The 139,592-nt window shown below is 52.9% G+C and overlaps 5 protein-coding genes and 1 non-coding gene across 15 annotated transcripts in view; 3 read left to right on the top strand and 3 right to left on the bottom strand.

The window, feature by feature from the left end:
- Positions 1 to 10,654: 10,654 nt before the first annotated feature.
- Positions 10,655 to 10,755, bottom strand: TRNAR-UCU (transfer RNA arginine (anticodon UCU)). The gene is made up of 2 exons: positions 10,719 to 10,755; positions 10,655 to 10,690 (listed from the first exon to the last, which is right to left on the bottom strand). It is a non-coding gene; the product is annotated as a tRNA-Arg (tRNA).
- A 38,767-nt stretch (positions 10,756 to 49,522) lies between these two features.
- Positions 49,523 to 78,033, top strand: ZNF692 (zinc finger protein 692). Of its 2 annotated transcripts, none has more exons than XM_075017020.1 (12): positions 49,523 to 49,663; positions 51,371 to 51,582; positions 52,216 to 52,247; positions 54,761 to 55,246; positions 57,927 to 57,975; positions 58,326 to 58,460; positions 61,585 to 61,713; positions 68,949 to 69,011; positions 73,251 to 73,329; positions 73,877 to 73,991; positions 75,884 to 75,983; positions 77,255 to 78,033. In XM_075017020.1, exons 2-12 carry the CDS (start codon positions 51,395 to 51,397, stop codon positions 77,622 to 77,624), a joined length of 1,746 nt encoding a protein of 581 aa, XP_074873121.1. In that variant the 5' UTR covers positions 49,523 to 49,663; positions 51,371 to 51,394; the 3' UTR covers positions 77,625 to 78,033. The 2 variants fall into 2 exon arrangements, with proteins under 2 accessions (XP_074873121.1, XP_074873120.1); XM_075017019.1 differs by lacking the exon at positions 49,523 to 49,663 and adding an exon at positions 50,722 to 50,922.
- Positions 78,034 to 80,932: 2,899 nt separating this feature from the next.
- LOC142024773 (uncharacterized) lies at positions 80,933 to 92,488 on the top strand. 5 transcript variants are annotated; one of them, XM_075016978.1, is made up of 7 exons: positions 80,933 to 81,456; positions 83,176 to 83,243; positions 84,017 to 84,571; positions 84,968 to 85,094; positions 87,057 to 87,221; positions 88,834 to 88,896; positions 89,908 to 92,488. In XM_075016978.1, exons 1-7 carry the CDS (start codon positions 81,429 to 81,431, stop codon positions 90,957 to 90,959), a joined length of 2,058 nt encoding a protein of 685 aa, XP_074873079.1. In that variant the 5' UTR covers positions 80,933 to 81,428; the 3' UTR covers positions 90,960 to 92,488. The 5 variants fall into 5 exon arrangements, with proteins under 5 accessions (XP_074873079.1, XP_074873080.1, XP_074873082.1 ...); XM_075016979.1 differs by having other exon boundaries at positions 87,057 to 87,170; positions 89,908 to 92,456; XM_075016981.1 differs by having other exon boundaries at positions 80,934 to 81,456; positions 83,097 to 83,243; positions 84,014 to 84,571; positions 89,908 to 92,456.
- A 1,321-nt stretch (positions 92,489 to 93,809) lies between these two features.
- On the bottom strand, positions 93,810 to 114,787 carry LOC142024853 (E3 ubiquitin-protein ligase TRIM7-like). 2 transcript variants are annotated; one of them, XM_075017139.1, is made up of 7 exons: positions 114,224 to 114,787; positions 103,536 to 103,622; positions 102,374 to 102,607; positions 101,930 to 101,952; positions 99,607 to 99,719; positions 96,201 to 96,233; positions 93,810 to 95,551 (listed from the first exon to the last, which is right to left on the bottom strand). In XM_075017139.1, the coding sequence occupies exons 1-7, from the start codon at positions 114,674 to 114,676 to the stop codon at positions 95,025 to 95,027; spliced, it is 1,470 nt and encodes a 489-aa protein (XP_074873240.1). In that variant the 5' UTR covers positions 114,677 to 114,787; the 3' UTR covers positions 93,810 to 95,024. The 2 variants fall into 2 exon arrangements, with proteins under 2 accessions (XP_074873240.1, XP_074873239.1); XM_075017138.1 differs by having other exon boundaries at positions 99,607 to 99,722; positions 114,224 to 114,783.
- A 5,994-nt stretch (positions 114,788 to 120,781) lies between these two features.
- Positions 120,782 to 130,451, top strand: LOC142024762 (uncharacterized). Its single transcript, XM_075016963.1, has 4 exons — positions 120,782 to 120,891; positions 123,927 to 124,049; positions 125,281 to 125,376; positions 128,085 to 130,451. The coding sequence occupies exons 2-4, from the start codon at positions 123,962 to 123,964 to the stop codon at positions 130,112 to 130,114; spliced, it is 2,214 nt and encodes a 737-aa protein (XP_074873064.1). The 5' UTR covers positions 120,782 to 120,891; positions 123,927 to 123,961; the 3' UTR covers positions 130,115 to 130,451.
- Positions 130,452 to 136,393: 5,942 nt separating this feature from the next.
- Positions 136,394 to 139,592, bottom strand: part of LOC142024814 (uncharacterized) — an 18,371-nt gene continuing 15,172 nt past the window's right edge. For 3 of the 4 annotated variants that reach the window (XM_075017068.1, XM_075017067.1, XM_075017069.1), the window contains 2 exons: positions 139,547 to 139,592; positions 136,394 to 139,080 (listed from right to left, as the gene is read on the bottom strand). The exon at positions 139,547 to 139,592 is cut by the window's right edge. In XM_075017068.1, coding sequence (XP_074873169.1) covers positions 137,609 to 139,080; positions 139,547 to 139,592 — 1,518 coding nt within the window. In that variant the 3' untranslated portion in view covers positions 136,394 to 137,608. The remainder of the gene's footprint in view (positions 139,081 to 139,546) is intronic. The other variant, XM_075017070.1, reaches the window with a different exon arrangement.

Genomic DNA, 139,592 nt, shown 5'->3' with positions numbered 1-139,592 from the left:
TCCCTGGCTGGGGCTGGGACTTTTTCCGCTTGGCCTGTGGCTTCTGGAGTGTTGTCTGCTGGGTCTTCCTCTTCTGCCCCTGGGTCTTCTTCTTTCTCCTCTGGGCAGCAGCCATTGCTGTCCACCTGGTCTTTCCTGCTCACTTCTCAGCCTGCAATGGTGTCACATCCACTGTCCTCCTATATAGGGCTAGGCATTCAAATGAGGCATCCACTCTGCCCAGGGATTGGCTGGCTGGGACAATGGCCTTGTTAGCCACACTGCAGTGGCAGCCCTTGCAATGAGGGGCTCTAATTCTCCCCTTCCCACGTGGAAATGAAGGAAATTGTCACGTTCCATGTGGTCACTGGCTGTTGTGCAGGGCAAATGAGATGCTGTGGCTATTTTTGTGGCCTATAATAGATCCCAGCTGCTGATTAGCTCATTGTTAACGAGAATGTATTATTTTTTATTTATGGGAGAACATCAGAACTCAGTATTGTGTACACCACAGTTACAAACTGACCAAACAACCAGCTATCTCGTTTGGAACTGGAAGTACTTAAGCCACAGAGCTCCCCCCGGCCCACCCCCAAAAAAAAAAGCCCAAATACTATCCATTGCAGTACCAGTGATCAATATAAACTACTAAAAAATAAGGGGAAATCAGCCCTTTTCTTCTGCATTGGAAAGTTTTAAAGCTCTATTATGTCGATGTTCAGTTATAAACTTTAAAAAAAACTTTCTGTTCAGAGTTCTGAACATTTCTGAATTACAAGTAATCTCATTCTGGAGGTGACTGTAACTTGCTGGTTCTACTGTAGTAACTGTTATGTTTTATTACCCTCAGCATTACATTTGTTATTTGCTCATTTTTCTCATGGTTTTAGTTTTATTATCTACTACTGTATATATACTGAGCCAGCATCTTTGCTGACATAAATTGACATAGGCTACCTGTACACTACAGTTGAGATTGACACTCTGCTCTGAGATCGATTCACTGGCAGTTGATTTAGTGGGTCTAGTGAAGACCTACCCAATCGACTGCAGAGTGATCGCCAGTCAGTCCCTATACCCCATACTATATGAGAAGAGTGAGGTAAGTTGACTGGAGAGTTCCTTCCACTGACCTGCAGCGTAGGCCCCCATGATAACTCAACCTAAGATGTGTTGATTCCAGCTATCTTATTCACATAGCTGGATTTGCATTCCTTACATTGACTGACTGCAGTAATGTTCACCAACCCATGCACAATGCTGCTGTAGCTGGGTTGGTCCCAGGATGTTAGAGAGACAAGAGAGGTGAGGTAATAGCTTTTATTGAACCAACTGCTGTTGGTAAAAGAGGCAAGCTTTCTTCCACAGGACTCTTCTTCAGACATGGGAAACTAAGAGTAGGTCGTCACTACCTGGAAGATCAACCTGGTGAAGATCTTCCAGGATTGGATTTTGCGTGCCTAGTGGGGCTTGCCCGAAAGTGGGCTCTAAAGAGGATGGAGAGAGGCTGGTCTCAGTGGTGACAGATGACAGAACAAGGAGCAATGGTCTGAAGTTACAGCGGGAGAAGTAGAGTTGGATATTTGGAAAAACTACTTCACCGAGAGGGTGGTGAAGCACTGGAATGTGTTGCCTAGAGAGGTGGTGGATTTTCCATCCCTGGAGGTTTTTAAGTTCCAGCTTGACAAGGTCCTGGCTGGGATGACTTACTTGGGGTTGATCCTGCTTGAAGCAGGGGGCTGGACTAGATGACCTCCTGAGGTCCCTTCCAGCCCTAGGATTCTCTGACTCTATGACGTGCAAAATCAAACTTTCAGGTGTCAGCTGTTGACCCTGGTACCCCTCAATCTCATGAGGAATAAGGGAGGGATGTCGAGGGGAGAGGTTCTAATGCTGTTCTTCCAGGGCACACATGGCTCTGTACCTCCCCATTGCTCCAAGGCACCCCACACCGCTATGAGAGAATGGGAGAAAAGCCTCCCAACCAGCACTGTGCTGCCATTCTCCCAGCTGGGGGAGAACGGGTTTCACAACCCATGAGCCACTTCCTCCTTTCCCTGCCAGGGTCTCAAGCACAAGTGTTCCCCGATGGAGGTTCAAGTGTATTACAAAAGCAGCAACCCAAGCCTATATTCCTGGCATTCCTTCCAAGCAAATAGCTGGAGACCGGGGTTTCCGCTAAGGTGAGATTCAGGTGCCACCCAACTGATGAGCAGAGTTTCCATGGGTGGTGCACATCTGCACACGCTTTGGGGCACAGAACAAAATTTATTCTGCCCATGGATAGAAAAAAACAGAGGGAATCCTGCAGACGTCCACAGGAAGAGAAGATCTCTGCCTCCAAAAATATTCCCTCTAACTGAGCGAGGTGACTGACAAGCCTCATTTTACGGATGAGGAAGAGGAGGAGAAGGCAGACAGAGGGTCAGATCTTCAGAGCTGTTCAGGCCCAGCATGAGGAAGATCCAGGGCTCCTCGGGCTTTTTGAAAGCACATAAGGCATTTAGGCCCCTTACTCGCTTCCAAACCAAGGAGAATTAGGCGCCTGTTCTGCTTAGGGGCTTTTAGAATGTCCCATGTGATGCCTCCCTGCATTTTAGGGGCCTAAATACCTTGGAAAGTCAGACCTGCTAATAAGAGTGTCTTTAGCCTTCGGAATGGCCGGCAGCCTGATGTTCTCCTCCTGGAGATGCGCACAAGTCAAGTGTCCCTAGCCAATTCCCGGCCCACCAACAGAAGGCCATTGTTTTGGGTCCCAGTGGACTTAAGGGGGCCCTTTTAAATAGTGCTGCAGGGAGCCCTGGAGGTGCAGGGCAGGAGAAGAGGCCCAGAATTTGTAACCGTGTGAGTCAGCAAGGAGGTGAGAGCTGGGCTGGGCATGGAGGAGGGCAAGCTGGGGAAAGATGGGAGTCTAACTCTGGGGCAGAGTCAGGCACAAGACTGCAGGGAGCGAGGATCATGGGGGGTGGAGGGACTGGGCATAAATGCCGTTTTTTCCCCATTGTTTGCCTCTTCTAATCTAACTTAAGGCTTTGTTTATACTATGCAGGTCAGTTCATTGCAGACGCACAATTCTCGCTACAGCAAATGAGTAACTAGAATCGACTTATCTGCAATCGACTTATCTGGCTGTCCTCACTGTGGGAGGCAGACTCCCCTTACTCCCTGCAACAGGTCGACTGCCAACCCCTGAGAGGTCGATTTCATGCATCTCTCCCAGGCATGCAAAATCGAACCCCGGAAGATCAACCCTGAGTGGGTCAATCTTCTGGGTAATGTAGCCACAGCCTAATACGTAGTCTTACTTCAAAAGGCAGCTTTTATATATGACACAGAAATAAACGTATTAGCAAAATGCATATATTTCATGCAATGTATTGTATTTTCTTAATAAAACAAGCTATTTTTCTATGCATGAATGATGCAACGGTAGGGTGAAAATCAAGGGGAAAAAGAATGATAGTTTTTGTAAAACCTGGGATACTGATTGATTGATCAATCAATTGATCAATTGATTGATGGATCGATTGATTGATTGTTTGATTAAAAATCAATTTAAACTGAAAACGAAGGGGCTTATCAACAGTTCAACATTGAAGGTAACTGACCTATTTTAATTAACTCAAGCTGACGACCTTAACCTTCTTTTCAGAGATTGGATCTTTGGTGAGTTTCATCTGGTTCCAGATGAAGAGAAGCAAGAGGAGAGAAATACAGGATTCTCTAGAGAGGGTGTTCCATGTATATATTACCTGTGCAGAAACTTTGTCTGGGTTAATTTAAAATCTGGGCATTTTATTTGTCCCTCAATTAACCCTCAACTCCCAGGTGAAAGCGGTAACCCATAGTCACATTTCAGGCAGGGTATTTGTCATCATACTGTGATAGAGGCCTGAAAGCAGCTAATAAAAGTGTTCCTTTACTCAGTGAAAAAAACAATCCCCCAACTCTTATCACTAGTTGTAGATAAAACTGGGACACACACTCCATCCTGTCCTTATTCGTTATGGCAGAGGAGATGCACAACCCAGAAAATGCTGCGAAAATCTTGCTTTGTTGAAATGCAAGGTTGATCCTTTTCTTTCCCTTAGGACAGCGCCTAGGATACAATCATCCACTCAATTCAGTGGACATCAGCTCTTTCTAGACAGACTCTTTTGTTTTTCGTTTACAATGATGGACAGTATCTGGCTCGTGACAGCCACAACCAGCAGGCGGGTCTTGTTTTTTTCCCACGATGCGACTTCTTTCTCAGTCCAGAGATGAGATGGTCTCTTCTACCCAACAGGGATGGGCTCCACTGAAGCAGCCCCTGTTCTAGCAGGAAGGGCTAGCTCAGTGGTTTGAGCATAGCCTGCTAAACTCAGTGGTGAGCTCAATCACTGAGGAGGTAATTTAGGGGCCTGGGGCAAATAGGTTTGAAAAAACTCTTAGGGATGGTGTTTCTCCCTATGGGCTGGACTTGATGATCTTCTGAGGGCTCTATCAGGTGTGTATTTCCATATATTATTGCATAGGATGCAGTGGAAGGGTCAGCTAAGCTCCATCATGGAAGGTCTGACACTAATTAAGTCTCCAGTCCAGTGGTGTGTCTCTCCGGACTGATCTCTGGCGGGGGAGATGGGTACCTTAGGTGGACCGCGAGGTGGGCGTTCTTTGGCAGGTCTAAAGCAAGATCAGCTCTTTAATCAGGAGGGTGAGGAGGTGTCTCAGGCTGGCCTTGACTCTTCTCCTTCCTCTTGTCCCAGCCAGGACGCACCCCAGGGAGAAGGGGAGGGGACGTGGCTCTAGTGAGACTTCTTGGAGATGGGGGTGACCAAGTGCCAGACCCATTTCCTGGGCATCACCAGCTGCAGGGCGGCTTGCATGTGCGACAGGCCAATGGTGGGGCGGCAGCTCTGTTTCTGCAGCTCCTCAGCCTGCGTGGACGCCTGTTTGTAGATGTTGTTGATGAAGGAAATCGTCAGCCCCCTGGGCCTTGAGTGACACGTTGGCCTTGGCCTGCAGTTACCGCTGCCTTACCCCTCATCACACTTATATATAGCAGCCGGCATTCAAATGAGGGGCCCAGTGATTGGCTGACTGGAACCGTGCCTCAGCTGGTCACAGTGGGATGATGTCAGTGCAGACCAATACATTTCAAAATGGAGAGCTGTGGGCCTGTTCCCTCTCTTATGGAAGTGAAGTGGAAAGTTACATGCCTCCTGCTGATTGGTCAGTGGTAGGCGGTTTAGGACAATCAGGGTATGCCTACACTACAGAGTTATTCCGGAATAGTTTATTCCAGAATTATTATTCCAAAACAAGCTATTCCGGAATAATGCGTCTACACTAGAGGGAAGCACCAACATAAGCAAACCTTATTCCCAAATAGCATGTCCACTCACAACAGAGCACTAATCTGAAATACCTTGTTTACACAGCAGTTTTGTTTCAAAGTAAGCTCCTCCAGAATAGTTTATTTTGCAATAGCTCCTGTTCCACGACTACACTGTCCCTATTTCGAAATATCTGTTTTCAAATAAGCGCTTTTCCTCATACAATGAGGTTTACCTCCACTATTCCAAAATTATTTCAAAATAGTGGTTACGTTGTGCAGACACTCGCAATTTTATTTCGAAATAGAGGCTGTTATTTCAAAATAACTTTCCTGTATAGACATAGCCTTAGATTGGTTTGTCTCTAGAGGTCACACTTGTGTCCAGCTGTTTGTATTTACAGCTGGTTCATTGTTATTTGGCTGTTCTTATTTGAGTCCATTTATAATCATTATTTTTATTTGTCTGGTTTATCATGCTTTTCCCCTTTGGTTCTAGCTCCAGTACCAATCACCCTAGGGTTCTTAGACTGCCTATTATTACTCCCTAGAAAAGTGGACCAAGCAATTCACAGAGGATTGTGGGCCATGCTGGTCACCCCTGTTCAAATCAGAGGCAATCAAAGGGGAACAGGTGTAGGGAAGAGCTACTAGGATGATCAAAGGGAAATCTTAGGTGAGGAAAGTAAAAGAAGAAGGCTTGTGTAGCCTACTAAACTGAAGGCTGAGAGAGGGTCTGAATGCTCTCTTTAAATGCTCTCTGGGACAGGGGAATGGGGTGGATGCAGGGAAGGAAGAAAAGATGTCCAAACAGAGGTACAAATGGAAATGAACATGCTATGAATGGTCGAGAACCTGGAAGGTGGCTCAGCATCAGATGAGCCATCATAGAACACTAGAACCGGAAGGGACTTTGAGAGGTCAAGTCCAGCCCCCTGCCATCACAGCAGGACCAAGCACCATCTAGACCCTCCCCAATGGGCACCTATCAAACCTACTCTAAATATCATAAAGTGATGGAGATTCCACAACCTACCCAGGCAATTTACTCCAGCGTTTAACCACCCGGACAGGAAGTTATTCCCAACATCCAATCTAGACCTCCCAAGGTTCCAGAACGCCCGCTCCATCAGAGGTGACTCGTGGGGAGATTCAAGGGGAGGCGCCAGTCCACCCCTCTCCGCATGCTCCTCCCTTGCCACGCCCCCTCCCCAAGCTTCACCTCTTCCTGTGGAAGCTCACACTGGTCTCAGGCTGCACCACTCCAAGGGAAGCAGCGCCCCTCTCCCCACATGTCGCCTATGTTCTCACTTAGGGTATGGAAGGCAACCAACCTACACATTGGACTTGGGATTATGTGATAGGGATGCAAAGGTCTGGACTAGACGACCCTTCCTGTCCTGTGTGTTGAAGTCGTTGAAATCTGTAGTCGTCGTCCCAGCAATTTTGTTCTCCAAGGCCCCAGTTGTGCAGCATCCGCACAGATTGTGCGCACCAGCTTTGCAGTCGGTAGTTGTTAGCTGATGGCCGGGTGAGATACCACCTATGCCCTTGTTTTCATCCGAGTCTTTAACAGCTAGGACGGAGTCCCTTCGCAGCGGGCAGCCTGGGCAGGCTGACGGATGCCCCAGGGCCTGACACCCGAGTCTTTACCTGCTAGGACGAGGTCCCTTCGCAGCCAGGAAGGCTGACGGGTGCCCCAAGAGTCTGCTCCGTGGAGGCAGCACGACTCAGCGCTTAGCTCTCAATACGCCCCACCAGTGACCAGGCTGTTACGGCTGAAAAGCAGCTGGGCTCTTTGTCTTGTGTTCGGTTTGCACAGTAACAGGAAAAGTCAGGTTACCACTTAACCAGTTACTTGTTTATTTAACTAAAAGAGTTAAGCTCTTGTGGTTACAAGGTTTATACTTTGCTTACAAATCGCTAGCATACACTCTAATTACACTTTAATTCATAGATCTATATTTGTTAAATGCGCGCAAAAGCAAAAGGTAATATACCTAGCAGGTCTTATTCTCACCCCTGCATTACCAACGTGGCGTGGCCACCATCTTCTCTCAAGCCCTTGGGAAGAAGTCTTTTACGAGAAAACAGGCGTCCCCTGGGACCTCGGGAGGCAAAGACCCTCCTGTCCGGCAGGGAGAGGTAATTGGATCTCAAAAATGGGTCTGCCAGACCCTCCTCTTATACCTCTTGGGTCACATATGCTTCTTCCTTATCTAAAAGGTGCCAACTGAATTAAATCATCCCGTTGATGCTGGTTCTCACAGGGAGTTCAAGGGCTTAGTTAGCACCTGTGAGGTGGAGACAATTTAGGGCATTTTTTTCTTAATGGGCTGGAGATTCCTCCGTCTGGGACCAAGTGTGGGCGTATCAATCACCGGTACCAGCCAAGGGCAGCCGGATGCCCTGGCAGTCTCTTAGTCTGTTGTTCTTTGTTGTCTGGTTTCGGCCCATTCAGGGTCAGTCTGGCTCTTGCTCCAGAGCATCAAAAGACTTGTACTAGGAGATAAGCCCATCTGCACTCTTGGGCACTCCAAGATGGGGCTGTTCCTTTTAACCCTTTAGTGCCTGAAGCACCTAAGGAAAGCAAGATGCCGTATAGCAAAGGTGGGTGGGGGGGTCTGTCTGGCTGCAGTAGTCCACAGCAGGGTCCCTACCGCAGGGGTGCGCAAACATTTTACGCCGGGCTGGGGCCCCGCAACCTGTCTAACATCACCCAAACCGACAGACGTTCCAGTTATGTTTGTATGAAAAAAACCTCCACCCTTGTGGCACGGGTAAGGAAAGAAGTCTGTAGAATGTAACAGCTTGATGGACTGGTCTATAAACATGAATACACAGACCTAACAACAGGTGGTGTACTGAAAAGTACTGCATGGGACCTTTTCAGGGGGAAAAGGCAAAACGCCACGTTTATTGATACATGGATCCTCAACAGGGGGCATCTTTTTGCACACAAGATCTGACGGGAAACTGTTTAATCTTGCAAGGCTGAAGGCTCAGTCTAAGGTGTGGGAAGTGCTCATCAGAGACATGCTGTTCGCAGACAACGCTGCTGTAGTGACACACACAGAAGGCAGCTTCAAAAACTGCTGGATCAGTTCTCCAAAGCATGCACGGACTTCGGGATTACCATCAGCCTAGAGAAGACAAACGTACTTGGTCAGGACGTTGCTGAACCTCCATCAATCAGCACTGACAATTACATGCTAGATGTCGTCCACGAGTTTACTTACCTCTGGTCCACCATCACCGACACCCTGTTGCTGGAGTCTGAGCTAAATAGGAGGATTGGAAAAGCGGCCACAACTCTGTTCAGACTTAGCAAGAGAGTGTGGAACAGCAACAAGCTGTACGCTCACACTAAAATGCAAGTCTACAGAGCCTGCATCCTCAGCACCCTCCTCCATGGCAGCGAGTCTTGGACCTTGTGCGCCCACCAGGAAAAGAGGCTGAATGTCTTCCACTTGTGCTGCCTCAGGCGCATTCTTGGGATATCATGGAAGCACAGAGAGCCCAACAATGCCATCCTCGAGCAAGCTGGAATTCCAACCATGCACGCCCTCCTCAGGCAGCGGCGGCTCCGCTGGCTTGGCCATGTCCACAGGATGAATGATGGAAGGATCCCAAAAGACATCCTGCACAGTAAGCTAGCCTCTGGCAAAAGACCTCCCAGACACCCCCAATTACGCTACAAAGACGTCTGTAAGAGGGACCTCAAGGAGGTAGACATTGACCCAGATAGTTGGGAAGAGCGGGCAGACAACTGCAGCAGCTGGAAGCAAGAACTACACAAGGGCCTTCAGAAGTGCAAGATGAAGATCAGACAGCTGGCAGAGGAGAAGCAAGCCCACAGAAAGGACAGGAAGGACCTGCCAGACGCCCACTATATATGCAGCAGGCGTAGCAAGGACTGTCACTCTCGTGTGGGCCTCCACAGTCACAGTCAACGCTGCAAATGATGATCTTAAATGGAGTTACGAAGGGCGCAATCCATAGTCTACACAGACTGAAGGATGCCTAGGACTAGGACTATAGCAATCAATACTAATCATATGCATAGGATGTAGATATAACTGCACTGGCCAGAAACAACAAGACGTCCTGTGGCACCTTAAAGACCAACAGTTATTTTGGAGCATCAGCTTTTGGCAGCAAAGACCCACTTCATCATCCAGCTGACCGAGCAGGTCTTTGCCCACGAAAGCTGATGCTCCAAAATAGCTGTTCCTCTGTAAGGTGCCACAAGATGTCTTGTTGTTTCTGAAGAGTCAGACTAATATGGCTACCTCTCTGATACCTGCACCGGCCCGGTGAGTTGGATGGGGAGGGGTGGAGCTGGGCTTCTTCAGAAATAATGCTGCTGTTATTGACGTACTAGTTTGAATCTGAAATGGGTGTTGTGTGTGGACGCGCTATTTCGGACTAAGGTTTGCTTATTTAGGTGCTTTCCTGCAGTGTAGATGCATTACTCCGGAATAGCTGATTTGGAATGACAACTCCGGAATAAGCTATGCTGGAATAACTCTGTAGTGTAGACAGACCCTCCCAGCATGCCAGTGTGTGAAGGAGCCCAGGTTGGTGCGGGTGATTTCTCAGCAGAAGCCCTGTTCCACATGGTAATCTGAGGGACCTGTCACAGCTAGAATCTGTCATTAGCCAGAGCGACAGGGGCAGAGCTCTCCACGCCTCAGGGCAGGAAGCTGATCCCACACAGACAGTGCAGTTATCAGAGGTGGGCACAGCCACTCTAAGGGGAGGTGGGTTCCGCTGGTGGAAGAGGGGGGCAGGCTGAGCCTGTCAGGAGAAGTGTCTGGCCATCTTCTGGCAACCTGAGATGAGTCAGGGCCCAAGGCTGCGTACCTGCCACTCTCTTCCCCTCATGGGAACACCGGCCTGAGCTGCCAGCTCCCTCCTGAGGTTGAGTTTTCTCCTTCAGTGTAGCCCAGCAAGACCCGTACTGCTGGCAGGAGAAGCCACCCACTAAGGATTAAGGCTCCAGCTGAAGATGGGGTTGGCTTAAAAGTCAGAACTGCAACTTATTGGAGAGGCTTAAACCTCAGCCTCTTCAGAGAGAGGCTGGGTCCCTTCAGTCCACTGCTGAGGGACAGAGTTGCTACCCCTGCAAGGGCAGAAGGGGGCATCTGGCTGGACTGCAAAGGAGCTGCTGTAATAATCTGTGTTTGGCCTCAGCTCCCACAGGGTCACCTTGAGGGTCTTTGTTTTTCTTTGCATCTTTCCCTGTGGCAGAAAACCTGGCTGCTGGAAGACAAGGGAGATGCACCTGTTGGCAGCCAGGTGTGCCTTTTTGTCTTCTTCTCGGCCCTGCTTAAGGGGTCATCTCTTCTGTAAAACTGACTCTGGTGGGACTCGAACCCACAACCTTTGAATGTCTTCTACACACCAGCCATTAGCATATTAGAAGTCCAACGTGCTGTCCATTGCACCACAGAGCCAGGCACATGCAAAAGCCTCTCTTTTGATCTCTTTATTTTGCATCGTGGCAACTGCTAGGGACGTGCTTCTGAAATACTGAAACTCAACTGCAGGGCGGAGCTGGCAGCCCTGCCTCTGAGTGCCCAGCCTGGCAGCTCAGGCCAGTGTTCCCATGAGCAGAAGAGAGGGGCAGGGCCACAGCCTTGGGCACTGCCTCACCCCAGGGTACCAGAGAGGAGAAGAGAGGAGGCAGATAGGCACTGCCTGACTACCTCCTCTGCTGGGGGGCCTCTCCTCCCCTGCTACTCCATCGGGGATCAGCCTCCTCTCCTCCCGATCTGAGAGTCCTGTCACTGTCACTCTGGCTAGAGAGAAGTTCTAGCTGTGACAGGTTCCTCAGGTTGCCGCCCAGAACAGGGCTTCCGCTGAGAAACCTGCCTCACCCACCTGGGCTCCCTCTCACACTGGGATGCTGTGACCAGCTGCAAACTCCTCCAGCTCCTGCACTCACACAGACATCCCCTGTATGAGACACCCCAGCTGAGTCACATGAATGCCAGCTCAGAAGCACGACCAGGGTAAGATATTACTCGGTCCACCGTCCATCCACCCTGGTGAATAGTACAGGCACCGGCACCAGTTCCTGAGCTTATTTCCAGAGCACTTGAAGGCTACAGCTACACTACCTAGTTGTTTCGAAATAACTTAGCTGTCATCTACACCATGCACATGTTATTTTGAAATTATTTCAAATAACGGGTGCGGTATCTCGAAATTGATAACCCAGTGGCTGCATCTACGCTACCATCCCCTTTCGAAAGGGGAATGGAAATGAGGCAAGTGGGAAATGCAAATGAAGCACCGATTTGCATATCTCACACTTCGTTTGCACAATCATATTTTCAAAAGAGAGTCTTTCGAAAGCAAAACAGGGGGGTAGACGGGGTTTTTTTCAAAATAAAACCCTGTTTTCAAAGCCTCCTTCTTCCTGAAAAAAATTGGGAAGAAGGGAGCTTTCAGAAATGGGGTTTCCTTTTGACACTGCAGGTGTCTGGTATTATGCAAAAGAAGCACTGAATATTCATATCAGTGCCTCATTAGCATTGGTGGCCCCCTTCATTTACATGCCCCTTCGGAAAGGGAGGGGCATGTGTAGCCGTAGATAAAGAGAAGAATAATGCCTAATACCCTTGTGGACCCTCAGCGGTCCACCAGCCCCAGGTTGGGAACAACTACGCTAGAGAATTCAGGGGGAAATGGGATCGCGAAAAAGAAGCCAAACCCACCTTCTGCTGGCACAGGGCCCTGCTAGAGGTGAGGCTCCAGGCACCGGAGCCTCTCAGGGAGCTCACCCGCAGCCCCTGGGAGGAAGTGTAAAACCAGCAGTGTAGACAACCGAACTCTACTGGGGTTGCTTTGGCTGCAGACAGGTGCAGGGTAATGGATGGTTGGGGATTTTACCATGCCCTGAAAAGCCCTGTGGTGGTTTGGAGCCACATGGCTCCTTGTCATTTTGATCTGGGTTTAAATCCCATGCACTGCAGCGCTTGCCTCAGATCTGCCTTGTCTTTTACCACAATGAATGCAAAGCTGCAAAGTTGTGAAAGGAGAGACATCACATTAATGCAGTAAGGGCTCTGTAGTGCCAGGGGCTGCCTAGGGCCCCCTAAAAGGGGCTGAAACATGAGACCTTCATCCAAAGGCTGGGGATTCAAATCCTTCAGGTCATACTAGTTCTTGCCTGTCCTCCACGGTGGCTTTTTACACAAAGGGCAGCCAAATGAGAGCAAGACCTGTGCTAAATTGTATGACTGGCTACCAGGAGATCATAGAATACTAGGACTGGAAGGGACCTTGAGAGGTCATTGAGTCCAGCCTCCTGCCCTCGTGGCAGCACCAAGTACTGTCTAAACGGTCCCTGATAGACATCTACCTAACCTGTTCTTAAATATCTCCAGAGATGGAGATTCCACAACCTCCCTTGGCAATTTATTCCACTGTTTGACCACCCTGACAGTTAGGAACTTTTTCCTCATGTCCAACCTAAACCTCCCTTGCTGCAGTTTAAGCCCGTTGCTCCTTGTCCTAACCTCAGAGGCCAAAAAGAGCAAGTTTTCTCCCTCCTTCTTGTGACACCCTTTTCGATACCTGAAAACCGCTATCATGTCGCCCCCCAATCTTCTTTTTTCCAAACTCAGCTAAATGAGGTGGATGCCTGTACCTGCACCTTGGCAAGGGGAGCTATTACTACATGTTCCCCAGTGTGCATCTTGGCATGGGGGTCCTGTTGAGCCCTCTCCCTACAACTCTGGGCTCTCCCTCACACCGTGATGTTATAACAAGCAGCAAACCTCTCCAGGTCCTGCACTTACACAGACCGTCCCAGGCTGGAACACACCGATTACAGCCAGGCTTCTAGCCAGTTATAAACCAATTTCCAGCTAATTTCCCCAGCCTACCACCCCAGAGCTGTTATATGCTTCCATAGTCAGAAGCTTGACTGGTGTGGGTGTATTAGGCACTCCGCTGCAGCTACTAACCAATGAGGCCATGCACCCACCTATGTAACCGAGTCTACCAAAAACCTCTGTTTTAGGTAAAATATACAATAGCTGCATCAACTATAGATAAGTTAAAAAAAAAAAACAAAAAAACAAGGAGTCCAGGGGCACCTGCGGGCGTGTCTACCCAACAAAGTTATTTTGAAATAACGGCCGTTATTTCAAAATACCTTTGCAAGCGTCTACACAACACAACTTATTTCGAACCACAGTTGGCTGATTTCAAATTAGGTATGCCTCGTTCTACAAGGAACAACAGCTGTTTCCAAATCGGGGCTGTGTAGATGGGCAATAGAGCCTATTTCAAAATAAGCCAGAGTGTGTCCGATGGCTGTGATTCAAAATAGGCTCTATCGCACGTAGAGATGCTCTTTCGAAATGCGTGTGGTGGAGTGGTGCTATTTTGGAATGAGCCATCGTGGAATTCCTCTTCTGGAATAATGCTGCTGTGTAGACACAGCTGAAAAGTCCACCCCTTCTGACCTATTTAGAGAATCTGGCCCTGACTCCATTGAGAGTCTGGTACAGTGAGGACCCTTGTAGTTATGTTGACCTGGGTTTAAATCTTGTGTGCCGCAGTGTTTTCTTCACTTCAGCTCTGTCCTTTACTGCAGCCATTGCGCAGCTGCAAAGTAAAGAGGGGAGGGAGGCTTTTCTGAAATAGCACAGCTACACACAAAATGCATTTCAAAACAGCATGCAGCTGCAACCATAGAGAGAGGAGAGATAGCACCCTTTTATAAGAAGGGCCCTGTGGTACAATGGGTAGCACCTTGGCCTTCTAAGCCTAAATCAGTCATTTAGAGGCTGTAGGTTCAAATCCCACTAATGTCACTTTAGTTCTTATCTGCCTTCCACAAGGGTGACCAAGAGCTGCCCTAAATCTGGCTAACCAGAAGTAGATGCCTTTAACCCTAACCTTAGCAGGGGCAGGTATTGTGATATGTTCCCCAGCATGCACCTTGACAGCAGGGTACTGCTGAGCTCTCTGCCTCATGCTATGATGCTGTAATAAGCTGCAAAACTCTCCAGGTTCTGCTTTTACACAGACATCCCAGGCTGGACCACACTGGCTCCATCAGAATTTCATAGAATCATAGAACAGTAGAGCTGGAAGAGATCTAAAAAAGCCATCAAGTCCAGCCCCCTGCCCTAGGCAGGGAGTGAAGCTATTTTGAAATAAGCTACAGTGTGTCCAATGGCTCTGTTTAGAAATAGGCCCTTTTGTGTGTAGACATATATTACAGCTCCGGGGTGACAGGCTGGGGAACTGGGGGGAATTATTTGGAGACTCTTTCTTGTTGCTTCAGGAGGGGGTCAGAGAAAGCCAGATGTAACTGGTGGCGTCCCAGCCCGGGGCTGTCTGTGTAAATGCAGGACCTGGAGAGGGTTGAAGCTTAACACACCATCACAGTGCAAGAAGAAGCCCAGAATGGTAGGCAGGTAAGAGCTTCCACCTCTTGGCAGCCAGTTGCATCATTTAGGCCCAGTCAGCTGCCTATTGGGAAAATGCCACAGAGCAACTGAAGTGACTCTGGTGGGATCTGAACTCACAACCACTGGATGGCTGTCTAGTCATTTAGAAGTCCAACAAGCACTCTATAGCACCCCAGAGCCCTTATGGAAGCTGGAGAGGATCTCTCCTCTCAATACTTTGCAGACTTAAATGCCAAGAAGCACTATTTTGAAATGCATTTTGTGCACAGCTGCGCTATTTGACAGTAAGATATCCCAGAACGGGCTCTTCCAGAATAATCTGTCTGGGAGTAAAGCTGCTGTGTAGACACAGCCTGAATGATTACAGCGGCATCTACACTACAGTCCCCTTTCAAAAAGGGCATGAAAACGTGGCCAATCGAAAATGCAAATGAGGCGTTGGTTTGCATATTCAGTGCCTCATTTGCATAATGGCAGCCAGTCGCCCATTGCGGAAGTGCTGTTTTCAAAAGCCAAAAGCGCCTCGTGGACAGGGTTCCTTCGAAAGGAAGCCCCCTTTTCGAAAGCACCCTTCTTCCTAATTTTTTAGGTGTTTCAGAATAGGAACCATTCCTCGTGCAATGAGGTTTACCAATTTCAAAATAAGCCCGCTGCTATTTTGAAAGTATTGTCCACAGGCTAGGATAGCTATTTCAAAACAACAGCTGTTTTTTCGAAATAAGCTTGCTGTGTACACCTACCCTAAGGGTTTGGCTGTGCCAGGACAATGGGATGTGCCTGGAATTTAATTATTTCAAAGAAAATGGGAAGGGAAGGGGTCTGGTAGGAAGGACAGTTGTACTGTAGAATGACCACCAGGGGGCAGCAAGGGGCCAGAGATTTGGACTGAGACAGCTATAATGCCTGTGGGCCAGCAGCGGGCAGAGGAGGAGAAAGGGGCAGTTGTCTGCTATATATTTCAGAGAATTTATCTGTTTGTGTGTCTGTCTGTTCCCCCAGCTGTGCCTGCTCCTCCTGCAGTAAACAGGGAGAGGTGTTTCTCCCTTGGTCCCATGCTGCTGGGGTTGTCTTTCACCCCTGGGGCAGCTGCTGCATACTGAACCCTTATCCCCAGCTCCAACCCAGAGCCATGATTTCAAGGAAGAAAAACCAAATTTATTTGAGTTAAGGACCTGAGCAATGCAGAGTAAAACTTCTGTTTTATAATGCAAAATCAGAGGTAATCATTCATCGCTGCATATTTATTTCCGCAGTCTCCAAGGCTCTAAATTCACCTGTCAAACTGACTGGACCCAAAACCGGCCCACCTCAGGGAGGGAAACAGCTGAGCTCACAAAAGGATATAGCCACGTAGGCCATGCTGTCTGCTCACAATGCAGAAGCCTGGAGTGGCAGCCCAGATACCCAATCAGGAGGCGCACTGGGAGCTCCTCATTTGCATATCAGCGCCTTTAACTGCTGAGGTCTGGGGGGTGGCTGGTGTTATTTGCAGAACAGAGCGGAGCTGAGCTGAGCACAGGGGAGAGATGGCTGCAGCCCAGGCAGGGAACAGGAAGGCCCAGTCAAAGATGACACAGAAGCCCCGGAAAGAGAAGCCCCAGGCTGCCCCCAGGCAGGGGAAGCAGCCAAGGCAGAAGCCAGCAGGGAAGGCCCTGAACAGCAGCCGGGTGAGGAAGGGCCAGGAGAAGAAGGGCGTCCCCACCCGCTACGCCTCCAAGATGCTGCAGCAGATGAGGAAGGTGCGCATGTCGGCCAAGGCCAAGGGGCTGATGAAGTCCTTCATGACTGATCTCTACAGCCAGGTCTCCAGCCAGGCCGAGCAGCTGCAGAAGCAGAAACAGCTCCCCGCCCTGGGCTCCACGGAGGTGCGAGCCGCCCTGGAGCAGGTCATGCCCCGGGAAGTGGCCAAGCTCATGGCCGCCCCCGTTGGCAATGAGTCCGCGTAGGGAAACCTCCCTCCCTTCTCCCGGGGGGCAGGCCAGAACGAGAACAAAGAGGGAGAAGGGAGAGAAGCAGGCCCCAGCCTGAGAGACCCCAGCACCTGCCTGATGGCAAAGGGAACCTGGCCAGAAACATGATGACACCATTTTCCTTAGGAGACTTTTTATTTTGCGGACGGAGCTTTAGGAGCGATGGCATCCTGGAGAGACGCTTTCCATTGCTGCCAACCCAAAACCAGCCTGAAAGAAGTGAGGGACTCGGCTTCCGACGGCAGAACTTTGTCAAAGCTGCGATCTGAGAGCGTTCCCACGGCGTTACCCTTACCTGTACCCAGAAGCGCTGCGTGAGAGCCTTGACAAAGAGAGCCGAACGCCTCTGTGCTCCAGCAATGAAAGCGGCTGGTCTTTCCTTGGGAGAAAAGAGCTCTCCACCGAGCACAGAATGAGCCATCACTGCGAGACACAAAGCAGAGGGACAAAAACGCAGAGTTCTGCCCTCACTAGAAATGAGAGGCGCGCGTGTGATGTGCCTTTTACCCTAAAGCAAAGAAAAACTTAGTCTGTCCATTCTAATAAACCAGGATTTTTAACAGCCATTTTTGCTCTCGTGTGTATTTCCTTTCTCCTAAAGAATTGTGCTGGGAGTAGATTGTACTCAAAAACAACTAGAAGTCCCGTGGCACCTTCCAGACTAACAGACATTTTGGAGCATCAGCTTTCGTGGGCAAGGACCCACGGAATAGCTGCGAGTTTCTAAGGTGCTGCAGGACATCTTATTTTTGACAATACAGACTCACTCAGCTTCCCCCACTCTGATGACTGCACTCGAGAACATCATCTAAAACGTTGGGGAAGTTGTAGCTTTCTGCTAGGGTGCATAGAAAGAGGAGGAGAGTTCAGGTAACCCCTTCAGTCCTTGTTTGCTTGTTGCAGTTTAAAAACAAAGAGCCACCCAAGGAAGGCAAAAGTGGTTGCTTAAGGCCAAGTCAAGGTTCTGAGATGATCCTTAGATTTAAAGCCACACAGGTGAAGGGGCTGCCGGCCGCATTTGTAGATGGAGAAGCTTAAGCCCTCTTCATTCCTTCCGACAGTGGCACAGGAACAATTTTTGCAGAGGGGCGGGGGCTGAACAGCACCCCCCCTTACTTCTGGCCTTACAGCTGGGGCCGGTAGCCAGGACCCCGCATGTGGGGCTGGCGGTGAGGATCCGGAGCCCGGCAGCTGGGCAGGATGCTGCATGTGCTGCTTGGTTGCAGGAGGAGCAGCTGCGTGGGACCCAGGGCCAGAGGGGACAGCAGCCGAGCATGATCCAGGTGTCATGGGGTGTGGGGGGTCACCAGCCCCCCTGCATCTGCAGTCAAATGTGATTCCAATGCAGCGAGAGAACAGATGTTACAAGGCGACAAGGACACAGCCTAGAACAGGCTTGTCAGCACAGCCAGAGGCACTCACTACAGTCCATCTTGGGGAGAGGGGCCCAGAGGGGGTCCCCAAGCCGGGCCCTGGCCCTCCCTTCCTCCTTGCTAAGTCAACGGGCACCCCCCCAACTCAACTGCCCAGTTCCAGTTCAAACAAGCCTATCCCCTCCCATCACTTTTCTCCTGCTTCCTGGAGAAGAAATATGTCACCTGGTTACCTAGGTTACAAAGAGCCTGGAACCCTGTTGCCTGCATGTGAGAAGTCATCCCACCGAAACTCCCCTGACCAGTAGACACTGATGCTGGGCCTAGGGAAACTGAGGCATGCACCTCGGCTTGCTACAGGGCAGTAGGAAAGACAAATGACGTCGCCCGGGGAATAAAATCCTTACACACACACACACACCCCACTTCATCACACCTGGGCTGGGGGCCGAGCCCCTCACCTAAAGACAGCGGTGTTTCCCTTTGAGGTTCAGTCTCTGCTAGCTCTGGAGGTTCTGTTTTCATTGCCGCAACAGCTGTGTTGGTTCAGCAAGACAGGTAACCTGGGCGAGAGATTGCCCTGCACCTTCCAAGTGCAGAGGCAGCATGATTTATTTTCCCTCAGCATAGCTGGTCCAGATCAACCCTTTTAGCACAATTAGCTACATGAAGGTAAAAACCTGCAATACTCTGTCTCCGCTGGCATGTGAACAGCAAGATCACAAGGTGGAGTGAGCAACGTCAACGGGGAATAAACTTTTTATATCAGCACATTGGATGAGATTCCTGAATTACAGACCTGAGCAATGCCAGGTAAAACGAAGAGGAAAAGATCGGCCGCGGTTACGCTGACCTGAACTGCCGGCGGCGGTATGCAAAGAGGAGGTCTCGAAAATGCAAATGGTGCTTATTTGCATATTCGCTCTCCAGCAGAAGCTGCTGCTGGCAGCGAAAAGAGCAGTGTAAGTGTGGTTCTGCCGGCGAAACCCCGCCTTTGTCGGCAGCCTCTTATGCCTGGAAAAAAATCAGGCATAAAAGACTGCCACCAAAGGGGGGTTTTGCTGATGGGGCCACACTTACACTGCTTTTTTTTCCTGCCCGCAGCAGCCTCTGCCTGTGAGCGAATGTGCAAGTGAGTGGTCATTTGCATTTTCAAGACCACCCATTTGCATACTGCTGCGGGCAGTTTGGGCCAGTGTAACCGTAGCCTAATGGGGAGAAAGAAGAAGAAAAGGAAGAAGAATGGGCTAAAATCTGAAGGCTGCCTAAAGGTTTCTCTGCTCTTTTGTTATTAAAATTAGTGGGAAATGGTATCCATGGACATCCAAACCACCAACCCAAAATCTTAAAAAGAGAGCCCAACACCCCAGGGTTTATATAGCTCCATGGGAGTAAAGGAGAGGGGAAAACACCAGAAATAGTAATAACTACCATAGGCAACACATGGGGGGGGTTGCAGAGGGAGCCACACACACCCCGCCCCGCCCCAGCGTTGGCCCCTTCCATCATCAGCACCACACCGCTTCCAGGGGGGGGTGGGCGCAGTCCACCTCTTCCCCAGAGTGGTGCAACCCGAAAGCAGTGCAAGCTTCCTTGCTTGTGCTACTCCTAGGCTGTGCCACTGCAGGAGTACGGGGGGGGGAGGAGATGCCCCCACACTCCTTGGAAGCAGGGCAGGGCTTCTGTGCAAAAAGGCGGAGCAAGAGAGGGGCATGGGCGGAGCTGGGATGGGAGAGGAGGGGCCTGGAGAGGAAAGGGTGAGGCATGGGTGGAGCTGGGAGAGGAGGGGAGGGGCCTAGAGAGGAAAGGGCGGGGCCTGGGCAGAGCAGGGGCACATGACCAGAGCCCCGCCTAGAATCCCTGTGCCAGTCGCCTCGGATAACTACAGTTAATAATATTGAAACAAAATCACCACAGAGCATGAAGACTCTCAGATTAAATGTGATCATTAGTACCCAGCGAAGGGACAGCCTGACTCCAATATAACCCCATAAAATTGCCATGTCAACTTTATTATGATGTTTGTCCCTCCAGCAGCCAATCAGCTGGCAGGATGCAACCGTAACTTCACGGAAGTGCTTTGTACTACTTTAGGGTTTGGCTACACAGCAGAGTTATTCCAATTTAAGCTGTTCCAGAGTAGCTGATTTCAAAATAACGGTGCTACACACAAACTGCATTTCAAAATAGCCCTCAGCTATTTCAAAACCCAGCATCGACGCACAATAGAGCCCGTTTCGAATACAGCCATTGGACGCACAATGGCTTGTTTCAAAACAGGATCAATTCCCCATCTACACAGCTCCTATTTCGAAATCGGTCCTGTTCCTTGTGGAATGAGGTTTACTTATTTGGAAAGAAGCCGACTGCTATTTCGAAATGATTTCAAAATACTGACTGCATTGCAGAGACACTAGGAAAGTTATTTCGAAATAACGGTTGTTATTTCAAAATACCTTTGCTGTGTAGCAGGTCGGAGGTGAAGATCTCTATAGTTCTTTTCGATCTTGTCATCTATGAATCCCCTTCATATCCGAGGCGATGGCCCAGGGATGCCCATGATGAGACAAGTGGGTCTATACTGATGTAATCACATTGTGACCAGCTGGGACATTGTTCTGGCCAGCCAATCACTGGACTCAGAGTCGGCCCCTCATTTGAATGCCTGCCGCTATATATGAGCGCAGGCAGTGGAAAGCCACTGGTGTTTGCAGGCCAAGGAGGCGGGGTTGAGCTGGATCAATGGCAGCTGCCCAGAGAGGGAGGAAGAAGACTCAGCCTTGGAGGAGACAGAGGAACCACAGCAGGAAGCCGAGGAAGTCCCCGGCCAAGCGAAGGAGGCAGGTCAGTCCAAAACCAGCCAGGATAGGGGGCAAGAACAAGTGCTCTCCTACCCACTACGACACCAAGATGCTGAGGCAGCTGCAGCGGAGCAACAGGCAAATGACAAGCCAGGCCAAAGGGCTGTTGATCTCCTTCATGAACGACATGTACACCAAGGTGTCCTCCGAGGCCAACCGTTTGAGGAAGCAAAGCCGCCAGCCCACCGTCGGCTCCTCTCAGATGAAAGCCGCCTTGCAGGAGGTGATGCCGACCAAACATGCTCGGCCGCTGGTCACCTCTTTCTCAAAAAAGGCTCAGTAGAAAAATAATCCCTCCCTTCCCCCTCTGAAGGACATCTCAGCTGGGACCAGAGAAAATTATAAACTAGGGGAAGGGAGAGGAGAAAACACCACCCTGAAACTCTACCACTTGCCTGCTTAAAAACCCGACATTGCCTTCAAGATGCCGCAAAACACCCGCCCACTGCCCATGGCCGAGGAACCAACCATCGAAGAGACTGAATCAGTGAAAGACATTCTCCAGACTTGGGAATGAATGGCCATTTCACTGCAGCACGACTTGTTGAGAAACACCACAGTGTGGGGGGCAGAAGGGACCGATATCTCTTACCTCAGCCAGTGACAAAGAATTTTGGATGTTGGAAAGAAGAGACCATCCTGTTGGTTATGGATTGAATGAACCACAGAGTTTCCACCACTTATCAATGAGACACTCTAGAAAGAGAATCTACAAGAACGTGGCATTGCATGCAAGGTGTTCTCCTAAGGGAAATGAAAGAGTCATCTTGGCATGATAATAAAACAGGACTTTAGCAGCATTTTTTGGTGCGATGTGCTTCTTCCTTTGTCCTAGGGAATCATGGAGGTGCGGAGGGAGTGCATACTTCAGAACTGAACAGGAAGCTGATGAATAAGAGTTGTGTGAGTGTTTGTTTCATTGAGGAAGGGGGTGGAATTTCATGAACCTTTTCCAGGCCTCTTGAAAAACAACGAGGACTCCTGTGGCACCTTATAGACTAGCAGATTTTTTGGAGCATAAGCTTTCATGGGCAAAGATCGTCTTCATCAGATGCATGGAATCTGGAATCTCCACTCATGCATTTGACCAAGTGGATATTAGCCTGCAAAAGTTTATGCCCCAAAAATCTGTTAGTTTATAAGGTGCCACAGGACTTGTTATTGTTTTTCACAGTTGCAGACTAACACGGCTATCCCTCTGATACAGGCCTCTTTTGTTACCAGAGATGAGCCCTCTAAAACTTTAAAAAGACGCTTCAGATCACCCGTAATTGAGACTTTTTAAGAGTTCAAAAAAGTTCAGGTGTAAAATCCTTCAAAGTGTGGGGATATCCACTCCCCAGGGACAAGTCTCAAAGGTGTGGAAAAACAATGAGGAGTCCTGCAGCATCTAACTTACAAACAAATTTATTGGGACATAAGCTTTCATGGACTGGAACCCACTTCATCAGATGCACAAAAGCTTATGCCCAAATAAATTCGATAGTCTTTAAGGTGCTACAGGACTCCTTGAGAGACCAGTCTACATCTCTCTCTAGATTCTCTATATTTATCTCTATTCCTATTAAGATTACCTAAGGAGCTGAAACTAGCTGGCTTTTTCCCTACAATCCAGTCCCGCCTGTAGAAGAAGGACCAGGTGCCAATTGGCATGGCTCCATGAATTTTAGTCAACTTACAATGATTTACAGCAGTAAGTTGCAGAAGAATAAGGGGCAGGAGCCTCTGAGTTGGGTATCTCTCGCATCCTAACCATCTGTCCAACCTAAAACTTCTCCCAGTTTTTACGATATTCATCTGAAAGGGGTCAGAGAGGACAAATCCATGCAGGAGTCCATGAGGAAGGTGAGTCAATTAAAAAACCAGGAGTGACTTCCCAGAGATTGAAAAACTGAGCTGCTAATTAATATTAACCATTCTCTTCACCCCATCAAGCACCAGAGTTCTAACCGCAGCTGATCAGAGACTTGAGCCTGCTAAAAACTGAAGGACAGTTGACTTTCATGCATCCCCCAAAAGAAATGATTGGCCAAAGAGTGCAAATCCCAGGCCAAACCTAGGTATGAAGCCAGACTCATTGGTGGCCCCGTAACTGGAAGAATTTAGAATGTAGCTGAAATTAATTCTCTGCAGCCGCCTCAATCGCCATGTTCATAAAGGCATTGTAGCAGGGTCCAGGGCACCTGGGCTCCATCAGCAGCATCCCAGCTGGGCTTACAAGAGAGCCACTGAGCCCTGGATGGAGACAGGCCTCATGCACATAGGGTTGTCTCACAGCACGGCCGTACTCAGTCAGGAAAAGAGCAGGCGAGACCTTCCATAGACCAGGAGAGGCAGGCAGGGCCTGGAAGAAGCTGTAATTGGTCTCAGGTTGCAGGCTGAAGCTAGGAAGGTGGCTGAGAGATTTGCTGGTGGTCTTCCCCCAGGCAGAGATCTGGAAAAGGCTGAAAATAGAGAAAACTGCCTTCTCACATCTAAACCGGTGGAGCAAGGCCTTGACGAGCCAAAGGCAGGAGAGCCGTGGAACATCTTGAGGCCGGAGAGATGGGCCCAGAGGCACTGTGGGAGAGCCGGATGGGAGGAAGGACAAAGGATGCTTTCCGGAAGAGGATGTTTAGCAATGAGGTTTCGCTCTAAGACCGTATCTACCCACGTCCCTCCCTTTCGTAATGTTATGCTTTAAACAAAGCACAAGAGATCTTGTATAGGGGAACAGGCAGTATGCCACGTTTATTGAGAATACACCAGTAGCATATGCTTTTCAGTCTCACACACACACAGTCCTACCAAACAATGTTATAGTTACCAATCCAGAGCCTGGATCAATCTAGTGGCCAGCTAGACTGATCACAGAGGGGTAGCAGGGCCTTGGCGGTCGCGATCCGATGCTCCCCTGGAGTTGGTGGCAAGAGGAACCCAAAGTCCCAAGGCAAAGGACCCTGCTTCCATAATTGTTTCCTGTGTTGAGGTTGGCTGTGTCAGTCTGTGACTGGTGTGTTCTCTTTCTGATACCAGTGGTTCTCAAAACATCTGCGAAAGGCTCATCCTGTAATCGCTTGCCCTTAGTGGTGTTTGCTCCATGCTTTAGAGGGGTCAGTCTGCCAATCCAATCACTTCTTGACCGGGGTACACGCTGGGGGGCATCCTTCTCTGATGCCCTGAAGTCTGTCTTCACCCTCATTTTGCCCCTCCTTCTTTGGCCATCTGGCTCTGGGGATAACCTTCCCACCTTGATCTCAACACAGATACACCACTGCCACACGTACGCAACTCTTACAAGGGCTCTCAATAAAGGCGTTGTAAATCAAACAATTCAGGCTTCAGCCTTCAGCATCATCCTGTAATCTTATTAACATAGACATAACACCAAAACTGTCTCTTACTTACTAAATTCACTGAACTCTAAAACAGGAGACATACATTCAATTAAAGAACTTAATCAATAAAATCCATTAGTGTTACATGTGTTAATATAGCAACGAAGGGTCCTGTGGCACCTTATAGACTAACAGAAAAGTTTTGAGCATGAGCTTTCGTGAGCACAGACTCACTTCTTCAGATGCTGGGTATGGGTGACCAGCATCTGAAGAAGTGAGTCTGTGCTCATGAAAGCTCATGCTCAAAACTTTTCTGTTAGTCTGTAAGGTGCCACAGGACCCTTCATTGCTGTTACAGATCCAGACTAACACAGCTGCCCCTCCGATACGTGTTAATATGTTACCTTACACTGCTACCTTGGTTAAGCTTAAAATGCAAAGTTTAAAAGAGACCAAAAGAGAATAAAACTTTAAACTGGCACTTCGGAACAGGTTAATGAGATCCTGACATTCCTATTCAGTGCCTCATTAGCCTAATGGCAGCCAGTCGTGCTTTGAAAGTGCTGGCTGTATAGAAGCAGGCGCTTGGAAATAAGCACCACCCTTCAAAATTCCCTTATTCCCAAAACAAATCGCACCTACAGCGCCTGCGTCTATGCAGCCAAGCAGTGTAACAAAAGCAGCACTTCTGAAGTGCGACCAGCTGCTATTATGCTAATGAGGCGCTGAACATGCACGTCAGCGCCTCGTTAACCTGTTCCGAAGTGCCTCATTAACGTGCCCCTTCCGAAAGGGAGCGGCATGTGTAGACATGGCCTTCGAGTGAGGTAGCTGCCTCGAATTAGTGACCGGGCTGTGCAAACACCAGCAGAGAAAAAGTACCGTAGCTTTTACCTCAGCTTAGCTAATTGATCGAAAAGGGTTGTGATGTTGCTTTTGACCAGCAGTTCTCAACCAGGGGTGAGCAGAGGTCTTCCCAGGGGCATATCAACTCATCTAGATCTGTGTTGCTGCCCCAGGGGGCTGGCGGATGAATTGGTGGGGGAGGAGGAGTCACGAGCCCAGGGGTGGCATTAGGGTGTGGCGTGTAGCGGAGTTACCGCGGGTTCCATGTCACAGGGGAGGCACCAAAGCTCATTGACCAGCTCCAGCCCCAGAATGGGGGACTCAAGCGTCAGACAAAGTTCACCAGTGAAAGGTAAACACAGTATTTATATTCCCGTTGATTAAAGTGAGAATTTTAGAGTAAAACATGAGAGAGTCAGCAAGTTTTCTGTGACAACGTGCTGGGACACGTCTGTATTTTCATGTCTGATTTTGTGAGCAAGTAATCACCCTGGGAGGGAAGGATTGTAGGATGTGGAGAAGTTGACCTACTTCAGTGTTATGGGTACAGACAGAGGCATAGACAAGGATATCAGTGCCAGGATAGGGAAAGCAACAGCTGCATTCAAGACTCTCCATCCCACATGGAGTTCACAAATAAAACCTGCGAAGACGAAACCGCAGCTCTTCAACACAAATGTGAAGAGTGCGCTCTTGTATGGATGCAAGACCTGGTGCACTAAAAAGCCTTCAAACCACAAGCTACACTCATTTAAGATAAAGTGAACTGAAGATACACAGCTCCTAGGGCAGGAAGGGACCTTGCAAGGTCATCTAGTCCAGCCCAGGACCAAGCATGATTGTGGTTATCTATTTGGCCTACTCCCTAAGTGACCTCCTTGAGAATTGAACTCCCAACTCTGGGTTTAAGAGGCCAGCCCTCAAACCACTGAGCTACCCCTCCCCACAGGGGTCACCTCAAAGGCTTATGAGGGATTTGAACCTGGGACCTCTTGCAACCAAAAAAAATCATACCCCTGTAACCAGACAAAGTCTCCCCCTTACAAGCCAGCTTGCTCGCTGCCCCCCCCACCAAGGAGCACACAGGGCACGGAAACGGCTGCTGACAGCACAGTCTTTGATGCCCTCATTGAGGCCCAGATATGCTAGCTTATCGTGACCCTGAGAAGCAGAAAGTACAGATGGAAGGCTAACAGGCCAGACTGTCAACATGAGGGGGGGGGGACCCTCAGAAATCACCCCAGCTGGCATTGATCAATATGATGCACACACACAATCACCCAGAAGGGGACGTGCCCCGCCCGCACAAAAGAATGTCCTGTACTCCTAAATTGCTTATCTCTTGTCTTACAAGTGCAAACTAAGTAAGAAATGCCCTTGTAACAAACTGGCGTCACAAAGACAGACCAGTATGATCTGGCACCATAGATAAGAAAGAGAATACGTAACCCAGAAGGGGTATAAAAGATGGGTCCAGCAGAACTCTAACTTTGAGTGCATCTCCACCTGGTCGGGTCAGGTGATTGCCTCCCGAGGTCCACAGCTGGGGACGCCCAACCTCGTATTCGTCTTTCCACGGAATTGAGTGACCGATCCAGCTTGGCTACGCTGGTATCGAGAGACACAGAGAGGGTAAGATACACCCATGCTAGGTCTCTGACTCTTTTTTGTGCACAGCTAAAGAATTAGAGCTCTGTAACTAGTGTCAAGATATCATTGTGTTAGATGGTAACAGATATCTTTGTATTGGATTGTAACGTAACTTGTTAACACCTGTACTTTGCTAGCATATAAGAAGTAAACAATAGCCTTTTGTAACCGCACGCTTATAACTGTAGCTTAAATAAACTTGTAACTAGTTAAGATCCAAGCCTAACTATTTTGTTAACCCCTTTTGTCACTGCAACACAGCCGGCACAACAAAAGACCTGTAACCGTTTGGTTACAACAGCCTGGCCGTGGGTCAGAGAGCGAGCAGGTCCCTGCTCGAACAGTAAAAAACTGGGTTGCTTAGGACCCAGGGGAATCCGTCAGCCTGTCTTGGCTGCTTGCAGCGACGAGCTCTCTGCTCTTGTAGTTTTAAACTTGGATGATAACAAGGGCATAGTTGGTACCTCACCGCACATTACCCGGCCACCGGCTAACAACCCCTAGACCAACAAGCCACATTCGTAAATGGCTGACCAAGGTCCATCCTTCCCATCCAATGGCAAGACTTGGTCACAAATGAGGAGCTTTGGAACAGAGCAGGACAAGAACCGCTTGAGGTTCAAATCAAGACAGGAAAGTGAGGATGACTCAGCCACAGTCTCAGAAAACCTTCATCCAGCATAGCTGGTCAAGCTCTCACATGGAACCCACGAGGAAAACACGAAAGAGAAAGACCTTGGACAAAGTGGAAAAGATCTAATGGGACTGAAGCACAACAGCTGTGGTACTCTTGGGGCCAGCTATAAATGTTGTCTCAGGAAAGAGTGCAGTTGAGGAGACTTGTAGATGACCTCTGCTCCACCCAGCCTACACAGGTGTAGGTCAATTTTTTCAGCAAGGTGAATCTGGGAGAACGCAAGACAAATCAGATTCCTCAAAGCGGTGCAGGAGTCTGAAAAGATGGAGAACTACTGCTACATACCAAAATAGAAGTACAGTATTTAGATTGCAAATGAGAAAGTCAGCAATTTTTCAGTTATCGTGGGCTGTTGCACTTTTGTATCGTTCAGTCTGATTTTGAAGTAGTTTTTAAGAAGGGTGAAAGTTGGGCGTACTCAAGACATACCAAGCTCCTGAAAGGGGTACAGCGGTTTGGAAAGGTTGAGGAACTCTGAGCTACACTGAGTCAAAAACAACCCAGGCTTCGTTTCCACTTTGATTGGACAGGGAGATACCTAACCCAGCTCACCTATCTCACAGATACAACACAGAGGTAGTGGCGGTGACAATACAGCCTCTGTAGCTAGCATTTTCTCATGAGAGACCTGTGCTTAGCTCAGTCCAGGCACAGTGAGCACAATGCTGATGAGGAGAGGAATAAATGTGAAACAAGTGAAGACTTCTCTTTGTATTGACGTCTACGTCTGACTTTGAGCTGAGTGACTTCAAATCCAGGGATCTTATGAGAACCTTGATTACGCGCCAGTCCCCACAGAGGTGACCGGGAGAGGCCACTCTTACCATCCTTAGGTGGCGATGTGTTTTCAAACTGCAATAAACAGACAGGACAGAAGGGGTTACATAAACTCCCTTCCTCTTTTTGTTCAGCCGAGCAGAGAGCTACAATTCACCTAACGCTTTAGATGAAATTCTTGAACACAATCTGCCAATAGCACGATTCTTTAGGAGAAAGGAAATACACACGAGAGCGAAAATGGCTGTTAAAAATCCTGGTTTATTAGAATGGACAGACTAAGTTTTTCTTTGCTTTAGGGTAAAAGGCACATCACACGCGCGCCTCTCATTTCTAGTGAGGGCAGAACTCTGCGTTTTTGTCCCTCTGCTTTGTGTCTCGCAGTGATGGCTCATTCTGTGCTCGGTGGGGAGCTCTTTCCTCCCAAGGAAAGACCAGCCGCTTTCATTGCTGGAGCACAGAGGCGTTCGGCTCTCTTTGTCAAGGCTCTCACGCAGCGCTTCTGGGTACAGGTAAGGGTCACGCCGTGGGAACGCTCTCAGATCGCAGCTTTGACAAAGTTCTGCCATCGGAAGCCGAGTCCCTCACTTCTTTCAGGCTGGTTTTGGGTTGGCAGCAATGGAAAGCGTCTCTCCAGGATGCCATCGCTCCTAAAGCTCCGTCCGCAAAATAAAAAGTCTCCTAAGGAAAATGGTGTCATCATGTTTCCGGCCAGGTTCCTTTTGCAATCAGGCAGGTGCTGGGGTCTCTCAGGCTGGGGCCTGCTTCTCTCCCTTCTCCCTCTTTGTTCTCGCTCTGGCCTGCCCCCCGGGAGAAGGGAGGGAGGTTTCTCTATGCGGACTCATTGCCAACGGGGGCGGCCGAGAGCTTGGCCACTTCCCGGGGCATGACCTGCTCCAGGGCGGCTCGCACCTCCGTGGAGCCCAGGGCGGGGAGCTGTTTCTGCTTCTGCAGCTGCTCAGCCTGGCTGGAGACCTGGCTGTAGAGATCGGCCATGAAGGACTTCATCAGCCCCTTGGCCTTGGCCGACATGCGCACCTTCCTCATCTGCTGCAGCATCTTGGAGGCGTAGCGGGTGGGGACGCCCTTCTTCTCCTGGCCCTTCCTCACCCGGCTGCTGTTCAGGGCCTTCCCTGCTGGCTTCTGCTTTGGCTGCTTCCCCTGCCTGGGGGCAGCCTGGGGCTTTCCTTTCTGGAGCTTCTGTCTCCTCTTCGACTGGGCCTTCCTTTTCCCTGCCTGGGCCGCAGCCATCTCTCCCCTCTGCTCAGCTCAGCTCTGCTCTGTTCTGCAAATAACACCAGCCGCCTCCCAGACCTGACCAGTTAAAGGCGCTGGTATGCAAATGAGAAGCTCCCACTGTGCCTGCTGATTGGGTAGCTGGGATGTCACTCCAAGCCACTGCCTGGGTCCCATTGTGACACTGTATGTGACTATGACCTATTCTCTCCTTTATGTAAATGAGGGATATCATGTGGCTGAAGCAGACATGGGCTGGTCACAGAGTTTGTACCTCATAAAAACCTTTAGTGCTGTGGTGTTCAACCCACTAGCCACTGGTGCCAAGTTGGCCAACAGAGCATGCTAGTTGAATTGAACTATAAATATATTTTCAGAATAAGGTGGCTAGTTAGCTATGGAAGAGTAAACAGTGAACAGTATGAGCAAACAGTGTGGCCTTGTAGCCAAGAAGGCTAACGGCATATTAGGGTGCATTAGGAGGAGCATTTTGAGCAGATCTAGAGAAGTGGTTGTTCCCCTGTATTCGGCACTGGTGAGGCCACATCTAGAATATTGTGTCCAGTTTTGGGCCCCCCAGTATAGAAAGGATGTGGATGTGCTGGAGCAGATTCAGCAAAGGGCAACAAAAATGATTAAGGGGCTGGAGCACAAGACCCATGAGGAGAGGCTGAGGGATTTGGGAGTGTTTAGTTTACAGAAGAGAAGACTGAGGGGTGATTTAACAGCAGCCTTCAACTTCCTGAAGGGGAGCTCTAAAAAGGAGGGTGAGAAACTGTTCTCAGTAGTGTTCAATGGCAGAACAAGGAGCAATGGTCTGAAGTTGAAGAGGTGGTGGTGGTGGTGAAGCATTGGAATGTATTGCCTAGAGAGGTGGTGGATTCTCCATCCCTTGAGGTTTTTAAGTCCCGGCTTGACAAGGTCCTGGCTGGGATGACTTAGTAGGGGTTGATCCTGCTTGAAGCAGGGGGCTGGCCTAGATGACCTCCTGAGGTCCCTTCCAGCCCTGTGATTCTGTGATTCTGTGAAGAACATGGCTATAGTTTGCTTCGGAACTAGCTGGAGACCACTTCTGCCACATGTATAACGTACATTAGGCTACACACTACAGAGCTCTTTCGAAAGGAGCCCTTCCGGAAGATCTCTTCCGAAAGAACTTCTTTCAAACGAGCACGTCCACACACAGAAAAGCAGATCAAAGATTGATCTGCTCTTTTGAAAGAGAGCAGCTGCACAGCTCCCACTCTTTTGAAAGAACGGGCCAGGGATCAAAAAATCAGGACCCGTTTGGACTGCTCTTTCGAAAGAAATAGCCTGCGGCATGTCGACACACGTTTTCTCTTGAAAGAAGCTTTCGAAAAGGGGGCGCTCTTCCGGAAACAGCCATTTCGAAAGGAGCGCCACATTCTTTCGATATACTTTCGAAAGAACACTTTTTGTGTGTAGAAACTCCACGGGGTCTTTCAAAAGAAAAAATCGTTCAAAAGAACTTGCTAGTGTAGACACAGCCTTGGTGTTTCTTAACGCTACGTTTGGCGGAGCACTGGCGTTCCATGACCAACTCGCAAGTGGGCTGGGAGCCTTTGGAAAAATAATTCCACGTTCTACAACAAATAACCATTTGATGAGGAGAACAGGCATGGAAAATACGGAAACCTAATTTTATCTCTTCAACTCGTGAGAGAGGTAGTAATCTGGCCACACAGCAAGGTTGACTAACATTGTGCCAGTCTCCTCTCTCTTCTAATCTTCTTTTCCTAGCTATACAGCAGTGTAGCAACTAGCTGCAGAGCTTGTACTCTGCCGGCACAGCAGCTACACTGTCTGTCCGCTGCTTGATATCAGCCCATGCGTGTGTGCGGCATGATAGTTTATTGAATTTATTTTATTTAAAGACAGTAAGTTCCATTTCTGAGGAACCAGTACCATATGCATATGGACATCATGTTGTTTGGGTTTTTGTTATCCTTTTTTTTCCAAAGGGGGATGCTAATGAGACACTTTGGGATATGCTAATGAGGCACTGCAATGAATATTCAGCACCTCATTAGCATAATGGCGGTCGTGACACTTCGAAAGCCCCGCTTTCAATCGTGCGTGGCTTGCCTACATGGGGTCCTTTTTGAAAGGGCCCCACCCACTTCAAAATCCCCTTATTTCTATTTGGTTATAGGGCTAAAGGGATTTTGAAGTGTGCAGGGTCCTTTTGGAAAGGTCCTTGTCTAGCCGTGCCCCACATTTTTGGATGACCTATGCATCTGCATGTTCTGCCTATATGTAAGAATAGAGCCCCAGAGTATAGCTCGGCATTATCTCTTGAGTTACTTGTCCTGAATCTCCTTCCAGAAGTCCAAAATCATCAAGTCCTCTATCAAGTCCTTCCACTTTTCCCACTAGGCCATGGGTCAGCAACCAAAACAGGATGAAGACCCATTATTTCCAAAAAACCCTAAGACCCCCTGGCCCGTTCTTTCAAAAGAGTGGGAGCTGTGTGGCTGCTCTCTTTCAAAAGAGCAGATCAATCTTTGATCTGCTTTTCTGTGTGTGGACGCGCTCTTTTGAAAGTTTTTTCGGAAGAGATCTTCCGGAAGGGCTTCTTCCGAAAGAGCTCTGTAGTGTAGATATAGCCTAATGTATGCGATACATGTGGCAGAGGTGGTGTCCAGCTAGTTCCGAAGCGAACGATAGCCACGTTCTTCACAGAATCACAGAATCACAGGGCTGGAAGGGACCTCAGGAGGTCATCTAGCCCAGCCCCCTGCTTCAAGCAGAATCAAACCCCACTACATCATCCCATCCAGGACCAAGACTCTAAAAAAAACCAATAATTCAAGAGCCGCAATGCACATGAATACGAGATGGTCCTTAATTAATAATATCAAAACATACTTTTTGTAACCCCCTATTTTCAGAATAGGACACACACAATGCTTTGTAATGGGCTGCTCGTTCACTGCAAGACAGGCACAAACTTTTTACATAGTCTCTAGTTCATCACACTGTTGGTGTGTGTTTGTACCACTGTCTTCCTGACTTTTACCCCCGAACCTTGTCTCTCTCTCTGAGTTACCCAGCGTTTCGAGCTCACATATCGTTTGCTATTTAGATATGAGCTGTTCATTTGGGGGCATAGATGTTCCCGTTGAACGAAAATAATCAGGAGGGTTTTCTTTTTTTGTGTTGTTTTTTTTTTTAACTTTGCATTTACAGCATTGGGAGCCATGAAGAAGTCCTTAAAGAGACACAGGCAACTCCAGCGCCACAGGTTGCAGATCCTTGCAATAGGCCCATTCTGCACCTATGGGACTGTTCCTGAATGAGTTAAAAACCTGCAGAAAACTTTCCTGATGTCGGTTCCCAGGGACAGCCTTCCACTGAGGAGAAGTGACCAAAAGGGATGCATGAAATGCCCCTCAAATTCACTTTGTTTTTATTCCCCCATACACATGACAGGAAAAAGATGCTGCTGAAAATCCTGTTTTATTATAATAACCAGATAGCCCTTTTCCCTCTTAGGAACATTCCCGCAGACAACCCTTTCCTTCTGACAAATGGCAAATCTCTCGACAGAGTCCCTGTGGCCCAGGACCTGCAAGGATGAGCAGTCTCTGTCTCTTTTCATGGTCAGCCTGAGGGTGTCTTCTACCCCCAGATCTTTGGCACTGACATAGTTGGCAGCCGGACGGCCTGTTTTCCAGTGAAAACGGGTCATGCTTGAGTCCAACAGTGGTAATCTCCATCCAGGTCTGCCCCTCTCACTCCTTCAAGGCTGCACCATGGGGCCTCTTCTTTCTTACAGATGGAAATTCACTGTCACTCCCTGGGGAAGTTCCGTCAGCCAGTCTCCTCTGGGAAGAACTGGAGGTTGGGCTGTCTTGAGGGTCGGAGTCGGGGACGACTAGGTGTCTTTAAGGCATCGTTAGATCTTTGGTCAGATGGGCATTCAGGTCTCTCTCAGGCTGGATTTGTCAGCTGTCCCTTCTCCCCTCTTTTTCTCGCTCTTCTACCAGCCTGGAGGGGAGAAGGGAAGGGGAAATTCCCCTACGGAGAACTGCTGGGAATGGAAGTGGCCAAATGCCTGGCCACTTTCTTTGGCATCACCCGCCTCAGGGCGGATTGTAGCTCTTTCGAGCCAATGGTGCAGCGGCCCCTCTCCTTCCTGCAGCACTCGGCCGCCGAGGACACCTTGTTGTAGACCTTCCTCACGTAGGAAATCATGGCTCCCTTGGCCTTGGCCGACATGGGCACCTTATCCTGGTGGAGCTGCCGTAGCATCTTGGACACGTACAAATCATAGGGGCGTTTCGGCGCCCGGCGTCTCCTCAGCTGCCTCACGGCTGGCTTCTGCCTCGCCTTCCTCCATCCCTTGTGCAGCAGCTTGTGCTTGAGCTGTGGCTTCCTGCGCTTGGGCTTCCTTTGCTGGGCTGGGTACTTCCTTTTTCTCTGGCCCCTTTTCTTCCTTCTCTGAGTGGCCACCATTGCGCTACTCTGCTCACCTTACTCTCTGAGAATGCTGTGAGCCTCCCCTTGGCCGCACCTTTATATAACGGCAGGCATTCAAATGAGGCATCAGCTCAGAGCCCTGTGATTGGCTGGATGGGACAATGCCCTGGCCTGTTGGGTAGCATTGGTGCCCTTACCAACTCCGGAGCCTCACAGTATAGGACTCTGAGCTGTTCCTTCCCTCCTGGAAACTAAAGGGATCATCACATCCCACTTGCTCCTCATCACTTGGACAGAATGAGTTGGAAAATTGGAATGAAGTATTAATTTATGGGGGTTATAATAGACTCCTGCTGCCCCTTCTCAGTTTTTTAATCACTTTATCATTGAGTGTATTATTTATTTCAATGGATTCACTCATCATGAAATTATACTATTTTTTCCCTTTGGTTCCAATCGTCTTAACAAATTCTTAAGACATTGTACCAGCTTTTTAAGCTTCTTATGAACATGCTGTTATTTAAAAGAGTGTCTGGCACATCACATGAAACACTGGCTAACTGGGCAACACAAGGACTGGTGAAATTCAGTGGTGATAAATGCAAAGTAAAGCCTGTGGGAAAACATGATCCCAGCTCTACGTATAAAATGACAGGCTCTGAATGACAACAAAAAGTCTTGTGGCACCTTATAAACTAACAGATCATAGAATCATAGAAGAGTAGGACTGGAAGGGACCTCAAGAGGCCATCGAGTCCAGCCCCCTGCCCTCATGGCAGGACCAAGCACTTTCTAGACCATCCCTGAAAGCCATCTATCTAACCTCTTCTTAAATATCTCCAGTGATGGAGATTCTACCACCTCCCTTGGCAATTGGTTCCATTGTTTGATCACCCTGACAGTTAGGAACTTTTTCCTAATGTCCAACCTGAACCTCCCCTGCTGCAATTTAAGTCCATTGCCTCTTGTTCTATCCTCAGAGGCCAAGGAAGAACAAGTTCCCTCCCTCTGCTTTATGACACCCTTTTAAGTACATGAAAACTGCTATCATGTCCTCCCTCAATCTTCTCTTTTCCAAACTAAACAAGCCCAGTTCTTTCAGCCTTTCTTCATAGGTCATGTTCTCTAGACCTTTGATCATTCTCGTCGCTCTCCTCTGGACCCTCTCCAATTTCTCCACATCCTTCCTGAAGTGCAGTGCCCAGAACTGGACACAATACTCCAGCTGAGGCCTAACCAGTGCAGAGTAGAGCGGAAGAATGACTTCTCGTGTCTTGTTCACAACACACCTGTTTATGCATCCCAGAATCAGGTTTGCTTTTTTTGCAACAGCATCACACTGTTGACTCACATTTAGCTTGTGGTCCACTATAACCCCTAGATCCCTTTCTGCTGTACTCATTCCTAGGCAGTCCTTTCCCATTCTGTATGTGTGACACTGACTGAAGCGGATCTTTGCCCACGAAAGCTGATGCTCCAAAATATCTGTTAGTCTATAAGGTGCCACAAGACTTTTTGTTGTTCTCGAAGCTACAGACTAACACGGCCACCTCTCTGATACTTGTCACCATGCAGGGCTCTGAATGAGTTCTTATCACTCAGGAAAGAGACGGAGGAGTCATTTTGGACAGTTTTCAGAAACGTTCTACTCAAAATGTCAAATAAAAAAGCTAAACAGACTGTTGAAAATCATTAAGAAACGGAGAGAGAATATGATAGAAGATATATACCATATTGTCTCTCTATAAATCCATGGCACGCCCACATCTTGAATACTGCGTGCAGATCTGGTTGCCGCATTTCACAAAAGATATATTGGAAAAAACGTTTAGAAAAGGGCGACAAAATGATCAGGATAATGGACAGCTTCCATAAGAGGAGAGATGAATCAGTGGTGACATTTTGCCTTGGAAAAGAAACAGCTAAGGCGTGATGAGATTGAGCTCTATAAAATCATGACTGGTGATGTCATGGCTCCTTCCCAACTCTAGCAAGACAAATGAAGAAGTGGGGGCCAGCAGAAGTACCCCCAAAACCTTATCTACCAGGTTTTGGTATAAACTTCCCCCCCAAAATCCTAAAAAAACCTTAGATTTTTGGGATAAAATTCGCTGCCACCACCCAAGTAATAATAAGAAAACCAGGGAGAGACTACTTGGGAAATCTCAGCCCCAAATGTAAAAAAAAACCAGGACACAAACATTAACCAAGACCAGGTTAATAAAAAGAAAAAGAGAGAACTTTTATTAGTACAACAATATTCATGTTGCAAGCCTCATGACTAGATGGAAGAGTCACAAAGTAAAACATATGGGGAGTCTCCACCGTGGGCCTAGAACTTAGTTACAAAGAGAGTAAAAGAACATTTCTAAAAAGTGCACAGACATCAGATCCCACTTCCCAAACCATAAAACAATAAAACCTAACAGACTTATCTAAACTTTACCCTACTTGCAGAAGATTGGAGGGCTTGTTCTTGGAGGGAGATATTCTGTGTCTCTCTCCCTCATGGCTGGACAGAAGAAGAAGGAACAGAGGACAGAAAAGGGAGGAGCCGAAAAATTCCTTTGTCCCAGTTTGAAATTCTTACCTACTTTCCTATAGGCCAACCTCACCTGGCTGAGGAGGTTAACCCTTTTACTCTCAGGCTGCTGGCTAACCCTCATGATCATGACAGGTGGGGAAAAGGTAAATAAGGAAAAGTTATTTATTCCGTCTCATAACACAAGAAATAGAGGTCACCCAAGGAAATGATTAGGCAGCAGGTTTAAAACAAATAAAAGGAAGCGTTTCTTCACGCAGTCGGCCTGTGGAACTCTTTCCCAGAGGATTCTGTAAAGGCCGAGACAATAATGGGGTTCAAAAAAGAGCAAGCTAAATCCATTAATGATTATGAGCCAGGCTGGGCAAGGGTGGTGCCCCTAGGTTCTGTTTGTTTGAAGCTGGGAATGAGTCAATGGGGATGGATTACTTGATGGTTCCCAGTTCCGTTCGTTCCCTCTGGGGTGCCTGGCATTGGTCACTGTCAGAAAACAGGATACTGGGCTAGGTGGGCCTTTGGTCCGACCTAGTATGGTCATTCTTATGTTCTTATGACACATGACGATATTTCCCCGTCCCAAGCTGTCAAGTCAAAACTGGAGCTGTGATACAGTGAGGGAAGGTGACAGAACCATAAGGAAGGTGAACTATTTTGGGGGGTTTCTGTAGCCTGGCATACACAGGAGGTTAGCTAAGTCATCCCAACGGTCCTTTCTGGCCTTGGAATTCATAGATACATCACCACAGCAGGGGGGAAAAGCCCACAGTTACATGTCATAGAGCCAGAATATATTAATGGCCATAGTCTGTTCGAGCCAATGACTTGGGTTCATGCTGAGCCAAGTGAGGAAGGAGGGTTTCTGACCCCGGACTCCAAACCAAGTCCATAGGTCTACACCGCAACTTTTAGCTTTGCAATATGACCTCAAGTCAGCTGACCCAAGCTGTGAGACTCATGCCCCTGCGTTGTCTTCTTTTTTCCGTTGCTTTGTAGATGTACCCTGTGAAACCAAACTGGGGTCCAGAAGGAGAACTGTATAAATGTGCATAGAAATGTTCCCACCTGATTGCTCTCTGCTCACATTTACACACATTTCTAAACCAATGCAAACTCCAACATGGAGAGTGTGAGCTATCTGCAGTGGCGGTATCTGCTGGTTCTCCCACGCTGGGCTTTCCATAGGAATCTAAAGAAATTTGGTACCTAGTTCCCATTGATTTTCAATGAGATTTGGGTGCCTAACAGCCTTAATCCAGATACATTGGCTTGTTGGGAAAGACCATAATTACCTCTGTGCTGTCTTTTATTAGCCTCGGTCAGAGAAAGAACATAAGAACATAAGAACGGCCATACTGGGTCAGACCAAAGGTCCATCGAGCCCAGCATCCCATCTGCCGACGGTGGCCAATGCCAGGTGCCCCAGAGAAGGAGAACAGAAGACAATGATCAAGTGATTTATCTCCTGCCATCCATCTCCTGCCCTTGTTATGAAGGCTAGGGGCACCATACTTTATCCCTGGCTAATAGCCATTTATGGACCTAACCTGCAAAAATTTATCAAGCTCTTTTTTAAACCCTAATAGAGTCCTGGCCTTCACAGCCTCCTCGGGCAAGGAGTTCCACAGGTTGACTGTGCGCTGTGTGAAGAAAAATTTCCTTTTATTAGTTTTGAACCTACTACCCATCAATTTCATTTGGTGTCCCCTAGTTCTTGTATTATGGGAAAAGGTAAATAATTTTTCTATATTCACTTTCTCCACACCATTCATGATTTTATATACCTCTATCATATCGCCCCTCAATCGCCTTTTTTCCAAACTGAAAAGTCCCAGTCTCTCTAGCCTCTCCCCATATGGGACCCTTTCCAAGCCCCTAATCATCTTAGTCGCCCTTTTCTGAACCTTTTCTAATGCCAATATATCTTTTTTGAGGTGAGGAGACCACATCTGCACGCAGTACTCGAGATGTGGGCGTACCATAGTTTTATATAGGGGAAGTATGATATCTTTTGTCTTATTATCGATCCCTTTTTTAATAATTCCTAACATCCCAGACTAGATGGCACTCCAGTCAGATCCAGGTTTATGGTTCAGGGTGAAGGTCAGCCAGAAAGTAAAACCATGCCAGGTGCTGTTAATAACAAGGAGGTGACACCTGAAGGCTCTTGAGAGGGCTTGTAACCAATTAACCTCTACTTTTTTCCATGCATGGGGGCAATAAATTCTTGTGATGCACACCAAGGTATGTGTGTTTGTACAACATGAGTAGAAACACACGTTGCTGGCTGTGGGTGCTCTTCTAACCAAGTGGGTGGCCATCCAAGTGTTCAGCTTACAGGGAACCCTGTTTTTCGCTCATACTCCCTACTAAAAGGTTTATGGCCTGCCCATGACCATGGTTCTGAAAACCCAAAGCTCTTGATGACAATAACTCACTTGGTGAGGCAGTGACAGGGAATAATTCGAAGGAGTCATGACCCTCAATCAGACTGATAGATGGCCCGTCGTCAGGGGCCCCATCCATCCTGGCTAAGAGCTGCTGATGGACCTATCTTCTACAAAGGTATTAGGGCTCTTTTTTGAACCCTGTTGAAGTTTACCCCATCACTGGCAGACACCCACCACAAATTAGTGAAAGATCCCATAAATCAATAATTACAGAAGTCTGGACTGGTCTTTGGGTGCATCTACACTAGGAACTAACTTCGAAGTTAGGTGCTACTTCAAAGTAGCCGACAGACAGTAATCTACACACATTTTCCCTTACTTTGAAGTTAACTTCGAAGTAAGGGAGCCCAACTTGGAAGTCCTTACTCCATTCCTGGGAACAGAGTAGTGCCTCCTTCGAAGTTTGACTTCGAGGTAGGGTGTGTGTAGTTGCTCAACTTTGAAGTCAGTTACTTTGAAGCAATTTTTGTAGCGTAGACATGGCCTTTGAGCAGTACAATGACAGCTGATTGTCTTGTATTTCAACTGCCTTTGAGTGGGCTCTTTGGTGTGTCCACAGTGTTCCTGAAGAATTTCTGAAATGCCCACCTGCCCCGTGCTTTATCTATTTTTATCAGAGGGGTGGCCAAGTTAGTCTGTATCTTCAAAAACAACAAGAAGTCCTGTGGTACCTTATAGACTAATATATTTTGGAGCATCACCTTTCGTGGGCAAAAACTCACTTCACATGCATCTGACGAAGTGGGTCTTTGCCCACGAAAGCGCGTGCTCCAAAATATCTGATAATAAGGTGCCACAGGACTTTGTTATGCTTATAAGAAACACACAGGATCTTTTTTGAGGGACAAGGCAAGAACGCCACGTTTATTGGGAATACAGCACCATTACATTATATGCATATAATATACATAGTTTACTCACACACACACACGCAACACACACACACACCCGTCTTGTGGTTGCTTATAGTTACCAAAGGTTGCTCACTGTAATCCATTGGCCAGATGGATTAGAGGTGAGTGGGGAGCCAGGTTCTGTTGATCTGGATCAATGCTCCGATGTTGACCAGACGAGAAGATGAACCCAGCTTTGTAGTGGTGCAAACGTCTTTTATAGCTCTTAGTCCATAGTGCTGGTTCTGTCTCGCTGTCCCAGGCACAAGGAGTCACCAGTCAATGGCAGCTGGGTTTGATCCTTTCCCGCCGCCCAGGTTTCTGTGTGACTCATCACCTACAGATGGGACTTCATCTTCCTCTCTGGGTGGGTCACTGCTGTACAGTCCAGTTCTCATTGTTCTTCAGACTCCAAGTCTTTGTTGTCCAGACAGGCGGGCTCCAGAAGGTAACTCTCTAAGCATCCCCATTCACACTGCCAGCTGGCTGTCACACACCTCCATTCTCACAGACAGCACAAGGTTTACAGGCTCGTACAAGAGTAAAATGGAGTTTTAGGTACAATATGGAATCCAGTTCAAAGTGTCTTATGAATATAAAATAATTAGTATAATGGATAATGTGAAGGTAGAAAGTAGTATATAAAATAACAAAGCTAAAGAGTAATACAAAAGTCTGTGGCCTATTAAAAAGATATAGAGTAATACCAAGATATATAAGAATACAAAGTTTTATTAATATATACCTAGCTATTTAGGGTTGCTGCATGTCTCCACCGTGACCCCTCAAGAACAATTCTTGAGTGGGTCACGTTTAAATTTTATGTACTTGCTTCAGGGCTATGTATTGATTCATGACTTGTGCTTGGGGTTTTAATCTGAGGTATATTCTCATCTGACAGCTCACACGAGACAATCCCACAAGGCAAATTTAGGATAATATTAATACAATATGGGTGAAACACAATAGCCAATATGCCTTTAGAGCTGGGAAACCACATTTTACACACAATGTAAAGTTACCAAACTCTGTGTATGAATTTGTGCAGTGACATTAGTTGGCTAATTTATTTGTACAAATCCAATTATACAGCTAAACCAAAATTAATATTATTTGCCAAAATATAATATAATAATATTTTGCCATACAATATAATAATTTGACAGCACAAATCACTTTTATCATCATATATCTCAGTTACGCTAATTGGCAAAGAACACACATATATTAGACACAATGCTAGCAATAAGACGAACACCACAACACAGACAAAACATTAAAAATATAAAACACAAGTTTTGTTGCAACAGCAGATCCAGGGCATTCTGGGTTGCTGTTCAGCTGGTACTAGCTTCTTCTGATTTTCTGAAAGACAAAAATAACATTTTCCTGCCCCATAAGGGGTGGAAGGTTATGTTTTAAAATACTCCTTTGGCAGTACAAATATCTTTGCCGACTGGGGACAAACAGAGGACTTATTTGTTTTTGTTCTGTGGGCAGGCAAGGTTTTAATGCTTTTTACTTTTTAAGCTGGTTTAGGGTGAATTATCCCACTGGTCAATTATTTAAAATATTTGAGGTGGTGTACATCTGTTTCCTTTTTTACAGCAGATTCTGCTTGTAATATTTTCTCTGTTGTACTAATCTTTGAGTTTGTTTACAGACAACTGAGAAGAATTATTACCTTATTTAGCCCCCCAACCTGCCCTTTTTATCATGGTGGTGTTTTCAATTACCATTTTTAACATGCTTAAAGGCGTTTCTTTCACCAAATCATTTGTTACAGGGTTACTTATGAACATTAAATATATTTCAGTGTTAAACACTATTATTAGCATTAGACTGTTTTACAGGTGGGTGTTTATACATATTTTGCTATACCATAGCTGTTATTTAGACAATTTATTACTGAGGCCCGTATGTTTAATGCCCTCTTGAAATCTTTACATCAGTTTAAATTTAAGCAGGTTATTTTAAATTTGGGGGTGAATTAAATAGAAGTAAGGGTTTTATTCATAGACGCAGACCCCCCCTTTTTATTTGTTTTTAGATTTTAGCGCTGTGCTTTTTCTACTTAAGAATTAACTTTTCCCTTTTCATTCGCAGGTCTGACGCTTTTTTATATTTTTTTTGTTGCTGACCAGGGATATTTCTTATTTGCAACCCTTTTGTTGTGCTGCTTATGGACAGTTCTTCCACTGGTGTTAAAACCTTTGTCGTTCAGGGAAGTATTCCTCCATCACTGAGAGCGTCTGGTTTTATTGAATGCTTTTATCCATTCTGAGCATGTCGGTATTTATTAAATATTTATCTTGTGTAGTGACTCCTGTAAGCTTAGTGCTTGGGTGGCCGCCCAGGAGCGATTCAAATGCTGCCCAGCTGATTAGCAGAGTGCCTGCAGCATGTGTGTCTATAGGTGGTACACCGATGCACATATCTGAGTGCATCTAACACAATTTATTCTGCCCCTGAATGGGCTAAAAAAATAGAGGGAACCCTGCTCATGAGCCTCTCATATCACAGTAGCCACAACCAAAGGCAACTAGTGTGAAGATTCTGGGAGAGAGAGGGCACCGGACACAGGGCCTTGCCCCTGCGCTGCCCCCTCCCTTATTGGAGATAGCTCTCTGAAAACATCCACGCAGTGCACAGCGGCAGTCAAAGAAGCAAAGAGGATGTTTGGAATGATTAAAAAAGGGATAGAAAATAAGACAAAGAATATTTTACTGTCCCTTTATAAAACTCTGGCACACCCACATCTTGAACACGGCGTACAGATGTGGTCTCCTCACCTGCAAAAAGAAATTTTGGTGTTAGAAAAGTTTCAGAAAAGGGCAACTAAAATGAGTAAGGGTTTGAACGGGTCCTATATGAGGAGAGGCTAAAGAAATTGGGACTTTTCAGTTTAGAAAAGAGGAGGCTGAGGGGGGATATAGTAGAGGTCTATAAAGTTCTGAGCTGTGTGGAGAGGGTGAATAAAGAAAAGTTATTGACTTGTTCCCAGAATAGAAGACCTAGAGGACACCAAATGAAATTAATGGGTAGCAGGTTTAAAACTAATAAAAGAAAGTTCTTTTTCACCCAGCACACAGACAACCTGTGGAACTCCTCGCCAGAGGAGGCCGTGAAGGCTAGGACCATAAGAGAGTTCAAAGAAGAGTGAGATCAATTCCTGGAGGTTAGGTCCATAAAAGGCTGTTAGCCAGGGGGTAGGAATGGTGTCCCTGGCCTCTGTCAGAGGCTGGAGATGGATGGCAGGAGACAAGTCGCCTGATCGTTGTCTTTGGTCCACCCCCTCTGGGGCACCTAGCGCTGGCCACTGTCGGCAGACGGGATGCAGGGCTAGATGGACCTTTGGCCTGACCCAGTAATGGCTGTTCTTATGTTCTCCCTGCCCATACCCAACCCCTTCCCCACCCTGGCTCTGCCTGTGCCCTGCTCCCGCCCCAGGCCCCTCCCCACCTTGCTCCACCCCTCCCTCTGCTCCACGCTTGCCCATCTCTTTCTAAGAAAGCACTGTGCCACTTCCAGTGAGTTCAGGGACATCTCTCCCTCTCCCCAGTAAGGCACTGCTCCAGGGGGGAGGCAGCGAATGCTGACGGGGGGGTCTGCTGGAGGTGCATGTGGCCCCCCTGTGGCCCCCTCATGTGTTTCTCTGCTTGCAACCTTAGAACAACCGAGAAAAGGAATTCACAAAGAAACAGACATGGCTGTTTAATCTCTTTTAGTACACTGCAGTTGGGTCAGAAAAGGAAATGGTCAAACAGGTGCCTTGCCATTTGCTCAGTCCTCACAGAGCAGGAGCAAGAGGGGGATCAGTCCTTCCTCAGGGGGAATCTCCTGCCCTGGGTTTTCTTGGGCCGGAAAAGCAGCGACTCTCTGTTGGACGCGTCCCCGCGCTGGCAGAGGGTGACTCCACCCAACAGCGTGTTGAGCTCAAAGTCATTCTGGATAGCGAGTTTCAGGAACCTGGGAGAAATCAGATGTCTGTTGTGGCTCTTGGTTATGGAGCCAGCCCTATCCACAAGCTTGAAGATCAGATAGGCAACAACTGCTGCCAAATAAACCGAGGCTTTGGCTCCAATACCCCTTGCCAAGTTTCCTCTGCAGAGTATTCTCTGCAGGTGGCGATTAAGGAGCAGCAGCCTGGTCCTGGAGGAATAGGACACCTTGTGCTTGGAGCCTGAGTTCATAATCTCATTCAGCGTACAAGTCGCTTGCTTGCCTGCTCTTTCCTTTCTCGCTGTACCTTCCCTGCTTCCTAGCCTGGCCTGATGAAGGTTGGCTTGGCTCAGCTCAGCCAACAGAGCCCTGGCCCATTGAAAACCTCGGCAGAAGGGGAAGAGAACAGAGCACCTCTCTGGCTTGCTGATCGGCTGCGAACCAACGGGACCTTTCCCAGCAAAAGCAGGGATGGTATGTTACCCGTTCTATGACATCACTTTCACGCTGTAACTTTCAGCCAATCGCAGCTGCCCTTAGAGAAGCCCAAGTTTAAAGTTATTTGAATTTCCCAGGGTAATGATTCTTCTTGAAGGCTTTGAACCTCTGAAACAGACAAGATGCTTCTTTCCACTGTCAACCATTCCCTTCCGCAACAGAAACTGCAGAGGCATCAACTTCCATGTCCCCTGAGCTCACAAAAACAGAGCACCCTGAACTGACTTGGCCTCTCGCAGCCTCTCCCCGAACAACCGACCTTCAAAGCTACCCTCGGAAGACAACAACACGTTTGATAACTAGATCGGGGCCGCTAACCAGTTAGGGACCAGGTGCCAAAACAGCTGTGAATAGAGTGCAATGAGCCCCAGGTGAATTATTTAGTTTTATCTAGATAGATAGATTTAAAAAAATAAATATATAATACATGGCTCGATGCCTTCCCCCCTCCCCCAGAGCCAGGCACCCCCAGTCCCTGCTCTAACCCAATCCCCCTCCCCTCCCTCAGAGCCAGGCACCCCCAGCCCCTGCTCTAACCCAATCCCTCTCCCCCCCCTCAGAGCCAGGCACCCCCAGCCCCTGCTCTAACCCAATCCCCCTCCCCTCCCTCAGAGCCAGGCACCCCCAGCCCCTGCTCTAACCCAATCCCCCTCCCCTCCCTCAGAGCCAGGCACCCCCAGCCCCTGCTCTAACCCAATCCCCCTCCTCTCCCCCAGAGCCAGGCACCCCCAGCTCTAACTCAATGTCAGCAACTCACCAGAGCCAGCTGGTAGTGCCTGGCTCTGAGGGAGGGGAGGGGGATCGGGTTAGAGCAGGAAAGACTATACATGGCCAATCTAACTATTGACGGTCTGGCGTGTCTCATACACTGCCACCAGGATTTGACATTTGACCAACCTGATGACTCCTTTCAAATCATGGAAACCCGTCCCAAGAAACCCGAATTAGGATCTGTAGCTCATGCTCTGAAAACCACTGAGCAGATCTTAACTAAATCAGGTTTAACATTAGATAGGAAGCAAATTCCTAGATTAATTGTACCAACCCCAAAAACGATAGATTTAATATACGATTGGGCAGAGGCCCTCACTAAAACGGGTAAGAATGGAGCGTTAGGCAAAATAAGATATCACAAGAACACGACTATGACCACTTTATTTCAGCGCTTATTAAAAGCGGCCAACTCTATTACCAAAATGGAATCAAATCTTAAAGTAGCCGTGGCACAAATTAATGACACCGGGGATAATCGTGAGCAACTTACCAACGTTACTGAGATTAGTGAAAAAGGTTTTGAATTACGTGAACAAATTATTGACGCGCATCCCGTTATTGTGGTTAAGGCCGTAACGGACCATGCTACTGGCCAAACGGTCACAACTACAATGCAGAGGGAGCGCACGGCTGTGGAACTTAAAACCCTTACGGAAGACACCAGAAGGAAGCCCGGTGAGTCGGCTCTAGTATGGCTAGGCCGACTGATATTGGAGCACACCCAAGAGTGGCTCTCACGGCAACAGACCCTTTACCTCGCAACCAATGCTTCCTGGCGAGGCAAAGAGTGCTCCATGCAACAAATGCAAGAGAATCGGATTTGGCCAATTACGGTCCCCGCCCAAGCGATGCTTTTGAACAAACCGTCCTTCCAGGCGACGAGGATACCATCTAATAGTATTCATACCTCCAAGTGTCGTGTATAAACCATCTACACAGGCATTATCGCCCCCATGAGTCAGGGACACCGTGATTGTGGCAGGAAGGGGTTGTATGATAAAAATCCCCACAGACACATGAAGCTTTAAATTGTCATTGCTTGCCCATTGGTAGCACTGTAACGGTACTTTTTGACAGGTAGCTCCCCCAGGAATTTGAATCTGCTCATGAATAATTCATAAGGACTTGCAGTCAGGTCACAGCTACCCGGAATCAAGTGTTGTGATTGGTCACTTTTTGATCCCCCTTCGAATTCGAAATGCAGATGACTTATGCAGATTACCTCATGAATATTTATGAGGGATCTCTATATAAGCAGGGCACGCAGCCCATTCCGGACGGCCCTGGACAGGAAGATGTGGCTCGCAAGAGTGTCCGCCAGGTCCCTAGGCCAGCTCTTCGGGGCGAAGACTGAAGCAGAAGACCCAAGAGGGGCGCAAGACTGTCACCAGCCTGCGTTCCTGTGGCGGCGGCTTCGGCAGCAAGGCGGCGTCCCTGAGAGCGAGCTCGCCAGAGGTCAAACTGGCCTGCGTCCGCGCAGGTACTGCATCTCTGGTGCTGCGAACCCCAGGGCCCACCACGAGTCCAGCAGCACCCGCCTTCATCGCCTGCTCAACCAGCAGCGGCCTACTACCAGGCGTAACAAGTCTCTACCAGACAAGTATCCTAACCCACCGGCAGGCCTGTGCTTTGCGCAGGGCCTGCAGACAACGCGATACCTTTCCCGCCAGTAGCTTAAGGGACCCCTAGCAGGGGAGCAGGGCCAATCCCCTGCTGAGTGCCTGTCAGGCAGGGCAGGCACAGCACCCCGAGGACCAACCTTAGGCCAGGTCTTGCTGGCCACTGGCTGAGTTCCAGTGCAAGAGACACTTACTAAGACTTCTTGTAGTTTGGAACTGTTACCACTTCAATTAATCTGTTTATCACAGATAGTTCTTTTAAATGTCCATTGTCATAGATAAGTTGTTTTATTACTAAGAACCTTAGTGATAGATAGGATTGTTAATTAACTTAGTAATACATAGGATTGTTAAACCATTTTAGTAGTAAATTATAGGTAATAATTGTTAGTCTATTAATAACCTAGTTAGGGGGAAAAATGTTATTAGCTTGTTAAAATATTGGTGCCAACAAAGAATACTTAGCAGGGTGAAGGTGTGGCCTCCCCTCTTCTTGTCTTTTCTATTCGGCTTGATAGAGAGGTGACAACCTCCATCGGCCTTTTAAAAAATCACTATTACTATTGGGATCGGAGTAGCGACCCAGTCCCCGTAAGGGTAAAGAGGAATAGTGCCCTCTCCCTTTCTTTATTTCAAAATATATACATACACTGATATTAGAATAGGACTGGCAGTAATACTTCCTGTTCCTTCCTAGTGTATTAATAATAGGACGCTGCTAAAAGGAAGCCACTTAACATCAATGAAGTGAGAGGCTGCGCCTTCCTGCCCCCGTGGGTATATCTCGAGTCGGTGCAGCGGTATTACGTCTTCAATTGGTGTTGGAAATTGTAGCCAATGACACAGGGGAAGCCTTAAAATTATTAGCAGAAGAATCATGAGGCAAATGGTTATTCAAAATCGAATGGCTTTAGACCTAATATTGGTGGCAAAGCAGGGGCCTTGTGCTTTAATCAAGGGAAAATGTACAACTATAATCAAGTATTCAATCGAGCTGAACATTTAATGAAAATTTCCTATGTTCCCCCTGAGCCACAATCATGGGATATTTGGACTTGGTTGTTAAAGGGGGGGCTCTTCACCTCGTGCAGAGATACAGCTGGCTCTGGGGTGAAGCACGTGGGGACCCATTGCCTGGCAGTGACATGCAGCTGGCTCTGGGGTGGGATACAGGGGGTTGATTACAGGAGGACCCCTTCCTTGCCTGGTGCTGAGATGCAGCTGCCTTTGTGGTGGGATACAGGGGGCTGGTTATAGGGGGACCTGTCGCCTGATACTGAGATACAGCAGCTTCTGGACTGGAGCACAGGAGGCTGGTTACAGAGGGACCTCTCACCTGGCGCCAAGATGCTGCTGGCTCTGGGGTGGGGGACCCCAGGCCCCGCAAACCCCAGGCCCCCTCCATGACCCCAGGCCACCTGTGGCCCCCAAACCCCCTCTGTTACCCCAGCATCCCTACAACCACCTGGCCCTCCCCATGCCCCTCCCTGACCCCAGGCCCCCTGCAACCTCCTCCATGACCCCAGGTGCACAGCAACCCCCAGGTCCCTCTGTGACCCCAACCTCCTCCATGATCCCAGATCCCCATCCTCCCTCTGGCTCCCCTAGGACCTCTAAGCCCCCTCTGTGATCCAGGACACCCTCTTGTCCCCACCCCCATCTCTCCCTTCTCCTACGTCACAGGAGCAGCTCAGCTGAGCAGCGTGGAGCCGCCTTTGCTGCCATCAGCTCCTCCTTGGCTACCAATGGAGCTCCACTCAATTGGTTGTACAGCTGGCCATTAAACCAATTAAACTGAGTGCCACGAGTTGCCTAGCAATGCAAAGCGGGGCAGGGAGGGAGCCTGGCCGGGAAGGGGGGCAGGGGCATGTTAACAAACTGCAAATGGCCACACTGCCAGCTTCAAAGTGCACCCCTGTGGCTGTGGCAAGTGCCTCCATCACCTCACCCTTGTTACGGCCCCGGAGGGGAGGGCTGGAGACTACAGCTCTCAACATGTACTATGACCACAAGTCTACTGCCCCCCATCATGCACTGAGGAGATTGTAATTGCCATGGTGCACTGGACAATGGGGACTACCGTTGTAGCCATTCACAGGGGCAGGAGACTACATTCCTCAAGTGTTCAATATGTTCCGTATTGGGCAGGATGGTCCCGTATTTGGGATGGCAAAAAGAGGTCCCGACTTCCTTTGTAAAAGGGACTCATTGGCCTGTATTTGCCCCCACCCTGCCTCCCAGCCTTGGGGAGCAGGGGGAGCGTAGGCAGCTGCCGCTTCCCCAGGGCTCTGGAGGACTGCCAGTGGCTGCCGCCTCCTTTCCAGCTCCCAGGGGCTTGAAGGAGGTGCCCCTCCCCACCATATCTCCCTGTCTTGTATTTGGGGCGGGGAAATATGGTCGCCCTACGTTCCCATCATGCACCACTGTTCACATCATGGGAGGGGAGGCAGGAGGGCTGCAGATTTCAGCTCTCGTGATGCTTCATGGGCATGCAAATATAGCTCCCATCATGCATGGTAGATGGGGGGTGTGTGGGGGGAGGGTTGGAGACTATTTGCCATCATGTAGAGCGGCTGGAGCCTACCATTCCCATCATGCACGGGGGCTGATTGCCGTTCCCATCATGCACAGGAGCTTGAGACTACAATTCCCATCATGCTCAGGGTCTGGAAACTACAATTCCCATCATGCACACGGCCTGGAAACTACACTTCCCATCATGCACAGGGGATGATTGTTGACCCCCCCTCGTGCGCTGGGCTTGAGACTACAATTCCCATCATGCATTAGGGTGGAGGAAACACGAAAACATCTCACCCTCGCGGGGATACAGGCGATTGCTCCCATGACGCCCTCTTGGGCGGGGTCGGAGCGCCCGCTGGGCCGTGGACCATAGACTACAAATCCCATCGGCCCCTGCGCGCGGGACTCCACTTCCCGTGATGGACCCGCACCCGCTTCCCGCTGGGCCGGAAAGAGACCACAGCGCATGCGTGCTCCGCCTGAGGCGTGCCGCCATCTTGTGACGGTCTCGGCCAGCCCTGGGTAAGCGATGGGGGAGGGGGAATCCTACCTCTTAAAGGGGGCACGGCTCCAGGGTGGGCCCTCCCCGGGGTAAGCTCCGGGAAGGAGGTGGGAGTCTGCCGGTGGGGGATTCGGGGGGTTACGAGCGGGGCCTGCTGCTGTCCCCGCTCCCTCATTCCGCGCGCTGCCCCGCCCGGCCCGGCCCGCTTCAACGGACCGCGGCGGAAAATAACAAGAGCGGCAGTTGGGGAATAACGAGGGAATAGCGCGCGCCCCCCGCGCATCAACGGCCGCCGCCACGCGCCTCCTTCCCATTGGCCACAGGCAGCCGGCCAATGGCGGCAAGCGCGTGGATCCGGGCTGCGGGGGGGGGGCGCTGAGGAAAGGGGGCGGGGCTATGGCGGGAGGGTCGTGGCGGATGGGCAAGGGGGAACGTGGCTAAAAATAGGGGTGGGGCTACCGAATGGGGAGGGGCTCTGGAGAGAGTGGGTCAGGGGCGGGGCTAAGGAAAGGGGAGGAGCCACGTAGAGGGTGGGTTGAGGTTGAGCAAAAGGGGAGGGGCTATGAAGGGAGGGTCAGGGGCTAAGGAAAGGGGAGGAGCCACCTAGAGCCTGAGTTGGGGCTGAGGAAAGGGGCGGGGCAAGGGAGGAAGGGGGCAGGGCTGAGGAAAGGGGAGGAGCCACCTAGGGGTGGGTTGGGGAAGGGGCGGGGCTGAAGAAAGGGGAGGAACCATGTAGAGGATCCTATTGGCGTTACTGGGGGGGGGGGCATGAAGGGGTGGGGCTGAGGAAAGGGGAGGGGCTATAGTGGGCGTGGCACTGGTGGGGGGACAGGAGTGAGGCTGAGAAAAGGGAGGGGTAGGGGGTGAGCTAAGGAAATGGGCGGAGCTATGGGGCAGGGGGATGAAATGGGCAGAGCTGAAAAGGGGTGGGGCTATGGTAGGTAGTGGAGGGGCTGAGGCATGTGGGCGGGGCTGAGGAAAAGGAGGGGCTATGGTGGGAGGAGCCAAGCAAGGGCTATGGTGGGCAGAGTGGGTGGAGTGGCCTGGCAGCGCAGTGGCTGTGCGGTGCCTGGGGGTCAGTGGCGTAGTGACTGGTGAAGGTTAGGAACAGATTCTGGCCTTGGCCCTGCTCCTGCATCGGGGCAGGTGGTATTACTGAGAGAGGCTGCAGTGGGGACCCTCGAGAAACACTCTCCCCCACTTGTGTTGAGACGGGCAGGGCACAATGGGCCCCATTGTGGGGGGCACTACCACAGTGGCTCCTTGCGGGAGGAGCAGGGTGAGCCGTAGGGGGGGGATGGGTGTCCTTGAGGGAGCAAGTCACTTTTAGACAAACTAATACAGAAGGGGAGGGAAGATTTCTCTCCCCCTTGTCTCCTTGGGGCCCCGGTCATGTGATCGTTCCTTTTCCATCCCCCTCAAACCTCGTTTTTCCTGAGCTGCTCCCCCTACTGAGCCCTCCCTCTCCTTGTTCGCGCTCTCGGCTCTCCTGCAATTTCTTTTGAGGGGTTCTTCACTGGTGGGGTTCCCCAATCCTCAGTGATGCCCTAGGTTGGGTTGCTGGTGACCCTCTCCAGCCCATGGGTTGCTGTCCCCCAGTGGTATCCACACTCTAGTTGGGCTGATTACCTCCTGTATCTCTCTCAGTGCACTACAAATAGGATCTCAGCCTGACTCCCTCTGTGCTGCCCCATGTCATTCCCCAGTCTCTCTTCTCCCTCTCCTAGGCAGGCAGCGTCCTCGGCGGGAAGATGGAGCAGGTCCGCCAGGGCCGCCAACGGGCCCCTGAGAACATCCGCAAACAGAAGCGCAAGGAGCTGGACGCCCGACGCAGCAAGTGCCGCATCCGCATCGGGGGTCACCTGGAGCAGTGGTGCAAGCTGAAGGAGCGGCTGGGTTTCTCCCTGCACTCCCAGCTCGCCAAGTACCTGCTCGACCGGTGAGGAGGGTCTGGGGCAGGAGGGAGAACTGGCCACACGGAAGAGGCCAGAGATGAGAGACAGGTCCTGGGGGAGGAACCGGGGCAGTGTTTCCTGCAATCTGAGCACCTGGCCGGACACCAGGAGAGGTTCAGGTACTGCCCAGCTGATTGGCAGAACACCCAGAACTGCCCATAGCCATCAGCATGTGTTTGTCCTGGTGGTGCACATCCACACATGCTCCGGTGCATGTAAATTTACTCCACACATGGATGGAAAAAAATTAGAGGGAACATTGTGGGAGGGGCTCTGTCAAATAGAAAGAGGAGACCCCAACCCTACTCCACACACCTTCTCTTGCCAGGGCCTGCTGTCCTCCCAGCCCCCCTTGCCCCACAGAGCTCCTTGTGTGTCTCTGCCAGGCTCCTGCTGTCCTATGCGTGTTCCTCAGTTTCCCTGGCAGGCCCCAGCATGTCCTTTGCCCCCCTGCACCCTACCTGGCCTCTGTCCCGAATGCCTGTCCCAGGTGGTGCTGGGGGTCGAGGGGTGGCTCCCTTTTCTGGGTGGATGGGCTCTGCCAGGGGGTGCAGGATCTGTGTTTTCAGGGTTCCCTCCCTGCCCCTCACCATTGACTCAGTCTCTCTCCCCTGCAGGTACAGTTCCCAGGGCTGCGTGCTGACGGCAGGTAGGTATATGGGGGCTCTGTGATGCTGCAGACACTGGCAGGAGGGGGATGCAGCTTTGAACCTCTCTCTAAAAAAGAGGGGGGGTGGTTTGAGTGGGGGGAGGAATCCCCCCTCACTTTACTTACAGGGGAAGTATTATATGTTGGAGGTCAACTGTGCTGCAGCCCAAGAGGGTCAGGGTTAAATGAGGGCTCAACTTGTGCTTGGGGAACTAGGGGACCAAGGGGGCTCAAATCTGCTTTGGCAGTAGCTTCTAAAGCTCCTGTGGCTTTGGCAGTGGGGTACTCTAGGCCCAGGGGGTGCCAGGTTCTTCCTGCCTTGCCAGGGACCCAGTGTGGGTCTGGTTATTGATTTGCGCCACATACTCACGTGGAAAGGGGTCTGGAGGTCCGTCCCTGTCTTCTCCGATGGTGGCCTGCAGCCCTGTGTTGAGTCTGCTATAGGCCGGGACAGGTCTGCTCCTTTGCTCTGACCACCAGTGATCCCTCGAAGCTGAGCTCTTGGGCAGCTGCTCAGGAAAGATTCAAGGGTCTGAGGCAGGTTAGGTTTAGAGAAAAATCCATCGGGGACAGTGGTAGATCCTGCTGCGGGGGCAGGGGACTGGACTTGGTGACCTTTTGAGGTCCTCTCCAGCCCTATGAGACGTCCGGTATGTGCTGCACACCAGAGGGTTTACCTGGTGTTGCTCGTGTCCTTGTGGGATCTCAGGGGCAGCAGGAGTCAAGGCAGGGGGTTCGGAAATGTGTGGGGTGAGCTCAGGGCAAGATGGAGGGAACCAGGAGTCAGGGCGGGGTATGGGAGATGCAGGAGGCAGGGAAGGGTGTTGGGAGGTGTGAGGGGGTCCCCGGGGCCATCTGGAGCAGTAGGAGCTGCACTGCCCAGTCAGTGGCTGCTCCCTGGGGGTGGCAGGGGACTCGCTGCTCCTCTGGAGTGGTGGGCGCCATGCTGCCCAGCCAGTGGCTCGTCTTAGGCTCTCCAGGGCTGTCGGGGTGATGGGGGCGGTACTGCAGGCTGGTGACTTTCCCAGCTCTCCAGGGCTGTTGGGTGGGGCATCTGCCTCCCCCCCATGGTCATTCTGGAGCAGAACTCTCCCTGCTACCAGCCCCTCCCCTTTCCATCTGACGAAAAACAGTTGTGTTCCTTGCGCGTCCCATTGCCCAGGTGTGACCAGACGCTGCCCTTGCTTTGAGTTAGGAAAAGAAGCAGGAGCTTACCAAATCTGGCGTTCCGAGGAGGAAGTCTTGAGCAGACTGACAGAAAGTCAGACGCGCAAACTCTCCACTATCTAGTACACAATCAGTTGATTCAATTGCTTATCACTTCAGGTTCGGCCTCCTTCCCAGTCTTTAGAGCCCAGGAAGCTTGGCATTATCGTCTTTCAAAAGTAAAGCCTAGGTCAAGCTTCTGTCTACATCATTGGTTCTCCCTGAGACACCTTCCTCTGTCTAAAATAGACCCGCCTCCTGCCCTGCTTTTAAGAAACAAGCACAGAACAATCCTAAGCTGGCAGCGAAAACAAAAATACTAATCTACCAGGCCTGTGTATTGAGTATCCATCTCTATGGATTTGAGACACAGCCCACCTACTCGAACCAGGAGGAAAAACTGAACAGCTTCCATCTTCACTGCCTCTGCCAGCTCATGAATATCAACTGGCAAGATGAAGTTTCAAATGCAGACGTCCTGTCAAGATCTGGCATACGCAGCCTCCAAGCGACCCTCAACAGCAGAAGACGATGATGGCTTGGTCACGCGTGAAGAAAAGGTGACGAATGTCTTCCCAAAGAAATCCTCTTCGGTGAACTCTTATGTGGGGCATGACCAAGAGAAAGCCCAAAGCTAAGATTCAAGGATATATGCAAAAACACCATGAAAAAATTGGATAGCAATCCAAAATCCTGAGAATCTCCATCATCAGATCGAAATACCTGGTGGCGATTGCTACAACAGGGCACTTTGATAGCACATGTGCAAGCCGCGTGAAAGAACTGGGTCTTAGAAGGAAAAGCTCTGACTCGAGAATTCGGAAATAGACTGACCTACGGTTACTGCAGTCGGCCCTGCAAATCCAATATTGGATGGATAAACCACGAGAGAAGCTGCAGACTCAAACGATGCCCATAGATCCTCAATGCCGGCTGCTCACCACCCTCTCTCGAGAGGAAAAGGGGTCATAAACCCCCCCCCGCCCTTAGCTTAAACATGCTTCAGTCGCAGTTCCAGCTCGTATGCCTGACCCTCAGAGCACATCATGGCCATGCATCCCACGAGAATAGTAACCATCAGGGAGTTATTAGCTTTGAATAACTCCTCAGGCACAGGCTGCTCAGAGATTACTCCTGTAGCTTGCAGTGTATGAGTATAGCTGTGCTATGAGCAGGAGGGCTGGGTTATGGGGCAGAGGAGGTGGGTGCTGAGGCCTCAGTGGGTGTTTGGATTAGGTGGAGGGGAAAGACAGATGACTGGGGGACGGGGCACCCTCTCGTTGACGTGTGCTTTCTTTCTCTCCCAGGGCAGGAGGCCGCGGACCCCAGCTCCCTCCCCACAGATGCCCTGCAGCGCCTGGTCGTCCTGTCTCACACTCACAGCCAGGAGTGCAGCCTCATCCCCAGCGTGAAGACCCACTCACCCAGCGAGAGAGGGGCCCCGTGTAGTCTGGTGTGGGAGTGCGTGGCCGGGCACACCTTCTCCTGGGGCCTCCCTGCACCAGCAGAGCAGGACTGGGCCCCACCGGTGGGGGGCTGCGGAGCCGCCTCCCGGCGCAGGAAGGAAAAAGGGGGCTGCTCAGGCCCCACCCCACCCCCTTCTCCCGTTGCCAGCCGCAGGCGCTCGCTCCGCAGGGCAGTGCTTGCCCAGGACTCCTCTGGGATGCTGGTAAAGATGGAGCCCAGCCCCACCAGGCACGACGCTGTGGCGGAGCGACTGGAGGCTCCGTCGCCCGCGGGAAGCACAGACCATGGCGGAGAGCGAGGAGCAGAGAGCACTGACTCTGTGCCAGGTGAGGGAGTGAGCTGGACGCTGTTCCCAGACCCCCATTGCAAACATGGGGTGGCACAGTGGATGCAGCCGACCAGCCTACCTTTTCCCAGGGCCCTGCCAAAGCTGGGGTGCCACCTCCCCTTCTCCACTGGCCCTTGATTTCTTTGCATCCCTCTTCGCTCCAAATCCGTGGTGGCTCTCCCAGCCCAGAGAGCAGGCTCACTGGCTCCCTCTGTCCATTGGAAATACAAGTTCAGCTAGCTAGGCCCTGTGCGGATACAGCCGTCTCTCCACGGACAGATATCAGGAGCTGCTGACCCTCCGGCTCTACCCTTCCGGAGACACTGCGGCCAAGGGAGAGGAACGTGGTCCTACCGCTTCTAGGAGTCGGGGCCCTGCGCCGGCAGTTGTCCCAGCCGTGCGGCCGTACTGTGTCCAGCTCTCTCCTATCTGGAGTCATACAGCCCCCCGGCAGCAGGGCTGGGGCTGGTACAGCCACGTGACCAGAAGGAACTGCTGGGATGGGGCACTGGCTGCTGAAACAGGCTGAATCACGTTCCTCTCCTTTGCCAGCAACATCTCGGGGAGCAGAGTCCTGCAGCTCAGCAGATACCAGTGTCTGTCCGCAGGTATCCAAGTGCGTGGATTGTGTGTGCACAGGTCTTTAGGGGCAGGCCTGCCTCTAACCCTTTACCCTACACCTCTGGGCATCGTACAGAGTTAGCGGCCAGCTGGGCCTGCTGAAAAAACAGGCAGTCTGTGCTCCTCGTATTCACCTGCTCCCCGAGCGTTCCCTGTAAGCTGAGCACTTGAGTGGCCACCCAGGAGAGATTCAGGTGCAATCCAGCTGCTGAGCAGAACGCCCACAGCCGGCAGCCTGTGTTTCTATTGGTGGTGCTCATCTGCACAGGCCTTAGTGCACATAATAAAATTTATTCTGCCCACGAGTGGAAAAAAATTCAAGGAACACTCCCACCTGTCCCTCCCCCGATCCCTGGACAGTACAGGATCATGGCACCAAGCCCTGACTATCAATCAGCTGGTTCAGACCATTCAGAGTCAAAAGGAGAAATGAGTTGAAAGCAGGGGGCCCCCTGTCCCGACCCCAGGCCATTGCTCTATGCATGAGGGCGAACTCTCTGCCCTAGGACCAGGCTGCAGCCTTGGTCTGTTCAGAGGTTGAAGTCAGCTAGAGGGACAAGGGTGGATCATTGAGTCCTGGGGGCTCCAAGGCTTTTATTCAGTTCCAAGAAGGTTACTGTGTTGTAACCGAGCAGGTCACTGACTCAGTCCTGCCTGAAGTGAGGATATGGCCTTAGTGAAAGCACCCAGTATCTCTCTGCTGTTCGTGGGGATAGAGGCAGGTCTTCTTACTGACGAGGGCTAAGATCCCATGGGGAGCTTTTCAGATCCACATCTCTCCTGGGAGCTGAGTCAGGAGGCCGGACAGGCATCTCGTGCCGTTCACGCTGCTGACTTAGATGGCAAGTGTACCCTGTCTTCTGTGAAGCCTTCACGTGGAGTCCCATGTTAGGCCTGGGGCTGTGGTCCAGCCTGGAGGTGCTGACGACAGGGTGGCTGTTGATGTCCGCAGCGATGGAGAACAGGTGTGGTTGTCTAGCCGAGCACAACTGGGGCTCTGGAACCCACCAGAGCGGCCACACTGGGTCAGACCAAAGGTCCATCTAGCCCAGGATCCTGTCTCCTGACAGAAGGAAGCAAACAGAACAGGGAATCACCAAAGCAATCCCTTGCCTGACGCCCATTTCCAGCTTCTGACAGTGCGAGGTCAGGGACATTATTCCTACCCATCCTGGCTGATGTCCATTGATAGACTAACCTCCATGTGTGTATCTAGTTCTTTTTTGAACCCTGTTAAAGTCCTGCCTTTCACAGCCTCCTCTGGCCAGGAGTTCCCACAGGCTGACCAGGCACTGCATGAAGAAAAACGTCCTTTGATTAATTTTAAACCTGCTGCCCAGTCATTTCACGTGGTGATCTCTCATTGTGGTGGTATGGGACCAAGGAAATCACTTTTCCTTATTCCCTTTCTCCACACCCGTCGTGATTTTGTAGACCTCTCTCATATCCTCCCTTAGTCTCCTCCTTTCTAAGCCGGAGAGTCCCCATCTTTTTACTCCTTCTTCATATGGCACCAATTCCATACGCCTAATCACTTTTGTTGCCCTTTTCTGAGCCTTTTCCAGTGCCAAGATACCTTTTTTGAGCAGAGGCCACTACATCTGCACGCAGTATTCAAGCTGTGCGCGTACCTTCAATTTATATAGAGACAATAAGATATTCTCTGTCCCTTTTGTAAGGATTCCTAGTGTTCTGTTTGCCTTCTTTGGCTGCTGCAGTACACTGGTCCATCTAGTTCTTCATCCCGCAGTGACCAGCATCAGCTGATTCCTAGGAGGGGTAAGACATCCAAGTGGACAATTACGAAGCAAGTGGCTTATCGTTTTCCCTAGCCCCCTTCTGCAGGCCTGTTAGTCGTTGGCCTGAAGGAAGATTTAGTTCCCTTCTGAAACCTGGGGCTGGTTTATTCTGAGTTCCCCTCTCCTCTGATGGGTCTCTGCACCCTTTTTCTGACCAGTGCAGTTGTGCGTTCCCTCCCCACCCCCTCCTCTGCAGATCAGAGCTGCATGAGTCCCTCTCGCCCTTAAACTAACCGCAGCTGGTTTCTCTCCCCACAGCTCCTGTGGCGCAGGCGGAGTCTGGCGTGGAAGGGACAGAGCCAGAGAGGTGAGTGACAGTAGCTCGTATCCTCATCCTCCATCCCTCGTGCTCACCCATCCCCAGGACAGGACCAGTGACCCACAGGTGCTCTCATCTGACAGCCTCCTGCGTGCAGTGAATTGCTGAGTTCTTTCTCCGGTTCCCAGCGAGGCAGTCTTGCCCCATTCCTGTTAGCATTCGTCAGCCCCACTGTGAACAAGTGTAGTGGAAAGGCTGCATGCAGGGATATGTAGCTAGGATGGCCATCAGGCTGCATGGAGAGATGACAGGATCACCCTCAGCGTCCTCCCCTCAGAGCCCTGGCTAGGGAGGTGCTCTCCTGGCCTGCCCCCTCCTGTGACATTTGATTCTTGCAGCACACCGGAATTGGAGGAGAAGTCGGAGGAGGTGCCTGAGCCCCCAGAGGACAAGGAGGAAGACTCCACGGAGGAAGATGACCTCACTTACACCGACGACCTGCGAGATGAGAATTACCACCCCTCGCTGGACAGGTAGGGGAAGTTGGAGCCTTGATCCAGCTGGGTGGGAAAGGAGCTGACTGCATGGCTCTGGGAAGGGCTGCCAGGCTGGCCCGAAATCTAGCACTTTACAAAGGCTCTGTGTGTTCCTTCCTGCTCTGATATCACTTCACCTTCTATAGTCCTTTTGTACGTTAGCTACCTTAGCTATTAACCCAGGAACCCTCAGGGCGTGCACAGAATAGGGTGTCTCTCTCCTTAGCTTTTCCTGGATCCTTGCACTTACCCATCTCCTCCAGCTTTATGGTTGCCAACACTTTGCTGGCACGATTAAGGCCTCGCTCTGATTTTACGTATAGCTGTGGCACACCCGGGCATTCCTCAGCCCCAGGGCTGAGAGGATCTGCTCCAAATTCACACTTGTGTGACTGAACTCAGAACCTGGCCTTGGAACTGGAAACTCCTCAGGACAGGGCCCTTTTTTTAGTTAGTGGTAAGAGGAGGGGAAGGAATTTGATAAAGAGGAGCTGGCCCTTTGAAAGATCAGGGGCCTAGCCTACCTCTAATAGGTTCCACAATGGGGAATGAGGCAGCTCGGGTTCACCCGAGGCTAGTGGGAGGGAATTAATTCATCAGAGAAAAAGCTAGGCATGATAAAAAGAAAAATTAAGGCCTTCATTTGGAGCCGGAGCTCCTGAGGAGAAAGGCAGCTGCTAGAGATGCCCTCCAGCAGGCTGGTGAGTGGCTGACACTCAAAGGAGGAAGAAGCAGGCAAACCTATAGAGCAGTGCTGTGAGAATTGTCCAAGCGTCCTGTGAAATTTTGTCAGTTTGACCTCGCGGTGGCTTTTTGCAGAGGCACTGTGAAGGGAAATGCTGACCCCGCAGGACCCCGCTCACGCAGGGAGGCAGCTGAAATGCTGGCGGGGAACCCACCCCCCACTTGCTGCTGCGGCAAGAACTGAAGAATACTAGAGCTGGAAGACAAGTACCAGAGAGGTCTCCGTGCTAGTCTGTATCTTCGAGAACAACAAGAAGTCCTGTGGCACCTTAGAGATGAACAGATCTTTTGGAGCATAAACTTTCGTGGGCAAAGACCTGCTTCATCAGACATGCGTCTGATGAAGCAGGTCTTTGCCCACGAAAGTTTATGCTCCAAAAGATCTGTTCATCTCTAAGGTGCCATAGGACGACTTGTTGTTCTCGAACTGGAAGGGACCTCAGGAGCTCATCGAGTCCAGTCCCCTGCCCTCATGGCAAGACCAAATACCATCTAGATCATCCCCCATAGGAGTCTGTCTAACCTGCTCTTAACAATCTTCAGTGATGGAGATTCCACAACCTCCCCAGGCAATTTATTCCAGTGTTTAACCACCTTGACCGTCAGGAAGTTTTTCCTAATCTGGCACTAAACCTAAACCTCCATTGCTGCAGTTTAAGCCCATTGTTCCTTGTCCTGTCCTCAGTGGCCAAGGAGAACAATTTTTCTCCCTCTGCCTTGTAACCCTCTTTTAAGTAGTTGAAAATTGCTATCATGTTCCCTCTAAGTCTTCACTTTTCTAAACAAGCCCAGCTCTTTCCTTTGGAGGGGGGGATAGCTCAGTGGGTTGAACATTGTCCTGCTAAGCCCAGAGTTGTGAGCTCAATTCTTGAGGGGGCTCTTGAGGGATCTGGGGCAAATAGGTTTTAAAAAAAAAAAAAGGGATGGTGTTGGTCCTGCCGAAAGGACAAGGGACTGGACTTGATGACCTCCCAAGGTCCCTTTCAGCTCTAGGAGATGCAGATCTCCATGTATTTTTTTATTTCCCTTGCAGCTCATGTTCTTGAGACCTTTTGTCATCCTTGTTGCTCTTCTCTGGACCTTCTCCAGTTTCTCCACATTCTTCCTGAAATGTGGTGCCCAGAAATGGACACAATGCTCCAACTGAGGCCTTATCAGTGCAGAGTAGAGCAGAAGAATGACTTCCCATGTCTTGCTCGCAGCAGTTTGTGTTAATGCATCCCAGACTCACGTTTGCTTTTTTTACAACAGCATCACACTGTTGACTCATATTTAGCTTGTGGTCCACTATGACCTCTGGATCCCTTTCTGCAATGCTCCTTGCTAGACAGTTGTTTCCTATTCTATATGTATGAAGCTGATTGTTCCTTCCTTAAGGGGGAAGGGCCAGCTTGTTGGAAGAGGGACACTGTTTAAATGCTGCATCCTGGCTTCAACAAGCAGGCAGGGAGGGGAGCCTGCTTGCAGTGGTTACGCCTTTACTCAACATCCCTAGCAGGGCATTGAACAGATTTTGAAGGTGTATTGGCTTGCTGTGTGCATTGCTATCTCTAGTAAGCCCATCAGCATAGTAAATTTCATGGTTAGAAGCAATCGATTCAGCTGGAAAAAGTGGGTGTGCCGTAGAATTGTTCGTTTTGTTCGTGTGCTGTGTTACGGAAAAGGTTGGGAACCACTGCTAGAGAGGCTAAGGTAGGAGGCAGCAGCAAGGGGCTGACAAGGACTGATTCTGGCTGGGCCAAAAAGCCCCGGCAGTGAACTGATCTGGGCTCCCCTGCATGCTCCATCCAGGGGCTTATGGAGAAGAAGGTTGCAAATGCAGGAGACCTGTAGCTGACAAACTCCTCCGGGAGCTGTGGGATTTCTGACTCTCCATCAGCAGATTCTGGCCTTTTCAGGCTGAGGGTCCAGCTGGGAAAAGTCAGGTTGTAACAAGGACTTGACAGGGCTTGAAGTCCTCCTTCAGGGTATAAATGAACTACTAATAGGAATGCTGACTGCTGTGTGACTAAACTCTTAGCTCTTGACCAGGGGTCCCTCTAATTTTTTCCATCGGTGTGCAGAATAAGTTTTATGTGCATCAAAGCAGGTGCAGATGTGCACCATCCATAGACCCACACGCTGCCGGCTGCGGGGTGCTCTGCTAATCAGTTGGGTGGTGCCTGTCCCGGAGGGCCATCTGAGTGCTGAACTAACAGGGAACACTGCTCTTGATGTCAACATGGGATTCCTTCAGCACTAGAGTGGAAAAGATGCTTTTAGTCTGGGTGCCTCTCCTGGGTGGCATTTGGTTGCTTTCCTTCTGTTTCCGATGGCTGGCTTCCTCTGCCATTAGAGAGCTAACCAGTTCCTATGTCCTGCTCACTCCCCCCCACAGTGACTCCGAGCTGCAAAGAGAACAAATCCAGGACAAGAGTCGCAAAAGACCTGTGAAGGGGACACAGCTGCCTACTGAGACGAGGCCAGCCAGTGACACCCCTTCCGACGAGAAGGTGGTACAGCCCAGGTGAGAGGGGAAGGTAGAGAGAGGGCCGATCCAGGTGAGGAGAGGAGAGCGTGAGGACACAGGGAGATGAGAAGGGAAAGCAAGCAGAGACTAAGTGAGAGGAAGGGGCTATCCCAGTTGGATCATCCAAGTGGCTCTGAGCCTTGCCCCTTCCCTGCCCCCATGTAGCCTTGCACCCCCACTCCTGTTCAGCCCCTGCCTTGGTGGTGTCACCCCATTAGCTTCTGTGCTCCCACCCCCTTCTGTCTCCCAGTCTGTGTGATCCCCCAGCAACCCCACACCCCCTGCTCTGTCTGCCCCCCATATCCCATGCCTCTTCCCCTTAGCACACAAGCGGGGTGCTGGGAGGAAGGCAGCCTCTGCCCACTCCCTGTCTTCAGTTGCTCATGAGCTCACCGCCTTCTCTTCTGGTGCAGCGGTAGCTGATGGTGGGTGAAAGGGGTAATTACAGCTTCCCTTCACCTCCTTGTCAAAATCAATTACTCTACAGGAGAAAACAAAATCTAGGGGGGCCATTAATTCAGCAGTGGGGTTCTGGTTCTCTGCACTGAAATTGCTGGTGTAAATTTGTAACGCTTTTATGCACCAAATGATGTATGCATTAGGGTAGTGTTTCTTAGGCTACGTCTACACTGGAAAGTTTTTTGTCAACAAAACCAGGGTTTTGTTGACGAAACTCGCGAGTGACTACACACAACGTGTGTTTTTGTCGTCAAAACTCAGCACTGCCACCAATGGCGTTCTGCCTCTCCGGGATGAGGAATAACACCTTTGTCAACAGTGGCTGTTGACAAAAAAAAGCTATGTAGATGCTCTGGGGGGACCTCTGTCGACAAACGGGGCTTTCGGTTCACTGGGCAGCCCTGTTTGCTGAGCTTCCAGTTGGCCGTTCTGTCGAGAGCGGTCGGACAGTCTGGCTGCTCTCTGCTGACAGAGTGGAGCGCTGTTCCGAGCCGCTTTTGTGTGTGGATGTGATCTATCAACAGAAGTTTTGCTGGAAGATCTCTTTCAACAGTAAGTTCTGCGGACAGATCGCTGTAGCGTAACTGTGGCCTTAGAGTATAAGCCCAGAAAGAACCGTTGCAAACATGTAGGCTGAACTCTTGTATAACAAGGGCCGTCGGATTTCCCTGAATTAATTTTTGTGTGCACGACAGCAGATCTTTTAGAGAAACAGCTAATCCTGTTTTTAAAAATTACCAATGATGGAGAATTTGCTTGGTTAATTATCTGAATTTGTCTAACATCAATTTCCAGCTTATGGATCTTGTTATGCCTTTGTCTGCTAGACTGAAGAGCCCTGTACTATTACATTTCTAGGCGAATGGTGCTGAAAATGCACTCGGTGAGAAGACACATTGGTTTCAGCACTAGTTTCTGATGTTGATGCAGGTTGAACCTCTTTAATCTGGCACCTTTGGGTGCTGACCGATGCCGAACGAGAGAATTTGCTGAACCACAAGAAGTCAATATTGTCTAGCAGCGTTGCCAATACTTCCACTGCTGACTGGGCCCATAGGAGACATGTAGGGGTAAATTAGAACTAAAGAACAGCACAGAACACTGCGAGCCAGGACTGGTGGCTGGAAACACACAGGGTCACATTAAGTGGTCATCCAGCTAACTAAAATATGCCAGATTACAGATGCTGCCAGATGAGAGCATGCTGGACTAGAAAGGTTCAACCCTTAGTTGAGTTAATCTCTGAAGATCTAAGGAGCACAGTTCCCCTGTAAAGCCGTGTGCTCATCTGCTGCTCAGGAGACATTGAAATGCTGCCCAGCTGATCAGCAGAGTGCCTGCCGCTGGGTTCTCTGCTTCTGTTGGTGGTGCACATAAGACTTTATTCTGCACATTGATGGAAAATATCCACAGGTGGAAGGAAAAGATTAGAAGGAACATTGCTAAGGAGGCCACATTAAGATTGGGTAGGTCGTGGATATTGCTTGGGGTGCAACCTTCACTGAAGTGAGAGGAAAGATTCCCATGAAACGACTAGAAGTTGCATCATGTGCTTAGTGAGTTATTAAGCTCCAAGTCACCGTAAAAATGAGTTTTGCTGCTCTAAGGTTTCAGAAGTAGTATGTTAGAGCTCAGAAATCATGTGGGTGTGTTTTGGATTGTTTTGAAGTTTCTAGTAATAAATAATAGGTTCCTGTTATGTGTCTTCTGCAGGTCTTTGTAGGCCTTTGGGTCACAAACAGGTCACATTTTCAATGTTGTTTTTCCTCAGTCATGAAGGCTAGAAACTTATGTTTTGTCTAAATGTATGCAAAAATTTTCCTGTGATCACCTGACTCCAGGAGCTGGAGCTTTTCAAGAAACACCAAATATCACAAGAGTGTCAATGAAATCACAAGGGCTGGCAAAGGTGTCTCTGCTTAAACACGTGGACTAGTCTCATAGAACTTAGTGTGGCTAAAAGAAACATATACCTGGAAATTAATTATGGACTCTGTCTTTCCAGACTTTCTAATGTTTTTGTTACACAGAAACGTGTAAAAATGTTTTCTCTGAAATTAGCTGCGTTAAGCATGAACGCTCTTCCATCCTCAACTATCTCTTTGTGATGATTTTTTTGTGGGGGTTATGGGAGAAAGGAGCACCAAAATATACACTCAGATACATCCCAAGTAAGTATTAATTTGCGCTGTCAAGGCTTTTCTGCATTTTCATTTCTAGATGTTTTTGTGGCTTTAGTTATATATTGAAAGTCTATTTGTATCTTTTGACAGAGGTTCTGAAGCTAAGTAACAATTTGCTACCGGCAGAAAACAAGTTCTGGAGGTGTTGATTGAAGCACAGTAGAAAATAATGGTAAATTATATTTTTAGTTCGCTCTCCCCTCTCTTCCCCTCCCCTGCAATATTTTAATTTTACCATCAGAGGGACACCATCCACTCCAAAATCATGCTTGTGTCTGAAAACTTCCTACCTTCAAATAATCCCAAAAATCACTGGAAATTCAAGATTCAGAGGAATAATCTTTTTTCCCCTTCAGTTTATTTACTTTATTCATTTGCCAAAACTCTGTGAATAGTCATTTATGACCAGATTTTCAAAGGTGTGTAGATGTTCAGTGGGATTTAAGTGCTTAAGTAGGTTAGGTGCCAAAATCCCATTGAAAAACACATGTAGAGCACCTAAACTTTTCCCTGTATTTTAAAAAATTGGCTGAACTTGTAGTTGATGGTGTGCCTTTAAGGTTCAAAGGAAGCGCTGGTTTTGATAACGTAAGTCACATATTAATGTGTCTTTTTTGCTATGTCCATTATGATACCAGCAGCTAGGAAGATGGGGGAGCCGAAAAAAACATCAGAAGAGCAAGAAAGAGAGAGCACGAGCCCACATCATATACTGGAGTGTGTGTTTCTTCAGAGATGATTTATCTTCTGCTGTAAGTACCGTCATCCTGAGCTAGTGACAATACATTTGTACAATATATAATGCTGCAATGTGTTAAGCACCCCCCACTTGCGCTGGCAAAGTGAGGTGCCTAACAAACATGGTGTGTTAGTAAGCAAGTCCAGGAACAATAGCAGGTGGTCAGTGTTTGTTTAAATCATCTGTTTTCTTCACAAAAATGACAATTTTGCAATTTTGTAACTTTTTTTTTCCTCTTTGCAGGACATCCCATCACGGACCACTAACTACAGAAGTGACAGGGCAGCAAGATTTACTTTGGAAGGTGGATTATGCAGACAGAACATTTTAAATTAGCTCAAACTTAAGCATATGTGGCCAAACTCTGTGTTTAAAAATGTTAGTGTGATTACAACAGCATCTTTCGTGAGTTAATTGTACCATATCTTTAGGCATACAATGTGTTTAAAGCCTTTTTTGGTTGGCGAACAATAACATCTAATCATGTTTGTAACACAAGGTAATTGTATTTAGTCATACTAAAATGACAGTGACCTGTAGTTACTTTGTGTGATGCAAAGTAGATATTTAAGATAAATGTCAAACTGTACAAAAATAAAACCATGTTCCCTCTTCTTCATTGTCCAGAGTGGATTTTTCATAAAGGTTTTAATGCTCTTTAGTTTTGTCATGCAAACGACGGACTTATTCGAAAGCAGCTTGGTGCTACTGGCCTAATCAAATTTTATTACCATTTCACTGTTGTTTGTGTTACCATGGTGCTTGTGCATCCTAAAATGACTGTGTCAAAGTTAGGGATGTAAAATCCCATTTAATTAGTTAATTGGTTAAAGGTGGGGGGGGAGGCGGCCAGAGGGATGCTCCAGCCCAGTCTCCTCCCACCTTTGGGGCTACCAGGCTGCTGGGAACTGGGGTGGCTTCAGCGGGGCTGGACCCCCCACCTCCCAGCCCCCACAGCAAGCTCCCACCAGTTGACTGCAACCACAGGAATACTCAACCAGTAAAACTCATTCATTTTAGGGTGAGGCTTCCTGGTTCACTGCTAACATCCCTAATCAAAGGGTTTTACCAAATACATCCATGCTCCATTGTAGATCTGAAGTTTTCTGTTTCCAGCTCCATTGTGAGACATCAGAGCTTTGAAACTGTAGCGTGATGCCTCTTCTTTTGGTCATATTGATTTGTGCATAGTTTTACTTGAATTAAAAACTGGGACAGTTGATACCGAAAAAGCATTAGGAGCACGGTATTGGGTTGCACAGTTACGGCCAAACGCTCAACAGCAGGTGGGGAACTGCTGAGTCCTCTTGAAGAACTGACAGCGAAGGTCCAATTTTCAGAAGCACTCGAGATGCTGGTTGAAATTCAGGGGAGCAGGCTGCGCGTCTCTGGAAATTCACGACCGTGAGCGCTCAGAAATTAGGCGAGTGCTAAAAGCTGCACATGCGTTTTTGCTATTGCTGTATATAGCATTCCATCTTTTCGTCCCCTGCCACGTTCAACACAAGGCAGCAGCGTTCCCTATAAGCTGAGCACTTTGGTGGCCTTTCCGAACAGTCAGGTGCCTCCCAGCTGATTAGCGGCTGCCCACAGCCGGCAACATGTTTCTATTAGTGGTATGCATCTGCACATACCTTGGTGCACATAACAAAATTTATTCTGCCCAGGGATGGGAAAAATTAGAGGAAACACTGCAAGGTAGTGTTTTCTGGTGTGTAATAATTTTTGCATGCCAGACAAACTGCAGTTATATGGAAACATGCTATCACAATGAACACAGAGACACAATATTTGTAGCATGGTGCAGGTTGTCCCCTGCTAGGTTGCGATGTGGTGAGTCTTGGAGCCTCTCATAGGATAGGAAAGTACTATGCTCAGCTGTACCTAGGCTTGGAAAAATTAGGTTTTTATTGTTCAGTATCAATAAATGTTTCCTCATACAGACACGCAATCCAATAAAAATATTTCCATTGAAAATTTACAGATAGGCCAGGTTAGAAAATTGTTGCCTGAGAACACTTTACATGTTGATTGAAAGCAATTTATGTATGATGGTGACTGTACGTGCTCTTATAGTTATAAAGCGTTAACTTTTTGAATGTCAACATCGGTCGTTAAATAATTGTTTAACACTCCTCCCCACAGGCCCGCTAATGGAAGGGGCAGCCTTGGGCTCTTTAAATCACCACAGCGTTGTGTTTTGGGTGGCTATGATGGCTTGCAGGTGGGGCATATTGCAGTTGCGGTGGCATGGAAGGCTAGTTGCTTTTGGCCCCGCCCCTTCTGCTTGAGGCCCTGCCCCTTCCAAGGGTATAGCTCCACCTCCCCCACCTTGGCTGTTGGCTTGCCTGTCCCTCCATACCTTCCTAAGACTGTGGAAAATCTAAGTGGAGAGAGGTAGCGGAAGGAGAAAATAGCTCACTGGTTATCACTTTAGCTTGGTAAACTCATGGTTATGAGGTCAAGCCTCAAGAGGGCCTGGGGCAGGTTAAATTTAAAAAAAAAAAACACTTTGTCAGACTTTGTGGCTGGTCCTGTTGTAAGGGCAGAGGACTGAACTCAATGACCTCTCAAGGTCCCTTCCAGCCCTATGACATGTTGATATTATGAACTATTGAAATTACAAAAGAAATCAAATGCTGCTAGGCTTACAGCTATACATTTTCCAGTGGTTTGTAGGGGGCTTGTGGGGCACTTTACCTTGAACCCTAATGACTCCTGCAGCCTGCTGGTGGGCTGAACAGAGTCCTGTATCCTTTCTGCAGGGGTTCCCTGGGTCAGAAAGACACCCAACCTACAACGAAAGCCAAATGGTCCATGGAAGCTCTATGAACACATGCTATCCTTAAAGGTGTTTAAGCACCCATCTCTCATTGCTTTCAATCTGACATGGGTATTTAAAGATCTCTGAGGATCTGGGCAGCGCCCTGTACTACCCTGACCTGCAAGACGTGAAATTGGTAATGCTGTGCCAAACATGAGCTCCTCCTGGTTCCCCAGGAGGCATTGCTGTGTCCGTATCGGTGTCAGTGAGTCCTGGCGGTCCTGCAAGAGATGATCTTATGGTGACCCCCTGGAATTCTCCTTCGACCAGGGTCCTTGAGATGCAGGGTGGACCCGTGTCGTCCTGCACATTCGTATTCGGACGTGCTTAGAATGAAATCCCACCTCTCGGTGCTACCAGCAGGGTTCCCGCTAATTTTTTTCATGTGTGTGCAGAATAATTTTTATGTGCACCAAGGCATGTGCAGAAGTGCACCAGCATTCCAAAACACATCTGTGCTCTGCTGATCAGCTGGCAGCATCTGAATCTCTCCTGGGAGGCTGCCAACATGCTCACCAGCTCCAGCGGCTCTTTGGCACAGTGGATTGGACTTCCCTGGGTGTTCACGGATGCTCTCATTCTGGAGCTTTGGCTGGAGGTCTCATCTCCTAGAATGGATATGGGTGTCTGAACCAATCAGGAAAAACGCCTGATGTCTCTCTGGAGAGCATTGGGCTGGCCAGATGCTCTGGAGTCCTTTCTGGCCCTTACCTGATGCTTGCTAGAAAAAGGACCTGGGACCTTTGTCTTGCTGTGCCAAGGCCACAAGGCCTGAGAAGGGGCTGCTGGGCACCCTATGATTCTGGCAACTAGGTGAGATTTGGCATCACAAGCCCCTGATGTAGGTGGAGATGGGGCATCAGAAGCCCATGGTGTAGGAGGATCCGTTCCCCAGATTGCATTAAGGGGATGAGAGAGATGCTGGTGGTGCAAGAGGGAAAGTGGGACCAGAAGAGGTAGACCCAGGGCTGAGGGAAGACTCCCCGCACCCTAGGAACACCCAATCAGTGTGTTTCTTTCTTTGCAGCTGCAAGAAGCGAGGGCAGCCCAGTGATGAGGACGTGGCCCAGATCGGCCCGAAGCGAATCAGGTAAGAGCCCGGCCTGGAACCAAGGGGGCACAGCTCTGCGAGCTCCCCTGCCCTAGAGCCCTTATGGTAGCAGAGCTGGGCTACAGACTAGCCTCTCATATCCATCGAGTGACCAGTGGTACCTCCTGCGAAGGCGAGTAATTGGTCAGGAGCAGCATCCATCTGTCTGGATTGGCCTCTTTCTTGGTGGGGGCAGCAGAGCCATTCCAGTTGGACTTAGATGTGAGGAAAAGCCCCATTAGCCCCAGAGTCATGCAACAGAGATTTCACCGCACAGATTTTCCAGTGGCCCAAGGGCTGGGCGAGCCCCTTGCTGAGGTGGAGAAATATACCCCACAAGTTACTTTAGTGAAAGTGCAGCGGGTTTCACTTCTGGATAGTTGAGTGCAATAAAGATGTGAGATACACACTCATCCCTCCTTGAACGTGTACTTTACTGACAAGTACTCGCTAAAATGAGACACGTTTACTTACCTTTGTTCACTGGACGAGTGAACTTCCCCCGCTAATATGAGCCTTAACCCCACCCCGCAGCTCTGCACACCCAAACCGCCACAGCCTAAACCTTCCCGCCAGCCCCATGCACCCCAAACCACCGCAGCCTAAACCTCCCCGCCGGCCCCGTGCACCCCAACCCACTGCAGCCTAAACCTCCCTGCCGGCCCCGTGCACCCCAAACTACCCCAGCCTAAACCTCCCTGCCGGCCCCGTGCACCCCAACCCACTGCAGCCTAAACCTCCCTGCCGGCCCCGTGCACCCCAAACTACCCCAGCCTAAACCTCCCCACAGGCCCCGTGCACCCCAACCCACTGCAGCCTAAACCTCCCTGCCAGTCCTGTGCACCCCAACCGGCCACAGCCTAAACCTCCCCGCTGGCCCCATACACCCCAACCCGCTGCAGCCTAGCCCCCCCCCCCCCAGCCCCCTAGAGTACTGCAGCCTTAACCCCTCCCCCCGCCAGCTCCACATACCCCAGCCCACTGCAGCCTTAACCCCCATGCCGGCCCCGCAGACCCACCCTGCAGCAGCCTGAACCCTCACCACCGGTCCACCGGCCCCCCCACAACGGACCCAACCCGCCACCAGGTTTTAACCCTCCCTCCCACTCACAGCCCCAAACTTCCCCCCAGCCTTTAACCCTCCCCAACCCGTGCTCCCCCCGCCAAACCCACGGTTCATTTACCTTTCAAAAGCAGCGCCACGTACTGCCACACCTGCTCCGAGTTAGGGACCAAACAGGGACTTTTACGTGCATTTTCATGGGAATTTAGTGTCCCTCTGACGAGTTTTCGCCTGTGGGCAGAAAGGTGGGAACCACTTGTGCTCGTATCGCGAGGGATGAGTGTGTGTGTGTGTGTGTGTGTGTGTATTTTTACTTCAGTAGTTTTCCAGCGGGACGCCGGTGACTTGTACTTAAGTACATTTCCCCACACCCCCCAGCAGCTGCACTTTTGCTCAAGTAACTTTTGGGGTATTTTTCCACCTCTGCCCTCTTACCGGTTGCTCTTGTCACAGAGGGGCAGCCGTGTCAGTCTGTAGCTTCACACAATAAAACAAGCCATCCGGTAGCACCTTAAAGACGGACAGTTTTATGGATTAGGTAACGAGCTCTCGTGGGACAGACCCACTTTATCAGGTGTGGAGTAGAAATAGGAATCCAGGGTTGATACAGTGGGAGAGGGAGGGAGGCGAAGAAGGGGGAAAAAGATGGGGGAGTCACCTCTCCTTAAGAGGGCCTGTGGAAGAGGTAAATTACATGGGATGGGTGGACACAGTTGTTCGTGCGTCTGTTCCCCCTTGCAACCCCCTCTCCCTCCCTGAACTCACAGGCTAATGATACTCCCAGCCATTTCTCGCATCCCCTCCACACCCCTGAGTTGGTGTCTTCCACAGGATGGCGACCCACCCCTTTGCACGCTGCCCTTAGTGCCCCCAACTCACACGCCTTCCCCAGAGCTAGTGATGCCAGCCCCCCCCACGCACAGTGCTTTCCACAGCCATCCGAGAGATGGGAGCAGAGGGGGGACAAGAGGTTGGAAAGGCCATGGAGAGCCGGTGAGGTAGGGAGACACAGGGAGCTCTACCCAGCCACCACAAGCTGCTGAGACGAGGTGACAAAGGCAGCTGGTGAGAAAAAAAATACTCCACGGGACTGCAGGAAACTTGGCCGCACCTGTGACGAGTGGATGTCCAGCCAACTAAAATCACGACGGATGTTGCCCACCCAGAAAGTGCTGGATTACAGCAGTTCAGCCCGCACATCCTTGGAATTGCCTGCGATTGGAGATCATTCTTCTAAAATAAAACAGACATCGGTTCTAGTCGGTGCCCTCTCAGATTCGAACACGACCATGGCCACACTGGGTCAGACCAAAGGTCCATCTAGGCCAGTGTCCTGTCTTCCGACAGAGGCCAAGGCCTCATGCCCCCGAGGGAGTGAACGGAAGAGGGACTCATGGAAATGATCCCTCTCCTGACACCCATTTCCAACCTCTAACAAACAGAGGCCAGGGACGCCATTCCCACCCATCCTGGCCGATAGCCATTGCTGGAGCTAACCTCCATGAATGTATGGAGTTCTTTTCTGAACGCTGTTAAAGTCCTGCCTTTCACAACCTCCTGTGGCAAGGACTTCCACAGGCTGGTCATGCACTGTGTGAAGAAAATCTTCCTTTTGTTGGTTTTAAACCTGCTGCCTATTAATTTTACTTGGTGACCCCCCAGCTCTTTTGTTATGGGAACAAGTAAATAACTTTTCTTTTTTCCCTTTCTCCGTACCCATCACGTATAGACCTCTCTCCTCTCCCCCCGAGTCTCTTCTTCTGAGGGGAAATGTCCCCCATCTTTTTCATCTTTTTTCTTATGAAGCCCGTTCCAAACCCCTGATCATTTTTGTTGCCCTTTTGTGAACCTTTTCCAATGCCAAGATGTCTTTTCTGAGGTGAGGCAACCACATCTGTACGCAGCATTCAAGCTGTGGACGTACCATGCATTTATACAGAGGTAATGAAATAGTCTCTGTCTTAATTCATGGTGCTACGGCTCGGAAGGGTCGCCATGTTCGGCTGGTGTTTCACAACTAAAAAGCAGTCCTGGCGCACCCCAGAGACCAACAAATCCACTAGGTCACGGGCCTCTGGGGGCAAAACCCCTCCATTTCTAGTGAAGAAATGGGCCTTACCCACCAACAAATCTGCCCCGGGACTGCACTTCCTTTATCAAATTTGTGGTCCCCTTTTGTCAATGTTGTAGCCACACAATTTCGAAAATTCATAGACTCATGGAATCCTAGGGCTGGAAGGGACCTCAGGAGGTCAGCTCCAGCCCCCTACTCAAAGCAGGATCAACCCAACTAAATCATCCCAGCCAGGGCTTGGTCAAGCCAGGATTTAAGAACCTCTAGAGCCGTGTCTACACGTGCACGCTACTTCGAAGTAGCAGCACTAACTTCGAAATAGCGCCCATCACGGCTACATGTGTTGGGCGCTATTTCGATGTTAACATCGATGTTAAGCGGCGAGACATCGAAGCCGCTAACCCCATGAGGGAATAGGAATAGCGTCCTACTTCGACGTTCAACGTCGAAGTAGGGACCGTGTAGTCGTTGCGCGTCCCGCAACATCAAAATTGCGGGGTCCTCCATGGCGGCCATCAGCTGAGGGGTTGAGAGACGCTCTCTCTCCAGCCCCTGCAGGGCTCTATGGTCACCGTGTGCAGCAGCCCTTAGCCCAGGGCTTCTGGCTGCTGCTGCTGCAGCTGGGGATCCATGCTGCATGCACAGGGTCTGCAACCAGTTGTCGGCTCTGTGGATCTTGTGTTGTTTAGTGCAAGTGTGTCTGGGAGGGGCCCTTTAAGGGAGCGGCTTGCTGTTGAGTCCGCCCTGTGACCCTGTCTGCAGCTGTGCCTGGCACCCTTATTTCGATGTGTGCTACTTTGGTGCGTAGACGTTCCCTCGCAGCGCCTATTTCGATGTGGTGCTGCGCAACGTCGATGTTGAACGTCGACGTTGCCAGCCCTGGAGGACATGTAGACGTTATTCATCGAAATAGCCTATTTCGATGTCACTTTCACATGTAGACGTAGCCTAGGGGTGGAGAATCCACCACCTCTCTAGGCAACACATTCCAGTGCTTCACCACCCTCCTGGGGAAACAGTTTTTCCTAGTGTCCAACCTACTCCTCCCGCTCTGTATATTTGAGTCCGTTGCTCCTTGTTCTGCCATCCCTCTCGACTGCAGGAAGGCAGCCAAGCGCGAGATCCTCCTGTGTGACTTCGAGGGCTGTGGCAAGATCTTCTCCAACCGCCAATACCTGAACGTGAGTGACACCGTTGGGAGTCCGGGCCTCAGACCATTATGGGCCTGGCCGAAGCCCAGCTGTGGGTCTGCCAGTCCAGAGGGACCCACCAACACGTGTGTTACAGGTCCTTCCCTGTGCCTGATCTAGGGACAACATGGGTCTGGGGCAGTCTGGCTGTAGCTGCTCATGCTTTGAGTCCCCGGCTAAAATGGCAGCACCAGTTGCTCCCAGCTGACTGGCTGGTCAGTGAAAGAGTTCCTGTGTCCTCAGTTCCCAGCAGGACAATAGTCTGCATCAGCACCAAGGCCCCAAGGGGCTGAGAGGGTCGTAGAGGTTGGGCTGCCTCCTGCCGATCCACAGAGATAGCTGGGGTTGCAACCAGGGAGCCCTCCTGTACTGGGGCTGTCAGTCCAGTCATGAAGCCAAATCCAGCATCCCTCTGGCTCCTCCCAGCTCTGTGGCAGGGCCCTCGGTTAGCTCCAAACTGGGGCAGGGCAGACAGCGGAGTCGGGGTGGGGCGGCAGCTGAAATGACCCTCTTCTCCCGCCTCCCTCCAAAACGGCAGCACCACAAGAAGTACCAGCACGTTCACCAGAAAACCTTCACCTGCTCCGAGCCCAGCTGCGGCAAGTCTTTCAACTTCAAGAAGCACCTGAAGGAGCATGAGAAACTGCACAGTGGTGAGTCTGCCTGAGCCCGAGGCTGATGCCTCAGAGCGCCTCTCTTGCCCTACGGAGCTGGGCTCCCCCTCACCTCAGCGCGCAGCTCTCAGGGCCCCTCCATGCAGCTCCCTGGACTCTACAGACGTGCACACAACCCCCTCCCAGGCCCTTCAGTCCAGCCCCACTGCTCCTCTTCAGCCCAGTCCTGGGCTCCTGTGCACGCAGAGTGCTGGGTGAGAGAGGTTCAGGCTGTACCTCCTTAAAATTGCCTGAGATTGGGGATTGTTCTTCTGAAACAAAACTGGCATCGGTTCTCGTTCGCAGCCTCTCAGATTCATGGTGAAAAGTCTATGAACGGTTGCCGTTTTGCTGTGGAGTTTCACAAATAAAAAGCGTGCTCTGCCCCTCAGTCTTGCCCCGCGGCCCCTGTCAGGGGCTCTGTCCCCCTTCTGCCCTGCCGAGTGCAGAAAGTGGAGTCCCGCCGTGATAGGGTTCTGGGGTCCCCAAGCACTGCACCCCGTCTGCAGGCAGGAGTGACCCTCACTCAGCAGGTAGAATGGGAAGTCATTCCAACCCATCCCAGGGAGAGGAGCCCGAGGGGTGCACCCATCTAGGGTCTAGCCTCCCCTCAGCATCCGCTAGCTGCCTTCCAACTCTCTCTCCCCACCTTTCTAACTGCCTCCTCTGATTCAAACCCCACCTTGGCTCCTCCCTGCTCTTTGTTCAGCTCAGAGGTGTTACCTGCCAGCTTAGGTTACAGCCCCAGGGGGTCATCCTTAGCTGCTGTGAGCTGCGCTGCCTGTCACACACACATCCAGCCTGACTCTCACACACACACACACCCCACTCCATTACACCCGGCAAAACTTAAAACTCTTTGCCTATCCCCCAGGCTTTGCTTTAAAACTTCCCAAGGTTGCGGATCCCCAGGACCCTGGGTGGTAGGGCTGCCACCCCCTAAGTGGGAAAAGACCCCCTATCCCAGAAAGACGCACTCGGGATGTCTTCCTTTGTGGGTACCCCAAGCTCTTAACCCTTCCTCAGGAGAGAGCTTAGACACAAAGAACTATAATTTAGCAGCTGACCAAGGCATGAACGCACACAGATTCTTCGTAGGATGCAGGTATCAGATCAGTTGCTTAAAAACAGTGATTTAGTCACAAAAACAAGAGGAAATCCATCATGAGTTGCACGCAGAGAACATGTTTCCCTGGGATTCAGCTTAAACGTTACAGGGGGAAGCCATCAAGTCAAAACAACCACACAAGGTAACAAGCAAACAGCAGTAGCCAGTCCAACCAAACTGAAAATAACCAGAACCTGATCACATCTAACTAGACATTTCCCTTTTACTTACCTCTCGGTGGCTGATTTTGAGATGCCCAGGATACCTATGAGATTCATTTCAATTGCCTGAGAGACGTCCTCTCCTTCTGTCTTTTCTCTCTGCCTCCCCAGGAGACAAAGACCCTTCCATTGCCCTTGTCCTCAGTTCAAAAATGTCACTCCACTCCCGTTGGTTCACCTGGGCTCAAGTTACCTGAGGAAGAAATTAAGCCCTTCCCTGCCCGCTCATGACAGCCCCCTTGCCCCAGCCCTGGGCTCCTATCCAAACATCTGCCAAATGCCCCTCAGTTCCACCCCCTAACAGACAGGTCTGGCAGTGCCTCTCTGTAAACCCCTGCAGATCTCACACAGTGCTGTTAATACACCACTGCGCTGGGCCTGGGATTCCCCTACGTGCCCAGTTCTGCCCAGGCCAATCCCAACCTGAAGGCTGCCCTGTCGTCTGAACCCCTCTCCTTACCCAGCTCTGCTGTGGCACCCCTTGCCTTTCGCCTCCTGGATCAGCTGCCCTTCCCTCCTGCGTCCCTTTGCTTCCACTGTAACCTGCTCTTCTCCCCCCGCAGACAAACGGGACTACATCTGTGAGTTCTGCGCCCGCTCCTTCCGCACCAGCAGCAACCTGATCATCCACCGACGCATCCACACGGGGGAGAAACCCCTGCAGTGAGTAGCACGCCCCACCGGCCCTCTCTGGGACTTGGTGCGGGGGGGGCTTCCCCAGGGAGAGCTCGCTGGCTGTCCTTAAGAATCACAGCCCGCAGAGACTGAGGCTGGAAATGGCTGATCGGGTGCCATCGTCCAGTTCTGGAGGGGGGAAGGCATCTACCTACGCCCGGGATGGGGCCTCTCCCCGTCACACTCGTGGCATCTGCCCCCATCAGCGCGTTGTAGACCAGTTGTAGTGAGAGGTCCCTGGGAGGACGGGAAGGAACGTCTGGGAGAGTGGGGAGGGAGCACCGACCAGCCCCTGCCTATCCCAGCGATGCTCTGGTTCCGCCCCAGCCACATCCCTGGCTCCCGACCCGGCCTTAGCAGGGCTTTGCTCCCAGGCTTGGCTGCTGGCTGTGATCCCATTCCCAGCCCAGGACCAAGGATGGGGGTGAGGTCTGGAGCAGAGCCACACCCCGCCAAGGGCCCAGTGGCTGCCCCACTGTGGAGCCACTCCCATGCCCCCCACCTCAGCCCCATTGGCGACTCCAGACCACTCCCGGCTGGGGCCCCTGTCTGGGCCTCCTTCCCCGGTTTGTGGCCCCCACACCAGCAAGAGACTAGCAGCCCAAATAGCTGTGGCTGGAATGCAAAGAGCCACATGTTATACGTTTCTTTTTCTCTCTCTCTCTGTAGATATATAATATAATATATAGCTGTATCTATCTATACATGCATGGGTATAGAGCTGTATGAAACAACTATATAATATGGGGCTCAATGCCCCCCGCCCAGAGCCAGGCACCCCCAGCCCTGCTCTAACCCAATGCCTGGGACTCACCGGAGCTGCGGCTGCCACGCGCTTCTCCCTCCAGGCACTGGGCGCATGCACAGAGCAGCGGTGGGCAGTCCCGGCACGTGGCTCTGAGCAGGAGCTGCATTTCGCTGCTCAAAGAGCTCTGGAATCGCGGTTTGGCCAGCCCTGCCCCGTACCACGCCCCAGCTCCTGGCCCCAGTTCTGGGAAAGGGGAGGAGGGAGTGGGGGTGACCCTCAAAGGTTTGGGGGCTGCAGACTGAGCCTGTGGAATCCATCGCCACTGGAAGTCGCCAAGGCCAAGCGCGTAGTGTGAGTCCAACAGGATCGAGCAGCTCAGTGCCAGAAGATTTGGGAAGGGAGATTAAAGCTCCAGCACGCGCCCCCCAGCTCGGTGCCTGCTGGCCTGGTGGCACCTTCGCTCTGACCCCTGCCCCGGCTTCTCCTCGCAATCCCCCTCCCTGCCCCCCAGGTGTGAGATCTGCGGCTTCACCTGCCGCCAGAAGGCCTCCCTGAACTGGCACATGAAGAAGCACGACGCCGACTCCTTCTACCAGTTCTCATGCGACATCTGCGGCAAGAAGTTCGAGAAGAAGGACAACGTCACGGCGCACAAGAGCAAGAGCCACCCCGAGGCGGCTGCCGGCCCGGTCCAGCCCGCACCAGAACTGCCGGCACCCGGCCACCGGGACGCGCCGTCCCCGCCCCGGCCCCTTGCTGCCGGGACGTCCACCTCGCCGGGCCTGCTGGCTGCAGAGCAGCTGGAAGGCTCCGCACTGGGCCACAGCAAAACGCAGGAGGAGACAGGCCTGGTGCCCTCCAGTGCAGCCTCTTCTGAGTAACCGGCTGTATGAAGCGGGATTCGGCTCTGCCGGGGCTGAGCCATGGTGGATATGGGCAGAGATGGCCCCAGTGGGACCCTGCCTTGCGGCTGGGCTCCCCTGAGAGCGGGACCCACAGCGCTCAGCAGAGCAGCTTGGCAAATGACTGAACTACAGGTGGGGGGCGCGGCCCAGGCATTGAGTCCATGGGGACAAGGAGGCAGTGCCCCACCACCCCACACAGCCTCCCCAAGCCCCAGTCAGCAGAGCACAGACTCTCTGGGGGCCAAGAGGACCTGGATCCCAAGCAAAGGGCCTCACCTCCGGCGGGCAGGGGCCAGAGGGACACTGTGGCTCTCCCTCCCCCAGAGACAGGACCTGGTTTTGCTACTCGCGGCCTCAGGGTTTGCGGACATCCTCAATAAAGAGTTATTTTGTGTAACACATGGGGAGGGAGAGCGTCTTCTTCCCCGCTGGCGAGGGGTCTGCTCCTCTGCCCAGGAGAGAGACAGGTGCTGCTCAGCTGATTCGCAGAGCGCCCACAGCCCACAGCATGTGGGTCTGTAGGTGGTGCACGTCCGCACATGCCTCAGCGCATAATAAAATTTATTCCGCTCATGGATGAAAAATATTAGCGGGAACATTGGCTGGGGGTAGAGCCACTGGCCTTGGGATCAAAGCACCCTCCAGTGATGCAGAGCGTCCCAATACGATCACTGCCCTGCCCGAGTCAGGGTTAGGTCCGGCTCCCATAACTATTCTGGGTGTTGGAGCCATTAGAGGGGGACGAAGAACCCACTGCAGCTACAACTCTGTCACTACGAGGTGCAGGGTCTGAAAACTCAGGCCCTGCGTCTGAAGCGGGAGGGACCCAAATTCTGCGGGTACCTCTGAAAATCAAGTGCTTAGGCCTGGTGGATCCCCCGGAGCATCTAATCACATCCCCCAGCCAGATGCCTGGGGTGAGCCAGGGGTTGTTCTCCTGGAGACTACTTCAACATACTGTGGTTTTGCTGTGTAAATGGGTTCCCTACAGGACTCCCCCTGAGTTCGAGTCGAAGACGGAGGAGGGCAACCTGGGGCATGGTGACCTTTTGAGGTCTCTTCCAGTTCTATGAGATATGCATAGCTCCATGCATGTGTAATTGGCAGCCCACAGGGGCAGGGGGAGGTCCCGCCTGTGGCCCTGTTATGCTTATAAGCACCACACAGGATCTTTTTAGAGGGCTAAGGCAAGAATGCCACGTTTCTTGAGAATACAGCACCATCATATAATATACATAGTTTACACACACACACATGTGCGCGCGTCTTGCAGTTGCTTATAGTTACCAAAGGTCGCTCACTCCAATCCATTGGCCAGATGGATTAGAGGTGAGTGGGGAGCCAGGTTCTGTTGATCCGGATCAATACTCCGATGTTGACCAGACAAGAAGAGGAACCCAGCCCTGTAGTGGGGCACATGTCTTTTATAGCTCTTAGTCCATAGTGCTGGTTCTGTCCCACTGCCCCAGGCCCGAGGAGTCACCAGTCAATGGCAGCTGGGTTTGATCCTTTCCCACTGGCCAGGTTTCTGTGTGACTCATCCCCTACAGATGGGACTTCATCTTCCTCTCCAGGGCTACATCTACACGTGCACTCCACATCGAAACAGCTTATTTCGATGTAGCCACATCGAAACAGCTTATTTCGATGAATAGCGTCTACACGTCCTCCAGGGCTGGCAACATCGACGTTCAACGTCGACGTTGGGCAGCACCACATCGAAATAGGCGCTGTGAGGGAACGTCTACATGCCAAAGTAGCACACATCGAAATAAGGGTGCCAGGCACAGCTGCAGACAGGGTCACAGGGCAGACTCAACAGCAAGTCGCTCCCTTAAAGGGCCCCTCCCAGACACACTTGCACTAAACAGCACAAGATCCACAGAAACGACAACTAGTTGCAGACCCTGTGCATACAGCATGGATCCCCAGCTGCAGCAGCAGCAGCCAGAAGCCCTGGGCTAAGGGCTGCTGCACACGGTGACCATAGAGCCCCGCAGGGGCTGGAGAGAGAGCGTCTCTCAACCCCCCAGCTGATGGCCGCCATGGAGGACCCCGCTATTTCGATGTTGTGGCACACGGATCGTCTACACGTTCCCTACTTCGACATTGAACATGGAAGTAGGGCGCTATTCCCATCCCCTCATGGGGTTAGCGACTTCGATGTCTTGCCGCCTAACATCCATTTCAACTTCGAAATAGCGCCCAACACGTGTAGCCGTGACGGGCACTATTTCGAAGTTGCCGCCGCTACTTCGAAATAGCGTGCATGTGTAGACGCGGCTCAGATGTATCAGAGAGGTGGCCATGTTAGTCTGTATCTTCAAAAACAAGAAGTCCTGTGGCACCTTAGAGACTAACATATTTTGGAGCATCAGCTTTCGTGGGCAAAGACCCGCTTGGTCAGATGGGACTTAATCTTCCTCTCCGGGTGGGTCATTGCTGTAGAGACCAGTTCTCGTGGTTCTTCAGCCTCCAAGTCTTTGTTGTCCCACCAGGCGGGCTCCAGAAGGTAACTCTCTAAGCATCCCCATTGACACTTCCAGCTGGCTCTCACCCCCACCCCCCCATTCCATGCAGAGACAGCACAAGTTTACAGGCTAATACAGAAGAGCACGTCCTTCACAGCGGAGTCTTAGGTACGATATGGAGTTTGATACAAAGTGGTGCAAAGCTACAGGATAATACAGGGAAATAGAAAGATACACGGTAATGGAAAGCTTCTATTAACATACACCTGTCTATGTAGGGTTGCTACAACTCTCAGACCCTCTGGCTGCCCCCTTCTCTCACCTGCCTCTCTAGCACCAGGACTTTAGAACCCGGCAATTCCTACACCTCCTTTTTGGAGCAGCCACAAATTGCCTGGTGCACGCACCCATCCATGTGCCGCCTGGGCTGGGTCCCTGCACAGCAGCTGTTTTCAGCATTCTGGATCTCGCAGGGAGTGGGAATGGAGCGTGAATTAGGCAATTTACTGCTCCAAAAGCGCTTGGAGGGGTGGGGTGGAGCAGGTAAGCGTGGGTGGGGCTCCATCGTGGGGGGGACGGGGGCGCAGGTGAAACCCCAGAGGGCTGCAGCTGCTTTGGCCCACTGAGGTTAAGGAAGGCCCCTCATGCGGCCCACCTGGTCTTCGTGGGTGCCCGTGGCTGGCCTCAGAGCTTGTCTCCATGGCACTATTCCTAAATTAGCGTCCAATGCTTTCCTCCAAATAGTTCCACCCGCTGAACGAGCGTCCTCCACCAGCATACAGAGGAGCTGGACGGGACGCATGTTGGCTGGCCGCAGGCGTGGACGATGATCATTCGGAATGACACTCTTATTCTGGCCTATGAGCATTCACGCAGAGAGTTAAGCGGCGGAGGGGGGACGGGGCAGAGGGTCACATGCCACCTCCCCAGCATCCAGAGCCACCCCCCCAGCATCCAGAGCCACCCCCCCACTTCCCCTCAGTGCCATGCCCTTGTGGGGTGGCTGTCCCGTCCATCCCCCAGAGGGGTGCAGCCCCCAAGCACGCACTGGAAAAGGGGGGGACATGGGGCCGAAGCCCCCCAAAACCTAGTCCCCATTCCTGGGGGAGGGGAATTTTCAGCACCCCTGGCCAACAATAGAGGCAGCTGATGCAGCGCGTCTTTGCCCCCGCAAGCTTAACCTGTTAGTCTCTAAGGTGCCCCAAGACTTCTGGTTGGTTGTGCGGATGGGGACGAACCCCGCCACCCCTCTGCTGAACGCTCTGGCATCCCACTGGCAGCCGAACCAAAGCCGGAGAGGCGTGTGGACATGACCTGGAGCGACAACCGGTGTGAGGGTAAAGCCGCCTGGGGGTGGTGCTCCCCCAGAAATCTAGGGGCGCCGGTTTAATCTTGCAAGGCTGTTTGGGGTCTATTCATTCATGGGGGTGGGGGGTGGCTCCTGGACGGCGTCAGTGGGGGCGTTTACACGGGGCGTCGCTCCGGAGTCAGTCCGGATTCCCCCCCAGGCGGGGCGGGGCGCGGCGCGGCGCGGCGTGGGCCGGGCAGGGAGGCGGTGCCCTTCGCTCCGCCGATCGGGGGTTGAGCTTCCTGGGTCAGAGGCGGCCGCTGCTCCGCGGGGAGCCCGGCGTCCCGGCCCCGATCCCGGCCCCGATCCGCGCCCGCAGGTGAGGGGGTGGGCCCGGCCGGGAAGTGACTCTGCCCCCCTGACCCCTCCTCCCCCCCCGAGCGCTGCTCCCAGGGGGTCGGGTCCCAGCGCCGCTGCCCCGCCCCACCCCCGGTTGTGCCCCCCGAGCGCTGCAGCCCCAGGGGGAGCGGCCGGTCCGAGCCCGAGTCTCCCCGGCCGCGGGGAGGGAGCCCGGAGCCATCCGTGGGGAGGGGGGGGGTCCCAGCCTCACCCCCACCCCCACCCCCCGGCAGTGACTGTGTGGGGAGAGGGGGGCAGGAGCCATCCGTGGGGAGGGGGATCTCAGCTCCCAGACCCCTTCCCTGCCCCCCTAGGCAGTGACTGTGGGGAGAAGAGGGAACAAGAGCCATCCATGGGGTGGGGGGCGGGTCCTGGCTTCCAGCCCCAGCCAGCAGTGACTGCATGGGGAAAAGCGGGGCAGGAGCCATCCATGGGGAGGGGGGTCCCAGCTCCCAGCCCCCCCCCCCAGCAGTGACTGCATGGGGAGAAGAGGGGCAAGAGCCATCCATAGGGGGGGTCCTGGCTTCCAGCCCCCCCCAGCAGTGACTGCATGGGGAGAAGGGGAGCGGAAGCCATCCATGGGGGGGAGGGTCCCAGCTCCCCTGCAGCAGTAACTGTATGGGGAGAAGGGGGGCGGGAGCCATCCGTGGGGAGGGGGGGGTCCTGGCTCCCCCCAGCAGTGACTGCATGGGGAGAAGGGGGGCGGGAGCCATCCGTGGGGCGGTGGGGGGGGTCTCAGCTCCCAGCCACCCCAACCCCCTTCTCTGCCCACCTCCAGCTGTGCCTGTGCTGGGGAGAAGGGGGGCAGGGAGGGGAACAACCAGGACCTGCTGCTGGGGGACTCACCACCCTGGGGCAGGCCAGCGGCAGCCCTGAGCAGCTGCTGTGGTTCTGCTCCTGGCCGGGGTTCGGTTCAGACTGTTGCAGGGCTGATACCAGGGTTCCCAGTAAGCTGAGCGCTTGGGCGGCCGCCCAGGAGAGATTCAGGGGCCACCCAGCTGATTAGCAGAGATCCCACAGCCGGCAGCCTGTGGTCTCCACTGGTGGTGTACACCCACATGTAGCTCAGTGCACATAAAATTTATTCTGCACATGGGTGGGGGGAAAAATACGGCCTATTTGCTCGCCTCCAGCCCTCGGGGGAAAGGCCAAGGCAAGATTCCTTCATCGAGGTCCAGAGAAAGTCATTAAAAGAAATTGCAAGAACAAGTCAAGATTTCGGGGCCTGCACAAAAGTACGGGGTGCTGGGTGTGGCTGGCAGGCGGCCTATTTTCTGCATCTGTCCGCAGGGAAGGAGCCCCTGAGAAAATCAGGGCGTAAGATGATGCTGAGCGCTTTCTGAAATCATCCATTCCCCCCCGCCGCCAGGCTGCAGAACAGCGTCCGGTTCATCCCAGCCTCCCCGGCGGCTGGCCAGAGAAATGGAATCAGCTCAGGTAGGGGCTTTTTCTGGCGCTTTGGGGAGGTCCTTCCCAGAGGCAGAGGGGCAGAAAGCCCGGGGGGAGTGAAGAAGGGGCGGGCAGGGGTGCCAGAGCCATGGTGGGCCACATGGAACAGGCCCAGGGGAAAGAGAACTTATTGCGTGGGATTGATTCTTCCTCCACCTTCCTACCCCGTGTCTGGCATATGAGTACGGGGGCTGATTTATTTTCGGCCCTGAGGGGTGTTCCACTCCTGTTCCGCCCCCACACTGCCCCTTCCCCGAGGCCGTGCCCCATACCCCAAACTCTCACCCTTGCTCTGCCTCATCCCGAGACCCTGTCCCTTACTCCCTGCTTGCTCACTTACTGGTGGAACAGCTGGGCAGCAGGGCCCTACTGCCATGGCTGGTGGATGCTGAGCACCTTCTTTTTTCCCCAGGGGTGCTTCATGCCCCAAAGCATCCGTGGCGTTGGAGCCCCTCGAATTTTAAACATCTGTGAGCGGAATAAATTTTGTTATATGCACCAAGGCATGGGCCTATGTGCACCACCAGTAGAGGCCCATGCTGCCAGCTGTGGGCGCTCTGCCCCTCGGCTGGGCAGCTGCCCAAGCACTCAGCTGATGGGGAAACCTGGCCGCGATATGCCCCATGTTTGTGAGGGTGGAAGCTGAGGGTATAAAAGCATGACGAATCGCAGCACCCACCCTGAGGCGTCTCAGCGGCTCGCAGCTCAGCCGAAGCCACACAGATACCCCCTGGTGCTGATCCCTGGTGTTTCCCCAGCAGGGCCAGGTGCCGTGGGAGATTCCAGTGGCTGAGCCGCATGGCCTCGGGGAAGGGCACTGGGGGAGCCCAGTCCAGCATCCCCAGAGGGAGAAGAGAGAGGCTGAGGAGCAGAGCTGGCCCTTGTCCCGGTCCTGGGAAGGGGCTGACACCACAGGCCTGGAGCAGGCAGCCTTGTCCCGTGACTGGCTGTATGAGGCCGGGATGCCCTCCTTCCCCGGGGAGGCACCTGAGGCCGGCGGCTCTGCCAGCGGCCATGCCGAGGCCAAGGGGGCCTGCTCAGAGCAGACCAGTGAGTTCTCCGCAGCTGCTGCCCAGCCTGAGGAAGCTCCCACGGAGATGCTGGCCCGTCTCAGCCGGGCAGTTAGGCGCTGGCTGCGGCCCGAGGAACGCACCAAAGAGCAGATGGTGGACCTGGTCCTCCTGGACTGGTTCCTGGGGGTGCTGCAGGCGGACGTGCGGGCGGTGGTGATGGCGGGAGAGCCCCGCAGCAGCGAAGAGGCCGCCGCGCTGGCTGAAGCGTGCTTGAGGCAAGGAAAACGGAGCCAGGCGGCTCAGGTAGCTGGTCCGGCGCGTGGTGGGGCTGGCTGGAGGGAGGAGGGCCGAGAGGGGATGGTGGGGAGATGGGAAAGCCAAGGAGAAACCACCAGAGTACGAAGAGCTTCCATAGAATCTCTCAAAACTGGGCGGCTGGGCAACAAAAGGGCAGATGAACTGGGATTGGAACGGCCAGAGGCCTGGATGAGAGGATGGGGAGATAACAGAGCTCGGGGAGACTGAGCCATATAGGATCGGTCAGGAGAGTTTCACTGGAGGATGATGGCTCCAGTTGCTTTGCAGAAGACACACAGGGAACTGGAGAAGAGTCGTCTGGGGCAGGTGGGATAGGGGCTGGGGCAGGTGGGATAGGGGCTGGGGCAGCCGGCGCTGAGCGGGGGACTCTGGTTGTTGCAGATGGCCGTGGCCTTCGAGGAGGTGGCTGTGTATTTCACGGAGGAGGAGTGGGAGCTGGTGGGCCCCGCTCAGAGAGCCCTTTACAGGGCCGTCATGCAGGAGAACTACCGGCTGGTCAGCTCCCTGGGTAAGGAGTTGCATGGCCCCTGTGGCTTTCCCTGCAGAAATGAGGTCCAGGGTTTCCCCCTCCAGAGGAACAATTCCCTTTTCATTTCCGTTCTGCTCTTTGGTTTTTCCTGCACCTTTTCTCGGTGGCAAAGGACAGGCGGGAGACAGCAGATCTCTGGGGGAAGCTGGCGCTTCCCTACAATTTCTAAGCTAAAGATTTTTTTAAAATGATCCCATTGTCCCAGAACACAAAGGACCCTTTCCAAATATTTCTCCTTAAAAAAAAAAAAAAAGAAGGAACTGGAGAGTCAACTGTTTTGCCAATGAAATCGTGCTCCACCCAATCTCCTTTTCCGAGGAGACGTCTTTGTGGTGAAAGTTTCACGTCCTGCTGCAGCTAAAGCCAGGGCTCAGCGACCTTTCCGAGGCGGCAGGCCAAAATTTGGCCTCATACTTATCTCTCAGAGCTGGAAGGGACCTGGAAAGGTCATCGAGTCCAGTCGCCTGCCCCCATTGCAGGACCTAGCACCAGGCCTGCCCTGGACCTTTGATGCCCCCCCAAGGAGTGAGCTCACAACCCTGGGTTTACGAGGCCAAAGCTCTGACCCAGAGGTCCCCAAATGTTTCAGCATTATGCCCCCTTCTTTGATCTTTGAGAAACCCTCACGCCCCCCCCGCCTCTTCTTTACCATCAGCCCACCCCCCTTTAACAGAAAATTCAATTCGTAATTGACAATAAACACACACAAACTTGATATAAAAATGGTATTTAAAATGAAAAATAAGCACAAATAGTTTGCCTTGGCCCCTTGCGGGTGCCTGGTGCAGCCCCAGCTGCCCCATCTACCTGACACCTGCGCTGCCAGAGCCACCTCCCCGAGCCCCACCCCGCCACGGCCAGCCGCCTGCTCACCCACCAGGCACCCGTCCCAGCGGTGGGCCAGCCGCCTGAGCCGCCAGCCGCCTGCCCACCAGCCTGAGCCACCTGAGCCCTGCTATGCTGGGGTCAGCTGCCCAAGCCCCACAAACCCTGCAAGCTACCTGACCACCCAAGCACCTCCTCTCCAACAAAGCCAGGCACCACCAGCCCCCTGCTCTTACCCCATCCCCCTTACCCGAGCCAGGCACCCCCAGCATCCAACCCCTTCTCCCTCCCCCACCTCCCGCCCCAACCCTCACTCACTCACCTTTGCACGTGGGTCTTCACAAGCTGCCTGCTTTTAACAGGCTGTGCCGGGTCACCCACATCCAATGGAAGGGGCTGAGAGCCAGAGGCAAAGGCCAGATCTTTCTTGGGGGGGGGGCTGGGTCACCTTGTGCCCCCAGGTGGGAAACCAGGCCCTAACCACTGAGCCATCTGTGCCAGTGAGAAACAAGACGCTCCAGACCTCTGCCTGCCCGTGTGGGGCGGGGATGGACAGGAGACACACCTGCCCCTCAGGCTCCGGGGAGAGCTGGGCCTGCCCCCTCCAGGGTCCCTCTATCTCCAGCACTCCCCATGGCTGCTAGGGGGCTACCCCAGAGCCAGGAGGTCAGATGGTGGGGGGCAGGGCAGAGCAGGAGCAAGGGGGTAGCTGGACATGCCCCTCTGCCAGGGTCCCTCTGTGCCTCCTGCCCAGAGACTTACCCAGCTGCAGGTCTCCGGGGGGCTTCCTGGAGAGGGTGCAGGGTGGGAGTGAGGGGGGTGGCCCAGGCGCCTGGCCCTTCTACCGGCCCATCCCCATCGCTGCTGCATGCGGGGAGGAGGGGGCGGGGTTGAGAAGCGGCTCACATGCCAACCCCCCCACCCCAGCCCAGGCGGTTTGATGCAAATGCTGCGCCAGAGTCACTGGGCACACGCCAATCCCAGCGTCTCCTCCTGTGTGCCCAGCTTCCATTGCCACGTTCCCTCAGCAGCGGCCGGGTTAGATCGTGCTCTTTCTTTGGAACCAGCTTTCCGCAAACCAGCCTCTGACGCTCCGGTCTTCTTCCCCCTCCGCAGGAGGTCTCGTTCCCAAACCTGATGTCATCTCCCGGCTGGAGGCAGGCGACGAGCCGGGGCCGCCGGCTCTCCAGGGCTCCGAGGGAAGGGGGAACCGAAGAGGGGTCTGCTCGGGTGAGGAACCGATGAAACCGAGTCAGATTGTGCCACCCACGCCAGGAAAAGGCAGGTGGCCTCCTTCAAGTCTGTCTTGGCTTAACTGGGGCCCGACCCTCAGGGCAGATGTCACTCCAGGGGTCCCCGTAAGCTGCCCAGGAGAGACCCAGGGGCCGCCCAGCTGATTCGCAGAGCGCCCCTTGGTGCACGGAACGTTATTCCGCCCAGGGCTGGAGAAAATAAGAGGGAACACTCGTTCCCATCCACCTTAACAGCTGGTGCTAGCCCCAAGGGACTCCCTTGAGCATTCAGATGGGTGTGAAGGTAAGAAGGGTGGGTCCCCTCCTTGTTGTCCTCTGGGGCAGGTTGGGGGAGTTGTTCCCCGACTTCACAAGCTCCTCCGTGGCTGTGTTCCCCAAAACAGGCTTTCTGGATCTGCCGACTCCCTGGAAGTGCTGCGCTGGCGGAGAACTCCTGCCATATTCCCTTTATTTTTTTAAACACCCGTATGCAGAATAAAATTTGTTCTGTGCACCACCAGTGGAAACACAGGCTGCCAGCTGTGGGCGCTCTGCTAATTGGCTGGGCAGCACTTGAATCTCTCCTGGGCAGCTCCCCGGTTTATAGGGAACACTCCCCCCAGCTTCCTGGCATCTCCTACTGCTCTGAATCTCACAGGTCCCAGCTTGCCTCTGACTGTCCCTGGGCCCCTCACCATCAATAGGAAGCACAATCTCCCCTTTCCTGGACGTAAAGTTACTCTCCTGATACGATTTGGCTGAGGCGCATCCAGCTGTCCATGTTTCCAGCCGAGAGATGGGTCATAGAATCACAGACCCCTAGGGCTGGAAGGGAGCTCATGAGGTCATCTAGTCCAGCCCCCTGCCCAAAGCAGGAGCAACCCCAACTAAATCATCCCAGCCAGGGCTTGGTCAAGCCGGGACTTAAAAACCTCTAGGGGTGGAGATTCCACCACCTCTCTCGGTAACGCATTCCAGTGCTTCACCACCCTCCTGGGGAAAGAGCTTTTCCTAATATCCAACCTACACCTCCCTCTCTGTAACTTCAGACCATTGCTCCTTGTTCTCCTGTCTGTCACACTGAGAACAGCCTCTCTCCATCCTCTTTAGAGCCCCCCTGCAGGAAGTTGAAGGCTGCTATTAAATTACCCCTCAGTCTTCTCTTCTGCAAACTAAATAAGCCCAGATCCCTCAGCCTCTCCCCATAGGTCATGTGCTCTAGCCCCTTAATCATTTTGCTGGATCCTCGCCAATGCATCCACCTCCTTTCTATCCTGGGGGGCCCAGAACTGGACGCAACACTCCAGATGTGCCTCACCAGTGCCGAGTGGAGGGGAATAATAACTGCCCTAGATCTGCTGGAAATGCTTCTCCCAATGCACCCCAATATGCCATTAGCCTTCTTGGCTACAAGGACACACTGTTGGCTCATATCCAGCCTCCCATCCACTGTAATCCCCAGGTCCTTCTCTGCTGCACTGCCCCTTAGCCAGTCAGTCCACTAAGGTCCCCCCTCTTAGCAGAGCATCCGGAGGTTTGGGGCAGCTGGCCCTGGGCTCACACTGCTTTCGAACGCCGGGGGGATAAACTCACGGACTGTTCTATGTAGGGCATATTCTGGGAATTCCCCTCCTCTCACCGGGCTTCTCTCCCTTGGGCAGGATTTGCAGCATCTGCGGCCGATGAGATTTCCCCGCTGAAAGCAGAGGAAGTGGGGATCCCAGGTGAGAAACCTGCTGTGCTGAGACATGGCCTTATCCGGGAATCAGTTCAGCCCCCCACTTCCTGAGCAGGGTTGGCCTCAGCTTGCTCACCAGCATCCCTCCCTTCCTGGCAGTAGGTCCTTCACCCCTGGGTGCCCCTGTGTAGATGCCTGCCTGAGAGTGCTCAGCACCCAGGCTCGCTTCTTCCTGTCTGTGTGCGGAATAAATTTTATGTGCACCCAGGCATGTGCACCACCAGGAGAAACGCAGGCTGCCGGCTCTGCCAGTCAGCTGGGCAGCACCTGAATTGCTCCTGGGTGGCTGCCCAAGCACTTAGCTTACGGGGTACGCTGCTCGGCCCCCACCCACCAGGCAGCTTCTGTCTGCCCCGCTCCCGCCAGAGGATCAGCAGCCAGCAGGAGGCGTGGAGGGCCAGGGTGACCATCCATCCCGTATGGGGCGGGATGGGACGGTCCCGTATTTGGGAGGCCAAAAAGGCGTCCCGATGGTTTTTAAAAGGGACCAACTGGCCAGTATTTGGGCCTCCCCTGCCCCCGCCGGCTGCTGCTTCCCCAGGGCTCCAGGGGATCACCACCAGCTGCCACTTAGCAGGGGCTCCCAGGGTGCGCCAGCAGCTGCCGGCTCTTTCACACCTCCCCGGGGCTTGGAGGAGCCATCCCCACCCCGTATCTCCGTCCCGTATTTGTGGGAGGAGACAGGGCATGCCCCGGGAAGGCAGCAGAGAGAGGCGTGGCCTGGGGGGGAGGGGCAGGATGGAGGCGGGGCCTGGCTGGAGCCCCTCCCCCACCCCCAGCGAATCAGCAAGTCGGCCCATCTGCACCCTCCCCTTCCTGGTGGACGCCTGCCAATCTTTTCCTTTGCCCCAGCGGGTTCGGGAGGAGGCGGGACCAGAACAGGGCACTTCCATGTGCTTCTCTGGGAGTGGGGGCGGGGAAGGTTGCGGGGGTGGATCTTGATTCTTCCCCTGCCCCTCCCCGGTGGTGACTGTGGTTTGTTCCCTCCTCTCCCCAGCTTTTGCTGTTCCTGCCACTGAGGGTCCCGCTGCCGCCGGCCCAGGGACCGGCCCCTCTCCAGCCCCTCCTCCCGGCCCAGCGGCGGAGCAACGGCTGCGGGAGAACGCACCCCGTCAGGCCGAGCCGCGCAGGACGCCAGCCGGGAAAGCCGCCCCCAGGCTGCCGCCGCCGGGTGGGGCGGAGCCTGAGGAAGCCCCGCCCCTTCCCCCCGCTCCCCGCTACGTCCGGGTCTTGCTGAGCCTCCCGCCAGAAGAGCGGCAGCAGCAGCAGCCCTGCTCCGAGTGCGGGAAGCTCTTCATCGACGGGGCGCACCTGCTGCGGCACCAGCAGCGCCACGCCCAGGGCAAGCCCTTCCCCTGCCCCCACTGCTGGCGGGGCTTCCGGCGCCGCTACGACCTGGAGCTCCACCGGCGCTCCCACACCGGCGAGCTCCCCTTCCCCTGCCCCGACTGCGGGCAGAGCTTCCCCCGCCGGGCCGAGCTGGCCGCCCACCGCCAGAGCCACCGGGCCCAGTGGGCCCACGCCTGCCCGGCCTGCGGGCGACGCTTCCGCACGCGCTCGGTGCTGCTCAAGCACCGGCGCACCCACCTGCAGGACGAGCGCTACAAGTGCCCCCAGTGCGGCCTGGGCTTCAAGCGGCCCGGCCAGCTGGAGCTGCACCGCTACAGCCACATGGAGGAGAAGCGGCACCCCTGCCCCAAGTGCGGCCAGGCCTTCAGCCAGCGCGCCCACCTGCTGGCCCACCAGGCCAGCCACCTGGAGGACGCCCCCTACCGGTGCCCTGAGTGCGGCCAAGCCTTCGCCCAGCCCCGCTGCCTCCTCCTGCACCGGCAGAGCCACGCCGCCCCCCGGCCCTTCCGCTGCCCCCAGTGCGGCCTCGGCTTCGGCCGCAGCTCTGACCTCAGCAACCACCAGAGCGTCCACGCCGGCCGGCGGCCGCACGCCTGCCCCCTGTGCGGCAAAGGCTGCCAGGACAGTGCCCAGCTGGCCGCCCATCAGAGGAGCCACGGCGGAGAGGAGTTCGACCTCCCCGGGGCCTGGACAGGGTGAGCGCCCCTCGGCCTCCGGTTCACCGGCAGCCAGGCCGTACAGGCTCGTGCCGGTCTGGCTGTACTGGGCCGAGCCCCTGCAAGACAAAACCTTGTTGAACGTGGCTGAGCTGCTCCCCTGGCCACCTTTGCGTGCATTAGGGAACCAGCTGGGCTGTCGCGGGCTGGGCGTTGGGTGCGTGGCCAATAAAAGTCCTGCCAGAAAGCCCGTGGCCAAGTCCCCGTCCTACACGAGCAGGGAGCCCGTCTCTCTAGGGGGGAACTTCGCCATATGAATGCCTCGGGCTGGCCTAGCTCCAGGGAGAGGTCAGTGGTTAGAGGATTGGGAGGTCAGTCCTTGAGGGGGGCCTTTCCTGGGCCTGAGGCAGGTTAGATTTAAAAAAATACGTCTGTGTCGGTTACGGTTGGTGATGGATCCCGCGGGCAGGGCAGAGGACTGGGCTCAAGGACCTCTCCAGGTCCCTTCCCGCTCTATAATCCAATTTTAAGCTGCAGCAGCTTGATTTTTTTCTTTAAGCTCCGCTGGCTTGCTGCTTTCTGAGCCATGCAGCACAGCAGCCCCTTGCCACAGCCAAACTTTACGTGTTTCACCGGCGTGGTAGACTACCTCCAAGCCTCAGCACCTGGGCTTGAAATGGGTGGTGTCCACAGCCAGCTTCCTTCTAATTTTTTTCCACTTCTGAGCAGAATAAATTTTGTTCTGTGCACGGATGCACGCGTAGCAGTGCACCACCCATAGAAACAGACATTGCCGGCTGAATCTCTCCTTGCTTTTTTGTCCTATCCATACAAAAAAAAATCTACCCAAAGCTGCTGAAGACCTGGTCCCTGCTCAGTAGAGATAGAGCTTTGCAGCTAAAGTCTGGCAAGGTTGTGACTGCACTCAGCATGCTCCAGCCTCACAGCTTATCCATGCCAACCGGGGGCCGAGCCCCTCTGGGGAGGAGCATGCTCAGAGCAGGCAGTTCCCTGGGTTTGCACCTTGCAGCAGGGTACCCCCATCCTCCCTCTGGCCCCCTTCTTACTAGGTTGACCCCCGTGTTTCCTGTGGGCCAAGCAGTTTGGAGTCCAGCCTGGAGAGATTTGGGTGCTGCCCAGTTGATTAGCAGAGCCCCTGCCGCTGCCTATAGCTGGCAACAGGCGTTTCTAGGGGTGGTGCACATCCACACATGCCTCAGTGCACAGAGCAAAATTTATTTGCACCTGGATGGACTAGATTAGCCGGAATACTGGACCCCCCACATGGGGCCAGGCTGTGGTCCCCCACCGCCCCAGGAGGCTCCCCTCTTCCCCCTGCCTGCACAGGGCTGGCCTGAGCCCACCTCTCCCATAGATCCCCTTGCCTGCCCACATACGGGTGACTGAGCCCCCCTGCCACCGACCCCAGCTGGCCTGGCCAGAGCCGTTCTGAGCCCTACCCCTCACCCTTCCTGCATTTCTCCATTTCCTGCTAGGGGGTCACCCCCCCCGTTTTTTAAGCCCCACTGGGCACATGTCCCTTTTGCTCTTGCCAGCTGCTGGCAGGATGACAAGAAGGAGCAGGACACATGCCCCAAGCCAGGAAGGCCAGGCCAGGCCTTAAAAGAGCCCAGAGAGGACATTCGGTCACGCCACCCCTCGATTGCCTCTTTCTAACGCACCACAGCCATCCTGAGAAGGGGGAACCTGCAGCCTTGTCTGTGCCCTGTGGCGGCTGCCCCCACGAGGGTCACGCTGGTGCCAGCTCCCGTCAGCGCACCATGTTGGGGTCTCGGAGGAGGGGCGTGGGGACAAGTGCCCCCAGGCTATCCCAGCCTCATGGGCGCTACGAGCGTGCACCCTTCTGCAGTGGAACGTAGCTGCAGGCGGCTTCGGCCAGGCACGGAAACAGAGCCCAGGCGGCCCTAGAACTGAAAGCCACTCCGAGGTACGAGAGAGGTGGCCGGGTCAGTCTGTATCTTCGAGAGTAACAAGAAGTCCTGGGGCACCTTATATACTAATGGATATTTTGGAGCTTCAGCTTCCGTGGGCAAAGCCCCACTTCGTCCGATGTGCAATTCCAGCGACGGCAATTGCGTAGCTGGAACGGCCGTGCCTAAGGCCACGTCTGTGTCACCCGGCGGAGGGCTCGTTTTCACGGGCCTGGTAGGGGGACACAAAACCAACCTAGCAGGGTCGACAGGCTCCCATCAGCCTTCCTCGGCGAGGGCGGCCAGGTAAGTCGATCCCAGCTACGTAATTGCTCTAGCTAGGATTGCGTATCTGCAATCAACTTACCTGCCTAGTGTAGACCAAGCCTGAGATCAACTTGTCCGGCCGTCCTCGCAGAGGGAGGTGGAGGGGAGTTGCTCTCCCGTCGACCTCTCCCCCTCCTCACCCGATTAAGGAGTACCAGGGTAGACTGTCGAACCCTGGAAGATCGACCCTGATTGGGTTGATCTCCCGGTAATAGACACTTTCCCCTGGCACAGCCAGAGGAGTCAGGGTGTTGCACACAGTGGTTTGAGCATTGGCCTGCTAACCTCAGGGTCGTGAGCTCAATCCTTGAGAAGGCCACTTGGGGAGCAGTGGCAAACAAATGTCAGGGATGGTGCCTGGTACTGCCAAGAGGGCAGGGGATGGGGCTAGATGACTCCTAAGGTGCCTTCCCACTCTAGCAGGGGTGTACTTGGCAAGACACCCCCCTGGATTCAAACCCACTTGATGCCCTCAAGCCCATCACAAAGGGTACAGCAGGGCAGAGCCACTGCCCAGCCCAAGTGCTGTGGAAACCTGTGCCGATCTTACCCACATACATGGCTTTGCCGTCCCAGCCCAGCAGACGCACCTGCTCCCCACTGAGCAGCGGCAAAATACTCCCACACTTTTGGAGTTCATTCTACTTGGGTAGTGCATTTTATTTTCCTATGAAACAGCAACAACAGCTCAGAGATGCAACGGCACCAGCGGGGCGGGAGTTAGATACGAGCGGATGGAAAACCCCCCGGATGACCTTCACGGGACACTGCTGCGTGACCTTGGGGCAGCTCCCGACATCAACGGGGTTAAAGGCTGGACTCAAGTCTGGACCCGCGCCCCCAGGCTCTCGGCTGACACTGGAGGCTCCGCAGGCTGCTGGAAGTTGCAGTTCTGTCAAGTGTAACACAGATCATCTGCCAACCCCCCCTCCCCGGGGAAGCCACCAAGTTCATCTCACCTTGCTTGACCCATGTGCAACACCCCCGTGTGACCCCTGGAGGAGGAAGGTCCATTCAGGGGATCGACACACCGCCACCCCTAACCCTTAGGTCATCTCCAGCTGGCGCCCGCCGCACCTGACCCTGAGCAAAACCAAGGGCCTGGGGCTCCCAGCAGCCTCCGTGTGACCCCGAAACATTACCATCAAGAGAAACCCTAAAACGCTCACTATGTATTGGATAACATAGGGGAAGCAATGGCCGCGGATGCAGGCTTTCCTTGGTGATAGGCGAACAGCCGGGAGAAGTGTGGCCAGAGATCAAGCAGCCGTATTGTTAAGGAGGCGGGGAGGGAGGGAGAGCAGCGAAAGGAGACCTGCAAAGTGCAAAATTAAAGGCCCAGCTGTTTCTGCCTGCTGCCCCCGGCAGCGGGATCTGAGACCGGAGGAGAATCGAAGCCCCTCTTCCCCAGCAGCTTCACGGGAGGTCTCCGAGAGGGGGGCCCCAAGGAGCGGGCGAGAGGTGCTCCATCATTAACAGAGAGAGCTTTTCTCCCAACTGTGTGCAGGGCAACTGAGTTAAGCAGGGCGTTTAAAAAAAAAAAAAAACCCGCCCGAGTAAAGTAACTCGCTTCCTCTCAAGCAGGTGCTTTGGTACAGCTGCCGGGGCACTAGGGGCGTCCGAGGCAGACCAGGAGTTAGGGGGCGAGGGAGAATTTGCAAAAAGCCACCTGGGATCACTGGCGTTCACGAGGCTAGACGAGCCCGGACTCTCTAGGGTAACTAGGAGAGTTCCAGGACAGATTGTTTCAAACTTCCAGGCTCAATTTAAAGCAACAAAGGAGAACAAAAAACCACCCCACCCACCCACCCTTTGCAGGTCCCCTTAAGGAGTGAACCGGGCCAGGCGCTTCAGCTGCAGAGCGTGAGGGAGGAACCCACGTAGAAGAGCCACAAGAAAGGGAAGATCTTCTCCGAGAAGGCGGCCGTGAAGGTGAAGATAGGGGCCATGTTGTCGGCGTTGTAAAACGCCACCCACCCCCCTTCGTAGTCCAGGTAGACCCCAATCTTCCGGGGCCTCTCGCCCAGGGCCAGGGGGGTCTCCGGGGAGGTGAAAGCCTGGTACTGGTCCCAGTTCTTCCCCTTCCAGTTCAGCCCCACCGCCCAGATCCCCTCCTCGGGCGTGAACTCGATCTTCTCCTTCCTCCGCACCGACTCCCTAGCCGCCCCCAGGGCCCAGCTGTCCCCGTCCCCCACCTCCACCTCCCAGTAGTGCCTGCCCGTGGTGAAGCCCTCGGCCCCCAGGACGGAGAAGGAGAAATCGAATCTCTTGGGGCTGGCCGGCACGTCCTGCGGGGCGCTCCTCAGCCTCACGCTGCGCTTATCCTCCGACAGCATCAGGTAGGGGTTAGCCGTGTCCGGGTCCAGGGTTATGTCCGCTAGAGAGAAAGGGAGATGAGTGTAACAGCAGAGCACATGGGGTCCCTTTAAATTTTTTCCATCCCTGGGTGGAATAAATTTTATTATGTGCGCCAAGGCATATGGGAATGTGCACCACCAATTGAAAAAACAGGCTGCCGGCTCTGGGTGCTCTGCTAATCAGCTGAGCAGCACCTGAATCTCTCCTGGGCGGCCACCCAAGTGCACAGTTTAAAGGAAACACTGCAGAGCACATCACCTTAAGGGAAAGCCCTTAACTACCAGATCAGGCCTGTTTTAAGCCACGGCACTGGGCTACAGCCTGGGGAAGCTGCATGGGCCAGCAGAGGTCTCTGGTTCCAGAGACAATGCATCCTCTTGCCCACTTCTAAACCCCGAGAGCAAAACAGGCGACTGGGGCAGGACATCGGCACAGCACTAGGCAGCAAGGGCTCTGCTGAGGACAGGCAACGGGAGTCAGTTCCCCCTGCATCACCACCCTCAGCATTTCGTTTGCGTCTCCAAAACGGAAACAGACGCCTATGGGGAGATCTTGGCTGAATTCCCATCAGCACAGCCTGCGTCCCGCTGCCACGGCCGCAGGGCGAACGGCAGTTTGCAGCATCGTTCCCGGCTGCGTGCCAGGGGAAGGCGGTGGAGGTGGCTTACCCGTGTCGTTCTCCAGCTCGAAGCGCAGGTTTTCTAGGGGAATAAAAGGAGAGAGAAAGCGTTGAGGCCCTGAGGGAACAGATCTAGAGCAGGTTGAAAAAGGTGACACAAGCCACAAAAGTTTTCCTTCGGCCACTAGCCCAAGGTGGGGGAGGAGAAGCAACTTTTCCCATCCAGTTGGAAGAGGAGGGCGATTCCGGTTTAGCCGAGAGAGTTTCAACCATCACTTAGTATCAACACCACGGCAGAAAGTCAACAAACACCACTCCAGCTTGGTGAATAACACAGCATACCTTAAGCAGAGTTTACCACGCACTCTACAGGGCGGAGGGTCAACCAGAGAAACTCCCCCATCCACTACCCTTACTCTTCTTGTCTGGGGTAGGCATAACAGAGTCACCGGCAGAGTGATCTGCCCTCAATTTGTAGGGTCTCAACTAGACCTGCTACATCGACCTGCAGCAGATCGATCTCAGAGCATCAATCCAGATCCCGGCTGTAGTGCAGATGTAGACGAAGGCAGCGGCTTCTCAACCTATTTACCACTGTGGCCCATGTATGCAGTGCGCTACGGCCTGGTCTACGCTAATGAGGTAAATCCACCTACATTGTGCTAAGTTACGTAACTTAAGTCAATGCAGCACAGATCGGTATCCACAGAACATAACAGCCACACTGGGTGAAATCAAAGATCCCTCTAGTCCGGCGTCCTGTCTTTGGACAGCGGACAATGCCAAGTGCCATATACTATTATTGCTTATGATGCATAATAAATTACACTTAATTTTAAAATAAGAGTGACATGACCAGGGCTGTCAATTAATGTGTTAACACCTGCAATTATCACAGGGCAGGATTAATGAGTTAAAAAATTAATGTACATAACGCTTGTTAATTGACAGCCCTACTTTACACTGCCCAGCACCTGAGGCTGTTGTAATCCAAAGCAGAGACTTTACTACTGCAGCAGAGATTGCTTTGAATTCCCTGAGACCATTTAAATACTAATTTTGCAAACTCTGATATGCAGCCTGAGTTTATGATGGCCAGCAGTGAGCTGCCCTGGAACAGAAGGAAGCAGTAGCCTGATTCAAAGTGCATTCAGCTCAGATTTGCTCAACCCAGCTGCGCTTTACCAGCCATGACAAAAAACGTATGTGTTGACTGGGAATTAATTTACTTGGTTCGAGGGGAAGGGGGAAAAAGGTCGAGGGGCTGGAATTAACTCTTGAAAAGCTGCTGGCTTGCAGAATGTGAATACTTTGGTGAAGGTGCAAAATATTGCCTAGGGAACTAGAGAGAACTCTCAATGAACATAATGGTCATGGTTAAAGACCTGGAGCATCCCAATATCCTTTACAATGAGGGTTAATGGAATGTTATGCTTCTGATCACAGGCTGACAGCTCCCAGGTATGAATTCCCCTTACTCCTGTCCTCATACATGGTTCAGGTTCCTGGCGGCTGGCTCACTTCCCCGTGTCAGAAACTGACCTGGTGCTGCCATGAGAATGTTTTGTGGATGCCTTTTTCCGGCCCCAGACTCTGCATGGGACTACTTTAGCAGATCTTATTTGAGAATGAGCACTTACAGGAAATCCTGGGCAAAACTGCATCCTGCATCTCCCACCATACTGCTAACCCCCCATATTCAAATGCCAGGAGATTTGATTTGCAAATCAGATTTGTAGAAAAATAAAACCTGGGTTCTGTTTGCTTTTTGGGTTCTGGTCCCTTAGGACAGTGTTTCTCATTTTTTTTTTTTATAAGGTACCCCTTTAAAAAAAAACCCGCACACCTACAATTTTCAAACAACTTTTTTTTCCTACCATTGCAACACATTTGTTTAAGCAACTCAGTCGTAATGGGTTGGTTGGAAGAAATTACCTATAACCCTGGTTCTCAACCTTTCCAGACTAGTTTTCCTTTCAGGGTTTGTCTTTCATACCCCTCAGATCCAACGACCCCACTTACCAAATCAAACACGCTCTTACCGGCAAGTGACTGACATTCTCGTTCTACCGGATAATTCTACAATAAACAATTGGACTATAAATATCGGGCTTACATTTTGGTGCGACACTTGAGCCTGTTTTTCACTTGTGAGCAGCCCGAGCCCCAGGCGATGGGGCTGAAGCATGTAACTTATCTGCCTGGTCTCCCCCTGGGGATGAACTCCAGGCCACTGCCTTGCCTGGCGCGCTCTGATGCCTGTCCTACACTTGCGATTCCCCATAATCCATCCTGTGACTACCCCCAGGTTAAGAAACACTAATCTAGACAAGTTACGTAGCCCCTGGAAGACCCCTGGGTACCTCCACAGGTACAAGTACCCCAGGTTGAGAAACAATGCCCTAAGTTTCCCATGTTTTCTACAATAACCCCAACCATCCTTACAATATGATGGGGGCTAATTTAGCTACAACTAATCAGGAACGAGATCTTGGCGTTATCGTGGATAGTTCCTTGAAAACATCCACGCAGTGTGCAGAGGCCGCCAAAAAGGCAAATAGGATGTTAGGTATTATTAAAAAAGGGATAGAAAATAAGACAAGGAGTATCTTACTGCCCCTATATAAATCTATGGTATGCCCACAGCTTGAATACTGTGTACAGATGTGGTCTCCTCACCTAAAAAAAAAAGATATCCTGGCACTGGAAAAGGTTCAGAAAAGGGCAACTAAAATGATTAGGGGCTTGGAACAGGTCCCATAGGAGGAAGATTGGGACTTTTCAGTTTAGAAAAGAGGAGACTGAGGACATGATAGAGGTCTATAAAATTATGACAGGTGTGAAGAAGGTGAATAAGGGGAAGTTATTTACTTGTGTCCATAATATCAGAACTGGAGGACACCCAATGAAATTAATGGGTAGCAGGTTTAAAACTTATCATAGAACACTAGGACTGGAAGGGACCTCGAGAGGCCATTGAGTCCAGCCCCCTGCCCCCATGGCAGGACCAAGTACTGTCTAAACCATCCCTGACAGACATCTGTCCAACCTGTTCTTAAATATCTCCAGCGATGGAGATTCCACAACCTCCCTTGGCAATTTATTCCACTGTTTGACCACCCTGACAGTTAGGAACTTTGCTTTTCTGACTGCAGCTGCGCACTGCGTGGATGTTTGCAGAGAACTATCCACCGTAAGCCCAAGATCTCTTTCCTGACTAGCTGTAGCTAAATTAGCCCCCATCATATTGTATGCATCCTGGGGGTTATTTTCCCCCATGCGCACTGCTTTATGCTTATCCCTCGGGAAACCTGCACAGGGTAGGGTAAAAGCAGGCATGAGACCGGATTGCACAGCGAGAAGCCAGATTTCAGTCCCTGAGCTGGTCTTCACAGCTGCGAACGTGGCAGGGCCCTCGCTCTGAGCGCCGAAGAGACACGGCCGCTCCCCCTCACCTTTGAATTCCAGCAGCACCTCCTTCAGCACCGCGCTCTTCTGAGAGAAGCTCCGGAGCCTTTTCTCCAGCTCCGCAAACCCAGGTGTCGGCTTGGGGAAGGCCCAGTTCTCGCTGCTGGAGGGAGAGGAGGGTGAGGGGTTACAACGGTGATGGGCAACCAGCTGGGCCACACAAGTGAACCTCCAGCTCCAGGCAGGTCTACGCCAGTGGAGAACGTCCACCTAGAACACACAGCTCCAGCAATGAGCATAAGGTCGCTGGAGTATCTTAGGTTGACTTTCCTTCCTAGCCCCACAGTGGGAGACTGAGAAGAAAAACTCTCCTATCACTTTCCCTCCACGGGGACACCCTGAGCGGCGATTCCTGCCCATCCCGCAGAACAGCCTTTGATGGACCCAACAACCCCCATGAATTTATGAAGCTCTTTTTCTTTTGACCAAGATTTTAACAGGGTTCAAAAAAAGAGAGTTTGATAAATTCATGGAGGTTAGGCCCAGCAACGGCTGTTAGCCAGGCTGGGTAGGAACGGTGTCCCTGGCCTGTCTGTCCGAGGTTGGAGACGGATGACAGGAGAGGGGTCACTTTGATGATTTCCTGGTTTGTTCACTCCCTCTGGAGCATCAGGTATTGGCCTCTGTTGGGAGCCAGGACGCTGGGCTGGATGGACCTTCGGTCTGACCCAACGTGGCTGTTCTTACAATGTCGCACGTCCCTGCTAGACACCCTAAACTGAACCTGGAAGATCGACTGCTGGGGCGTCGATCATCCTGCAAGGAAACATGCTGCGAGCAGGCCGCACGCCTGGAGGTGGCCCAGCGGGCCTCCACCTGCAGCCCCCAGGCCCCTTCCCCCATGCCCCTCTCGTGTATTGGGGCCCCACGCTTTCCCCTCCCTCCCAGCACTGTCGGAGCACCATGACCCTGCTGATTGGCTCTCCGACCCCGCCGGAACAGCTGATTCGAGGGTTCCAACCCTGCGGGGGGGGGGGAGGGGTGTAAGCGGGAATGGAACAGAAATCAGCTGACTCGCGGCGTTCCGAAAGCACTGGGAGGGAGGGGAAGGGGAAGGGGAAGGGGAAGGAGAAGGAAATGCGGGACTCCAGTACCCCAGGTGCGACTAACCCCCCTGGCAGGGCAGGGGAGCAGACAAGGGGTCTGCGCGCCTTAGGTGGCGCCCCAGTGGGCTGCAGGGTGCCCACAAGGTTAGGGACAGGTTGGAGGCCCAGCCCCAGAAAACCTGGGAGGGCTCCAGACAGTTTGGATCTGAGCTCTGGGTAAGGTGACCACATTATTCTATGGCAAACTCGGGACACCGGCCTCCAGGGATCGGGGGCTGCTGTCCCATAGCAGGGCTCCTTGGCCCTGGGGGCTGCTGCAGCTTCCTGGGGGGTGGGGGGTGCGTTCCACAACCTCCTTGCAGCAGGCGGGGGCTGCTGTGCCAGGAAATGGGGCAGCTGCCCCACGGAGCAGCTTCCAAGGAGCAGAGGCGCAGGATGCTGGGGAACGAAATAGCCGCCCCTTGGAAGGGCTCCCCGGCCATGGCAGCTGTCCCCCCTAGGCGTGGGACACCAGGAAACGAGGCAGCAGCCACGCACAGAGCTGCTGCTGCCGTGGGGTGTGGGGACGGAGCTCTGTGGCAGTGCGGGCTGCAGCCCCAAGACACCAGGTGCCAGGGAACAGGAACCCTGCAAAATACAGGCCAATTGGGCCATTTCCTTAAAAAGTCAGGACGCCTGTGAGATAGCTTAAATAAGGGCCTGTCCCGAGAAAAACGATGGTCACCCTCGCCCTGTGGCTTGGCAGGAACAGAGGTTCTCACCTGCCCGGTTCTCCCCCGCTGGCATCCTGCAGCCACGAGGGGCACAGACCAGCTTTCCCTCTTATCTGTTCCACCCAGGGGCAGAATAAATTTTATTGTGTGCGCCAAGGCACATGCGGATGTGCACCACCAATAGAAACACAGGGTGCTCTGCCAATCAGCTGGGCGGCCCTGACTGCCTCCTGGGCAGCCGCCCAAGTGCTCAGCTTACAGGGAACGCTGGCATGGACCCTGGGACTCCATGGAAAGAGAGGAGACCGAGATCTAGAGTGGACGGATCTCACATAAAACCCTGGGACCACACACAGCAGGGGTCTCCAGCAGGGCTTGAATCTGGTCGCCGAAGTCCCTGGCACTGAAGCCAACAGAGCCACTCTGTGGGCTGTCCTATGGCAGCGAGCTTCCCCCCTGCTTGCTACGGGACACGTGACCACAGGCCGTGGCCGAGCATTCGGTGCTCCGTCTGCACTGAGCGGAAGGCGAAGATGGAGCCCAGGACTTACCTGATCCCACTGCTGCCGCCGCCCTGGAGAAGAGGAGGAAAAAAAAAAAGAGGCAGTTGGCAGAGATGCCCCAGGCTGGAGAGCAACGGTCCCGCTAATTTTTTGCCCACCCCTTGTGCGGAATCAGTTTTGTGATGCGCACCCAGGCCTGGGCGGACGTGCACCGCCAGTCAAAACGCACGCTGCCGGCTGCGGGCGCTCTGCTGGGCAGCCCCTGAACCTATCCTGGGCGGCCGCCCAAGTGCTCAGCCTACGGGGAACACCGATCAGGACTCCTGGGTTCCACTCCCAGCTCTAGAAGAGAAGCCCGGTCTCCAGATGGGGCACGTGGGAGCCAGAACTCCTGGGGCTCAGTCCCGGCTCTGCAGCCAGTCCGTTCCACGCCAGCTCCCTCCCCATCAGCCAGCTGGAGAATAAGGACAGCGACGCCCCGACGCGCCTCACCTGCGGGGACTGGCTTGCGGGCTGCTGCCCCGCCTCCACTCCCTTCTCAGTGATCAGCTTATCGATGTGGGAAATTTCTTCGGACAGTTTGAAGACGCTCTCGTCCCTCCGCTGGACGATGTCCCCATCGAGCGCCTCCAGCCGGGACAACAGGAACTTTTCCTTCTCTTCCAGGAAGCCCCGCAGCTCCTGACACTCCGCAAGGATCTTCTGTCTCTCAGCTTCCGTCTGTTTCTGCGATTACAGAGAGAGAAGGGCTCGGTAACCGGTGGGGAATTGTTGAGCAGCCTCTCAGCTGATGGGGAAGTTCTTTAAAGACAGGGCAGGACTGAGCCCTTTAGCAGTAGCTCAATGGACTTAACTTGTTTTCTCTCATTTCTGCATCTTGTGCCCCAAAATCTGATGGTCTGTTTCCTCCCCCAACAATAGCAAAGAAATAAGGGCCACCTCGATCTGCAAACAGCCTGAAACAAGGGCTCGCAGAGACATGAACCGGCACCGTGTACCAGAACCATGTTAACTCTGAAGCCTAGTGATGACAAGCTAGCAGCCATGTACCAAAACCATGTTAACTCTGAAACCTAGTGATGACAAGCTAGCAGCCATGTACTAAAACCATGTTAACTCTGAAACCTAGGGATGACAAGCTAGCAGTCATCCTTGATGTTTTATCCCTAATCACCGCAAGGGAGAGGGACGATCTTCTTATGAACACAATCCGTCTACTGGAAATAAGATTTCATTTGAAGATGAGGAGCGCACTGAGTTCAGGAGAGACCAGAGGCCCCCATCTTTGGCCAGAAGCCCAGCCCTGAAGATGGAAGCAAGCTATGGCCTAGCTAGATGACCAGTTGGGGAGGGGAGAGGAAAACAGAGGGGAATATGGGCACGGAGATGGAACCAAACTAAATCCCCTAAAGGGAGACAGTGTTCTAATTTTTTCCACCCATGTGCAGAATAGTTTTTTTACACGCACTGAGGCACATGCCAATGTGCACCACCAATAGAGACGTCTTAGAGCCCAGCGCCAAACCCCACCGGCAGAAGACACCGCCGCGTGCACAAGGGTCTTTTGTCAAGATCCAATCTGCCCGCACTGAGCCAGCCCATGATCTCTCCCCATCAGCCCCAGAGGAGGAGGGGTGCAGTTCTCAGCACCTACCAGCAGCTCCTCACTCTTCTTCTCCTCGTTAGCTCTGGCTTCCTCTCGGTCTTTTCTCAGCCCGGCCAGATGCTCCTGCGGCGCCTCCTGGAACGAGCGAGAAGGATCGGGGGTTGGGAGGGTTCACCACGAACTTCTCCGGCTTTACCGGTCAGAGCAGCTGCCCATTGCCAATCAGCACCAGGTGCAAGTTGAAACACACCCTTCAGCAGGGAATTATGGGCTACCCTGCCCCCAGGCAAACACCCTGAATAAACACCGAAGCGTGAATGTGTATCACGACAAAGCGGGGATGTTATCCCCTTTTCATACTGCCTGTGTTTCCTACTGTAGGCGTGCCTCAGTTTCCCAGGTGATGGAAATTTCGGGTGCACGGAATAAAATTTATCACGTGCACCACGGCATGCGGGGATGGGCACCACCAATAGAAACACACGCTGCGGGTTCCGTGGTAACCGGCTGAGCGGCACTCGACTCTTTCCAGGGTGGCCGCCCAATCCTGATCCTTTCTTTTATATGCAGAAGGACAGTTGCTGTGGCACAGGGGGGCTGGGGAGTTTTAACAGCGGAAAGAAAAAAGCTCAGAAAGAAAAAAGTTGAGGATGCCTCTCTGGTCTTCTTTTCCCCCAGACTACACCCACCCAGACGTCTGACCTTCCTTCTCCACTCGGGTCTCCTAAACCATTCTCTGACCTCGTCCTTCGCGCCACCCTGAAATCCCCAGCCTAGGGGTCTGCAACCTGTGGCTCTGAAGCTGCATATGGGTCTTTTCGGACTTCTTCGTGGCTCCCAACGCTATAATTACAAAGTTTAAAACCAAACAAAACTCCTGATCATTTTCAATCAACGCTGAACGTCTAAAAGCCCAAAAATGAACACCTCGTATCGAAATAGCCAACGATATGTGATCTCAAACTGTTGGATAACTCCGCCTTTAATAGTACCAGAGAGAAAGCCCTGCTAGTCTATATCCTACCAAAACAAACAAGCAGTCCAGTAGCACTTTAAAGACTAACAAAAATAATTTATTAGGCGATGAGCTTTCGTGGGACAGGTCCACTTCTTCAGCCCGTAGCCACGCCAGAACAGACTCCGTACTTACGTGCAGTGCATTGTGGGATTTCAGCCTGTGTGTGTTTTGGTTGTGTTAACAGAGTCCTGATTTTGAAGAGGAAAAGGAAGCTGGCAGTATTCCTGCTGGAAGGGCAACACGCATTTTAAGAAAGGAAACTGAAATGAAACGTGAAATAAAATTGGCCTAATCAAAGTAGGCTGGAGAATGAAAGCCGGGAAGACAGCGGTGCAAACACACCCGCGTAAAGTGTGTGGAAATAGAAGATATGGAAAGTTTGTGAACATCCTGCGGTAAACATGTCTCACATTATAAATCAGCGCGCGGGCCCAGCTCTTAAAATAGGGGTTTCGAAAAGTCAGGTTGGACGTTATTTACGTAGGACCGTCTCGTCTTCACACGCTTGGCGGCTCTTGAATGACTGAGTTTTTACCAAATTCAGGGGGGGGGAAAAAAAAAAAAAGTCTCTTCTTGCTATTTTACCCCCTGCCCTAGCGCTAGCGATCCCCTCGCACGCTCATAAAAATCTGCTTCCGAGCTGGACTTTGGAGCTAGCTCGTCGTGCTCACACTGCTGCCAGAACGTCTCTCCGTTACAAGGGCCTGCGATTAATTTGCGTTTGCTTTAGGTTGGGTTGGGGGGAGGGGAAGCCCGGCAATTAAAATAGGAAGCATAGAACTTAACGAGATTTCCAAGGACAGAAGAAACCTTTTGGAGGATCTGAACCAGCGTCTCTAGCAACCATTAAGCGTAGAGCTGCTTGGCTGAGGCAGAGCAACTCTGCGAGAAGAGGCTATTAAGTATAAGAGCATCAGATTAGTACATACTGTGACCTAACAGCAGCCACGCTGGATCAGAACAAAAGTCCATCTCGTCCAGTCTGCTGGCTTCCAGCAGTGGCCACTGCCCCAGAGGGAATGAATGCAACTGCTAGTCACCATCAAGTTATCCACCCCCGCTGCCCGTTCCCGGCTTCTTGCAACAAAAAAAACGGATTGACTGATCCTCCATGAACTTATCTACCTGTTTTCTCAACTTTCGCAACAGCCACCGGCAAGGAGCTCCAAGCGTTGGCTGTACGTTGTGTGAAGAAACATTCCTGATTGTTTATTTTGCGTCTGCTGCCTACTCATTTCATTTGGTGGCCTCCTAGTTCTTGTGTTAAGGGGAGTAAATACTCCTCCCACATTCACTTCCTCCACACCCATCATGATTTTATAGACCTGTGTCATCTGACCTCTTCACACACACAGAAAGGAAAGCCACTATCTGGAAAGGAGCATTGCAGAAAGGGATCTAGGGGTCGTAGTGGACCACAAGCTAAATATGAGTCAACAGTGTGACGCTGCAAAAAAAGTAAATGTGACGTCGAGATGCATTAACAGGAGTGCTGTGAGCAAGACATGGGAAGTCATTCTTCCCCTCTACTTCGCACTGATTAGGCCCTTGTTGGAGTATTGTGCCCAGTTCTGGGAACCACCTTTCAGGAAAGATGTGGAGAAACTGGAGAAGGCCCAGAGAGGACCAACAAGGATGCTGAAAGGTCTAAAGTACATGAGTGATGAGGGAAGACTGAAAGACCTGGGCTTGTTTAGTTTGGAAAGAAGGCGGCTGAGAAGGGACATGATAGCGGTTTTCAAAGACCTAAAAGAGCCTTGCAAGGAGGAGGGAGAAAAATTGTTCCCCTTGGTCTCTGAGGCCAGCACAAGGAGCAATGGGCTTAAACTGCAGCAAGGGAGGTTTAGGTTGCACATTAGGAAAAAGTTCCTAACTGTCAGGGTGGTCAAACACTGGAATAATTTGCTTGGGGAGGTTGTGGAATCTCCATCACTGGAGATATTTAAGAGCAGGTTAGACGGACATCTACCAGGGATGGTCTACATCAGGCATGTCCAACCCGCGGCCCGGGACAGCTAGTAATGCAGCCCCACAAGATCGTAAACTTTTAACATTATTATGTGATTTATATACATTAACTATATTATATATTTTATATGCGGCCCAAGACAATTCCTCTTCACTCAGTGTGGCCCAGGCAAGCCAAAAGGTTGGACACCCATGGTCTAGATGGTGCTCGGTCCTGTCGTGAGGGCAGGAGAGTGGACTCAATGACCTCTCGAGGTCCCTTCCAATTCTAGTGTTCTATGGTTCTATGATCATATCGCCCCTCACTCATATTCAAACTGAAAAGTCCAGTCTTTTTAATTACTCCAGGTATGGAAGCTGATCCATTTTTGTTGGCCTTTTCTGTACCTTTTCCAGTGCCAATATATCTTTTTTCGAGATAGGATGACCACATCTGCACACAGTATTCAAGACGTGGGTGTACCAGGGATTCATACAGAGGCAATACGATCTTTTCTGTCTTATTCTTATCCCTTTCTTAAAACTCCTCACCTTCAGTCAGCTCTTTCAGTCTTCAGTTTGACTTCACACGTAGTGGAGTTTTTAAGAGGACTTTCTTTGCTTCAGTCTTCACGGCTGAGGATGTTATAGAGGTTCCTAAATCTGAGCCAGCCTTTTTAGGTGACAAATCTGAGGAACTCACTCAGATTGAAGTGACATTAGAGGAGGTTTTGGAGTTAATTGATAAGCTGAATAGTAACAAGTCTCCAGGACCAGACGGCATTCACCCAAGGGTTCTGAAAGAACTCAAATGTGAAATTGCGGAGTTATTAACAGTGGTTTGTAACCTAGCCTTTAAATCCACTTTGGTACCAAATGACTGGAAGACGGCCAATATAACGCCAATATTTAAAAAAGGCTCTAGAGGAGACCCTGGCAATTATAGACCGATAAGTTTAACATCAGTACCAGGCAAATTAGTAGAAACACTAGTAAAGAATAAAATTGCAAGGCACGTAGAAGAGCACGAATTGTTGGGCAAAAGTCAGCATGGTTTCTGCAGAGGGAAGTCGTGTCTAACTAATCTATTAGAATTCTTTGAAGGGGTTAATAAACATGCGGACAAGGGGCACCCAGTGGACATAATCTACCTAGATTTCCAGAAAGCCTTTGACATGGTCCCACACCAAAGGCTTTTATGTAAATTAGGTGGTCATGGGATAGGAGGAAAGATCCTTTCATGGATCGGGAATTGGTTAAAAGACAGAAAACAAAGGGTGGGAATAAATGGTAAATTTTCACAATGGAGGGGGGTAACTAGTGGTGTTCCTCAGGGGTCAGTCCTGGGACCGATCCTGTTCAACTTGTTCATCAATGATCTAGAAAATGAAGTAAGCAGTGAGGTGGCAAAGTTTGCAGATGACACCAAGTTGTTCAGGACAGTCAAAACCAAAAGGGATTGTGAAGAACTACAAAAAGATCTCAGCAAACTGAGTGATTGGGCAGCAAAATGGCAAATGAAATTTAATGTGGGTAAGTGTAAGGTAATGCATGTTGGAAAAAATAACCCAAATTACACGTACTACATGATGGGGTCAAATTTAGCTACGACAGATCAGGAAAGGGATCTTGGAGTTATAGTGGATAGTTCTCTGAAGACATCCATGCAGTGTGCAGCGGCAGTTAGTAAGGCAAATAGGATGTTAGGAATTATTAAAAAAAGGATCGATAATAAGACAAAAGATATCATACTTCCCCTATATAAAACTATGGTACGCCCACATCTTGAGTACTGCGTGCAGATGTGGTCTCCTCACCTCAAAAAAGATATATTGGCATTAGAAAAGGTTCAGAAAAGGGCGACTAAGATGATTAGGGGCTTGGAACGGGTCCCATATGGGGAGAGGCTAGAGAGACTGGGACTTTTCAGTTTGGAAAAGAGGCGATTGAGGGGCAATATGATAGAGGTATATAAAATCATGAATGGTGTGGAGAAAGTGAATATAGAAAAATTATTTACCTTTTCCCATAATACAAGAACTAGGGGACACCAAATGAAATTGATGGGTAGTAGGTTCAAAACTAATAAAAGGAAATTTTTCTTCACACAGCGCACAGTCAACCTGTGGAACTCCTTGCCCAAGGGGGCTGTGAAGGCCAGGACTCTATTAGGGTTTAAAAAAGAGCTTGATAAATTTTTGCAGGTTAGGTCCATAAATGGCTATTAGCCAGGGATAAAGTAGGGTGCCCTAGCCTTCATAACAAGGGCAGGAGATGGATGGCAGGAGATAAATCACTTGATCATTGTCTTCTGTTCTCCTTCTCTGGGGCACCTGGCATTGGCCACCGTCGGCAGATGGGATGCTGGGCTGGATGGACCTTTGGTCTGACCCAGTATGGCCATTCTTATGTTCTTATGACTAACCACAAGTCCAAGAATACGAGACCCAGAGAAAGCTCATTAGCAGAAGGAAGGAAAACAACAAGAACAGCCTTTTTCCTTCAGCCAAACGACTGACATGGCACCTTAACAGCAGATTTAAATTCCTCTTTAACGCAGGATTACTTCATGGATGACGATAAAGACACCGGATCTATGCAAGCCACCCTCCAGCCTCACTAGATAGTTTCTCCCAGGCAAAGCCACATCCCATGACTTTTCCCCTTCAGGGCGGCCAGTTTTGGTGGGATAGCTCTGGAGTTGCCATCACGTGACAGAATCTTGAATTGAAGAGCCGTCTTTAATTCCTGGAGACACCAGGACAAGGCCAGAAGGTCGACAGCACTCAGCACACCAGTTCAGGGTTGATGGAGCAACAAACCATAAATTAGTTATATTCCTGGAGGGCAGATCCGTCCATGGCTATTAACCAGGGTGGGCAAGGATGGTGCCCCTAGCCTCTGTATACCAGAAGCTGGGGATGGGCAAGAGGAGACGGACCATTTCATGATTCCCTGTTCTGTTCATTCTCTCTAGTTAATGGTTCTCAGGTAGGAATACATACACCCCTGGTGGCACACCGAGGTTCTCCGGGGAGATACATCAACTTACCTAAGTGGCATCCCACAAAACTAAGCAACTGGGCAACAAAACAGCAAATGAAATGTAATGTTGATAATGCACGTGTAAAAATAAGCTCAGCTATACATACAAAACGAAGGGGAGTACTTCAGCTGTTTAGCTACTCAGGGGAGAGATCTTAGGGTCATGGAGGACAGATCTCTGAAAACATCCACTTGATGCGCAGCAGCGGGCAAAAAAGCAAACCGAATGCTAGGAATCATCAGAAAGGGGATACAGAATAAGACAGAGAATAAGAACATAAGAACGGCCATACTAGGTCAGACCAAAGGTCCATCTAGCCCAGTAGCCTGTCTGCCGACAGTAGCCAGTGCCAGGTGCCCCAGAGGAGGTGAACCGAAGACAATGATCAAGCAATTTGTCTCCTGCCATCCATCTCCCGCCTTTGATAAAAGGCTCAGCACCATACCTTACCCCTTGCTAACAGCCATCTATGGACCTAACCTCCAAACATTTATCGAGCTCTTTTTTAAACTCTGTTACAGTCCTGGCCTTCACAGCGTCCTCTGGCGAGGAGTTCCACAGGTTGACTGTGCGCTGTGTGAAGAAAAACTTTCTTTTATTAGTTTTGAACCTGCTACCCATTAATTTCATTTGGTGTCCTCTAGTGCTTATATTATGGGAACAACTTTCCTTTATTCACCCTCTCCACACCGCTCAGGATTTTATAGACCTCTACCATATCCCCCCTCAGCCTCCTCTTTTCTAAACTGAGAAGTCCCAGTCTCTCTAACCTCTCCTCATATGGGACCTGTCCCAAACCCCTCATCATTTCAGTTGCCCTTTTCTGAACCTTTTTGAATACCAAAATATATTTTTTGAGGCGAGGAGACCACATCTGTATGCTGTATTCAAGATGTGGGTGTATCAGAGCTGTAGCAGGACAGTAAAATACTCATCTTATTTTCTATCCCTTTTTTAATAATTCCTAACATTCTCTTTGCTTTTCTGACTGCCGCTGCTCAAGAGAACTATCCACACTAGCCCCGAGATCTCTTTCCAAATTAAATTAATGGGCAGCAAATTTAAAACTAACAAAATGAAATGCTCATCTATCCTAGGCTATAGACAACACACTGACATAAATACAACAGTCATACACCACCTCATCAGGGAGTATATAGCAAAAGGGAAAAAGGAAGTGATTTTTCAATAACCGCGTGCTACAATATGTCTGTTTTCAGGGCTGATTTGTGTACTTTGTTTTAAGTGAGGAGAAGTTGGAGGTAGGTAAGATTCCTGAAAGGGACTTGGAAGAGGGGGACATAAATCTGGGAAGTTGAAAGCTGCCGTATTAGCCACTGTCAGGAGACAGGCTATTGAGCTAAATGGACCTTCGACCTGACACGATATGACCCTTCTGATGTTAGGGTCCCATGTTCCCTCAAGCGTTGGCCACTGTTGGAAGACAAGAAGGAGTCCACAACATCTTAAACACTCACCGATTGGGGCATAAGCTTTCGCACAACCCACCTTGTCAGATAACCACAAAAGCTTCTGCCCATATCTATCTGTGGGTTTTTCAGGACTCCTCATTTTTGCATAGGAACAGAGGTCGCCGCGTTAACCTGTATTCTAACAAAACAAACCAGCAGCCCTGAAGCACTTTAAAGACCAACCAAATAATTGATTTGGTGACGGGCTTTGGTGGGGCAGACCCACTTCTTCAGATCTGGAGCTCATCACCTAATTAAAGACGAACAACATAATTTATTGGGTGATGAGCTCCAGATCTGAAGAAGTGGGTCTGCCCCATGACATCCCATCACCTAATCAATTATTTGGTTGGTCTTTAAAGTGCTCCAAGACTGCTGGTTTGTTTTGTTAGAATACAGGCTAACGCGGCGACCTCTCTGTTATTTATTCAACACAGAAAGCACTTCATTTAGCTGTTTGGAATGGAGAGCCATCAACTATATGGAAAAGCTCGCTCAGGTCCAGACAGATGTCATCTTTCTCCCCAAGTGCAAAAAGAGGGACATCAGACCCGCGGGCCTGACCATGAAAAACCCATTACAATCAATGTACCACACTGATTACAGTGAGAAACTTTGCCACGTACCCTCGAAGAAACTGAGGAACCAGCTGATCAGTATCCTGAGCGTACAACAAGCAGGAAAGGGTCAAGATTAACAGGTGTGTTGTGCACAAGACACGAGACGTCATTCTTCCGCTCTGCTCTGCGCTGGTTAGGCCTCAGCTGGAGTATTGTGTCCAGTTCTGGGCACCGCAGTTCCAGAAAGATGTGGAGAAATTAGAGAGGGTCCAGAAAAGAGCGACAGGAATGATTAAAGGTCTAGAGAACGTGACCTATGAAGAAAGGCTGAAAGAATTGGGCTTGTTTAGTTTGGAAAAGAGAAGATTGACGGGGGACATGATAGCAGTTTTCAGGTATCTAAAAGGGTGTCATAAGGAGGAGGGAGAAAACTTGTTCATCTTGGCCTCTGAGGATACAACAAGAAGCAAGGCAGCTTAAACTGGGCTTAAACTGCAGCAAGGGAGGTTTTGGTTGGACATTAGGAAAAAGTTCCTAACTGTCAGGGTGGTCAAACAGTGGAATAAATTGCCAAGGGAGGTTGTGGACTCTCCATCGCTGGAGCTATTTAAGAACAAGTTAGATAAATGTCTGTCAGGGATGGTTTAGACAGTACTTGGTCCTGCCATGAGGGCAGGGGGCTGGACTCGATGACCTCTCGAGGTCCCTTCCAGTCCTAGTACTCTGTGAAGATTGACCTTTCTGACCTTGAAACGCTCATCAATAATCAAGCGCCCGCACAAGATGCCACGTTGTGGGACTTTAGCAATACTCTACAAGAAATCTACAATACACACTTCCACTCCCTACAAAAAAGAAAGAACAGTAAACGCCCTAACCTACTTTATGCCTCAGGACACCACAACTGCGACAACCTCAGCTGACAGGATAATACTGTTCACCTTTCCAACTACAGACTCAGCCCAGCAGAAGAGTCTCTCTTATCTCGGGGACCTTCTTTCCGCCCCGCCTCCTCCACGCACTTAATACAGTTTTGCGGTGACCTCAAAGCCTTCTTTCGCCACCTCACTTCTGCAGATGGACTGACACGGTCGCCCCTCGCGTACTTGTCGGAGGACAGGACGCTGGGTTCGACTGCCTTCCTCCTGACCCAAGACAGCTGTTCTTAAGTTTTCTTCTTAACGTTCCTTCTGCAGTACTTCAAGGGAGCCAACGGCCGCCCAGGACCCCAGGACTAGATGTGGGGGAGGCCCCCCTCTGTACTCCTGGAAGGAGCGGGGCCTCAGGTAGAAGAGATGGGAGCAGGGCAACCTGAACACAGTGCATCCTTCTTCCCAGCCTCAGAGCCACCTGGAGCGCTGTGTGGCAAGCGAAGGACCTGGCGGTCTGGCGGCTGCAGGAGCAGCAAACGGGAGCCCTGGAATGGGCCTTCCACCGTTGGTGGACTGACATCCTGGCTTTGGTCGGAAGGGGGGATACTGGACGGAATGGACCCAGAGGATGCACACAGGGGGTGTATGGGGGGCCTCAGCGCCTCACCGCTCCCAGGGAGTGCAGGACAGGTCCCGCCTCTGCCCTGGGGGTGGCGCAGCCCGAGAACAGTCCGAGCTCTCCAGCTTGTGCTGCTCCTGGGCCCTGCCACTAGGGGGCGGGGGGGGGATGGATACTGCCCTTGAACCCACCAGAAGCCGCGTGGCCCCTGTGCGGGAAGAGACGGGTGGAGGCAGATGGGGGAGGGGGGTGAAACGGGAGCAAGGAGAGGGTGGGGCTTGGGTGGAATAGGGAGGGGAGGGGGATGGGCAGAACAGGGGTGGGGCATGGGCACGAGTGGGCGGGGCATAGGTGGAACACAGGAGGGAGGAGGAGGGGCACGAGAGGAGCATGGGTGCGGAAGAAGCAAGAGGAGGGCAGGACGTGGGTGGGAGAGGGGCAGGAGGGAGAGAAGAATTGGTGGGCGGGGCATAGGTGAGGGGGAGGAGCATGGGCAGAACAGGGCAGGAGGAAGAGGAAAATGGGCGGGGCATAGGTGGAATGGGGAGGGACCTGAGAGAAGCATGGGTGAGAAGGGGCGGGGCATGGACAGGGAGAGGGCGGGGCATGGGTGGAACAGAGATGAAAGGGGCGGGGCACAGGTGGTGGGAGGAGCATGGATAGAACAGGCAGGAGGGACAGGAGCATGGGCAGGGCATAGTTGACAAGGGGTGGGGCCTGGGTGGAAGAGGGGCAGTAGTGGGAGGAGCATGGGTTGGAGGAGTGGGGCATAGGTGAGGAGGGGGAGGAGCATGGGCGAGAAAGGGTGGGACATTGGGGTAGAGGACAGGGCAGGAAGGGGTGGGGCATAGGTGAGGGGGAGGGGTATGGATGGGCAGAACAGGGGTAGAAGGGAGCAGGACATGGGTGGAATGCGGCAGGAGGGGGAGGAGCAGTGGGGGGACATGGGTGGAATGAGGTGAGGTGAGGTGAGGGGGGCGGGGCATGGGCAGAATGGGGCAGGAAGGGGAGGAGCAGTGGGGGGGACATAAGTGAGGGGGGACGGGTGGAATGGGGCAGGAGGGGCGGGGCATAGGTGAGGGGGCGGGGCACGGGTGGAATGGGGCAGGAGGGGCGGGGCATAGGTGAGGGGGCGGGGCATGGGTGGAATGGGGAAGGAGCCCTTGGAGCCCCCCTCCCCCCAAGCCCCCCGCGCCCCGCACCTGGTAGCCCCGGCCCGCCTCGTCCAGCGGCACGACGCGGTGCGCGCGGTGCTCCCAGGCCAGCGGGCAGACCAGGCACACGGGCCGCCGGTCCTGCAGGCAGAAGAGCCGCAGCGGCTCCCCGTGGCGCTCGCACAGCCCGGGCCCGACCCCGACCCCGACCCCGGGCGCCGCCCCCCCGCCGCCGCGGACGATCTCCACGATGTTGGCCAGCGGGCGGTTGGGGCGCAGCAGGCGGTGCGGCGGCGGCGGCTCCCGGCACTGCGGGCAGCCCAGGCGGGGCGGCGCCTCCTCCCAGCAGCGCGCCACGCAGGCCCGGCAGAAGTTGTGCCCGCACTCGGCCACCGTGACCGGGTCCCGCAGGTAGTCCAGGCACACGGGGCAGGTCAGCTCCTCCCGCAGCCGCCGCGCCGCCTCCGCCGCAGCCGCAGCCCCCGCGCCCGGGCTCTCCATGGCGCGCTGCGCCCCGCTGCGCCGCGACAGCCTCCGCCGGCCAGGCCGCGCACCGCCCCCGCCGGCGGAGGTTCCGGACGCCTGGGTCCCCGCCCGCCTGGGGGCGGGGCAAAGGGGATGAGAGCCGGGGGCGGGGGCTGGGAAGGGCCGGACGCCTGGGTCCCCGCCCGCCTGGAGGCGGGGCAAGGGGGTGAGAGCGGGAGGGGGCTGGGAAGGGCCGGACGCCTGGGTCCCCGCCCGCCTGGAGGCGGGGCAAGGGGGTGAGAGCGGGAGGGGGCTGGGAAGGGCCGGACGCCTGGGTCCCCGCCCGCCTGGAGGCGGGGCAAGGGGGTGAGAGCGGCGGGGCTGGGAAGGGCCGGACGCCTGGGTCCCCGCCCGCCTGGAGGCGGGGCAAGGGGGTGAGAGCGGGAGGGGGCTGGGAAGGGCCGGACGCCTGGGTTCCCTCCGTCGCTGGGGAAGGGGCAATGGGGTGAGAGCAGGAGGGGGGCCGGGGCGCCTGGGTTCCCTCCCCAGCTTGGAGGGTGTAGGGAGGGGAGTCTCGGTTCTCTCCAGGATTCTTGGGGAGTGAGAGGAGGGCTCAGTGGTTAGAGCAGCTGGGAGCCGGGAGGTCCGGGTTCCCTCGCCAGCACTGGGAGAAGCAGGAGGTTTAGGGGCGGGAGCAGAGGGATCTGGGCCTCAGGACTCCTGGGTTCGATTCTTGGCTGGGCCATTAGTGGCTATGGGGTAGGTCCCTTCTCTTTTCTTGGTCTCAGTTCGCTGCTCTGCCCGTTTCCCATCAGGCCCAGTGGGATTATTTCTCTGACTTGGGGCTGGCAACTTGTACAAAAAGAAATGGAGGCAAAGGGGGGAAAAAAAGAAGCAACCAGCACAAAATGATCCTTCTCAAAGGGGGAACCAAAGGCCGAACTCCTCCACCCAGTCTGCTCTGCTCACCAGCCAGCTGGCCCCAAGTCCCCTAAGCTCCCACCCTCGCTGCCCCATCCCATTCCTTCTTCTTCCCCCAGCCTGCCAGGCCCCCAGCCACGCCTGAGCCCCTAGGAAGGCAGGTCTGCCCTGTCTCAGAGCTAACCCCACCGGCCTACCCTACCAGCACCAGCTGGGCCTGTCTTAGCTTGGTCTGATGCATCCCCCCCCCACCCACTGCTCAAGCCAGGCCTGACCCTGTTCAACCAGCTCCCCCCCATCAGACCTCCCCTTCCCCAGCCAGCCGGAATTCTGGGGTACCCCACTCCCTAGCAACCCCAGACCTTACTCATGGCATAGGAACAGCCATACCGGGCCAGACCATAGGCCCATCAGCCTGTCTTCTGCCAGGTGCCTCACAAACATATGGAGATACGCATCTCCTAGAGCTGGAAGGGACCTCAGGAGGTCATCAAACCCAGCCCCCTGCCCTCTTGGCAGGACCAAGCACCATCCATTTGCCCCAGATCCCTAAATGGCCCCCCTCAAGATTTGAGCTCACAACTCTGGGGTTAGCAGAGCCATGTTCAAACCACTGAGCGCTCTCTCCCTCCGCACTGCGCTGAATACCTGCCCCAGCCCTGCCTGACACCTTCTCTGAGGCCTCACTCCATCACTCGCTTCCCCCCATGCTCAATTTCACCTGGCTGGGGCAGGAGGCTGAAGTGGGAGGGCGCTGAGGGCTCTGGCTGGGTGGGAGGCAGGGCCCGGGGACTCCCACCACACTCTGTGACAAGACTCAAACTAAATGTGTGCCTCCAATAATAATACTACGTAAAAACAACACTAAGAGGGTGATTAAAAAAAGGCCATCATGGCCTGTGTTCTCTGTGAACTGAGTGCTTGGACAGCCACCCATGAAAGAGTCAGGGGCTGCCCAGCTGATTAGCAGGGTGTCCACAGTCAGCAGTGTGTGTTTCTAGGGGTGGTGCAGATCCACCCTTGCCTTGGTGCACATAACAAAATTTATTCTGCACATGGGGGGGGAATTAGGAAACATGGCTAAGATGTGGAGAAACTAGAGAGGGTCCAGAAAAGAGCAACAAGAATGATTAAAGGTCTAGAGAATGTGACCTATGAAGATAGGCTGAAAGAATTGGGCTTGTTTAGTTTGGAAAAGAGAAGATTGAGGGGAGACGTGATAGCGGTTTTCAGGTATCTAAAAGGGTGTCATAAGGAGGAAGGAGAAAACTTATTCTTCTTGGCTTCTGAGGATAGAACAAGAGGCAACGGGCTTAAACTGCAGCAAGGGAGGTACAGGCTGGACATTAGGAAAAAGTTCCTAACTGTCAGGGTGGTCAAACAGTGGAATAAATTGCCAAGGGAGGTTGTGGAATCTCCATCGCTGGAGATATTTAAGAACAGGTTAGACAGATGTCTATCAGGGATGGTTTAGATAGTACTTGGTCCTGCCGTTGGGGCAGGGGGCTGGACTTGATGGCCTCTCGAGGTCCCTTCCAGTCCTAGTGTTCTATGAGTCTATGATAGCTAAATAGCAGAGTGCAAGAGAGGCAAAAAGACAGCCTCTGAAAAACGGAAGTCAGGTCCTAATGAGCAAAGTAGGTGTATTAACTCTGGCAAATCAAGTGTGAAAGTTACCTAGGGAGGTTGTGGAATCTCCATGGCTTCAGATATTTAAGAGTAGGTTAGACAGACACCTATTGGGGATGGTTTAGATGGTGCTTGGTCCTGCCAAGAGGGCAGGGGGCTGGCCTGGATGACCTCTTGAGGTCCCTTCCAGTTCTAGTGGGTTCTATGATTCTTAAAAGGATGGAGAAGCGATGGGAGCTGGCAAAAGTAATATAAGGACATGCTGAAGGCACACATGAAAAAGTGGAAAAACTATTTCCCCAGGAGGGCGGTGAAGCACTGGAATGTGTTGCCTAGAGAGGTGGTGGAATCTCCATCCCTCAAGGTTTTTAAGTCCCGTCTGGACAAGGTCTTGGCTGGGATGACTTAGTTGGGGTTGATGCTGCTTGAAGCAGGGGGCTGGACCAGATGACCTCCTAAGGTCCCTTCTGGCCCTGGGATTCTATGATGCTAAGTGCAGCATCAGAGTGGACACTTGGGAGAAAGTATCAGAGAGGTCGCTGTGTTAGTCTGTAGCTTTGAGAAGAACAAGCAGTCTTGTGGCACCTTCTAGACTAACAGATATTTTGGAGCATCAGCTTTCGTGGGCAAAGACCCGCTGCATCAGATGCATGAGTGTGGGGGGTGGGTTCAGAGGGGTATTTAAAGAGTGGGGTCCCAGTAAGAGGGAGGGCCAGAGCTGACAAGGTCTATTCAGCAAGGTGGAAATGGCCCAGTATCAACAGCACTTATCAAAAGGGGAAAAAACAAGTCAGATCAGACAGGGGGACGTGAGCCTTTGTCAGAGTCTAGTGGGGAGATATAAGCAGCCAGAGCAGAGATTTTTTTTTATTTGCCTTTGTAAGCTGCGAGTCACTCCCACTCTCTGTTTAATCCATGGTTAATGGAGTCAAATTTGCAAATAAATTGCAGCTCAGAGATTTCTCTCTCCATTTGATATTTGAAATATTTTTGTTTCAGGACTGTCACCCTTAAATCTGCCAGTGAGTGTCCAGGGAGATTGAAGTGTTTCCCCACAGGCTTCTGTACATGACCGTTCCTGATGTCTGATTTAGGTCCATTTATTATTTTATGGAGAGACTGTCCTGTTTGGCCAATGGTGAATGGCCGTGGGGCATTGCTGGCACACGATGGCATATATTACATTAGTAGATGTGCAGGTAAAGGAGCCCCGATGATGTGGTTGGTGTTAGGTCCTGTGATGATGTCACTGGTATAGATATGTGAGCAGAGTTGGCAGCGAGGACTGTTGCAGGGGCTGGTTCCAGGCCTAGAGTTACTAGTTTGTGATGTGTAGTGGCTGGTGAGGATTTGTTAAGGTTGGCCGGCTGTCTGTGGGCGAGGACAGGCCTGCCTCCCAAGGTGAAACTTGGGAGAAACTTGCCCAGGACCGTCCCCAGTGGGGAGCGATAATCCACGAGGGGGTGGTGCAATCTGAGAGGTCCCACCACAGCGCAGATGAGGAAAGGCAGAGAAGGAGAAAACGGCATCAAAAACTGCCCCGCACCCCTCCAACGATGACCAACACCTGCCTCTTCTGCGATAAGATCTGCAGCTCCAGAATCGGGCTGATCAGCCGTCCACGGACTCACAAATAGGAGGGTGACATGAAGACATCCCACTCCTTACCGAGTGACCACCGAGGGAAAAAATAACAGCCCGGTTTGACGCTCGCAGTGCCTGGCTGGGCGGTTTTCCTCGAGACAGGGACCAGTTCAGGCTTCTCTGGGGCAGATCTGGGCCCTGCAGCTGGACATTTCTTGGAATGGGAGTACCAGGTCTGGACCGGGAGTGCCCGCTGGTTCCTTGGGGCCAGGCTGGCTGTGGGTTGGATTCTACACTCCTGCTTTGCTGCGTAGGTGCTGGGTCCGGGAGGGCGTGAAGCAGCCTTGGCCATGGGGATTTTCTCTGCCGTCCCTGTGGGTGTCTCAGAGAGGATGGAGCGTCTGTTGTTCCATTCTGTGCATTGTGGTGCCCTCCCACGCCCTAGGCCAGGCTCCCTTTGTGCTCGGAGCTGTACAAACCAGAACAGGATCAGATGTGCACACGATGTCCATCTCTCCTGGGCTGCTGCTGCCATTCCAGCTTCCTGCTGGGCTGTCATAGGGTGTGGGAACCTGGGCAGGGCCTGTTCCTGCACAGGACTCCTGGGCTCTGCTCTGCACTGCCACTGATCTGATGCATGACCTGAGCCAAGTCACAGGCTTTCTGTGCCTCAGTTTACCCACCTGTAAAACATCTTTACCTTTCTTAGTGAAGCACTTGGAGATGTCTGGCTGGAGATCCCCTGCTTAGTGCTGAGGGCCAGAACCTCAGCAGGTGTAAATTAGCATAACTCCCTGGGCATCACTGGGGCCAGACCTCCAGGGGATGTAAATCAGCATAGCTTCTTTGGGGTCAGCTCCGCAGCTGGAGTAAATGAGCTTAACCCCTCGGGGGTCAGCTCCCCATCTTGGATATATTGGCACCACCCACTGGCAGCCAGATCCCCGCTGGGTGTAAATTAGGATAGGTCCTTGGGGGCCAGATCACCACGTGGTGTAAATTAGCATGGCCATCTGGGGTCCAGATCCTCAGCGGGTGTAAATTAGCATAGCTGAAGGAGTCAGTGGAGTCATATCCCCACCGGGTGTAAATTGGCATCTCTCCCTGGGAGCCATGGGGGGCCAAATCCCCAGTGTGTGTAAATTAGCATCACGCCTGGGGTGTCAGTTGGGGCCAGATCCCCAGCGCTTGTAAATTAGCCTGACTCCCTGAGAGTAAGTGGGGGAGACAAATCCCTAATGGGTGTAAATCAGCACCGCTCCCTGGGACTCAGTGGGGTACAGATCTCCAGCAGGTGTAAATCGTCACTGCTCACAGGGGCCAGATCCCCCGCGGGTGTAAATCAGCACTGCTCCCTGGGGCTCAGTGGGGTCCAGATCCCCAGTGGGTGTAAATCAGAACCACTCCCTGGCACCCAGTGAGGACCAGATTCCCAGTGGGTGTAAATTAGCATAGCACCTGGGACCCAGCAGGAGCCAGATCCCCCGTGGGTGTAAATCAGCACCGCTCCCTGGGGCTCAGTGGGGTCTGGATCCCCAGTGGGTGTAAATCAGCACCGCTCCCTGGGACCCGGGGGTGACCAGATTCCCAGTGGGTGTAAATTAGCATAGCACCTAAGACCCCGCGGGGGCTAGATCCCCCGCGGATGTAAATCAGTACCGCTCCCTGGGGCTCAGTGGGATTCAGATCCCCCGCGGTGTAAATCAGCACCACTCCCTAGGACCCGGCGGGGGCTAAATCCTCTGCGGGTGTAAATCAGCCCCGCTCCCTGGGACCCGGCGGGGGCTAAATCCTCTGCGGGTGTAAATCAGCACCGCTCCCTGGGACCCGGCGGGGGCCAGATCCCCCGCGGGTGCAAACAGCCCTGCCCCGCAGGGAGGGCGCTGCTGATTTACACCCCCAGCCCGGGCTCCTGCCGGGCGCTGGTGCCACCAGAGGGCTCCGGCTCCGGCTCCGGCTCCTCCTCGGCGCTCCCCCCGCTCGGCTCAGGATATCAGGGGGATGAGCTTCCTGGGTCAGGCGCGGCCGGGCGGCCGCTGCGTCCACACTGACCCCGGGAGCGGCGCTGCGCTGCGCCGGGGAGGCAGCTCCGGCCGCTGCTGGGGGGCTGCGCGCAGGTGAGAGGGGCGAGGGAGCAGCCCTGGGGCCAGGGGAGGGGCTGGGAAAATATCTTCTCCCCTCCCCCCCCATCTCCTGCTCCCCTGGGCGGGAGCCCATCCAGGAGCCAACCTCCCCCCCCCCGGGAGCTGGGTGCAGGAGCCTCCCCAGGTCCCTTCTGGGGGCGCAGTCACAGAGGGGGCAGGCGGGTGAATCTGGGTCTGCCCCAAAACACCCCAGCGGGCCTGTGGCGGCTACGAAAATAGCGTCTTAGGGGATGGGCTTTCCTGGGGGCAGAGCCACTTCTCCAGCTCTGGAAACTGGGAAGCGCTGGCAGAGGGATCCGGAGAAGCGGGTCTGCCCCAGGACAGCTCATCCCCTAAGACATGACGGGGTTAGGCTTGGATGTGCTGCAGGCCCGCTGGGTTTTGCCCTCTGGCTGGGGCGGGCTCCGGGAAGGCTGGGAGTTGGGTTTGCAAAAGCACCTGGCTGTGATCAGGCCTGGAAGGGAGGGATTTGATGAGCCAGCTGTTTGCCAAAGGGCCTTGGAAAGCAAGGAGGAGTCCTGTGGAGACTAACGGATTTATTGGGGCGTAAGCTTTGGTGGGGTTGAAATCATGTCGGCAGGGGCGTGGAGTGGAAGCCGCAAAGGTGGGAATCGGGGGTCCTGCTAATTTTTTTTCCACCTGGGATGGAAGAAATTTTATTTGCACCAAGGCATGCGCGGATGGGCACCACCGATGGAAAGACAGGCTGCTGGGTGTGGGTGCTCTGGTAGTTAACTGGGCAGCCCCTGAATCTCTCCTGGGCAGCCGCCCAAGCGCTCGGCTTACAGGGAACGCTGGTGCGGGTACACACACACACACACACACACACACAAAAAAAAAGCTTATAGGCCCGTCAGGTCTTTGCTAGAGGAGAACTCGATAAAGTAGCTGAGTTGCGAACAGGAAAAGAAAAGGCAACCAGACGTTGTAGGGTGCAGGGCTGAAGGGTGCTGAATATATGGGTGCAGAATAAGGTCAGTTCATGAAGAATAGGCTCGTCGATGGCTGTTAGCCAGCTTGGGTAGAGATGGCGTCTCGAGTCACCGTCCGCCAGCTGCCGGGAATATGTGCAGGGGATGGATCACTGGAGGGTTTCCTGTTCAGTTCACTCCCTCCGGGGCACCTGGCGTTGGCCGCCGTTGGCAGACAGGACGCCGGGCTGGCTGGACTTTTGGTCTGACCCAGTGTGGCTGCTCTTACGTTCTTAAAAGCGCTGACCCTTGGAGCTGCGGATGAGTGACCCTGATTGAATGAAAATCTCTTTCCAGCAGTATTAGGACGTCATTATGTGATGGGGGCTAATTAGCAAAGCACCATCCTGCCGCTCTTTCTCTAATCCAGCCTTTCCGCCAGGGATCCCTCTCATGTTTTCCACCCGTGTGGAATAAATTTTCTTGTGTGCACCACCAACAGAGAGAGACACTGTCGGCTGCGGGTGCTCTGCAAATCAGCTGGGCAGCATTTGTATCTCACCTTGGTGGCCACCCTGCCGTTCAGCTTCCAGGGAGCAAGTATCAGAGGGGTGGTGGCTTTAGTCTGTATCCGCAAAAACAATGAGCAGTCCTGTGGCACCTGATAGACTAACTGGGATTTTGGAGCATCAGAGCAACAGACCTGCTTTGTCAGAGGCAATGTCGGGGAGTGCTGCTTTTTTCAGACAAGTGACCCCTTTCATTTGTCTTTGTGTGCCCCCATGTTTCACCCAGCTGAAAACAACCTGCTTTTCCCATCAGACCTCACCGTGCAAGTCTTTGTCAGGGCTAAACAGCATTATAAAACAAATCAGGTGGGCTATCGATCTGGTTACGTTAGTGTACAGAGAGCAGCGTAACAAGTCTTGGCCTGACATTTTACTTTGCACGGGTTTTTGCTAGTGCTTTTTATGCAGCCGGCTTTAAAACGAGGCAGATATTTAGATAAGTTGCTGTAACCCCGGCAGGCCTCTGTGTAACTCCAGAGGGACACAGAACCCAGGTTAAGAACCACAGCAAACCGCGCAGAATGGCAAAGCAGTGGACAGGTTTCATTTGGAATTTCAAAATCTCTGTGAAAGTCCCTCCTCGCAAGAGGCTATTACAGAAATGACCCTTCAACCCACGGTCTTTTCTGGGTGGGGAACTGGCTGAGACAGAAAACAGGGGGAGTTAATGCCTCGTTAACAGAGAGGGAAAAGGTTAAGAGCTGGTCCGGAGGAGGAGATTTAATACACTCCTCATTTGGAAGCAGGCCACTTTTGCAGCCCGCTCAGGCTGCTTGTGGTTAGCCAATGATTAACTGCAGTGGAACTTAACCCATGTTGCCCCTAATTTTTTTTTTCCATCCATGTGTGAAATAAATTTTATGAGCACCGAGGCCTGTGCGGATGTGCACCACCTAGAGAAGCAAAGGCTGCTGGCCGGGGGTGTTCCGCTAATCAGCCGGGCGGTACCTGAATCTCTCCTGGGCAGCTGCCCCAGCGCTCCACTTACAGGGAACCGAAACCAGCTAGGCAGAAGGGCAAACGAACCGGTGTGTTCATGACTGAGCAGCAGGACACAGTGGAGGGAACACTTTGACCCCGCTGCGGGGTCCTACAGTGCTGGCAATGGGTGCAAATAAATGGAGACCGCTTTTGGGGGGCAGCAGCCGTGTGTTACCCCCCTTTTGCGGCTGACAGATTTGTATCAGATTCCCAAGAAAGCAGAGACTCCCTTGTTCGACGCCGCGACTGGAATCTTGCCCACGAGAGATGCAGGAGCCACCCAGCTGATTCACACACCCACAGCCTGTATTTCTACTAGTGGTGCACGTCGGCATGTGCCTTGGCGCGCACAGCAGTGTTTATTCTGCCTGTGACCGGAAGAAATCCGCGCCAGCGCCGAGGGGCTGAGAGGCTGGGGTGCGTGGGCTGTGGGCCGGAGCTGGGGAGGAGGGATTTGGGGAAGAGCGCTCGGGGCACGGGGGAAGGTGGGGCAGAGGTAAGGGCTTGGGCTTCCCCGGGCTGAGCAGGGGCCGGTTTGTTCTTGCAGAGCCTGGTGAGCAGCGGCAGGAGGTGCGGCCTGGCATGGAGCAGTACATGATGCTGGATCCCGGGCAGAGGGCCCTCTACAGGGACATCATGCAGCAGAGCTATGACACCCTGATGGCTCTCGGTGGGTCCTCGCCTCCCCCCTCGGGTGGCCCCCTCCCAGCGTTTTCCTCCCTCCGGAAATTCCTGGGGGGGGCAGTTTCCCTCAGAGCTCGGGGGAGACGGGGGGGCAGTTGAGGCCGTGGGTCGCGAGGGAGGGCGGGAGGAGGGCAGGGCACCGGCAGTTCCCAAGCATGGCACAGGCCATCCGACACAGGCATCCCCCACCGCTGCCAGGAGCACCCCAGCCTGGCTCCTGGCTCGGACTGGGCTGGGGCGGGACAGGACGTGTCTAGCCACTGAACGGCTGCCGGGGGAGTGGGGGACCAGCATGAAAGTGAGAGTGCCGGTTAGGGTCCCCTCTTATTTTTTCCAAGCCTCAGCAGAATGAATGTTCTTACGTGCGACACGAGGGGGACCAGCGTGCGACACGAGGGGGTTGGCGTGTAAGGCACCGCCTTTGTGTTGGTGCCCAGAACAAAATTTGTTCGGCTTCTGGACAGTCTGCCCGGGGGGGTGGGGGTGTCGAGGGGCTGTGTGGAAGGGAGCTCGGGGCTCAGGCAGAGGGTTGGGGTCCAGGAATGTGGGGGGTGCAGGCTCTGGGGTTGATGGGCTAAAGAGGTGGGGGAGCAAAGGCTCTGGCTGGGGGTCCGGGCTCTGGAGTGGGGGTGAGGGTGTTCAGGGCTGGAGGGGGCCCAGTGTGGGGCAGAGGGCAGGGACTCAGGGTTACCTGGGCAGCTCCCTGCTGGGGACAATGAGGAAAGGCTTTTCCCCCACCCCACCATCCCCGACAGCTTCAGGGCTTGGGGAGCGATCTCCCTCTGTCGCAGCCCTGAGCCCCTGCAGCTCCCCCATGGCCCCCTTCAGCTCGGGAGCCCTCGGTTACACCACCAGGAAATTTCAAGTTTAAACCTCCTGATATTAACCCAGGTTCAGACCCTGGGGCTGGGAAACTGACCAGAATGGGCTGCGACTTTGGTAAGGCCCCAGCAATCCCCGAGGAAGCCAAAGGCAGAGGGAAAGGATCTTCCCCAGGCAGGGCGGCTGAAACCAGCAAGACAGGACTGGACGCCTCCCGGGGTGCCAGGAGTGTCTGGGGGGTGGAAGAGACACGTGGCTGCACTGGAGGCAGTGGAGGGAGTCTGGGTGGAGGGGGAGAAATCCCCCCCCAGGAGTTACTCGGGAAGGCAGCTGAATTTAGGACGGGGAGAGTTCTGATCTCGCTCTGTTCTGTCGCCCGCCCTGTCCCCGAGCAGAATTTCCGCTCTCCAAGCCCGACCTGCTCTCCCGACTGGACCGAGCGGATGAACCAACTGCCCTGGACCTGCACGTGCCTCGAGGCAGCCGGGCAGGTGAGTCCGTCTCCGGGAAGGGAGGAAACAGCTGGGCTCTCCCGGGGATCTGTCCTCTGCCCGGTTCCCCAGCTCTGCCTCCTGCTGCCCCTGTTAGCGAGGTACCCTGCTGGCAGCAGCTTCCTCCCTAGGAGAGCCGGCTGGGATGCAGAGCTCGAATCGGTCCCCTGCTTTGGGGCAGGGTATTGGTGGGAGAAGTGGCTGTGGTCCTTCCTATCTCCCTGCTGAGGGCAGACAGAAAGCAGACGCCCAGAAGTCCATAGTGCCCACAATGTGATGGGACTGGACATGGAGCAGAACCCTTTTCTCCCAGGGTCTATGATTCTGTGGTTTGGGGAGAGAAATGGAGAACACTAGATCTGGAAGGGACCTCCAGAGGTCATCGAGTCCAGTCCCCTGCCCTTGTGGCAGGGCCAAAATTCCTTTGACCCAGCGTTTCCCAAACCAACTTGGCCATGGAACAGTTTTGGGCTTGGAATATATTGACGGACCACGTACTCGCCAGGCGTGATGCTCAAAAGTTGATTTGAGTTAATCTTTTCGATGTCTTTTACGTTACAAAGAAATATCATCTGAATGCACAACAAATGTCTTTCTGATAGGAGGACGGTTAGCAACACTCTCACTAAACATAAAAATTAAGTACAAACCCAAGACAAAAACGTGAGTGTAACAACCGAAAGAAGGATGTGAGCGTTTCGTTCTTCTGTCTGTAAATTGAAAGGCCGATGTTGTTCAAAATAGGACTCTCTTCCCTTAAAGCATAAAAACATCTTCATGAAAAAGAAACACAAACCAAATTAGGGATGGGGCAATATTTCCAAATGTTGTGGTTTTATGAATTTGTTTTTTACAGAAAACAACTGGAAACTAAAAATAAGGAACGTCTGACAGTTATTTTTTGAATGGGGAGAGTATTTTGCTATCTCTGTTTTGGCCCAAATCACAGAATAACAACTGTACTATTATGAATGCATTATAAATATGAATCTACCAACAATCTAAATAATAATCAAATACTTTAGTGTTTCTGATACAGGCATAATTTCTAAGGAATACTTTAGAAGGGAAAATTAATGCGAGCATCAAAATTTTTTCAGGGAACACCTCGTCACATCTCTGATGGGTGTCGAGCTCACCTGCTCTTAAATATCTCCAGTGATGGAGATTCCACAACCTCCCAGTGTTTAACCCCCCTGACAGCTGGAAAGTTTTTCCTAATGTCAAACCTAAACTTCCCTTGCGGCAGTTTAAGCCCATTGCTTCTTGTCCTGTTGTTAAGCGTAATTATACCTGTGGTGCAAACCCGAGGTCCTGCCCCAGCACTGGGCAACTTGCAGCGCTGAGGTTCTATGCAAGGCCCAGGAGATATTTTATTTACCGTGACTCATGCGCAGAGCGGCCAGATTCTGCTGCTTTCCAGCTGGGCGGGCTTTTTCCCGACCGCTCGGTCTCCAGCACTATGTGACACGAGGTGCGTGAGAATGACACACGGTGTGGCCCACGAGAGCCGTGTGCTCCCCTGGCATCCAGTCACACCACCACGACAATTGAGGCGGCCCACCTGGCTAGTTCTAGGCACGCAAGTGCAGGGAGCAGAACCGGCCCTGTCTCGCGAGGCTGGCTGGGTTACGACCCCCTGGCAGCCCACGGAGATGGAGGGCCACTCACCCAGCCCACTCCCTAGCCTAGGTTGCCCGTGGGTGTCTTACCGTTTACCTCCTTTGTATCCATGGGAGGAGCGGGGTGTGAGGTTACGCTTCTGCCAGAGACGGGCCCTCCTCTGACCTTTTCGGGTTTCTTATACCTTCACCCGCACAACTGGTCGCACGCCCCGGCCGTGGGAGAGGAGCTGAGGCAGTGTATGTATTATGCCCACATGGTCGTTTATCTCCCCTCTTCCCCGCATCAGCTGTCCCGTGCCGTGTCTTTTGCGCACGCATAAGTAAGACACCCACAAATACGCACTGAACCTCTCTAATCCGACACGATTTTGGTTACCCCGACAACCACTTATCGGGGTGCAGCCAAGTTTCCTGCGGGCCCATAAAGTTTGTTTCCAGCCACGCATCCCGGCTCTCAGTGTTCTGGGCTTTTCTTGAGCTGTAATTTACCCCTAAAGGTCTTCTCCGAGCCCAGCCAGCAGGGGAAGGGTTGGCCGTGCTGCTAGCCCAGGGGTCGAGCCCCACTTTTCATCCATGCAGTTAGCAGCCCCTGCCCCGTGACCTGTCGGATGTCATGGAAACCGATGGAAATGGCGGTTCTGTTCATATGAAAGCAAAACGCCTAAGAAAAGGTGCGGCCTGTAAAAATGTTCTGGGGCGGCCTGTAACCGCGAACCCACAGACGTCAAAACGGTCACAGGTTTCGACGTTTGCAATGAGGCAGATGCGCCAGAGCCCCAGCAGCCGATAATACTCTGCTCCCCTTATGAAATTTCACACACACCCTATGTGGGTCCCGCCCCCCCACTTTACGCACTCCTGTGCTGGACAATATTGACCCCGGTGGGCTGGCGAATTCTCTGGTTCGGTGCCAGTTGGGTCCTGAGGGTGCCAGATTAGAGAGGTTCAGCCTGTATCCAAAACCAAGCAAGACCCACAAATTTTCACCCAGGCAGCTCCACAGGCCTGGATGTTCGGCTCTGAGTGCATTCAGCCTCCTTGGGCTGGTGCAGAGACTGATTCGTGCCTGGTCTCTCGCCCTAGCAGCCGACGGCGCCGCTGGTGGGACAGAGAAAGAGAAACCCCAGCGAGCGAATCCGGAGGAGCCGGTGGCGGGAAAAGCCATCGCCGGGGTCGAGAAGGGTCCCCAGAGCCCCACGGAGGTGGGGGAGAAGCTGCTGGCAAGCAGCGGGGAGAGCCCCAACACCTGCGCCGAGTGCGGCAAGAGCTTCAGCCACAAGTCGGCGCTGGCCAAGCACCAGAAGATTCACACGGGCGAGCGGCCCCACGCCTGCCCCGACTGCGGCAAGACCTTCATCCAGCGCTCCGACCTGACCATCCACCGGCGGGTGCACACGGGCGAACGGCCTTACGCCTGCCCCGACTGCGGGCGCCGCTTCAGCGTCAGCTCCTCGCTGCTCACCCACCAGCGCACCCACGCGCCCACCGGCGAGAAGCCCAACCGGTGCCCACAGTGCGGCAAGAGCTTCGCCGAGCCCGACGCCCTGGCCCGGCACCAGAAGAGCCACCTGGGGGGGAAGCCCTACCCCTGCAGCGACTGCGGCAAGGCCTTCGCCTGGAGCTCCCACCTGGAGCGGCACCGGCGCATCCACACGGGCGAGAAGCCCTTCCAGTGCGGGGAGTGCGGCCGGGCCTTCGCCTGGAGCTCCCACCTGGACCGCCACATGCGCACCCACGCGGCGGCGGCGGCCGAGGAGGAGGAGGCGGAGGAGGAAGCCCCGCCGCCGCCCCAGCGCTGCTCCGACTGCGGCAAGCGCCTCAACCACCAGACAGACCCCCAGCGCTTCAAGCACAAGGGGACGCAGACGCAAGAGGGCGGCGAGGGGCCCGGCTGGGTGGAGGAGGGCGGCGACGAGGGGCCCTGCCGGGTGGAGGAGAGTGGTGGCGGCGAGGGGCCCGGCCGGGTGGAGGAAAGCGGCGGCGGCGGCAAGGGGCCCGGCCGGGTGGAGGAGAGCGGCCCCGAGCGACCCCACCGCTGCCACCAATGCGGCAAATGCTTCAGCCAGAGCTCCAACCTGCTCAAGCACCAGCGGGTGCACACAGGCGAGCGCCCCTACTCCTGCCCGGACTGCGGGCGCCGCTTCCGCTGGGGCTCAGCCCTGGCCAAGCACCAGCGCACCCACGCCCGGGAGAAGCTGGCCAAGGAGCCCGCACCGGCCCCCGACCCCGCCGCCGCCGGGAAGCCCTACCCGTGCGGGGCCTGCGGGAAGAGCTTTGGCTGGATCTCACACCTGGAGCGCCACCGGCGCATCCACACAGGGGAGAAGCCCTACCGGTGTGGGGAGTGCGGCCGGGCCTTCGCCGTCAGCTCCCACCTGGAGCGGCACCGGCGCATCCACACCGGCGAGCGGCCCTACCGCTGCGGTGACTGCGGCAAGAGCTTCGCCGTCAGCTCCACGCTGCTGGCGCACCGGCGCACCCACGCCGCCCGGGAGGGGCGGCCCCACCAGTGCCCCGACTGCGGCAAAGGCTTCACGGCCGCCGCTGCCCTGGAGCGGCACCGGCGGCTGCACCGGGGCGAGAAGCCCTACCAGTGCGGCGTCTGCGGCAAAGGCTTCGCCTGGAGCTCCCACTATGACCGCCACCGGCTCACGCACACCGGGGAAAAGCCCTTCCCCTGCGCCCACTGTGGCAAACGCTTTGGCCGCAGCTCCCACCGCAACCGGCACCAGCGGGCCCACGCCCGGCCCGGCCCAGAGAAGCGGCACGTCTGCCCCGACTGCGGCAAAGCCTTCGGCCTCAGCGCCGCCCTGGCAGCCCACCGGAGACTCCATGCCGCCGGCACCGGCAGCCCCCTCTCTCTGCTGCCGCCTGCCTGGTGGGAGGCCGAGAGGCAGGTTGCTGCCACCACGCCGGCGCCTGAGGCCTGGCCCGAGGACCCCGCCGCCCCCTTCCCGGGCCCCGTCCCATCCTCCTCCGCAACCGTCTCCCCCCAGGCCTGGCTGACCAAGACCCCCTCGGCGCCTGGCGCGTGGAGGCCGGGAGAAGGGCAGGCCAGTGCCCCCATGGACGGCTGGGCCCAGCCAGCTCCTCCCAGCTCCGTAACCGGCTAACAGGGGGGCGCCAGAGCATCCCCTGTCTTTGGAGAGAGCCAGAAACGCCCTCGGCCCTGGAGGAGGGGACGGGTGGGGAACTCACAAGCTCTTCCCTCAGGCAGGGGGTTCTCTGCAGTTGTCAGGCGGGGGGAGTGGCCATTTGCCCCTCACACCCGCCGCCTGATGCAGGAAAAATGGCCCCTCAGTTGCCTGGTAGCTGAGACTCCATTTCCCCCCAGTGCCCTAGGGCGGGGGATCCCCCCCCTCTGTCCCATCCCAGGTGGGAGCGAGCGCTAAAGGGAAGGGGGAGCTGGGCTGGGATAAGAAATAGAAGCCGGCGGGGAGTGCACATGAGTTTGGGGACGGGGGGGTGTAGGAAGCAGAGGGGGGAGCAGAGCGAGGTGGGGGGTCGGGGGTTACGGTTTCAGGGGGTGGGATGGGAAGCTGCGTGCGGTGTATAGGGCCCAGTGGGGGAGGGGTATTTAGCATCCTGGGCTGTGGGGCAGAGGTGGGATTCAGGAGGTGCCGCCCCGGTGTGGGGGAGACGCGGGAGGCCTCAGAGCAGGCAGTGGCAGGGGATGTGGGGCACAGCCAACCAGAAAGTGGGGGCCGGGGCTCTGCCCCTAGAGCAGCGTGAGGGCTTGGGAACAGTCCCTGGCTCCCCAGTGGGCCTCCCTGCTGCTTGTTAGAGGCAGATCGTGCCTGTTCGTCCCATGGGGGCCCAGTGCCAGTGTGAAATCTGGCCCCAGAGCCCCAGATGTCAAGGGCCGGGCTCTGGGCTCTGCTTGGCTCTCTGCCGGGGGGTGACTTCACCCATCGCCGGGCTGGAGCAGCAGCTCACTTCTAGAGGCGTCTCCCTTTGGGGGCAGGCCTAGGAAAGCCTGTGTGGGTCCAGGAATGTCAAATAGCATTAGCTTTGGGGTGTCATATTTATTCAGTTCCCCCCCAAGGTGTCTCACGTAAACAATTCCCCCTCCATTCCATTAGCTGCAGGGTGTCCCCTCTTATATCGTCCTTCCTTCCTGGAGCACTTTCTGCTCCCGTTAGCTCCTCCATGAGACACTAGCCCAAGGCTGCGCGAGTCCATCGCCCACGTTTCTCTTGGGTCGCGCTGACGCTGGGTCCGTCTGGCTGGGGATTCTTGAACCTGTTGGATGGTCGCAGCTGGAGAAAGGCCGAACAAGGCGAGGAAATGACTGCCCAGTGTCTGGGGGACTGGTGGGAGGGTCAGCGCTGACCACTGGCAAACAGCAGCCCTTGAGAGCCAGCCAGCTGAGAACTGTGAACTCACTGCACCCAGAGAGACTGGAGACGTATCCGGGGAAGCTGCCCTCAATCCAAGAGGAGGCAGCGGCCGGGGAGAGGGGCGTCTGCTGGTTCCCGAGAGGAAGAATCTCAGCAGAAAAGGAAGCTGGGGGGAATCATCGTGCCTGGCTGGATCGAAACCAGCCCATGCTGGTGCTGGCAAATCAGGAACCTGGACAGCTCAGCTGGGGAAAACAGCCTCTTTCCTGGGCATGGGGCTGCTGGCGGAGCAGGATATGCTGCTCCATCTCCTAGTTACCCCAGCAGATGAGTCCTTGGACCTGGGTTCTCTGGCCAGATCGTTGGCTTTTACTGCTGGCCGTTTGTCTCGAGGGCGGGGGCTGAAGATTGGTTTATTGCAGGGGCAGATGGGTCCTGGGACAGTGACGGGCGGGGAAAGGCACAGAGGGTGGAACGGGGTGGAATGTGGGCAGGGATGTAGGAAGAGGGTCTCACTTTGGACTTCCTTGCTTGGGATTAAAGGGCAATAAAATAGAACGTAGTGCAGCAAAATTCTGTGCCCGGTGTGGTTCGTCTGACCACGGTGGGGGGACAAAGGGGCTGGGGAGAGACGGACGGAAGCGTGTTTGCCTTTGGGTGGGGCAAGGAACCAGACTAATAATATCCAGTTCCTACCTAGCACTTCTCAGCCACGGATCTCGCAGCTTTTTACAAAGCCCTCCCTGTGGGAACCATAGAACTGGAAGGGTCCCCGAGGGGTCATTGAGTCCAGCCCCCAGCCCTTGTGGCAGGACCGAGCACCATCTAGCCCATCCCCAAGAGATGTCTGTCTGACCTGCTCTTAAATATCTCCAGGGATGGAGATTCCCCAGCGTCTCCAGGCAACTTAGTCCAGTGTTTGACCACCCTGACAGCTAGGAGCTCATGGCACTCGAGTCTCCCTGGTCAGCATCTGAGGGCAAAAGGAGCAGCTGCCACAGTGCAAGGTGGCTCCCTCCGTAGGAAGGGGTGAGATTTGGGAGGTGGGAAGGAACACGGGGGGTGCCCGACCTTCAGAAAACTGGGGGCTACACGGACATGATCCCAGAGAGAGGAGCTGATCCCCAAGGCACGTGGGATGTGTAGAAACCCACGCTGATGGCTGTGGTGGTGCCGCTAATCAGCTGGGCGGAACCTGAATCTTCTGCCCACGCGCTCAGCTTGCAGGGAACTCTGATCCCGGCTCGTAGCCCTTGTTGTTCTCTGTCCTCCAGGATCAGAGAGGTGGCCGTGTTAGTCTGTAGCTTCGAGAACAACAAGAAGTCCTGTGGCGCCTTAGAGACTAAAAGATATTTTGGAGCATCAGCTTTCGCAGGCAAAGACCTGCAACTGATGCATCTGATGAAGCGGGTCTTTGCCCACAAAAGCTGATGCTCCAAAATATGTTAGTCTATAAGGTGCCACACGACTTCATGTTGTTCTCTGTCCTCCAGGAGTTTACCTAGTTCTTTTTTGACCCTTGTTAATGTTCTGGCCTTCACAACCTCCTCGGGCCAGGAGTTCCGCAGGCTGCTCATGCATTGCATGAAGAAATGCACCATTGTGTTTGTTTTTAACCTGCTACCCCTTAAAGTTACACCAGAACAAGGCACTTTTATAGCAACACAACTGAGTCCACACTAAGGACAGTACCAGAGCGATTTGTTCATTAGAAAAATCACATTTCGAGCACTGTAATCAATCTGCTATAAAAACTGCGGGTAGAAAAAACCCTTCATTAAATCAGTGAAACTTTGCCGGGCTGCTGCAATTTTCTGCACGGTGTTTCCCCATCTGCCAAGAGTTTGCCTTAAACATTTGAGACTGAAGGTATTTTAATATGGTGAGTACAGTAAACCCCTGACTTACGCGTAGGTTGTATTCCCAGGCAACCACATGTAAGTTAAATTTTGCACAAGTCAGTGGACACAAGCTTTTGCACAAGCACAAGGCAGCTTTTGCACAAGCTGGTGCACTGTTCAGTTTCCTGGCTCCCAGGACTGGTCAGGAGCTGGGATCCTGCTTCTCAGCTCCCACAGGCAGTGGGCAGCTGGTTCCCACTGGGAAACTGACCGGCACACCAGCGCTAGTCAGTTTCCTGGCTCCTGCAAGCAGAGGGGAGCTACCAGCCACCTGGTTCCCAGTTCCCCACCGCTCACGATTTCGATTTGTCTTAATCCAAGTTATGCGCAAGTCGAAATAGCATAAATAGGGGTTATACTGCCCAGTAAACACTTTCAGATCTGGCATTCCATTATCCAGAACTCCCAAATAACTGGCATTTTAACCACCTCTGTAGTGTTCCCTCACCCCATTTTAACCATAAATAAAATTGCTACGTTTTCCTACGTACCATAGAGTGAAAGTAAATACAAATAAATACAGCAAATAAATAAGTTCGGTGCACAGTGCCACTGTTGTTGGCAAATAAAGTACTCTGCATACATTTGTGTTTGTCTCTTGAGATATCCTCTCGTTTTTCTGTAGTGTTTTCTTTAGTGCTAGGTCTATCTGTCTACTATCCAGAGTATTTGAATATCCAGCAACCTCCCAGTCCTGGGGCTGCTGGCTATGAAAGAGTTTACTGTCTGTTGGTGAGGGGACAGACGAGGAGATTGGAAACTGACCCAAGGTCTTCCAAAGGTGACTGAGATTGGATACCCAGCATGAGACGCTGGAAAGGTGCTGAATTATTGTAAAGTAAACCAAAACAGCAGGCGTGTAACACTTTAAAGACTAACAAAATGATTTATTAGGGGACGAGCTTTTGTGGGACAGACCCACTTCTTCAGATCTTCAGCTCTGGTGGGTCTGTCCCCCGAAAGCTCATCACATAATAATTTTTTTTGTTAGTCTTTAAAGTGTTACTGGACTGCTGGTTTGTTTTGTTACTAACACGGCCACCTCTCTGGTATTATTGGGAAAGAGAGTGGCTGCCTCCTCGGAAGATTAAACTCCTTTACAGCATCTCAAGTTGGACAACCACAAGCTCTTCTGTTGACATCGCCTGAGTATCTGAGTCCTTCCAAACATGCCTGGCACTTGGAGTGGGAGGCATGAGGCTGAGGTCTTGGGGGAGCTCAGGCAGCTTGTCCCTTACAAAAGTCTTGGCCTGTTAATGGGCTCCAGGTTGATCATGTGGGACATCCCCAATAAATATTCCATACAAGTCCTGGGTTTATCTGAACCAGCCCTGATGAATGGCACCGGTTAAACTTACAAGACTCCAGAGGCTTTCTTCCAATGAGTCCGCTGCTGTATTTACAGGCAAGGCCAATCAGAAGGGTTAATTTTTTGGCATTTGAGAAGTTTCGCAACTTGTTTTTATGCGTATCCCTGTCAAACATTTTTGGTGCCTTATTTTGTTTTCATGGATCAAAAGCTGGAAGTGGCCCAGGCCCAGGACATCTCAGAGTGTAAAGGCAGATTTCTCAATTGCCTTTAAATTTTCCCCCCTGGGCACACGCTAAGTATCCTGGAGTCGGTAAGACTGATAAAACTACGTTGTGTTTTATTTGCCGCCAGCAGAAAGCAAGTCACCAATGTCTCACCAGTGACTCAAGCAGGTCTTTGCCCATGAAAGCCAATGCTCCAAAACATCTGTTAGTCTATAAGATGCAACAGGACTTCTTGTTGTTCTCAAAGATACACACGAACACGGCAGCCTCTCTGATACTTATCACCAATTAACTATTGTCTGTGATTCAGCGGGTAGAGAATTCAGCACAAAATGCTCCAAGGCAAGGCCAATCACACAGGTGGCTTCAAATGAATCCCACCTCCTGCATGCACCAGACAGACATTTCTATAAGGGCCAAGAAGGACATTCCCGCTAGTTTTTTTTTCCATCCATGCGTGGAATAAATTTTATGTGCATTGGAGCATGTGTGGGTGCGCACCACCCGTAGAAACACAGGCTGTGTGTGCTCTGCTAATCAGATGAGCTGCATCTGAATTTCTCCTGGGCAGCTGCCCAAGCACTCAGCTTACAGGGAACCCTGCTCAGGAGAAGACAGACCTTTGGGGAAGACATGCAGGGTTCTGGTGAGAAAAGGAACTGGGCCCTCAGGGAACTCAGAGGCCTGGCATGGCCTTGCTGCAGCCTGAGCAATAAGGATAGCTCAGCAGTGCTATGATCCCAGTGGAGGCTTGTCTCACGCTGCAGATGGGAGCCCAGAACCCCAGCAGCATGGAGGGTCCTAACTTCCACTGCAATCAAAGACCTCAGTACCACTGAGGGCCTGGACCATCTTGGGTACCTTTCAGTGGAGAGGTACGAGCGCAGCAGTTTCTCGAGTGAAACCTCTATTGTCACTACGCAGAGCCGCAAAACAAATGGAGGTCAAATTTCTTTTGTCTCCCTCGGTGACTGGAAGCTGGCCAGGGCAGCTAATGGATACAGCTTCTGTCTCATCCTCCACCCAGCCTCGTCCTGTCATGAATCGGGGCCGCTAAGTTCTACCTGCCAACAAGTTTGTCTCCTTGTCTCCTGTCTCGACCTCAGCCCGAGTGAATACATTTTTAATACACAAGGTTATTAAAGCTCCTTTTTCCTCTGCTTGTCCTGAGCCAGCTGTACCCTTCTGTACCAATATTCCAGCCGTGTATTAGCCCACCAAGCCTCTGTGAATCCAGCTGTATCCCACTTGTGGTCTTTTGCTAGCTAGAGCCAGAAGCCCTATGTCTCACAGGGATATTCACAGGCTCTGTATCTCATGGGGAGATTCACACACTCTCAGAGCCATCTGGAAATGCCACGCCTCTTGGATCGTCCTGGAATCTCCCGGTGTTAACGACTGTGTCATCCAGTGACCCCCTCGCGGAATGTATGTGACCAAAACGGGCACCCTACGTGAGCCTCGGCCTCCCACAGTAGCTGCGGCAATGCCCAAGTATCACATTTAACCTGCCCCCCCCCCAATTAGCAGCTGAGTGTCACCTTTCTATTGCCTCCCCCCCGGCCCCCCCCGCCCACTGGTCCTCTATCAGAACAAAAAAAGCAGTCCTGTAGCCCTTTCAAAACGAACACAATAATTTATTAGGTGATGAGCTTTCATGGGGCAGACCCACTTCTGCCCCTCGAAAGCGCATCACTTCATGAAGTGTTAGACTACCGCCTAACCCGGCGACCTCTCTCTGTCCCTGTGCCTGTATGTCACACGTGGCCTGTTCCTGCACACCATTACCTGGGAGTCACATTCATACTATTCCGCTCCCCACCGTTGGCATCCCAATGTCACATTTATGCTGTTCCCATATCCCATTTCCCCCAGTTGGCATCCCAGTGTCACATTTATACTAGCTCCTCCCCACCCGCCACCTCCCAGTTGGCATCCCAGTGTCCAGTTTATATGGTTCCCTCACCACACTGGCCTTCCCATGTGTCACATTTATACCATTCCCCCCCAGTTGGCATCCCAGTGTCACATTTATACTGTTCCCTCATCCCATTGGCCTCCACGTGTCATATTTATACTATTCCCCCGTGGTTCACGTCAGTCACACTAATACTGTTTCCTGGCCCCATTGACTCCTACGTGTCACATTTATAGTCTTCCCACCACTCAGCATCCAAGTATCACATCTATACTCTTCCCCCGCACTCAGTTAGCATCCGAATATCACATTTATACCATCCCCTCCACCATCTTAGCCTCCATCGGTGACATATATACCACTCCCTCATCCCAACAGTCTCCTTGTCACATTTATAGGGCTCCCCTCACTCAGTTAGCACCCGTGTCACCTTTATACCATTCCCCTCACTCAGTTAGCATCCAAGTGCTACATTTATGCTGTTCCCCCAGTTAGCATCCGAGTACCCCATTCATACTGTTCCCTTCACTGTTAGCATCTGTGTCACATTTATAGTGTTCCCCCCGAGTTGTGTCACATTTATACTGTTCCCTTCACTCCGTTAGCACCCGAGTGCCCCATTTATACTGTTCCTCCTGCTCAGTTAGCTTCCATGGGTCACATTTGTACCGTTCCTTCACGCCTTTGGCCTCCATGTGTCACATTTATACTATTCCCCCGTTGGCATCCCAGGGTCACATTTATACAGTTCCCTCACCCCGTGAGCTGCCAAGCCTCACATCTGTGCTGTCTCTAGGCTGTCAGCCTCCAAACATCACATTTGTACCACTGCTGCCCCATGGTGAGCCTCCAACTGTCACGTTTCTCCCACTCCACCTCTTGGCGCCCTCAGCGCCCAGGCCACGCATCCCCTCAGGGCTCCTCCTCCCCGTGGCTTTTCTGGTGTTTGCTGAGGTTGGCCCGCCGGGTGAAGCCCTTCCCACACCGGGCGCACTTGTAGGGCTTCCCGCCCGCGTGGGTCCGCTGGTGGAGGACGAGGTCGAGCGTGAGGCCGAAGGCCTTCCCGCACTCGCTACACTGGTGGGGCCGCTTGCCCAAGTGGCTGCGCTGGTGCTTGGTGAGGTGGGAGCTCTGGCTGAAGGCCTCGCTGCACTCGGGGCACTTGAAGGGCTTCTCCCCCGTATGAATGCGCCGGTGCCGCTCCAGGTGGGAGGCCCAGGCAAAGCCCTTCCCGCAGTCCTGGCACTTGTAGTTCTTCTCGGCTGCGTGGCCCTCCTGGTGGGCCAGGAAGGCGGCGTTGTCCCCGAAGCGCTTGCCGCAGTCCCCGCACTTGTAGGGCCGGTCGGGGGAGTGGGTCTTGCGGTGCTGGAGCAGGTGGGCCTTCTGGGCGAAGCGCTCCCCGCAGCTGGGGCAGGGGAAGGGCCGCTCGCCCGTGTGGACGCGCCGGTGCCGCTCCAGGTGGGAGGCCCAGACGAAGCCTTTGCCGCAGTCGCCGCAGCGGTGGGCCCGTTCCCGCCGGTGGGAGCGCTGGTGCCGGAAGAGGGCAGGCCCGGCCCGGAAGGATTTCCCGCAGTCGCCGCAGCGCAGCGGCTTTTTGCCCAGGTGGGTCCGTTTGTGGCGGGCCAGGTCAGAGCCCTGGCAGAAGCTCTTCCCACAGTGCGGGCAGCGGTAGGGGCGCTCGCCTGTGTGGCTGCGCCGGTGCTTGGCCAGGTGGGAGCTCTGGCTGAAGGCCTCGCCGCACTCCGGGCACTGGAAGGGCTTCTCGCCCGTGTGGATGCGCCGGTGCCGCTCCAGGTGGGAGGCCCAGATGAAGCCCTTGCCGCAGTCCTGGCACTTGTGGGGCTTGTCGGCCGCGTGGCCCTGCTGGTGGGCGGCCAGCTCGTCGGGCCGGGCGAAGCGTTTCCCGCAGTCCCCGCACTTGTGGGGCCGGTCGCTGGTGTGGGTGCGGCGGTGCTGCAGCAGGTGGGAGCTCTGGCTGTAGCTCTCGCCGCACTCGGGGCAGCGGAAAGGGCGCTCGCCCGTGTGCACCCGCCGGTGCCGCTCCAGGTGGGAGGCCCAGATGAAGCCCTTGCCGCAGTCCTGGCAGCGGAAGGGTTTGGGGCGCTCCTTGGACGGCTCGTGCTGCTGCCGGCGCCCCCCCGCCGCCCCGCACGTGAGGTTCTTCCTGCAGTCCCCGCAGCGAGTCTGGGCCGCCTGGGGCTTCCTCAGGCCCCGGCCGTGCTGGGTAGCTTTGTCGTGCTTCTTCCCCGGCTGGACTTTCTTCTGCGCGTCGGAACCTGCCGGGCTCTGAGACGCTCGTGGTGACAGCTCCTCGGAGCCTTCCTCCTCCTCCTCCTCTTCATCGGCATCTTCCTCCTCCTCGTTGTCACTCACCAAGCCATCAGCTGTGGGGACAAAGGGAGAGAGGGTCCAGGCATGAGACACTCCCTGCACTGGGGTGCGCTGGGGAAGGAACCTGAACTTTCCCAGAGAAAAGGAAGGAAGGGGCTTCTCCAGCCCATCCCAGCCCACGTGCTCAGCTTATAGGGAACACTCCGTCCAACCCCGCGTCCTTTCCACTTATCCAGCTCCTGGTTATTTCCCGCTGCTCCTTAATCCTACACCAGCTCCTCAGTTTGTCCTTTGCCATCAGCCCAGCCTGGTTCTCTGTGGTTATCTCCTTAGGATTCACAAAAGGCTTAATACCAGGAATTCCAGCGGCACAGGAAAGAAATTGCTCCCTCATATTTATATTGCCCGGCTGCAGCTCCCTGGCTTTTTAATCCCTGACATCCTGTCTACGTGGCGAGGGGGGGAAAGGAGCAGATCCAGGCAGAGAGAAGAGAAGGGAGAGATGGAACTTCTCCTCACCCAGGGACATCAGGGTCTCGTAGCTTTCCTGCATGACGTCCCGGTA

The sequence above is a fragment of the Carettochelys insculpta genome, chromosome 22, assembly GCF_033958435.1.
Source record: "Carettochelys insculpta isolate YL-2023 chromosome 22, ASM3395843v1, whole genome shotgun sequence".
In the NCBI taxonomy this organism is placed as follows: domain Eukaryota; kingdom Metazoa; phylum Chordata; order Testudines; family Carettochelyidae; genus Carettochelys; species Carettochelys insculpta.
The sequence above is the reverse complement of the archived record's forward strand: the minus strand, read 5'-3'. Positions and strand labels throughout refer to the sequence as shown.

Coding starts and splice junctions, on each gene's coding strand:
- LOC142024853 (XM_075017138.1), bottom strand. CDS start 114,676: ATGGAGAGCCCGGGCGCGGGGGCTGCGGCTGCGGCGGAGGCGGCGCGG. Junction 101,953..102,373: donor CCGCAAGCCAGTCCCCGCAG/GTGAGGCGCGTC, acceptor CCTCTTCTCCAG/GGCGGCGGCAGCAGTGGGAT. Junction 95,552..96,200: donor CGAGCTGGAGAACGACACGG/GTAAGCCACCTC, acceptor CTTTCTCTCTAG/CGGACATAACCCTGGACCCG.
- LOC142024762 (XM_075016963.1), top strand. CDS start 123,962: ATGGAGCAGTACATGATGCTGGATCCCGGGCAGAGGGCCCTCTACAGG. Junction 124,050..125,280: donor TGACACCCTGATGGCTCTCG/GTGGGTCCTCGC, acceptor GTCCCCGAGCAG/AATTTCCGCTCTCCAAGCCC. Junction 125,377..128,084: donor GCCTCGAGGCAGCCGGGCAG/GTGAGTCCGTCT, acceptor CTCTCGCCCTAG/CAGCCGACGGCGCCGCTGGT.
- LOC142024773 (XM_075016978.1), top strand. CDS start 81,429: ATGACCTGGAGCGACAACCGGTGTGAGG. Junction 85,095..87,056: donor CCGGCTGGTCAGCTCCCTGG/GTAAGGAGTTGC, acceptor CCCCCTCCGCAG/GAGGTCTCGTTCCCAAACCT. Junction 87,222..88,833: donor GCCACCCACGCCAGGAAAAG/GCAGGTGGCCTC, acceptor TCCCTTGGGCAG/GATTTGCAGCATCTGCGGCC.
- ZNF692 (XM_075017019.1), top strand. CDS start 50,869: ATGGGCCCCATTGTGGGGGGCACTACCACAGTGGCTCCTTGCGGGAGG. Junction 57,976..58,325: donor GAAGGGACAGAGCCAGAGAG/GTGAGTGACAGT, acceptor TGATTCTTGCAG/CACACCGGAATTGGAGGAGA. Junction 73,330..73,876: donor CCAACCGCCAATACCTGAAC/GTGAGTGACACC, acceptor CCAAAACGGCAG/CACCACAAGAAGTACCAGCA.